The sequence below is a fragment of the Leuresthes tenuis genome, unplaced genomic scaffold, assembly GCF_036924035.1.
Source record: "Leuresthes tenuis unplaced genomic scaffold, fLeuTen1.0.hap1 SCAF_10, whole genome shotgun sequence".
Taxonomy (NCBI): domain Eukaryota; kingdom Metazoa; phylum Chordata; class Actinopteri; order Atheriniformes; family Atherinopsidae; genus Leuresthes; species Leuresthes tenuis.
In genome coordinates, this window is record NW_027325364.1 from 9,783,108 (window position 1) to 9,901,967 (window position 118,860).

General features: G+C 39.0%; 8 protein-coding genes across 11 annotated transcripts; 6 read left to right on the top strand and 2 right to left on the bottom strand.

The window, feature by feature from the left end:
• The first annotated feature begins 25,350 nt into the window (after window positions 1-25,350).
• Window positions 25,351-32,238, top strand: zc3h12aa (zinc finger CCCH-type containing 12Aa). The gene is made up of 6 exons (XM_072393855.1): window positions 25,351-25,479; window positions 26,430-26,838; window positions 27,317-27,456; window positions 29,369-29,603; window positions 29,712-29,818; window positions 29,961-32,238. Exons 2-6 carry the CDS (start codon window positions 26,471-26,473, stop codon window positions 30,995-30,997), a joined length of 1,887 nt encoding a protein of 628 aa, XP_072249956.1. The 5' UTR covers window positions 25,351-25,479; window positions 26,430-26,470; the 3' UTR covers window positions 30,998-32,238.
• Window positions 32,239-33,832: 1,594 nt separating this feature from the next.
• Window positions 33,833-37,941, bottom strand: LOC140315651 (uncharacterized). The gene is made up of 8 exons (XM_072393250.1): window positions 37,849-37,941; window positions 37,514-37,620; window positions 37,304-37,388; window positions 36,064-36,248; window positions 35,885-35,981; window positions 35,671-35,797; window positions 34,752-34,991; window positions 33,833-34,126 (listed from the first exon to the last, which is right to left on the bottom strand). Exons 2-8 carry the CDS (start codon window positions 37,586-37,588, stop codon window positions 34,069-34,071), a joined length of 867 nt encoding a protein of 288 aa, XP_072249351.1. The 5' UTR covers window positions 37,589-37,620; window positions 37,849-37,941; the 3' UTR covers window positions 33,833-34,068.
• Window positions 37,942-46,103: 8,162 nt separating this feature from the next.
• On the top strand, window positions 46,104-49,107 carry LOC140315652 (uncharacterized). Its single transcript, XM_072393251.1, has 5 exons — window positions 46,104-46,217; window positions 46,471-46,627; window positions 46,771-46,841; window positions 47,100-47,201; window positions 47,971-49,107. The coding sequence occupies exons 1-5, from the start codon at window positions 46,167-46,169 to the stop codon at window positions 48,223-48,225; spliced, it is 636 nt and encodes a 211-aa protein (XP_072249352.1). The 5' UTR covers window positions 46,104-46,166; the 3' UTR covers window positions 48,226-49,107.
• A 1,347-nt stretch (window positions 49,108-50,454) lies between these two features.
• Window positions 50,455-69,068, top strand: inpp5b (inositol polyphosphate-5-phosphatase B). Of its 3 annotated transcripts, XM_072393867.1 has the most exons (23): window positions 50,455-50,766; window positions 51,423-51,503; window positions 51,632-51,729; window positions 51,906-51,935; window positions 52,023-52,133; window positions 52,680-52,823; window positions 56,115-56,208; window positions 58,137-58,292; window positions 60,417-60,518; window positions 60,819-60,933; window positions 61,617-61,733; window positions 62,549-62,736; window positions 63,050-63,161; window positions 63,261-63,370; window positions 64,067-64,202; window positions 64,436-64,546; window positions 64,786-64,951; window positions 65,226-65,461; window positions 65,582-65,689; window positions 67,433-67,517; window positions 67,930-68,057; window positions 68,172-68,283; window positions 68,651-69,068. In XM_072393867.1, the coding sequence occupies exons 1-23, from the start codon at window positions 50,711-50,713 to the stop codon at window positions 68,758-68,760; spliced, it is 2,706 nt and encodes a 901-aa protein (XP_072249968.1). In that variant the 5' UTR covers window positions 50,455-50,710; the 3' UTR covers window positions 68,761-69,068. The 3 variants fall into 3 exon arrangements, with proteins under 3 accessions (XP_072249968.1, XP_072249966.1, XP_072249967.1); XM_072393865.1 differs by lacking the exon at window positions 50,455-50,766 and having other exon boundaries at window positions 51,430-51,503; XM_072393866.1 differs by lacking the exons at window positions 50,455-50,766; window positions 51,423-51,503; window positions 51,632-51,729; ... (1 more) ...; window positions 52,023-52,133; window positions 52,680-52,823 and adding an exon at window positions 53,339-53,483 and having other exon boundaries at window positions 68,651-69,067.
• Window positions 69,069-69,313: 245 nt separating this feature from the next.
• mtf1 (metal-regulatory transcription factor 1) lies at window positions 69,314-83,687 on the top strand. 2 transcript variants are annotated; one of them, XM_072393857.1, is made up of 11 exons: window positions 69,314-69,390; window positions 70,822-71,353; window positions 73,998-74,236; window positions 76,141-76,272; window positions 76,495-76,568; window positions 77,304-77,437; window positions 78,029-78,106; window positions 78,334-78,436; window positions 78,520-79,178; window positions 79,375-79,444; window positions 80,067-83,687. In XM_072393857.1, exons 2-11 carry the CDS (start codon window positions 70,886-70,888, stop codon window positions 80,561-80,563), a joined length of 2,454 nt encoding a protein of 817 aa, XP_072249958.1. In that variant the 5' UTR covers window positions 69,314-69,390; window positions 70,822-70,885; the 3' UTR covers window positions 80,564-83,687. The 2 variants fall into 2 exon arrangements, with proteins under 2 accessions (XP_072249958.1, XP_072249957.1); XM_072393856.1 differs by having other exon boundaries at window positions 70,839-71,353.
• Window positions 83,688-84,915: 1,228 nt separating this feature from the next.
• On the top strand, window positions 84,916-89,597 carry yrdc (yrdC N(6)-threonylcarbamoyltransferase domain containing). Its single transcript, XM_072393858.1, has 6 exons — window positions 84,916-85,154; window positions 85,849-86,044; window positions 86,686-86,800; window positions 86,889-87,008; window positions 87,090-87,220; window positions 88,862-89,597. Exons 1-6 carry the CDS (start codon window positions 84,983-84,985, stop codon window positions 88,929-88,931), a joined length of 804 nt encoding a protein of 267 aa, XP_072249959.1. The 5' UTR covers window positions 84,916-84,982; the 3' UTR covers window positions 88,932-89,597.
• A 163-nt stretch (window positions 89,598-89,760) lies between these two features.
• On the bottom strand, window positions 89,761-103,027 carry LOC140315653 (glycoprotein endo-alpha-1,2-mannosidase-like protein). The gene is made up of 4 exons (XM_072393252.1): window positions 102,047-103,027; window positions 100,774-100,883; window positions 93,655-93,731; window positions 89,761-92,436 (listed from the first exon to the last, which is right to left on the bottom strand). Exons 1-4 carry the CDS (start codon window positions 102,555-102,557, stop codon window positions 91,800-91,802), a joined length of 1,335 nt encoding a protein of 444 aa, XP_072249353.1. The 5' UTR covers window positions 102,558-103,027; the 3' UTR covers window positions 89,761-91,799.
• Window positions 103,028-106,445: 3,418 nt separating this feature from the next.
• On the top strand, window positions 106,446-114,331 carry lin28aa (lin-28 homolog Aa). The gene is made up of 4 exons (XM_072393253.1): window positions 106,446-106,476; window positions 106,919-107,091; window positions 111,003-111,187; window positions 114,118-114,331. The coding sequence occupies exons 1-4, from the start codon at window positions 106,446-106,448 to the stop codon at window positions 114,329-114,331; spliced, it is 603 nt and encodes a 200-aa protein (XP_072249354.1).
• Window positions 114,332-118,860: the final 4,529 nt, after the last annotated feature.

The following is a 118,860-nucleotide window of genomic DNA, read 5'->3' on the forward strand; positions in this document are numbered from 1 at the left end:
TAATGTTTCCCAAAGACACATGGAATTGTAAAAAATATGCAAAGTCCTTAGTTTTGGCTGAAGAGTGACATTTTCTTATAAAAAAAAACATGTAGATAAGATTATGTCAGTCCTAACATGCATGTCCATGTGCCTTGAAATTAGTCACTCTGTATGTGTTGTATATCGGCCTGTTTTCTGTCAGTACATTTAGTCTCCCTTGTTTCATGTAAATACCCAAAACAATTTACCAAGACCTTCACTACACTTCTCCATGTATTTTTTTCAAATGTATATTTGACAAAAATATCTCAGTCCAGACAAAAATGTAGAAATTCCCACAAATGGTGGTAATGTCTGCATAAACGACACATCGATGTACAAGAGAGGAACATACTGAACATGCCTGGTGAGCTGATTCTACATTAGTAAAAAACTTCTGAACAAAAACCATAGTTTGTGTAAAAGTGAAATCGAAAGTCAAATGTAAATTCTTTGTGTGGAAAGACATTGAAGTAGAGTTGTTGGTTTTTAAAAATCTTCACTTTAGCGGGGGGGTTATTATTGAAAGAAATCAAGCAATGCCTGCAAGTTAGTTCAGGCAGGCAACTCGAGCTGCTCTGCTGCTTCTCGTGTGATCTGCCTCACATTCTACATGCCACTTACCAAATGTATGCCTCCAATCTGAGCAGTCTATTTAAGCTGCAATGTTCCTGTCTTGTCACTGATGCTGCTGCTGCCCGTCAAAACTGTATACTACCTGCTTTTTTTCAGCCCCTCCAAAACTCCAGCATTCACCTGTAGGCTCCTGAGCAAAATTGCTCATCATTCCAATATCAAATTGAGCAAACATATACACACAGAGTGATGGAAGTGGAGTCAAGATACAAAATTTCAATAATATTCTTTAATAAATGTTTATAGAAATCTACACATGAGCTGTCTGACTTGAATATTAATAATTATCAAAATATCTAGAGGAAACAGTCAGAGTGTGAACCCCTGCATGCCTCATCTGGCTTATTTGAACAAGGTTTTTCCATCTGATTAATGTGCATTAATTCTTCTTCGAACAGGGACAAATCCTCCACAAGCAAACACAGAAACTTGGAAAATTTAGGACTTATTTTAATTTAGCCCTTTCCATCAAACTTTCCTACTGCCCATTTTCAAAGTGCTCACAAAGAACACTGATGAAAAACTACTTACATAAGAAGACTTACAGCAGCAGTGATCTATAAATTGTTGGCTGGATTTTTCCTCGCATCACAAAAATACCTGCCTGCATCTGCTTTTCCTTTTTTTTTTCCTCCCTGCATATGTGACTGAGAGACTGTGGCTGATACTGTGCTCAGGTGATGAATGACCAAGCATGGATAAAGTACACAGCAATAACCTCCAGGCAATCCGAAGCACACTCGGGCACAGGCCAGAAAATTTATCATTCAATTGTCAGAGGATTTTATCAAGTGTGTTTTCTCCTGTGTCCTTTGATTTATTTCACGATTTATAAAAGTCACTCTGACTCAGCATTCGACAAGTGCCATAGCAGCCAATACACAACAAGCTTAAGTAAAATACAGGAAGTTTCTTAGACTAACATTGACCCATGAGCAACAGGTTGAGGCATTTAAAAAAAATGTATAATGTAACAAATTGCTAAAATTTCAAGTCTGTCCATAGCAGTGGAGCATGAGTGGTGCTAAGGCCAACAGAATGCTTCAACCCAAACGGACAACCTCACTTTGTCTCCTCTCTTTCTGTTCAGATGAGTGGAGTGCGTGGGTTTGGGCAGCATGGTGTAGGAGGCACAAACCCTGCGGAGCCCCGTGGGCTATGAACACTCATCAGCACATGGAGAGCTCTTCACTATCTTGAACAGAATGTGCATGCTCCCCCATTACACAAATGAGTCTACAGCAGTGGAAAAGTTGTCTCAGCAAACAGCTTGTTTATTCCTGTGCAGCAGGCTAATTGTTAATCATTTTCTTTTTAATTGTGGTGGTGGAGTCGACCTCTCAATCTGCAGTGGCAGGCCTCTCAAGGCTTGCTGCAGCTTAATGTGATGTTCAGACTCATGCATTTTGTCTTGCGCTGGCAGCCTGTCACCTATCGGCCACTGAGCACAGCATGAAGGCAGCCCTTGAGGGACATTACCAGGCCAGCCTCTCGAAGGCGTAATATGTAAGCTGTTTCTCTCTGGAGGCAGGGAGCCTGGTTCTGTGTCTTGCCCGGCTCTTGCACCTCTCTCTGGGGGCTTGGCAGTGCCTATGAGGGGGTGGCAGTGATTGATGATGCCCACTCTGTTTAACACACTGTGGAAACCTTGCAGCAGATGGGCATCTGCAGATGCACGCTTTGCTGTAAAGCTACACAAAACTAGATCTTAAGAATGTTAATGTCACCACAGTATGTCTGTGTATTGTTTTGCAGGTGCAGTAGATCATGAGCCATTATTTCAACACTGGAATCATTGTATTGACCATATATATGTATGTATAAAAATTTTAAATAGTAAACCTATAGTACCTATAGTACTCAACAATGTTCCAGTCATTTTAATGCATTATGTATGAAATTTCTGAACTGGTTAATTTGCATGTATGAACATTGATATTATGCACCTACTGGACCATCACTCTGTTTTAATTTCACATAATACAGTACCACTTTCAGTGAAATATCACACATGTTGTTGGTTACCACTTATTCATTGTGACGGAACTTGAACCAAGCCTATTTCTTCCATCTGCTTGATGTAATAATCTTATCAATTTTACAAGAGAGCAGATGTGAATAACTTAAACGGTCTGAAGTTATATCCATGCAAATGGTAAAAGAAGGTAGGAGGAAGTTATTTGTCAGTCTGGTGAAGTAGGATGAAGTTCCATATAATTGGATTTTGATGTCTTCTGTTGTCATGGCACCCAGATCCCAATCTTACACATTAACTTATGTGTGCTTGAGCATATGGGTGCAAGTGTGCAAGTTGTGTGTATGTATGTAAGACACAGCAGAAGCAAGTGAGAGTCAAGTCAGAGGAGAGATGAAGACATGAACATAGACTGACATGAAACAACAGGGAAGAGAATAATCTGACACAGGAAATGAACATCAGAAAGAAGCATTTACAGAAGAAGGTATGCACGATGGTAGTGATCCAGAGAAATAACAGCGTTTGGCCATTTGTCACAAGGGGCACAGGCTACAGCTGGTTAAGTGGCCACGGATGCCTTCACCAGCAGCAAGTGAAATCACAGCCAAGAGGTTTAGTGCATGTGTAATGAAGGGACACAAAGTCCATCTGCATCTCAGTCTGCTGTGATGCTTTGATGTGGCATGTGCTCTATCTCGATTGATCTCAAAAGGCGACTGACTGTATGAAACCTCAGATTAGGGGGACACACATCATTTGGCTGTACTGGATGTGAAGAAAAAAGACAACAATACAGAGAATATTTCTTAACATGTAGATAACATGTAGGGGAATAACTATTTCTGCACTGCTTACTTCTTTTCACAACTCCTTTCTTAGCCTCTATAATATCAGATATAGACAATTGAGCAGGCTATCTAATGAATTAAATCCAGAGCAACCAAAGGTAACCATTATCTATTTTCAGAACCAATGTGCACAAGCCACAAAGGGGTGTTCATATTTGATAAAGCAAAGTACTCCAGCAAGTTATTTTTCATAGAAATCACAGCAAGAAACACACTAGTGTAATTAATTAATGTCATGTAATCCAGCTATGAGAGGCGAGTGAAGAAAAAATGTTTTCTAGTCATCCATTTTCTAAGTCTGACCAAATTATATATATGTTTCTCCTCAATTTAAGACCCCTGAAAGGCAAGCGGTAAAAAGAAAACAAAAAAGAATCTGATTGTCCGTCTAACGATTTTTGTAATATTGTTTTTTCTGCCTTTCACTGTCAAGGATCTGGACCCAGGAAACCATGATATAAATAGAATAAAAATGATTTTTTTCTTTCATTTATTCTGAACAAAAGTTACAAACACTGTGTCAACATGTCATGTAATATTATTGTCATGTCAGCAACAGCAGAGGAGGTGGCTTTGACCATGGACTGTTTCATGTTGGTGAGTGCAAAGGCTCATGGGAACATGCCTTTTTCATTAGTTTAGTAGTGTAGTAATCGTTACTGCAGTTAGGTTTAGTATGGAGTTTGATTGTTATGAATGTCTGATGTGTTTTTTTTTTATTTCTGTGGCCAAGAACAGTTTTAAGATAACTTGCTTAACATAAGCAGTGGCTACTTATTTAGTTTTTTGTTTATATGTTAGAGTACTAATAACAAGCTAAAATTAAACTTAAATCTAACATGGACAGATCACTAAAGTGAATAATAGAGCTGTGAGCTGTAAGTATCAACATAGAAAAACAAAGTCCCCTTAGTAACCAAGTCACTCCACAAACACCATGTTGAATTAATTAATGATCAAAGCACACAAAAACAGAGTCATTAGTCTATAAATCGTAGCAGATGCAGAGGATGTTAGGAGCATTCAACATAAGGCAAGATAATCCATCTATCCTCAGAAGCACCAAAGCGGGTCACAGCTGAGTGTGAATGTAAACACTAATATTGACAAGGAGAGCTCTATCTGCAGTCTAACTGTGCACAAGGGAGCTCTAGCAATCCAGTCAACCACCCATGCAAACAGAGAGAAGCTTCTTTTGAGAATGCCTTATGTCAAAGGGAACATATCAGTCATGAATTAGGGGAGTTCTGATAGAAGAAAGCAGCAACTCCTTACAGGACGCTTAGTTTGCTGGAAAATTTGTTCTTACTTTGAATATGATTTTTGTGGAAGAACTGCAACAAAACAGTCTGAATCTGCAGGAACATCTCAGGACCAGTTAAGTTAGTTGGTTACAGGTAAATAAACGATTAAGTAAAGATTGTTGATTATTACAGAATTAAGGGTGTGTGGGATTAAACACTGTGTGAAAGACTGCTCAGGCAAAAGGTTAAACAATTTGAGAATTAAAAACGTAATCTAAAACAAAGAGTTGAAGATTTCTTGATCTACATTTCACAACTGAGATAAAACAGGATACTGGTCTGATCTGAGATCTGAGAAATCAAATATCAACTTTTTTTTATGGAAATCATGGAAGTCACTTCCTCCAGTCAAACTCCTGGCACATCTGGGAAGACATCGGTGATGCTGAACAATGCACATGTACTGTATGCAGGTTTTGAGGAAAACATGTCATTCAGATTGCATCTGTTGTTTAGGATGAACAGGTGTCTCCCTTAGTGTGGGATAATACATTTTCATTCCTGTTCACTCCATCCATACATTTCAGGTTTTCTGATTGGCTCTGTTTTTCAAAAGTTTCTATGATGTGGCTCATTATGGTAGATTATTATGGAACCTACCACCAAGAAGAGTAAAGGCTGCTACAACCAAGACAGTTGAAACAATTTATAACTGGCGGAAGCCAGTGGAAGGGAGCTGTCGGAGTGCTTTTCTCTTTTTGTCAGTAATTTTCAGTTTCACATGGGGTAGAGTACGATGTGGAGCGACAGAGAACATGACTCTATGACTCTCACAAGAAACAGGTAGCTCAAAATGAGTTGTGTTGATCTGTGGCTAAATTCCTGCTGAAACCCAGAAATGATTGTCAGACTGCAGATAAGGTAACACCAGCTGAAATAACCAGATCTAACCATATCATTAAGCACTCCCAACCATTCATGGTCAGCAGACTGTGATAATAAGAAATATTTGTGTACATACTGTAAATGTATAATCTTATAAACACATGTATAAACACTAAAAAACTAAATAAGTCGTGGTTGTACAAATGTAGCAACCATCAATACAGAAGTGCTGGCACTTCAGAAGTGCTGTGGCCTTTTGTGCCACAGAGGAGACTCGTTTATGTATAAATTTATCTAGTCTAATTCTTTTAAGTTAGACATTATATATACATTTTAGACTACCTTTCAGCATTTGGTACGTGTACTACATAGTCCCGCACAAACATATCCTGTTTGGCATTTGATTGGCTACTCCACCTTTTAGGAGGGTCTTTTTTATTTCAGCAACATAAAGACAAAACCATATTCTGCACATATGACAACAGCAGGGTTATACATTTGTATTTCACCCAGACTCCAAAGTCTTTGGAAACTGGGTTGTCAAGATATAATGTCCAATATATCAATGACATCTGATAATGATATCTACAGTAAAAATAGAAAGCCCTTTAAATGAGGTAAATTGAGTCCTGCTGCATTAAATAATGAACTGTTATACAGTTTGTAATGATGGCTAAGAGTTTCCCTTATAGCCTTTTTATGCTATATCATTTCATGTGGTTGGCAGACATGAAAAATGGATAAGGAGGAACCTCAGTACTGCATGCCAGCACTCAAATTCCCCATCAGTGCTGACAAGAATCTGGAGCATCCAAATTTAGTCAAAGAAAATCCAGGGTTAATCACCCAGGATACAGTGCAGACACTCAAACGTCTGTTAGGGAAACGAGAGCGATGGTTTGCATGAAAATGCACTTTCTCCTCAAACAAACTGATGGAAAAGGTTTAATCACTATTCCATCTCCAAGTGGAAAAGAAACAATTAGAATCTTTTTTAGCTAGAAAAATGTTGAAGTAGGCACAACAGCAGTGTCCAGTCCACAGCATGACCCACCTTTAAAAATGTAAAACCTATTACTTCTTAATGGCTGGTTTCTCATTATGCATTTTATTTCATTTTAGTGTTGTGCCGAATAAAATCCAGTTTCAAAGGTTGCTGAGCACATAGCTTTGACTTGGTATTGTGAAGGTGAATGTGCTAGCTATTAATTCAGTCTGAAATGAAGCCATAATTTTGCCAGAGTGGTATAAAGTTGCTCATAGGGACTCATTGATGAAAGATTTGTGCTTTTTTCTGTTCATTTTGTCAGGCCAATGCTCTGTAGCTGACATGGCACCACAAAAAAAAAATCCCGTCCTGCGGGTGTCTATGTATCCAGGAGAGTTTAAAGCTCACACTTTTTTCTGTTGTGGGATAACTGGAGCATCCATGATGTTAAGGGCTTCTTGGAAGCTTTACTGTTAACTTGTGGGTAAAATCTTTTGGCTGGGTTCCTACTAAGCTCTTGCTAATTGCCAGGCAGGAGGTTTACCCTGAAAACACTCTCACTTCACATTAAGGTTAACCATCACAGAGAAAGGCAAGAGTAGCATTGAACAGAGTTTTCTCTCCCCCAAAAATTAAGAGAGTGTCCTATGGGGAAATCTATGCCCATTTATCTTTAATGTATCATTCAACACCTGCTCTCTAGTGCTCTGAGAACTGACACTGGAGAACAGGCAGAATGAAAAAAGAATAGGAAAGGGAAAGAGAGAATTTGGAAGGAGGAACAGAGAGGATGAGGAGCAGCTTACAAGGGAATAGGAGTATAATGTGAATGATCGATGAATTGGCAATGCTGTTGGGTGTATTCACCAAGCAATGAAAATAGACTAATCCATCCTTTTTGCTCCCTGTGGATCACATGATCAAAGCTGCCACCAAGGATCTGATTTTGGGAACTTTTCCGTCTGTTCACTGACCAGTTTTCAAGAAGCAAAAACATTGGATAAGTCAGTGTCAAATGCTCTAGTCCACTGGAGCCTCTGCATCACCTCCCTTTTTCTATCTCATTCTTTTCCTTCTCCATCATCCATTTTCTTGCCCCGACTGTCTATTTGTCCATCTGTCTTTTTGCCTTTCTATATACCTGTCCATCTGACTGTTGTTTGGTTAATTTGCCTGGATCAATCTGGTCTTCACATTCATCTCCTGTGTCATTTCCCCCTTGACCACCTACTCTCAACAGTGTAATTTTCCCTCCAAACACTTACATTCATACTGCATCCTGATAACTATTTTCACTCTCTTATCATTATTTTTCCCCATTGTGGGCTGGTTGCTAAACACAGAGTGACCCCTGTTGGTGGAAAATAAACCAGCAGGCAATAATAGCACATCTCTGGGGGACATCAAGCGTGAAATCAGCCTGGCGTTGGCTACACTGTGACAGACCCTCTGTCTTGGGGCCATATTTGCCCCCTGCTCTCTTTTCTTCACTTTGGAAGTTGCACCAGTCAGCAGGTGGGGTTAGTTGTCCTGCTTTATATGTCTGAGCAGTGTTTCTTCCCTTTCTTTAAAAGCTACAACACATCTGACTTATCTGAGTTATTAAAAAGGTCAAAATCTTGAGGTAGGCAATTAATATCTTCTCAGTGTAATATGCATGTAAAGGCAATGCATAGATACATGAAATTATCTTTATTTTGCAACTCAGCTGAGCAGGGTTCCTTTACAAGACATTTTAATACCACACTGAGTGCAATCTGACACCTACAATTAATACACAAGTACATACACATACTTACATAAATTGCTTATAAAACCTTCAGCAATATTGTCTTGTTACTGAACCTTTTTAACATAATCTGGACCCAGAGAAATTGCAAATGAAATGACAAAAAACAATATTTATTTTTGCACGATAGCCTTTCTCAGTCATTTTCATGGATCAGTATGCATCATGTTACAGATCATTATTGAGTCATGACATGACAGAAGAATTTTAATGTGGTGGAGTTAATTATATTGTTATCATTATTCATAATAAGGTGTCTACAGTCTTAATTTGCAAACAAAATACTCACTAGCTTTGCAAACAAAACATTTTTACAGTATTGTATGATGCAAGAAAAGTAGATGTTTGTATAAAAAAAATCTTTTGCTCTAGTTTCAGTCAGAGTGTTTTCAAGCAATGGATTTACAGCACCTGAGCAGAAGAGTAACGCTTTCAGATGTTTAGATCAATTTCTGCTTTTTTTGGTTAAAATTGCATTAATCTTAGAAATCTATATTAATCTTGTTGCCAGAAAGTGACTTCAATGAAATGCCAAAGTTGTGCTTTATGTGTTGTTTCTGTACTTGTTGGTAGTTTCCTTTTATGTCTTGGTTTAAATCAGAGCTTGGTTAGACTTCTTTGGCTTGATTTGCTTAGATATGTAGACTTGAATTACTTAGCAATCAGATTTCCCTTTTGGGTTTTATTTTTTTCTACTTTTTCTCCATATTTAAAGACCACAGATACACAAATACCAAATTGATGAGCCGTTCATTAATTTTTAATCAACACCGTTGTCTATAATTTAAGTGGTAAATCATATGTTCATTTGGTTCATTAATTTGTCTTTATCATACCTCACTTTTGTAAAAATGTAGTGAATATAACTATCGGTACTCAAGCTTTGTATGTGGAATGTTATCCATCAAGATTACTTTATTTTTCATATCAAAACAGCCAAGTCACACATTAATTCTGAAATCCAGTGGCTTCCTGAGAAAGTTGATATCATTGCATTTATCTCTGATGTTGTTCTTTGAGGTGAAAAACAGGGAGAAGTAATTCATCTCAAATTTAGTGAGATATAGCAGGAAAGTTTGGACACAAAGAGCAGAGATTGCCTTTGAAACATGGAGCATAGTGCTCCAAACAGTTTACAGTGAGTGAGGGATAATTGGGTTCCAGTGCAGAAAAATGTCTTGAGTTTGACTTAAGATTTAATTTGTTTGGGAGTAGAGAGACTAAATAAGATATATGCAGATGAGGTATTCTAAAATACATTCTTGCTGTCATGAACTAAAGCATCATGGCAATGCCAGCTCTGTAGAGGGGATTTAGGAATAAACGGATACAGGTGGCAAGATTCAGAATCGCCTCATGTTTTGATTAAATCATGCCTAAGTCTTTGTGTTAGGGAAAGAATTACTCAAATATAACAAAAAATAAATAAATCTACAAGAAATTGTAAAAAATCTTTTACATCAAGAAAATTAGTGGTTAACACCGTCTCCTCACAGCAAGAGGGTTCCTGGTTTAAATCCCAGCTGTGAGTGTGTATGGTTGTGTGTCTCGTTTGTCTCTGTGTGGCCATGTGATGAACTGGCGACCTGTTCAGGGTGTGCCCCACCTTTTGCCCAATCGAAGCTGGGAAAGGCTCCAACCCCCGCCGTGAACCTAAATTGGATTAAGCAGGTATAGAAAATGGATGGAGGGATAGATAAAGAAAATTAACTGAAATGGTGTTATTCTTGACGCTAAAATAGTACAATTTGCCAACTAATGTCTGTCTTTCTGGGATCCAATCATGCTCTCTTCAGATGACATATTTGGTCATCAGATGTGACTGGCCCCTTTAGTACTCTCAATTAGCTCATTTCAAATTTCATTTAATAAGGTTGACCCTTTGCCTCTGCCACAGAGACTGGCTTTTAAAAGTCATCACGAGATTTTGATTTAGGGAGATCCAAGCGTTTAAAAGTTAATTGTTGAAATGTGTCAAGGTGGCTTGTTTAATTATGGTAAGCGAGACATTCATTTGAGCAAGACGTAAAATAGCGCGGTGGGTAACTAACACTGCAAGGCTCATCTGTGTAAATGCAGAGTGGCTTTTTGTACTCTGTAGAAGTCACAACGATGACCCTTGGGGAAGATAATTAAGGTGGAATCAACATTTCATTCTGTGCATGATGAGCATGTCAAGACAATTATGCTCTTCAGAAAAGGAAACTGGGAACTTGGGGCAGGGAAAAATGCTGATAACAAGAGTTACGTAGGTTTAAATTGTGAGCTATAACAGACAGGTTTGAGTATTCAGATGCAGCTTATCCCCAGGCTGCCGCTTACACAAGATAATTAGGTCCAGCGCAGTCGCTGGAGGAGGTAGCTGTTGGAGTGGGAGTGCACAGATTCAATCAGCCAGTATATTTTACTGTATTGTTAAGCACTTGAGCTTTTAACCACTCTTGTCACTTGGGAACTAACAGGATGCTTTACCCATCTCTTCTAGATTTGTCAGGCACATATTCATTGCCACTGATTTATGTGTCAGGTCATAGTCCATTGGCATTAATGTATTCCATCATTTCTACTGTGGTAGAAAAGTAGAGAAGCAATGAGGAGCGTTCTTGCCTCCTGCAAAGTTTGAACTGGGTCATGGAAGAGACCCCGCAGGCCATTTCTCTTTGCATAAGTATTCCTTTCATGTCATGCCAGTTACATGGCAGATACTCACACATAATTCATTTTCATGTTAACCGGTGCACCATTTTCTCTCGATTTGAAAAGTGTATGTTAGTGTATTCAACAAATTAAAGTCTCACGGCTGTTCGTAAAACTGTAACGAAATGTAATGGGCTCTCTCATGTCCTGCAACACAACAATCTCTTTTCTTTTCCATGTGCTTGAACACTAAAATGATTACTTGCAGGAATGCAGTTTTATATACTCCATGACACTGTCAAAATAGAAGTGGTTAACAGTACTAACAGACAAAAAAGTCAGTGATTACACCTTGGGGCTTGTACGTTTTTATTTTTACTGTATCAACTGAAAATTTTCCACACTCCATGGTTGACTGACCCTATGAATAGGCAGAACTGATCAAACAACATGGCCACCATAGATGAAAAGTCTTAGCCATTTAGAGGGGCTTAACAAGAAATTGGGCATAGTTTATAGACTATGACTTTAGTTCATTTACTATGAATTTGAGTACATACCTTGGCCATGTGTCTAGAAAGAGGGAAACCAAATGTACTGCAAAGATATCCAGGGGGAATGCTGCAAATGCCATGCCAACATTATGCACGTATGTGCTCACCAAAATTTCACCAAATTTGGCGCACAATATAAAAAGTATCATATCGTGACTAAGCATTGGTTTAAGTTTTTGTGTTATTTGTTGACCACTTGAACAATGTAGAGACTTTGAATTTGCTTGTATTACAAGAAATGATGCGCAAATGGTAAAAAAGAAATGTCCCTCAAAAGAAACCCTTGAATTATTGAGTTTAATGCTACAGACTAATCATCATTTTATTACAATAGGTGCACTGGCTTACTAAACTTTGACTTTATCAACACCTATTTAACATGAAGCACTCAAGATGTATGCTATACAACTCTACTAATGGATGGGAAAGATCAGTCTTAAAAGGTGGCTAAATTTGATCCAATATATTCAGAAAGAGTGAGGTTTAAAAGCAAAATTCCGGTATCTCAAGCCAAGTTGGAGCTGATCTGATTAACAGAATAATCTTGTAATAATGGTACAGCTCTGACTTTGTTCAGCTTCATCAGGTTGACAACAGCTCATTGCTGTTCATTCTTTTGATTTTGTCCAAATTAACTCATTCCTTCACGAATCTGTTAGGGTTAGAGTGCATAAATTGCTGATTGCAGTTATTCATTTTTCTTATTATTTTTTAATCAGCCGTCACCATTGGCCTAAATTAGATATTTTATTCCACACTTTTTGCAGGGAGATTTTGTCCCTCATTTTCTGATGACAATAATGAATGCTAGAATGCTTAAAGCTTCATTTTAAACCTGATTTTGGGATATTTACAAAGGTATAGCAAAAATAAATCCCATGATAGAAATACAGTCAACCATAAATGTATTATTTTGCATGTTTTTCTGGCAATAAAATACAAAAACACACACACACAGTATAATTGCATGGCTAAATTATAGTGGCCATGGGGAAATATGAATTATTTTATGTGTGCTGTTCTCATTTCACGCTTGATGGACTCTCACCTTTAACCAGGAGGTGCATGTCTTTCAATGCCGTTTCAGGCACATTATTCTAATAAAAGAATAATGGAAGCATTCTCCCTTTTTAATTGGACATTGTCAGAGTGACATATCAATCCTGCTACAGAAATGCCCTTTCCATGTATACTGTAATTGAAACAGTGTCTTTTTCCTCCTCACTTTATAGAGGTTCAAGACTGCTTCTGTGTGGCAAATCTGTACTGTCTGTATGCCTGCTCGTTGTTGACACTGAGGAATATATTATCATGTTCATTAATAATCAGTTTGTTTGTTTTTTTTGCTAAAATGTTTTTTTTTTTTGTTACTTATTGTCTGTACTCTGCATAATAAATTATTCTCGTGTAGCAACACATTATCATACAAACCCATTTTTATTCTCTTCATTTAAATTAGCAGTGCTATCACTATTGGTGATTCATCCATCTTCGTGCCATTTGTTTTCTGCTATTTTACATTCCAAAAGCTCTGATTTCCATTAGCATTTTTGCAATTATACAGAAATTCCATTAAAGTTCTTGGCAATGAAATGACAAGAAATGATTACCCTATTAAGTCCCAGAGCTAAAGACAACATAATGTGCATAGTATTATATGATAATACTTTTCATTGTAGGAACAAAAAACAACATTGAATTACTACCTGTATTTAACCACTCAAAATTCCATTTCAGATATTCATGGCATGAGGCAGAAAAGCAGACTGAAGCAGAGCAAATAAAAACTGGCAGCCGCTAGATGAATGGCAGCGTGTTTGGGTCATGATAAGGAAGAATTACATTTTTACACACCGCTGACGAGAGGAAAACAAAGCATGGGGTGTGGGGTTAAAAGCTCTATATACTGTTGGAAAACACCCCAGTGCAAAACATGAAGTATCATTCTGTCTTAGTGGTTTAAACCTTTTCCTCAGTAGAAGATATAAATGATTTAGAACTTATCAAAGTACATTGAATGTCCTCAAAGCGCAAACACTAAAAAGCGGGATTGAGGTTTGCCATGGGGAAAGGGGTGAGGTAGTATTGGTCTTGGTGGCCAAGAAAGAGTCAGTTGTTAAATTCAGAAAAACTCATTACAAGAATCAATCATTACAAATGATAAGGGCAAATACACTTTAAACAACAGCACTAACACATCCTCCTCTCTCTGTATGATCAAATCCAACATTTTCAGCTTTGGTATGCAATCCCATCTGTCCATCCCTCCATCCATATCTGACACAGCACCAGCCTGTCTGTCAGATGTATATACTTGATCTAAATGTTAGAATCAAATGATGACTCAGCATGCAAATCAGAATAAAGCAAAAACATTGATTCTTCAGACACTTACGCAAAATGATACTGTAGATGGAGAAAGAAAAAGTTGTGTTAATGATGGTGAAATTTCTTTTCCTGATTGGTATCTCAGCAAGCCTAATTTCCTCTCAAGACAGGATGAAAATTAAGTTTTATTGAGTTAAGTCGTGTTTATTAGAGATTTACACATAAAGAAATATGATGGGAAGTAAACATCAATTTTATATTGTCCCGTTGTTATTTCTAATTTATTCATACCGGCTGTTTTTCATGTTTGTTTTCACACCGTATTTGTTTTAGACCTGTTCTTCAGTGGATGATTGTAATTTTATGACTTGCATTTAAATGTGTACATGATTAGAAAAACATTATCTTAAAAAAAACATTATTTCTTTAACCACAGATATGTCAATCTACAAATAATTCATCACCAGTTGTTTTAATAACCTATTTATCTTTTCAGTTAAATGTTGAGGGAAATTGTCAAAATTACCTTAAGGCAAAACAGTGCTGATTTGTGTTTTTTCTTTTATTTGTCTTGTTTATGTGTTCTAGTATTGAAGATTTTATTTGTTAATTGGAAAAATACAACAAGGGAATAAAACTGAGAAAGAAAAAAATGATTTCTTGCTGTGTAAAGCAGAAGCACAATCAGTCCAGTTAAAGAGGACAACGAAGGGGCAAAAGACCTGCTGTCTGTTATCACGGCCATTTGGCAGCTTCACTCCTGCTGGGCACGAATCAGAAATCTAGAAATCTAACAGCTAATGGCAACAGTCGCTCCATGGTAGCGCTACTGACAGCAAACTAATGCCCACACATACAGAGTGGAGTACAAGAGCTGTCAACGCCCCACAATGACCCTGTGGGTATAACTGGCCAAAAAAAAAAAAAAAAGAAAAGAAAATGGAAGCAAGAGAAAGGGAAAATCCCCCCAGTTAAAACTGGTGCTTATTATTTCTTACTCCAACACTTTTAAAGCATTTTAGACTCTACCAAGATGGATGGTAGAGTCTACCAACATCTTCTGTGTTTGTCTTGCAGAGTCAGAATTTGTGACTATATTGGACAATACTGACAAAATGGAGTATAATGCTGTTTTGTACTGTCTATACATGCAAACAACGTAAGTGAGATCAAATGTGTGCTAAATCAGTGGAAATCCAGCAACAGGAGACCATTTTATGAGACCACACCAGCTGTGACACTGATGAGTTCTCAGGCCCCAACCAGCTGTAAAAATCTTTTATCTTTTACATAACATAAAGATATCTCATGTAGTTACAAACACAAATACAAAATAAAAAGAGGAATGTGAAGTGGAACAGACAATAGCTCTTTGGCCCCTTTATCTTCGCTGCCCTCTATTCAGTTCTCAGTTTTATCCCTGTTTCTTTCATGGTTCAAACACTACCAATGTTGGAAACAGTCTGTCCACAGAACGATATATATAAAGCTGCCAAAGGATTTAAAGTGATCTTTATAGTACTTTCTGCCTGGGGTGTTTATGACATCTTTAAACTGCCCAAGGTAACAACTATAGAGAATGTTAAGGTTTGTCACACAGTGTTGTACCATCTTGTGAAGAATTCTCTCCTTTTACCTCTGCCTCAACAACTGCTGTTGTTGCCTTGTTAGTTTTTGTTTTGTCTGAATTAAAAAAAACTGTTGAATCTGAGAGGAGAGGAGAAAGAGAAGATAAAAGGAGGTTTTAATATAGTTAAACAGTTTTATTAGTTATGAGTCACTATATTTATGATAAGATCTGTTTTCTTTTTGACACCAATCAAAAACTATTTTTTCATACATGCACTGTATAGATATGTTTAGTATTTGATTAAGTTGAGTAGGAATGGACTGAGACATGACTTTCGAGGCTGATCATACTTAACATAGAAACACCATCCTGAAGCTAGAATACTGTACTCAGTCAGCTTTTCAATCCCTCATCAACCATCGATCCGCAGACATCAACATTACATCGACTAAAAGACATATTTAGAGAAATCAGAGACACAGTATGGTGTTTGACATCGGCCTCATATTCTCTATACCAGCCACACCGTTTCAGAGAGGTTTCCATTAACAGGTTTGGAGCATCAATGTGACACTGCACTTTGTTGTCAGAAAATGGGAGTAAATGTACATGTATAGAGCAGAAAATGTACTGGTCGCTAAACAGAAACAAAACCCTGGCAGCCCAGCTACATACAAAAGAAAAAATATGTAGACATCAGCTAATGTGGGCCAATTTCTTCCTTAAGAAGTGGAAACTGCCTATCATTCCTAAGTTATGTCGCTGAAAGTTTCACTGGATCTGAACTTAGCGGTATTTGGAAAAAAGGATTATCCCATGTTATGCACTTTAACTCTTTTTAGAGAAATCCAAAAATAACTTCAAAGAAACACACTATTTTTTTCATGCTGCTTCCATATCTATTCTCAAAGAAAAATTTGTCTTATTTTTCACATAAATGGAAGCTTTTATGAAGATCAGTATGTAGCCTGTAAATGCAGCTGTAAAAAGCTCTGCAGAGCTGAAAAGTCTGAAAAAAAACAACCCTAAGGAATTTTTCACCTTGAGTTTTCAAAATTTATAAAAGCAAAGTCAGATTTTAGATGACCTGGGCATTCACCAGCAGGCTGTGGTACATAAAGTCATACAGTTGGTTGCATCTGTTCCATCACCAAGGAGGTTATGACATTGGTTTGTCCATTTGTTAACCCACTTACTCAAGTCAAAAGGCAAAATAGGTGAAGCATGGTCCAACTTAGAAGTGATTAACTTAAGTATTCAGCTCTGAATTTTTTTGTTTTTAGAGGCATGCACAGCACTTTTTGCTCTTGTTTTGGGGATACAGGGTGCAGTGCACTTTAAATATAAAACATTCTATGGCCAAAATTCATGAAATCTCAGCCTCTGTCTCATTAAATTTGATAATTCTGCTTATAAATATTCTTTTGTCAGTCTTTTATCTAATATAGTAAATCTCTATTGCAAAACAGTAATCACCAAAATCACAAACCATGTATTTCTACGTCATCCATTACAATCTGTTTGGGCATTTTTTTGGCATAATAACAAATCTATAAAAGTCTCAATGCACCCTGCAGGTTGTTTTTAGTCAAGCACAAAGTATAGTGAATCACTCAAGAGCTGTATTCTCTGAGCTGAACACTATCTCCAGCGTTCAGCACCTCCACCAAGCCAAATCAAGTTTGTGTTATCACTACACAGCTTATACCACAATTCTGTGCGGCGTCAGCAAGAACAGGAGCCCTGAGGTGAACAAACATCAAAGTAATCATCCAGTGAATGCAAGAACAGAGAGTAGCTGTCACACCATGTAACTATGTTACCTTTTTTATTCAGCACAAAGAAAAAAGATTCTCCCCAATAAAACCCCTATAAACTCTTTTAGGCTATTTATTTTCTCTCCACCTCCGTGATAAACCAAACACAATGATGCAGTTCCTACAGGCCACAACTTATTTGATTGATAAAGACTGGTTCAAGTTGAAAGCTGCAACTGGAAAACAGAAACACATTCCAGACAATGCTCAGAGCAAAGAGGCATCGGCTTAATCCATCTCAAGCCGCACAGTAGCACACACATGGCAGAATGCGAGACCGTTACCATTTTCAATTTTGATGCAGTTATTTTTCAGCATGGCTCCACAGTAAAGATTTTGAATGAGCGAAGCACTTCAGCAGAGACTCCTGTTTTTTAGTGTTTTTTTCTCCCTGAGATCCCAGCAGAGAGTGCATTAATCATCACAGTCTCCCCTCCTAAGTGAAGACAGGGAGCAACAGCTGGGGGAGAGGAGCTCGACTTTAAACAGTACAGACTGCAGGAGGTTCAGCCATCACTTCTTGTTGTGGATTCTGACATCAATAGTAATGAATACCTTGGAGCGTTGCCTGACTGCATGAGCATGATTTGCTCGGGAATTGGAAAGGGTTTTTTTTGTTTGTGCATCTTTGTGTGTGCTGGTATCCATGTGTACTGTATGCACCTCTGTTTGCCTGTGCAACTGCATGCATCACTGGTATGTGCCTTTTGTTGGGCCAAAAACTAGTAATATGCAGAATATCAGATAGGACTAAATGACCTGAACTGACAGGAACAATTAATCAGAACACTGCTGGCGCTCCTGGACGAGGCTCCACGCTGAGGTTACACCTGCACAGACCTAGGCTGCACTGGGATCGAGAGCAACGACACAGAATTATATTTATATGATCTATGGCTGGCTGGGACACATTTATTCAAATAGAAAAATGAGTGTTTGGATGTTTTTTAAAGCTTATCTATACAAAGTTCTCTTTCTCAGAGAAACCAACCAAAAATCCCTTCATTCATTTGTACATATGAATACAGCTCTCTGCATGGCCAGATACTAGCTTTACTAGGTACAGAATATAATATTATTTGTCATTTCTAAATAAAATTAATCTATTTCAAAATCAGAGATTGTTTATTTTGGTAATCCAGCATAACCTGTTTGTTGCCACCAGGAGGCAGTGGGAATAAATTGTAAAGACAACACAACATTTTGAAGTTCACAGTTGCAAGCTTGATTACACATCAAGAGAATATGAATGCATGAGCATTCATTGAGAGTTTTGCCTATAATCTAGTATTATCATTTGAACTATTTTGTTGTGAAAGATTAGAAGATCTGAATGCTTTAAAGCTCCCAAATGATCCACATTTCATTATTTATATCAAGGACTTTTATTCTTTCACAGAGTGTCAGGGTTTGTACTGTGATCTGACACGCATATCAAGAAGAATAAAGATATTTGTAGTGTAAAGTAACAGCTTTGTAAAGGGCTATGTTTTGGTCTGCATCTGCTCTTTTCATGAAATATCCAGCTCTCTACTTTAAAGCCTCAGGAATATTCATCTGGCTGTCTGATGGAGTTGAGCAAATAAAGCATAGTAGGTGTTTTTTACATAAATAAACCAATAAGAGTGAGACAAAATCAGTCCACTCATACATCAAACAATCGAAACATTGATCCACAAAACCAGCAAAACGACCATCAACATTTTTATGGAGTATTGTTGGGGAAAGACTAGTCACACTGATGACTTTGGGAATTGCAAATTGAGTCTAAACTCAGACAAAACTGAAATCATTGTCTGTGGCCCACAGAAACAAAGAGAAAGTGTTATCAGTTACCTTGAGACTCTCTCTCTTAAACCTAAAAATCAGGTTAGAAATCTAGGGGTAATATTGGACTCAGACCTGAACTTTAACAGCCACATTAAATCAATGACATCAGCAGCTTTTTACCATCTAAAAAACATTGCCAGAATCAAAGGAACAGTGTCTAAACCAGACTTAGAAAGACTAATCCATGCATTTGTCTCCAGCAGTTTACACTACTGTAATGACCTGCTCACTGGGCTCTCAAGATGGGCAGTAAGACAGCTGCAGAACACCCAGAATGCTAGAATCTTGACTAGAACTTGGAAATACGACCATATTGGTTCAGTGCTCAGGTCTGTGCACTGGCTTCCTGTCACTCAGAGAATAGACTTTAAAACATCTCTGCTTGTGTACAAGTCTTTTTGTGGTCTGGCACCAAAGTACATCTCTGACATGTTAGAGCCATATGAACCAACTCTGACTCTGAGAAGCTCAGGGAGAGGTCTCCTGCTGCCCAGAGTCAGGACTAAACAAGGTGATGCTGCGTTTCAGTTTTATGCTCCTAAAACCTTCCAGAAAATGTGAGACAGGCCTCAACTCTGACAATGTTTAAATCCAGGCTGAAAATAGTTATTTTTAGCTGTGCATATGACAAATGAAAGTATTTTATCTGCACTCTTCGCTTTTAATCTAATTAATTAATTATTATTTTTATGTTTCATGGAATGATTTTATTTGCCTTCTTGTGATTTTATGAAGCTGTAAAGCACTTTGATTTGCCTTGTGTACGAATTGTGCTCTACAAATAATCTTTCCTTGTCAAATGGTTTGTTCCTAAAGCTAACCATGCAACATGTGAAAATGAAACAGTAACTAAAATCAGTCATAAAGAATATAATATGTAAAATGAACTTAACCGACTGACAACCAAAGTCAAAAAAGGATCATTTTACCTGATTAGCAATGATAATACTCTCTTGTGAGTGATGTGAGCAGAGTATACAAGAAGTGGACATAATTGTTGTGATGTCATCCAATGCTTTGAAAACCTTTGGTTGCTATCTTGGTCTTTTAAAAGCTGGATGTAGCTTTGTCTGGACAGGAGGGTTTAGGTGGAGAGTGATGTGTAAAATGTGATTGGACAAGAATACATTTATTTCCAATATATCTAATAATTCTATTTGACTGTGGAATTTTTTACGAGGAACAGGCTTGACTCCAGCTAATGACCCATAGTGATTTTTGGCAAATCCTTATTGACTTGGCAGTTTTTTAAGGCAAGCCATGATCCAAACCCAGACGTTTTTCATATCTACAGTAAGTGGTTGAGTTGACTTCAACCTAAACAAACAGTGAGTGAGTGTGGGAGTATTTGTTTACGTTTTGTGACGGTTTTGTGCATATTTGCACGGTGGGAGGAAGCTGGAGTACCTGGAGAGAACCCACACATGCACAGGGAGAACTTTCAAATACCACACAGAAAGGCCCCAGCTGAGATTTGAACCAGGAACAAAATCTGTTTCATGCTGTGGATCAGCTTATGTTTGACACATTTTATTAGGCTGGGTTGAAGAAAACCGCAAAGTGAAAGCCAGTGAAATGAAAACAATACGGTAAGATGCACTGAAATAGAAATAATGTGAATGACAATGTAATTTGATAATTTTCTGAGGGTTCAAACTATGAGTGACCCATTTTAAAATACATATGCTCATTTGATTAATTGCTAACACAAACGTAATGATGATAGTTTGTCATTTTTTATAAAAGACTTAGCAAGCTGAATGTCCCTAAAAGACACAACATATAGCCTCATTCATAAGTAATCAGTTGAACTGCCTCTCCCTAAAGGCAGAACATGCACTGTGATAAGAGCCGTGATTTGTGATGGAGCCATAATTTTATGTTGCAAAAATGCCCCAATTATACCTGTCTGAATGTCTCCATTGCAAGCAGCAGCAAGGCCCCCAAGCCATTGTTCATGATACACATGGTGAGAGAAAGGAGGTCTCAGGTCTGTCATCTTCAAATTGATGCAAAGATTGACAATCAACATCTGACCAATCATTGCTCAGAGCAGGGCACTACGGCAGATGAAGAGATGGTGAGTAAAATAGGTTTTGAATCTGAATATCTGGCACAAGCAAAAAGAAAACAAACATGAGGATGCTTGAGCTTCACTTGAAGGTGAGTATGTTGTCCAAGTAGAAATTAACAAAACTGATCATATCATACACTTCAGCTGCAAGTCCAATCTCAGTATACAAGCAGATGTTTTTATTTTGGGTTGAAGAACTTTTTTGAAAAATAGTTTGCACATTGGTTTGACTTCCTTTTTAGCTTAAATTACATGGGGCCGTCTTGCCACTCAGTTGTATCTTAAGACCCTAAAAGTGTGTGCTGGTGTTTTTCTCAGCAACAACGCCTTCTGCAGGTATTTTCCTTGTTAGTTCTGACTTTGCTGTTCAGAATGTTTCCTGGACTGTCACTTATCACCTAAACTCTGTAGTGCACACCGCCTCACCTCCTGTGTGGTGATGTAGATGCATTTAGAACATAACCACTGTAAAACAAGTGAAGCAGTACATTAGATTTTATTTCACTTATTCATTCTTTCTTTTATTCATTGTTTGTTCTGAGACTGGTACAGTCTGTCTCTTTTTCTCTCTCTGAATTTTTGAATCTGCAAAAAAAAATGAAAAAAGATAGAAAGACGATTCTAGAAGATATTTTTATTTGGTAACTTGGGTAAAATTTCACAAAAAGGCAGCTTGCCCTGTGAACACAAAGGCTGCTTCGTTTAACTTGACCTCAAGGTTGAAAATTTTGGGATTTCAGGCTTCTGTCTCCATGGTACATGAATACAGCATTGCTCTTATCAAAAGGGAAGTTATGCATATACAAACAAACTACCCCACCTATAATAAGTTATCGTCCTTAGTTTAGTTGTATGAACACAGTGGATGACTGTAGTTGTGCATAAAAATTAAATAACATTTCAAATATACCGTAAATAATTGCTGACTAATAATATGACTGTCAAACTAAACCAACCAAAGAGAGGCCAAAAAGAATTAGCATTTATGTTTTCGCTTGATCCAAATGTTTTCAGTTTCATCTTAGCTGGTATCCATGAACAGCAGACTGAGGTGCATGCTACACTGCAGCTGTCTGCTCACATGCTGCTCAGGGAATTCAGTTGCCACTAATCAAAGCAAATTAAATTAAACACAGATTCAAAACTTCGGTCCTTTTCATTCTACTCCTCTTTAGTCCAATTTTGTTTCAATGATATAGCCACCTAGCCAGCGTTAAAGCCTTAACTCCTTGATACTCGCACACAATGCCATGAGGTCTTTGCTTGCTGTTCTACTTAGGACAAGTTGTAGGATGTCTGGGGTAATAAATGAACAAGATGAATGTGGGGGATATGTTCGTTTGAAAGCTCTTGTCACTGAGGGTTTGTCGTCCGGCTGCACAAAGGGTAGAGCCGTCCTGCCTGATTTACTTTAGATTCAAACCGTGGGTAAATTGGAAATCGTGAATCACTCTGACACCATTGGCGCAAGATGGATTACTTCAGTTAAGGGCTGGCTTTCTTTACTTTGGATCTTTTTAAAGAAATCATACAAAAATTAATTTTTCTGACAGATGGCTGACCCGGGCAGGCACTGAAAGGAATAGCAAAGGGAGACCCACACTGAGGCACTACAAAGCTGTTTTTTATCAGCACGCCACTATCCCAACCACATCCAAAAGCTCTCAACGAACACAATGAGTCTGGCTGAATATTTGATCAACTGTCTCAGGTTTAACAAGCCTTGCCAAACTGCACCTGCCTGGAGGGACAAGATATGCCTTTGAGCAGGCCAATGCATCCCCCAAGATGTTAAGGAAATAAGCGTTAGATGTTCACAACACCCAATCTGCACTAAGCTCATCAAGTCTTGGCACTTGGATTCTCAGCAAGGTTCAAGATTTGCATTCCTGAACAATAGTTTTCTGGATGCCAATAATGCCTTCCAGTGTAACCTAGCCATAAATTACAAAACAATGTACTAAACCAGAGGCTGCTATATTCTAAATGGTGCCTTTACAGATTGCATTCTCTGTTGCTGTAAATAACTGTTCTTTTAGCAAAGTGTCATGCAACAGCTGTTACTTCATAAAGCATTTTTGTAGACTCTCCCACATAATAAATCATACATAATCCACTTGTTCTAAAGTGAAAAGAAATTTGTTCATGTACTTTTAATATTTTCCATTCATTAAGTGCAAGGTTAAGGATGGGGAGGTAATGGTTATAGTTAGGGTGAGTGTTTAGGTAAAAATTGTTAGTCGGTATGGTGTCCTCTGGAAATACATCTGTGTGAGTGTGTTTGCGGAAGCTCAACCCCATGGTTCCCGGATGCAGCTCATTGCCCCATAATATCAGGCCTTGCAGACACCTGGGACCAGTGGTGTGAGCCCTCAGAGGAGGCAACCGCCTGGCAACTGGTCCTGATTACTTTCTCCACTCTCTGGAACTCAACTCTGTATATGCCATTAACCAGCTCCACGCAGGGTGAGTCCAAGCCAACCATGCCATTAACCCTGTACACAAAGGGTTGTTTACACACACATACACACACAAACACACCTCACAAATCTTTCCAATTTAACCAGCAGTCCACTAAAGCCACAACTGCTTGCAGACCAACACTGTCCATAATCTGCTTGGTTAGATCAGTGACTTTAGGGTAGGATATCATACAGCAAGGGTGACATCTAGTGGCCAAATAATTAAATATGAAGCTATGCGCAGTTACAGGTAGCAGCTGCGGTTGGAGGAAATAAAATTGGCAAAAGGATATGGCAGATAAGATCAGTTCAAACATACCTTCTGATAAGCTGACTCATTTTGACCTTGTGTATTTACAGAACTCAGAATTCATCCTTATACTTTCCCCTAATTACTCTATGACTTTCTGTCAAAAACAGAACCCACCACACTTGCCATGTTAATATAATTTTACTGGGCTTCTTACTGCACTGAGACTTGCTCACTTGTTCCTCACTTGAAGTTAGAGAAAAGTGTCAGCTCAATGAGTAAATGTGTTAACATCCTTAATGAGGATCAGCTTTAGAGGTTGGTGGACGTCTGGATGAAGTAGTCCTTATGCTGAAATGCTGTTTTGTAAACCACAATGTAAACTTGAACAAATAAGAAGTTACCTTTTTAAAAAAGCTTTATGGCTGTGGTTTGTTATAAGGAAGATTATTTTAACTGTTTTCTATGTCAGAATGTAGATTGATCATGAACTATACATCAGATCATTGGTGTGGAATATGAGTAAAAGCAAGCTTGGGTTGGGTATAAGCAAGCATAAAATTACAACGAGGATTTGAATTTGTGCTTGAGTAAATCTAGCAATGATGTGAATTAGTTGCTTCACATCAGTGCCACAAACAATAATTCTGTCACCATTACATGTTTAAAACGAGTTGTTAATTTTTTAACTGGTAACATTATTCGGGTATAAGTGTTTTATTTCTATAGAAAAATAAAATTATTCAGCGTTGGTAGATTTGTGTTATTTGGCCTCTCGACCACTAGATGGTGCCTTGTCCTTTAGAAAAATCCACTTGAGAAGAGAGTAACTATTTTAATTACAAAGATTGAGGTTACTCCCTAACAAACATGCTTCTCATTAGATAATCCAAATGTGTCACATTTTGAATACAACGATAACAATGATAAAGGGAGCAGATAATGCTAACATAGTTAACAAAATTCATAACAAAATTAACATAAACAGTTGACTTTGAGGATAACCTGATTTTTTTTTTTTACCTGTTAGGCTGAATTTTCAGAACAGGTAAAAGTCTAAAAAATTCTCACTGAACATTTTAAGCATATTTCCGAAGTGAATGTTTGTTCCATGTTTGCTCAAGTGCTGTGTAACTAAACCAATATGCTACAGCAAAGGTCAGGTTATCTTTCTCTGTACTTCCTCTTAATGAAGTACTGAGAAAAGCTGCAGCATCAAACGGCATGAAAATGCAGAAAGAGATCTTTGCTCTCATATTACTTCCCGACACCACAGACTGACAACAAGTGGAAAAGGAGCGTCCTGTTATCTCTCTTAACATGCAAATTTTCTCATGACTCTGCATGCCTCGGCGTGAAGGGAACATGGGTGGAGTGTGTGTGTGTGTGTGTGTGTGTGTGTGTGTGTGGTGGTAGTGTGTGTGTGTGTGTGGGGGGGGGACTTTTATAAGTAGGCGGTGCAGAATGAGCCGTGCCAAACTTCACGGTACTTACAAACCTTAACTCGACTTGTTTCGAGTTTCTTATTCCTGTAAATGGACACAAGGGCAAAGAGACAAACGTAAGAGGTGAGTGGCTTCTCCTCTGCGGTGACATTTGTTTACCTGCCTGTTGGTTTGCGACAGGGAGATCATCCGTCCGTGGCTGAGTCAGGTAGAGGTGCACACCCGTGTGAAGTGGGCATTCTGTTGCTTAAATCTGAGTTGTAGCTACAAAACTCGCGCAAACTTCGCTTTTTATGTTGAGCTGTTGTCATTTACCAGAAACCGTACAACTCTCCCAACCGATACTGTTTAGTTGACAAAAAAATAGGTTACATCAGAGTTAACTTCTGATGTTTGCTTGTACTTCTATCAAGTGTAGCGAATGTGATGATGCCATACGTTCATTGGCAACTGGTAATTCTTTTAAGAGGGTGATCAGGGATCCTTAACCTGTAGGTTATCAAAGTTTCACCTATTCTGTTGTATGTTTTAATCACAAGTGCTGTTGTATGTTTTTGTATGTTTTCGTTGATCCATTTGCATTTGCTTGACAAAACATCAAAATAGTGTTGATCAGAAAATCTTGAAGATCATGAAATATGTAGTTTTGTTTGCCCCGTTAACCCAAGACTCCCAAAATTGCATAATCTTTAAAGTAAGACATGAAAAGAGGCAAACTCACGTTGGCTTCTAGGCAAGTATGTTTCAACAGTTTGTTTCCTTCTTTCTTTAAGCCAAGAAATGAATTAACCAGATACAGATTTCGGTCTATTGATGTCATAGTTTTTAAAAAGGCATAATTGCTAACTAAATCTATATGCTAATTTTCAATTTTGTAAGGCTATTCAAAAATGTATTTAATGGGTTTTTTTCTCTTTGTAAACATCATACAGCTTCAGTTAAGAGTTGGATGAAATCAATTTAAAACAGTGTTGAGTGTTGATTTGATTATGTTAACTATTTTAATCAAAATACCCAGTTAAACTACGGATGGAATTCCTAATCAAGTCTATTCTTCTTTCTTTTTTTTCCAGTCACACTGACGTTCTTCTATGCTGCAAAACGAAGCTTGAGGATGGACCAAGTAATTCTCAGTCAGAATTTAGCTTCAGACCTGCTGGAAGCAGACAGTGAGGAGCTCCAGCTCAGAGTGGACTCATTTAGGAAGCTGGGTTACTCCACATCAGAGGTGAAGTCTGCTCTGAGCAAGCTGGGCCTAAACACAGACACCAACTCAGTGTTAGGGGAGCTTGTTAGGAGCAGAACCAGCAGTGCAACCTGTGTTTCGGAAAGTGATAAGAAGAGCACGAACCTGAAAGACCCTCTGCTGCATCCCAGCTGGGCTCTCAGGCCCTGCAGGATGTCACCACAACCGGGGGACCAACAGAGTGCAGACACAGAACTTAGGCCTGTTATTATTGATGGCAGCAATGTTGCCATGAGGTAATCCTTATCAAAATTTCCCATGGCTTAGATATCACCAACTTAATTTAAAATGTCTTATCACAACTTTTATGCTTTTATTCATTTGACTGTTAATTATCTAAGGATTGTACTTTTAAAATAACAAACTGCCTTCAGTCATTATCGGTGTCATTCATCTGTGATCCTGTTACATTCAGTTACTATCATCACTTGAGACTTTTACAACCTTTGACCACAATGAATGGTTTGGTAAAACTCACTGATACAATATGCAAATTCACAGCTTTAAGATCTCCACCCTTTAACAGATATGAAGTGTAAAACTGCACATGCACAGTAAGTAAAAGGCAGAGTGAAGGTTCCCTCAGTGGCAGCATTCAAAAACACGTTTTTTTTTTACACAGATCAACTGAATTTCTGCAGCTTCCTTTTATATTGTTTCTATTCAAATAACTGTTTTACCCCCTCCACCCCCACCCTTTTTTTTGTCTTACAGTCACGGCAACAAGGAAGTGTTCTCATGCCGGGGCATACAGCTGGCAGTGGAGTTCTTCCTGGACAGAGGTCATAATTCCATTACCGTGTTTGTTCCCTCCTGGCGCAAAGAACAGCCCAGAGCTGATGCTCCCCTAACAGGTGAGACACAGGAAATGTAAAAACAGGCAGATGGTTCCCATCAACTAGACTAGAGACACAGTTCTAGCCTCTCAAACATCCATAAGAAGTTGGTTAAAGTAAATGTGGGTATGAGTTTTCATAACAGAGATGGATAACAAATTATGTGTCTAGTTCAAACAGGACTGACATAAATTCATGCATTTTCTTTCTTTAATTTACAGTCAGAGGCAGCGGTTTTGTAAGGCTAACTGACAATAAGGAAGCATACATCTCTGCTCACCGACCTTACACAATACCTTTTAAGCAGAAATACTAATCAGTGTGGAGGTAGACTTTATTCCAGTATTGATAGCTAATCTATATGATTTTAAGTTCTGCCTAAATCAAATATAGGAAGTTACTTTGTTGTGCATGTAAGATTATATGTGCATTCCCACTGTAGGAACCTTTTGCAGTTCCCATAACCTTTTCAGGAATAGGGCCGTTTTTTCGCGCATTCGGACATACAGGAACTAGGGACCACAGCCCTCAGTTCCTATAACCATTTTAGCTCTTTCTCCAAGGCAGGGTCTTTTCTGGGTTCCATAGGAACACAAAATGACGTAGGTGTTTGGTCATTGGCTGGTCTTACCAGTGTAGTCACATATATTCTAATAAATTAAATTCTAAGAACTAAAAATATTTTAACAGCTCAGTATAATGGAGACTCTTTTTTCAATGTTATTATTTTTTGCATCAGCGGGCTTATTGTCTTGCTGGTGGTGACTTAATGTTTGTTTTTTAACAACAAATGATAAACAAATAGGATACATACTCAAGAGAGGTATTTTTTATCAAGAGAAGTGAATATGACCCACTCGGTCTCTTCTTACTCTGTAGCTGAACCTGTTGCATAATCCCGTATGAATGATTCATGCGATAATATTGTACAGGCAGAACTACGGGAATTATGATCAAGTGTCAGGAAACGCAGTTAGAATTGTAAATCAGAGGTTTCCTTATTTAGCCTCTGCAATAGATTTTCAGTATAGAAAAGTGAGAGCAAGAATGGTCTTATAATGGTTGATTTTCTTGAACTGGTTGGTTACTGCTTCATTACACAAAGCAGTAAATAAAGGGCTTTACATTCCGAACAGCTGAGTCACGTAAATGTTTGGTCTGGCCTTACATTCCAGATTGATATCATGTCTTCATGTCTTTAATCCCTACAATGAAGGGTGAACCATTTTCTTAAAACTGCTACATTAACACCTTGTGGCTCTTGTGATTAAGTAACTGAACAGCCTGGGTGGAGCAATCCAAAGGTTCTATTTTCAGTTCGTGAACAAGGAAGTAAAAATCAGCCTACAGCCACTGGTGGGAAAGTCCCATCAGGAAGTTCAGATGTTTTTTCTTCCACACCTACTGCAGTCTGTTTACACTGTGAAGTTTACTGCTGAAAGCCATCTTTTGCAAGAAGTCAAGGAACGAGTCACCCAGAAACAGAAATACTTAGACAGTAAAGACACTAAAGTGCCTTTAGATAAACATTACATGACCTGTTTTTTTTGTTCAATTATACACTGTTCATGGTTCACTTAATGCCATTTCTAAGTTGTTTAATCAGCATCGGTGTGTATTATGTTTTTATGGGCTCACATTATAAGTTATGAGTGTTAATATATCATCTCTGTAGAGATAATGATGATGTTTATAAAGTTAATGTAATGTTCTTCTTAAAAGTGTTTTTTTATATATATAAATGATCACTGGTTCTTTCTGAAATGATTGTTGCATTTTTATCGCAATCTTTCTGGTTGACCTAACAAAGCTATGCCGTTTATATTAATCAATAAAACAGTATGATTTACAAGCTAGATACTTAATAAAAGGTAAAATGTACCCCGTCTACTGCGCTGTGTCTTTATCTTGTGACTTTTTGTATCCTCAGATCAGCACATACTGTTAGAGCTTGAAAAGCGGAAAAGAGTTGTCTTCACACCCTCGCGCCGCGTTGGGGGCAAGCGAGTGGTCTGTTACGATGACCGCTTTATCATCAAGTTGGCATACGAGTCAGATGGAGTGATCGTATCCAATGACACCTACCGTGATCTCCAAGGGGAAAGACCTGAGTGGAAGAAGTGTATTGAGGAGAGGCTCCTCATGTATTCATTCGTGAATGACAAGTAAGCAAGCTCAGAGGCCATTTTGCACTTTCAAGGAAACTTGCACACACAAGTGCTGACAGAGTGCTGTTGTAACTTTTTGATTGATGTTTTTTATTTCTTATCTAGATTTATGCCTCCAGATGACCCTCTGGGTCGACATGGCCCCACCCTTGACAACTTTCTTAGGAAAAGGCCTCTGCCTGTAGAGCAGAAGAGACAGCTCTGTCCATATGGTAAGAAATGAGCAAAATGTAGATCAGGAAGTGTAACACTTTTTCAGTTGCAGCTGTTGAACACATCAAGAATGTGTCTCCCAAATGAGATGACCTTTATAAATAACCTTTTTGATTCTGTGTCCATGTTTGTTTTCCTTAGATAAAAAGTGCACTTATGGCATCAAATGTAAGTTCTTTCACCCTGAGCGGGCAAACCAGTCCTATCTGTCCTTGGCTGATGAACTGAGAGAGAAAGCCCAGATTTCTACAGTAAAAGAAGAGAGAAATGCAAGATCATCACCCAAACAGCCTCAGTCTGATCACGTACCTGCTCATAATTTCTCTCCCCATCCTCGAGACACCCAGCTCCCTACAGACCAAAGCAGTTCTTCATTTCCTGGTCAGGTTAATGAACATGCAAATAGAAATAAACTCCTGTACTGGGAGGACCCTAAAAACAACTCCTACCACATGCCATCTGCTGTAACAGGAGGCTATTGTCAGAAAAACAGGCCTGGACTGCAGTCATTGCAAAATCATTACTATGCAAACGTGTCTCACGAGTACCTGGATTCTGGCTTCGGCTCTTTTGACAGCCACTACTCTGACATTTCGCATTCCCACAGCAACTCCCACAGGCACAGGCCGCAGAATCAGAGCACCCTCACTGGACACCAGCATGCTTCAGTGCATTTAGAGAAAAATAACACCAGCCAGTCCTGCAGGTGCTGTTCCTATGCTCACCCGCACCATGATGGAAACACTAAGTCCAAAGGTCAACCTGCCTATGACACCTACCCTCCACACATGTTTCCACACAACGTACCCCACCAACACAGCCTCCCTAACTATTTGCATTATAATGAAGCCCTCCATCTTCAGCAAAACTACTGGTCAGATCCGTATCAGGGGCTGCCCCAAGAAAGGGCAACAAGTGGCTTCTCCTCTTTGGTCCATAGCTCACACTCTCATAACTCTTGCCACTCGTACAAGGATCATCAGTACCAAACCTGGGGCCAACAACAGCCACCCCCTGTTGCTTTAGACCCACAAAGGTCGGAATTGCGCAAGAAGCTGCAAGCCATCTTCAACCCACATCAGGTGGATACGGTTATGGAGATGTTCCCACATCTGATGGATGCAGAAAAACTGGCTGCCGAGATACTCAACCTGAAGGTCCACAGAGGGATTTTCTGAGTATTGTTCTATCCTTTCCATTAAAAAGTGACAAGTTGTTTGTGTTACTCTCAGCAATGAGGTGATCATTTTCCCCGATTCTCTCAAACAGAATCTCTTAAGAATATTTTATAGTCACGATCAGTAAATGAATCAAAAACCAATAGAAAATGTGCCATTATTTGTACCATTTTAGAAGACTATTTATTAATATTTTAGCCAAACTGTTCTCAGTTATTTGTATGACATTGTCGTCAAATGTGATCTTGTCATCCAAGTCATGGATAAAAAGTGCCTCTAGACCAAAGAAGTTTACGACTGAGATTCTAGACTCTTGACTGTTGATGCATATTGCATCAAATCTGATCTTCTTTTACACTGATCAGCCATGACATTATGACCACCTGCCTAATGTTGAGTAGGTCCTCACAATATCACCGCAAAAAAAGTTCCAAACAGTCAGGGTGTGAACAAAGCACATCTGCAGGCATTCTGGAGTGTTTGGCACCGGGACATTAAAAATGTATCCTTTGGGTTGAGATGTGGGGCCTTTGTTGATTTAGCCTCCTTCCTACAGATGCCATCAGATCGCTTCAAATGACATGTGGGGAGTTTGATGGGCAGGTGAACTCCTCAGGTGCTTTGTCATGTTGTTTGACTAGTCTGTAAAAATGTTTAGGTAGGTGACAAGTGTCAAAGTAACTCCTATATGAATGCGACGATGCAGGTTTTCTCTGTATTACTATAACTGAAATGAGTGTTTCTCACTTTACGTGTCAGGGGTTTTGATGTTATTGATCAGTGTAGGTTCTCATGCAATAAGAAAGCAAAATTTTCCAGAGTATTCCTTAATCTTAAACTTTTGGTGTCGTTCTCCATGAACAGCCTGCTGTTCAGTATTATCTGTTTACCATCCAGCTACATAATGCTTACTTGTATTTTGGCCACACAGTCAATTTAGTTGGTATTAATAAAACGGAGGATCCAGACTTCCAAGATATTTTTAGTCTGTCATAATTTCACTATGAAACAAACTGAGGAAACAAATAGATTGACTCTGTCCTAAGCTAAAGGAATTAATCCTCTTTCTTTTCAGATTTGTGCTTATTTTTTGTGAAACATTCTCCAAACTGCTGCTCCTTTAAAAAATAATAGGTACATAAATGTTTGGTCTATAGAGATGTAATGCATTAGAGTTATATGTATATAAGTTACTGTATAATTTAAGTTGACAATAAAATGACAAACTTTGTTCCTTAAAATGTCTTGGTTTGTTGTCTCTGTTTATTCATTGTAATTCTTTACAGTGAGATAAGAATTCATTACAGTTATAAGTAAGAAACTAAAGACTGTTGTGTGTCATGACATTTGTCTGAGATATTTGAAGGGTTAGCAAAACTGTTCAGCTTCAGCCTAACTACAAGCTGTTAAAAGGTCAATCAGAAGCAGAAGTGGCACTTACTCATTGTCACATTTCACAGAATTTCAGACTTATTCTCTACACTGCATTTTACAAGCAGGGAGGCTGTGCCACTCATGTTGAACAAATGAGAAACTCATCTTGTTTTTCCAGGGCGCGAGAGGGAAGGTCACCCTATGTATGTGTTTGCATGCTCAAGATAAAATGAACTGAAAGTTAGATTCATGCCTGCTTTATGAGTTCTTAGACATCACCAGTGTGTCAGATTTGGAGGTATGTTTATGCAGTGTCATATTCTTTGCATCAAACTCAAATCTAAGCAACTGATCATGCCAATTTCTGCCATACTGGAGTTTTCGCGAGATAGAATTTTATTGAAGAGCTTACGTTTTTTTTCTTTTCTTTCTCTCACCAAAAGTGGCACAAAAATTATTAAGGCCAAGTGTCACAAAAGCTATCAGATGATTTACAAAAGTACTGAAGCTGCCAATAAGGAAGCGAAGACTCAGTAATGTTTTATCTGTCAAAATCAGATTTGGTACAAATTAATTTAAAGTAAAATTCCATACAAATTTCCCCATAGGCTTGCTAAAGTGCTTCTGTTGCATATATATATATATATATATACACATATATACAGTGACTAAGAGGGAAGGTCACCCTGTGTGTGTGCGCGCGTGTGTGTGTGATAGAAAGATATAGAAATCTATAGCTTTATATATATGTTTGTGCTTTTGTTGAATGCCATTTGACAGTTTACCTTAAACAAGTAGTTCCTGTATGCAGTAATGCAATTTGATGTCCCAAAGGCAGTATTGATATTTTGTTTCACATTCCTTTTTTTTCTTTTGACTATTTGAAAAATGTGAAACATGTTCGAGCCACAAAGGGAGTATGTTATATGGACAAGTTGTCATGCAAACATATCTGCAAGAGCAGGGCTGACTTAAAGTTGATGTTTTGTTGTACAATTTTACACATATATGTCCTTTGTTATTTTCCCTCAATTGCAAAAACAAAACTACTATATGACCACGTTGGCAAAAAGATTAAAATATGAAGAGAAAACATTTTCCGAAATGTGTCAGTGAACTGCACTTACATAGTCTGTAAGCTTATAATAAAATATGACACTAGTGTGGCTTTTGCAGGGTTTACCTGCTGTAGTTGGCAGTGTAATTCAATAGCTTCAAATTATCCATGTGTCAATGTCACCGCAATGTTGTTGCAAGATACATTCATATTGCCTTTAAGTGAAGATCCCTTTAGGCATTTTAGACAACATGCTTAGTTATCACAGCTGAATGTTTTTTAGTCAAGAGACCTTCTGATTAATATTTAGGATTTTTTTCTTGTAAGTGCACGAACTTTTATTTGTTTTGCGAGCACAATGGAACATAGTTTTTTTTTTCACACAACAAAGTGATTACCCTTTACACTTATATCAATATTACCCCTTCAACACCTTGGAACAATTTATTGGAGGGACATTTTTCATTATTGTGAGCAATGAGACGCATGTATCATACGCGTGATAAATACAGTGTCTGTCTTACTTTGTATTTTGATATAAAAATGTACTTCACTACAAGTTATCCATGATAAGAACTACTATTCCACATCAGTTGATCCACAGGTTTGTGTGCATCTCTGCTTGATACACATGTTTCTGTTATTCCCAGGCCATCAATAGTTTGTGGAATGGCACAAAGGCACCATATCCAGGTTTGCTGCAAAGATAAGAAAAGACTTTAAGGGTCAAAACGTAAAAAAATACACAATATATTTACATGTATACAAATTCACACTTCAAAGTGTAGGGTAATTATGTGTTTAATATAGTTGAATTGTATCTTCTGAAGAAAAGACAAGATTTAAGCTGCATTTCCAGTTAAACTTGGTTAAAGCAGCCATACCTTCTCAATGCTGTCATTTGACCTTACTGAGCAGGTCAGAAATTTGCATATTAAGCTCAGCAGCTAAGTGAGTGGGTGTGCTAAGGCACTGTTTTTCCTAAGATGTGTCACATTATGCCTAAATCGCAAAGCCACTAATCCAGTATATATTTTATGCTGTAGGAATCAAAATAGCTGCCCTTCAAAGACTAATGGTCAGCATTAAAAGTATATTTATTGATTTGCTTTGAGTGAATGAACAAATAAATGAGCTAAATAAGCACTAAAATACAAAAATGTATAATAGTTTTAAAGCACTTGAGTGATTTTCAAAGAAACAATGAAATTATCCCTGTCAAGATTAGCTGAGAGATATATTGTCTATGGTTTTTTTCAGGCTGAAAGACATTATGTATCCATGTCATGACTGTGTGTTTACCAGGAAAAGGAGATCAGTTACCATTCAAAGTAGCTCTGTCCCTTGTGACTGCCGTCACACGGTGATGTGTCAAGAGTCTGCAGCTCAACTCCGAGGTGGAGATCTGCCTCCCCCTGCAGGTGGCCCAAGAAACGAATTGTTCCTGTGCTTATCCTGCCAGATGGCAGCATGATCCTGACCCGGTGGCCTAGCTGCAAGTCCATGGGTGAGTGAGGAACAAAAACTCGATGTGGGCCCTGAGATGTTTTCCATGATCGCACACTTTAGAAAGAGAGGGTTCATTTAGAAACACGAGGACTGAGCTGTCTTTGTTCAATCTGTAGCGCTTTCATTGGCAATTTAGGAAATGCAACATCTGTGGTGTTTCTCAAGTAAGTAAAGATAAAGCCGGCTATGTTCTTGATTTTTTCAAACAATGTGGAGTAAAACTATATTTTTGTATTTTGAGAAAGAGTTGGAAGAAAAGAGTTGTTCAGAAATCTTCCACCAATTTGAAATCTGTATGGAAAATAAGGAACGAGAGTCTGCTTCTGCTTAGCTTAGCACAAAACCTGAAAACAAATGGGAAACTAACCAACTATCCAAATTATCTTGTGAGCTACTAAAAGAGTCATTTATTTCCAAAACATATCATTCATTATTCCAAAGAGAGAACTGAAATACAATGCATTATAGACTTCCTCTTACGTCATACCTTTCAGATACTGTACAATTCAGACAACTTTGCAGATCTTTAGTGTAGTTTTTGGTTGATGAACTTTATTTTATTCTTTGGACGGAGTCATGTTAGTTGTCTACCCTTCTTTGCAGTCTTTATGCTAAGCCAAGCTAATTAAGCCCCAGCCAAATAACTGGATGTAGCTCCATGTTTATGAAGGCAAATGAATGGAATCAATCTTTCCTCTAACTGCATGCTGAATTATATCTTCTCTAAGCGTACCTGGAGGCTGAGGATAAAGAGGAAGCTGGTCTTGAGCTCGACGCTGATGACAAGGAGATCTGGCTGCCTGACAAACTGCCTGCATAGCTGTCACGTCTTGAAGACCCTTCAGACTTTCTGTGCTGTCCTGTTCATAACAGAATAGCAGTTCACCATCATTACTGCATAAAATGAACACAGTTTAGTTGTCATATCTTTCACTGCTCGCATTTACTTGAGAGCTCATCAAATAAATGTCCATTGTTGACACCTGACTCTCCCTGGTCAACACAAGTGCCCACCTTCACCAACACTCCAGCTGCAGGGATTTGCTGAAGAAAAGAAGGCTAGTGTTAATTAACAAAGTCACAAACAACACCCCAACTACACCCACACATTCTTTCACAAGCACACCTGATTACAAAGTTCTTCCTGTTGCCTTTGCAGCTCTGCAAACCTCCTCTCCCATGATGCTCTCTCACAGGCAATACTGGTCTTGAGAGACAGGATTTCTCTCTCAGTTTTATTCAGTCTTTTGTGAAGTGCATTTACGCGATCAGGGCTCCCTGGAATGGCTGCAGTCACTTTATTTTCAGAACCTGACAAATAACAACATGTAGGGACATTATGTCATACCTTGAGGAAGCAATTAAACCATTAAAGATGCGGACAACTTGGCAAAAACTGCATCTAAAAAAAATTTCAAATAAAATAAAGAAGAACAGGCAATTCTCAAAGAGATATTGGCCAAAACTTCATAAATCTCAGATGTTCTGCAGAGGGTCCCTACAAGTTGGAGAAACTGGACACGTGGAGGTCAGAAGAAGGAGTGGCAGAAAAAAAATCTACAGTAGAAACAGTTTCTGAAAGTGATGTCCTTAAGAAAGAGGGAAAATCCAGCAAAGACCAACACAGGACCTGAGAGATGCACCTGGACCCTCAGATGATCCATCTTGTGTTGGTCAAAGCCTCACCAGAAATAGTCTCCATGGAAGGGTGGCTGTCAAAAAGCCATCATTAACGAAGAGAAACGGGAGAAATGACAGGCAGGCCAAATGAAGAAGTGGACTGAAAATCAGTGGCAATAAGTCTTATGGAGCGATGAATCCTGCCAGAGCCCCCCAGAGACATCAACATTATTGAAGCAGTGTGGGATCATCTTGACAGAAAACAGGACAAAAGGCAGCCAACATCCAAAGAAGATCTTTGAAATGTCCTTCAAGAAGTCTGGAAAACTATTCCTGAAGACTTATATACATTTGCATTTATTTTTGTATATATTCTAATAAATTGCTGCATATATGTCCAGTTTTTCTGGACATAAGTGTGGCGATCTTTCATAAAAAAAAAAAGGAATGTGGCTCTAATCTTTTTCACATTACTTTAGGTTCACAGAAGAATTTAGGAATACCATTTTCCTTCTGAAGCCAGAAAAGTTATTTGAGCTCGTCCTATGTTTGTGTTTTTACAAACAAATATGGCTCCAGGGTAAGAGCTAATTTTAAGAGTTTCAGTTTACTTTTGCACTCCCCTCAAATGAGACCATAGGAGGAACTAAATTTGAATGTTTCTCTGGCTAAGATGCACCATCCACAAATCTTGAATCTGAATCAAGTATTCTAGTGGGTAGCATTTGATTTTATGAGATCCTTACCCACAGGGCGTTTCACCTGTCTGCTTCCCTCCTCGATAATGTGTTTTTCCCTCGGTAAAAATTTGATTGCATTGTATGGGCAAATCTGCAATGCAAATGAACATTTGTCATGATCACTGTGCATGTTCAAACTCCTGTCAGAATTTGTTGTTACAAGGCATTTGAATGCAAATACAAATACGTGTTTATCAAAGCATGCCGTGCACTCACCCACAGAAACCTGCAGGTGCACAGTATCCCCCTGTATGTCCATGCAAACACGGTCCGAAGGATGTACGCTGTCATCTTGGAGCATGGTCCTCTCACATTGTGCAGTTCTGTTCAGACAATAAACAAACTGATTTCTTTATCTACCTGATTTCATGAAGGAGCAAACTGTTACAGTTTGAATTTATTTAGGATCCTTACGTATAGTTGATGATGTGATTTTGATTAATAAGAGTCAAAAGAGTCTGTACAGACGGACACTGACATGAAAAGGTTCTATACAAAAAATAATCACACGTTAACCATTGGAAAATGCACAGACAGAGCTGGACACTGACCTTTTCCAGTAGGTCATCTGTAGGATGGAAACTCTCAGGTGTGGTCATAAACAAACAATATCTCCCATTTCTGGTCAATGGACTGCCATCCTTAGTCTGTGGTGAATGTTAATGTGGTGCACAAGGCTCTCTGACCTGTTGCTATGCACCAGCTCTGCGTGAACAGCGCCTGCTGACGACTGCTGGGTCGGTAAATCTTGTCTAATCTTCTTAGTCATGCAGTTACACAGTCCAGTTGCAGCCAGGCTGCTTAATTTGGTCTGCTGAGCCTTATACTTAATATAAACAATGTGAATAAGCCTCCACCTTCAACTGGTGTCAACGTTCATCTGTTCTGTCTGTGTTTTGGCACAGTGCGGATCTTTTTGTTTCGGGTTTTTTTTGTTTGTTTTTTTTTGTCTGTTTTTTTTTTTATATAGCTGACAAAAGAGGTCACACAGTAATGTATGAGTGTCTGTGTGTGTATTGGGGTTCCAGGCTTTATTAACAAACACCATAGATATAAGTGGTGAGCAACCACCTCATTGCCAAATAAGTTGTACACAGTGTACACCAATGTTGTTTTCTTATGTGTCATAAGTGTCACATTTAAGTACTTTTACTCAAAGCATGGGCTGAAATCTTCATAGATGATTTAAGCCCAAATACTGTAGTAACATCAACATATGGAGTAGGGAAAAACCTCTTCCAAAGAGGTTTTTATGGTTATTCAGTTGGAAGTGAACCAAGCTGCAGACTATCTCCTGAAAAGTGTCTGTTTCAGTGGTGGGTTGCATGAACTAAACAAAAGAACATTAGATCTGTGTGTAACTCATTTGGCATTGGTCAACAATACGTTTTTGCTAAATACATACAAAAAGATCTACAAACTGATTGTGATCCAACCTTTTAGTTCACAGCACAGTATCTGCATCATAACCAGATTAAAATGCTTCTATTTCTTTTTTTCGTTGGCTGTTTTTTCTGGATTCTGAAAATCCTCTCTTTTGTTGAATATTTTAGATAATTATTAGGAGTTTTTCTGTTGACTGGGGAAATGTGGTATTGTTATTAGGTTGAAAATGTAAAGCAAATGTCTAACATGCATTTTTTTTTTACAAATAACATTTAATGAACTGTACAGGCCATCAACCATTAAATCTGATTTTAGAAAAGCAAACAAAATTTTGCTGCTGAGGTTCTACTAGACTTCCTTGTTATTATCTTTTCTGAACAAACCCGTGTACATTACTTTGTGTGTATTTAATAGGTGTCCTTGTTAGGTGCCGGCAGAAAGAGGAGAATTTAATTATGTTTGTTCAGCCTAAACCACTGCACCATAGAACTCAATCTCTGCAAATAAAAAGGGGAAACTTGTTTTTTCTTTCTTTGATTGTTCAGTGGATTGGACAATACAAGTGTCTTGGGTTTCAAAGTAAAGCTTTTCATTCAAATGAAATGTGATCCAACCAGCTACATCCGCACAGTTAAGTGTTTAGTGTGAATAGGTGTATGATTTTAATCCTGACGCCATCTAGGCCTACATTCACAGACACAGAATAACACTCATCTCACATTCTGGGTCATGTACTTATTCTTCTGCACAAACACATGAGACATACATGTAAACAAACAACTTAACAAAAATCACTTTCCTCCCAGCTTTGTAAAGTCAAAATAACATTTTGGTTATGTACACGGCACAGTCCGTCATTTGACTAGTTTTCACCCTGCAGTTATCAGACAGTATATTCAGTATCATTTTTAGCATCAAATGAAACGAAAGCATATTTTTTGTTGCTACTGAACATAATTGCCAAATGTTTCCATATGAAATAGACATCAATGGAAAATGATTATCACTCATGCCAACACTGTAGGCAAATCTATATTTCTCTGCCGACTCCGCCTTGTATATGAATCTGTGTAAGCCTAGTAACTCCCATAGTAGCCATAGATAAAATTGTTTGCCTCTTCATATTGGTGTATGCATGTTTTTTAGGTGCAAAGCTTGAAAACAAATTTCTTATTTGGGATATAAAAATTGCCACCTAAACATATCGTACTCTGTAAGCCATTGAAGAAAATTAGCCAGTCTCACATCTCTTTGAATAGAAACCATGCTTGGAGTGTGTGCAGCATTAAATATAATTTAAGGTTTCCGGTAACCTGTGATCTGTCCTTCTCATCAGCTCAGAGGAAGCCCATACGTTGGTACTGAAGATCTTCATCTCTGGAACTTTGGTGGATTGTATTGGGTGAGCTGCTCACTTCAGGTCCTTTTGTAACATTTCTATTTAAGTTTGATCGGGATTATTGCATTTTTCTGTAACCATTTTTTGGTAGAACAGTTTATGTGCTTTGTTGTGTTATGTTGCTGCATGACCCACTTTCTCCTGACATTCAGTTTATTGACAGGTGTCCTGGCATTTTCCCTCAGAATTTTCTGCTAGAAACCAGAATTGATTCTTCCATCTATGATGACAAGCAGTCTTGGTCCAGACACAACAACAACAACAAAACATCATGTTTCATGAATAGGACAAGATTTTTATGCTGCCTGGAATTTAGTGGGTTTTTTTTTCTTTCCCCAAACATGAAACTCCCTTAAACCAATAAGCTCTACCACAGTCTGATCCATCCATACATATAATAAACTATATTTACATTTATTTCTTTTCTGAGTTAACAGTTTTCATTATTTGCTCCTCCTGTGTTGATTTGATTAATTTGGGACGTAAGGGAGGGGACACAGTCACCTCGGGCTTTGGGAAATTTTGTGAGGGTGGCAGCAGTGAAGAAAGCATACCTCCTGGCCTTAACCCTGGATTGTCCCGTTTTTGGATAGCTAATGAATTTGTCCATATTTCACAGATGTGAAAGCTGCTCCATCCAAAGTGGAATGGATGCCTCTCTCCTAACGAGACCAGGTTTCCCCCAAAAGTTTTCCAGTCATCAGTGTAGCACATGTTGTTTGTTTGGACATCACCTGGATATCCAGATGTTGAAAGATGATGTGTGGCTAAACATGTCATCGCCGGTCATACTTAATAAAGCCCAATCATATTTGTTTTGTTTTGGGGTTTTTTCTCATTCATTTAATTGTGTTCCCTTTATACAACACATGGATCTTTATAAAGACAAAATCTAATTATATTAGGTTAATAATCCCGCAAAGCTGCAGAAATTTGCTATATTGGTAAATTTACATGATGGTAAAAAAGCTATCTTCAGAGATCAAATTGAATACATAAAGAAATATGCCAGAGTGGAAATAGAGCGAGATAAGAGAATTATTTTTACCTGCTCCTCATCTCTGAGACTCTGGCAGTTTAAGGTCATTTAACATTTAACTGGCAAAACAGAAGAAAAAGATGGGGTGTTTTAAAATTTTATACTGTAGGTCATCAAGTTTTATCATTTACTTTAATATGTCCTGTAGTGGAGCAACTTTCCAGAAAAGATATCGTCACAGTTGGTATGGACAAAAGGAAGACCCTATCGCTGCCAATAGATGTGTCACTGTTTAAAGAGGAGCTTGTAATGGACATCAAGGCTGGCGTGTTGACACCCGTTTTTTACCTCACCAAAATAATCTTTATGTCACAATGATCTAAGTATAACCTCACACAGTCTGGAGCAAAATTATTTATAACCCGCAAGTAAACACTGCTCAAATTTGAATATTGAAAATAACCTAAAGCCTCTGCACATATTTACAGTATACATTGACATGTTTCATGGCGCGTCAGCAGAAGAAGGGAGGACCTCTGTTACCTGAACCGCATGAGTCCCTTTTGAGTCATGCCCAAGAATTCAACGTTCTTTAGGCCACAAAGAGGTATTTGTAGTGTGTGAGGGCTTTATGGCTTGAAGAGAGAAGGGGTCTGATTTCACATTGTGTTCTACAGAAACCAGGAGGCTCTCTATACAATCACACCGCAGGGCCCTGAAATCTCACCTGTACTCTTATAGACCTGCAAAGGCTTAATCCACTGAGTTATTTTAGTACCCTTGCACAGTTTTAGTTACTGCTACCCAACACTGCAAGTATTGTAATGTAATATCTTCTGTTATGATAAACTTACTTGAGAAAATGGGATTAAAAGATATTTTGATTGAAAATTGTGGGTTGGTTAAAGTACAGACTTCTTGATGTTGAGCTGTCTAAATAAAAAAAAATAATTTTTCTGGATGATGACACAGTTGTTTTCATATATACTTCTGCAGCTAAGCCCAAATAAGTACCTGGAATCATGACCACATCATCTTTAGACCCTCCCAGCAACAGCAGACTCATAGTTCCCTCCTCTCACTGTGGTGCAGATGAGAGTTTCCACTTGTTACGTTACAGCGCAGTCAGTAAGAAGTTAAGGGGGGAGGTGACAGAGCTCAGCACAGAAAGAGGACTCCAGAAAGAGACAAAGCTCATTCACTTCAACCACAGCTGGCGAAAAAAAAGCTGCACATTGCACCACAGGTAAGTGAACATTGTTGATTTCAAGTGATGAATTTAGCTGGTATTATTTCAGTTTAGTTACATAGAACCTTGATATTTATTTGCAGAAAAACAGGGTGATTCAGGTCGATAATAGCAGTTCCTCTGTAAGGAGTGAATGATAAAGCAGATTGATGTTGTGTGCCTGTTATTTTCTGTTTTTCCTGCTATGAAGATACATAAATAATATCAAATATTTAAATTAAGTTTATGTCCAATAAAATATGATTGACTTGAATGACTTTCAGGTTGACGCTCCTTCCAAAAATTGTGATATGTAGGTTTTTCATCTCAAAATTAATCATCATGTATCCACATTCTATTCAGAGAGATTGTGACTTATAAAGGCAATGTGGTTTTCACAGTTCTACAATACTCTTTGCAGTAGTTGCCAGGAATATTTTTTCCTTTTTGTCATTTTAAGTAGTAATTTAAGTCTTGCATATAAATTTATCCAAACATCATTAAGGAGATGGAAAATTGGAAGTTCATTTAAGGAGAAAGGTACAACACTTGAGCACACTTTAGGTGTACTCCATGCCAATCTCATAAAGGTAAACTTCGTACTACTGTACTACTTTTTTTCTAATTACACTCTGCATTTTGGGTTCAATTCTAACATAGAAGCCAAAACGGTCGCTGTTGTTACACAGTTTCCAGGGTGTAGTACCCACAGGAGGTCATGCTGGGATCTAGGGGAGAAGGGAAAAAACAAGCCACGCCACTTAGTAGCTCTCCCAAGGGGACTGATCAAGGAACAAACACATTTTAATTGTGTTCTCCTGTAAAACACAGCAAACCAAGATGCTTATGAGGTAATTGTCTGTCACCACAGCGAGGTGTCATTGAGGATAATCCCACACTTTTGAACTTTCGTTGTTCAAGATCCTCTTTGCAGAGGCCTTTTTCTGCAAAACTAAATCTTCATCAACCTTTTGTAAAAACATTAGGGAAAAAGTTGTAACTTAAAAACTTTTTGTGATGTAACCCCACCAAACAATTATGAGATCAGTTTCCCCTAAACAATAAGAGGATTGTAAAAAGAGTCGACCGCAGATCAAAAGAACTGCCCATGTGGGTTACACTGAATGAGCATGGCTGTTATTCAGAAACCTATAACCACGGGTAAACAGTCTGAATTGCATCCATACAGCCATCAATCATAAAGATCTTTTGTCATCACATATATTCAGATTGTTATTGCTCAGTTTATGCAAACAGAGATTCATCATTTGTCATATGCAAACGTTCATGTATATTTAAAGCAGCACCTGCATCAACTGTTTCTTCATGTTGATGATGATTACAGAGAACCTGACAGGTGGACGAAGAGCCGTCTCCCTTTCTTCGAGTGGGATAATGTCTCCTGCCACCTTAACAAAGAGTGCAGGTTTGAGTGTATTTCTCTTTTTATTGAAAATGTTTTGTTGTCACATATGTCTTCCTTGAGGTAAAATTCATTTCACTTTTTCATTAGTTATTTTCGCCAACTTTTTCTGTCAGGTCAGTTTTATTCAAGAGGTTTCCGACTACTTCTACTTTACTCTTATAATCTGTGCAACATGCTATTCCCTATAACCTTATAAGTAAAACACACACACAAAAAACGGATAGGGAAGCAAGTAGGGAGCTGGAGCAGAATAGTAAAAAAAATCCGACGAGGCACCAGAATGTTTTCATGGTCCTGAAGTCATGTTTACTTCTGTCACACGAAGACTTCACGTTGGGACAATGATACCTTTGGTTTGTCATGGCAAAGGATAGTATGTTTAGAATCACAATATTGACACATTGATATGTAGCATAGTTTTAGTATAATCAGTTATATAACTGGTTATCCACATACAGAGTAACCATCTCAATTTAGTATTTTGACATGCTCTTGTTTTCTGATAAAAACTTACTAAAAAAGTGCAGCTGATGCTGAAGCCAGTGTTTTTGCAGGCATGACAAATTTTGACCTGATGGTAGTAACAGAAGAAACATAAAAATATAACCCTCTCCTAGTTATTATTGAATTATTGATTTAATGGTTATTAATTATTAAAGGTGACCCTGTGGGGAAAACAAACGTGTGTACCAAACTTACCAGCGATGCCACGTTTCTAAAATTTCACCAGCCCCAAACGCCGTCCTCTTTGTGGCACTACAACAAACATCAGGGGATCACTAAACCTAACACGATTCACATTGTCCATCTTTAAATTTCAGTTCATATGCAGTTGCTCAGATATTCAAGTCTCAGCCAAAGCTTTTGGCAGGCTCATGAACACTGCCTTTCTAAAAGCCATACCATGGGCTTGAATAAGAATTTTGAAATATTGGACATCTAATTCACTCTTTTGTTTTTGTTTATTCAGAAATTCATCCAGGTCGGGTCCCCTTAAGACAAAGGCCATTTTTAGCATTTCCACCTACATTAGCATCCTACCAATTCAGTCAGTAACGCCATCAAAATTGTAAATAAGAGAATAAACAATTCAGCAATCAAGTACTGGATATTGATGCTCAATTACAAATGTGATCTAAAATGTAATATGAAACACAACAAATTCTAAACCCATTTGATTAAAACAATCACTGGACAGGAGAAAACTGTGAGAGGTGATATAAATATTACACTGTTTTTGAAAAGTGAGACATTTTTCCTGCTTTGATTATCGATGGTCAGGTCTTTATACACCAGAAAACATATTCTGAGTTCAATTCAAACTTGATTTAGGACAGCTCAGGAAGGATCTTTTTTGTTGTTGTCATGTCATCAAAATGCTCATTGCTACAGGTATTCTGCACTTCCTCCTATTGGGATTACTTCTACCATCAGTATTAGTGTCAGGGGAAAATGCTACTTCTACAAATCCTGCCTCCACACCAACGTCAGCTGCCTCCAGCACTTCAATGTCCCAGACATCCCTCAGTACCATCAGTTCCATTAACCCCCAATCCTCTTCCTCTGCAATGTCTGTGAACTCAACAACTTCGAGCCCAACAACTTCGAGTCCAACAACTTCGAGTCCAACAACTTCGAGCCCAACCCAAGCACCTACGGGCACCAGCACTGCCGCAACCACCATCACTCAGCCCACCGTCTCTACCACTGGAGGTACTGTAACAAATATCACCAACCAATCGCCCACATTCACCTCTGAAACCTCAACATTACATACCACCCAGTCTCTCACAACCAGCTCTGAAAGCACGGCATCCAGCAGCACTCAATCCCTCACAGCAAGCTCTGAAGGCATGTATCCTGCTTCACCCAGTTTATCACAACTAGTAGTATAGTTTAGGTATATATATATATATATATATATATATATATATATATATATATATATATATATATATATATATACAGTCAGTATTGATAATTCAGAACCTTCCATTACAATAGGTTTAACAGCAACGAGCCAGTCTAGCACCATGAGCTCATCTTCCTCCATGACTTCAAGCTCTGCTTCCTCAACAATGATGTCCACCTCTACTGGTAGGTTTAGGTTCATCACATGACAAAATACTTTAGTTTCTTCCCAGGCTTTTGTTTCATTGTGCAAATTAAAGTAAATAAATAATGTTATTACCATAATAATCATTATTATCATTTTTGTCTCCATTCCCTATCCAACCATTACATCCATCTCTTTATCACAGACAGTATGGATGCCATGAATGGAACCACTATGTCAATTACTTCTTCAATGAACATGGCAAGTCCACTTTATTAGGAAAAATATTGTTGTATCTGCATCGTTTATGCCTCTGATCTTAATCATCTCTTTGCCTCTCTCAATCACAGATATACTGCCCCTCATTCAACTGTTCCTACTCTGAATGTTACTCAATGTACACTAGTCAAAATGTCACTTCATGCTCTGCTGGCGACTGCTGTCAGGTAAGGAAGCAACTGACATATTGACATACTTCGCTGACACATATATGCAGCCAAAAATGCTATTTTGTATCAGTAATCCATGGAAGAAACAACTTTAACTGTAAAACAAGGTTTCATAAGTTTAATTTTTGGAAAACAATTTTATATGCCTTCATAGTATTTGAGTTAAGGTTTATGGAAAAAATATTTAAGCAAAGAAAATTAAGCAAAGGTAACAAGTGATGTTTTCTAATTTCATTCTGCAATGCATCAGTTGTTGAGGTCAATGGACATGTGGTACACTGCGAGCTGCACTGCGGCTTGTGCAGATAGCTGTGTCAACACCTCTCAGATCAACTGTTCTGTGAACTGCTGTAACTATACTGGATGCCTCAACGACACTTTTGCATCCATGATGATGACAACAACAGGTGAAGAGCTCATCGTTCACAGCTTTCTTTTTTGGCTGTTATGCATTTTCATTTGTTTTCTCTTGTCTTATTTGGGAGTGTTCACATTTATTCATAAACTTGCGCTTTCTTTGATGTTTTGTTATTTTCTAACACAATTTTAGTGGCAGAAACCTCCACAACAAGAGCACCCCAACCAGACACTACAACAATTACAACAACAACGGCAAACAAGGTAAGGACAGAAGCTGTGTGCATTCTTTGTGTGTCACTAAATTTAACTCCTTTTTTTTATTTTTACGGTCACCTTCATAGATGCCACACCACAAACTTTTAGCCGAATAGCAGTGACTTGTATTTGCACATGCTGTTGACTTTAAACCAATTTTGAGTGGTTTTATCGACTCTATATCAAGAGTTTATGCTATGGAATGTATAGGTCCATTAGTCCATTGTAAATCTTATCATGATATTTTTTCTGTTTTCTTTTCAGGGAAACAAATGTCATATGGGTACGTGTACTGGTGAAATGTGCTACACAGGGTTTAAAGATCAAATGGCCCAAACTTGCTCCTCCTCACAGCCACACTGTCAGGTGAGAACTTAAATAAATATCTTAAATACAAATGGGACTACATCTTTATGTTTATACAGTTCCAGCACAATGAAATACCATAGTCATGAATATGAGATTGATTCATGTGTTCTTTGTTTAAGCACCTTTTACAGTGTCCCTAACCAATATCAGATTCAGTAATGCTGTTTTATAAATTTTCATTATAACATGACATAAAGACAACATATGAGGAAAAATTACAGAATGGGAGCAATGAGGAAATTCCCAAAACTTTTATGATCGCTCAACATAGTTTTATGGAACAGCTCACTGTTTTATTATTTCACAGTTTAAACAAATATATCTGGCAAAAAGTGTAAGAAGCAAATTTACAAAAGGATTATTTACATGCACATTTTTTTCTGCCTTGAACTTGTCTTTGTGGTATTTCATTTGAGTCCCTATTTTTTTTTTCATTTGACCATGCCTAGGGATAGCAGTTAAAACTATAACAGCAAAGTTACAATTATACTAGACAATAATAAACAGAAACGTCACTAGCCAGTATATAATGTTGCTTGAGAGGAGAAAAAGAGCACAACTGATGTCATGAAACTGAAAATAATTCAACCAGCACTGTTATTGGTTTTCTCACCTTTTCTCTTTCTAATAAGCAGACCACAGACAGACTTCATTCACAGTGATGAACACGATCTTAATATCCCTTCTTTAAACCTATTTTATATTTAAACTATTGACAGTTTGAGTGCCCTTTCTCACTCGTTTTTTCTCACTATTGTCTTTTCAGTTGAAAAAGGAGACCATAAACTCTGCCTTGACGTGGACAGCAGGTTGTGCTAACTGCACCAGTCAAACTGCCTGCAAGACCTCTACACAGCCTCCATGTCATCTGGAGTGCTGCAATGCCACTATGGCCTCCTGCCTGATGTTGAATGGCACACTGAATGTCCCCTCTTCAGCCACAAGAGGCCCCTATCTTCACACACAGCTGATCGCTTCCTTACTTGTCCTGCTTGCAATCTCTTTTTTCTTCTGTGAGTGACAACGCTTCCAATTGCTCTGCTGATGTGTTGGTCAATATGTAGCTTGGCCAGAGCATGGTGTCACTCCAGAAAAATAAGCATTTGAGAGGTAAACGCTTTTCCTCCATGTGTGTTGCTGATATTCACCTGTGATTGTATAAATATGAAAATATCAAAAACATCAATTATAATGTTGATTTTAGTGACTTCATTCCTGATTTATTACTAAACCTCGATTTAAACACTATATCTAAATTTGAAAAATCAATCAAGAAAACCATGCCACAAGCAACTCAGTCCCCAGCACTTGACATTCAGGGTGCAAATCCCCTCTGTAACATAAATTACATGAAATATATGACACAAGAAAACTCTCTAAATTACATTTTCAGAATATTTTTCTAATTGCTAAATACCTTCTAGTTTGTTTAGCACTAACCTTGCCCAGAGACTGATATTGATGTTATATGATGTTTAAAAAAACAGTTTTTTAGCCTGTCCCATTTCTAATTCACTGTAGTCACATCTGTTAACATGGTTGTAAATGTTTTATTATAGAAAAGAAATGTCCTGATTCGAATTGTTCTGGGATTAATGTAGCTTTGACTCTCTATGCACTTTATGAAAAACAAATGTTGAGCTGTTACAGGGAGTTGGGAAGGCTTGTCGAATCATTTCTGTAGATGATACCTCTGTAAAATGTGCAATTCACTACTTTGAGTTACTTTTGGTCCTAAATTTTTGTGTGGATTGTTGTATATCTATTCTGTGTGGTTTACAAAGAATATTTTCTTGTATAATGGTGTCATGCAAATGCTAAATGAAATCAGGAATGTGTCAATTATTCTAGTTTTGTGTACTGTACAAAATACAACAATCGTGCCTTAAAATTGAATAAATGTAATCTATATATTTGATGAGTCTTAATGTGACATATATTGTAGAATTACTAAACGCTGTACATAGGTTAAATTTCCATGTACTAGTATTGAGTATTTAATGTACAAATTCCATTTCTAGAGAGTTTGGGAAACATTTCACAGTACAACAAAAAATGAAAACTCTATTATATTCTTTCTAATTTGGGAATGAAGTCCAAGACATAGTGTTGTGCCCTCACTGACCACTTTTGGTATTTAGAAAATCTAATCTTTCTAAATTTGATGTAGCAACACCCTTAAAGATTTACAAACAACACATCCTGGAGGATTCTACATTCAGCAAAATAATGGGTAACATACTGTATGGGAGTGTCAGGATTGGGTATAAGGCTTGGTTCCTCCAAACAAGGTCGGGTTGTGGCTGACCGCTTTGTGCCAAACCACATCAGAGAGTCATCAATCAGTCGGAGGGAAAAAAACTATATCAATTTGCAAAATAACTCGCATCCTTCAACTTCAACAGTGCATAATATTGTAAAAATGATCAATGACAGTGAATGCCACTGTGATCAATATAGCCACATGATCTTGAGAACACGCGTGGAATCCATAAATATCAAGTGAAACTTTATTATTGGAGGAAAGAAGATGTACACTCTGCAAAGATTTCTCTGTGAACAAAATCGTCTCAAATGGACCAAAAGATCATGCACACATGCTCTGTGGTCAGAGAAAAATCCTTCAAGCTGTTATCATCTGAATGTCCGCAAGCCAGAGTCTGTGATGGTATGAGGAGGGGAGGCTTTGTTGCTGAGCTTTAGATGATTTAGAGCAAAATCATCAGCCAACAGGGTAGAAAAAAGTACTGTTTGGCCAATGTAGATATGATATGCAACTGTCCTTCTCAATGTAAAGAGTCATCACAGCTCTAAAAGAAAAACAAATTCAGTGCATCTGTGTCAAGATTGTTTATCTTCAAAGAAATGTTTTTATAAGATGTCTAACATCAGATTCTTTCACACTAATTCAGTATCAGTGACATTAGAGGTTCTTCTTAATCATAATGAAATTCTATAAACCCACACTAAAACATGTAATTTTGATATCTTTCTCTTGTGAGAGGAATCATTTGTTAAAGATGTGACGGATTCACTTCCCTTTCAAAGGACTCTTTAGTCCTATCAACCAAGAAGCTCTCTACGGCTTCCTCAGAATCTCAGATATGATATTGTTGGAGTTGGGAGAACATATTGTAGAACATAATCCTCTTTGGGGTCACTGGTCTAAGGCCTAATCCAAACCGAGTCAAAGTCCTTCTAACGTCTCTGAACGAGCTGATGACAGTCCAGATGTGACGTCACTCTGGTTTCACAGAGCTTTACTGAGTCAGCGATTAGCAGTGCGTGGCAAACTGGGTCGGTCTGGAGCAGGAGTTGGCGACGGAGAAAACATCTGTATCGAAAGGGGTATGATGTCGGATCACGCAGAGACGCAGCACAGTCTCTATTCCTGTCGCCTAGTTTGTGTACCTCTCAGAGAGAAATAACAGGTCCAGTCGAAACAACTTCGGGGATATTCGTCTGGGAAGGCTGGTGCCGAAGTTGCCACTCGGGTGTTCTTCACTATGGATCAGTCCGTCGCAATTCAAGAAACTTTAGAAGGGGAAGAAAATTGCACTATAGTATCCTTTGCGACTTGCGTGCGCCTTTTAATTGATGGTCAAAGATTTAAAGTAAGGATTACCCACTTAAACTGGCACGACACGCTGTGCTGAGAAATCGCAGAGCCCAGGGTGAGGCCTGAAAGACTGGGCTGGGCCACTTACGTGTCTTTAGATAGAAAACAGCCATTTAACTTTGTCAGTGATTGCAATCCAGGAAAGGCGTTGACGGTGCACACAGTTTTTCAGCATAAAAACAGGTTTGGTCAGTAAGTACTTCCCAAAAATAGCCTGTCGTTAATTCTGCAGTAACGCGTGTCATCCACAAGATGGCAGCTTTGTTTCATCAGCCGCTACCACCTTGTTGTTAGAGTTTTCTGATGATGCGACTTAAAAAAAAAGGTTTAAATCTTCACAATTTGAATTAAGATGAAATAAAAAGAGTGCAATGTTTTAAAGTGGTATCAGGGTTTTCATATGATTTCATGTATGCGTTAGTTATCAAATCTTAACCACCATGTAAGCAGAGCTTTAAGGATTCAGGTAGTTTAAATGTATAGTCTTTATCAATGGCGTTACACTGCTTGCTTATCCATGAAAACGTGTCATATATTAATGATGTGCATGTAATGTGCTCAAGTAACATTTCACTTTGTTCTTAACTAAATTGTAAACATGCTGTCCAGTGTGACGTCATCTTTAACGGCGTCACAGAGAGCAGATTGCTGGGACTGGTGGAGTCCGCACAAGAACATTCGTAAGTTTTACCAGCTTTTACCAAACTAGCTTTAACATTCCCTTCTTGTAATATTGTATAACTTGCTTGAGTCAAAATACCTTTTTGTCCACCAATTGCACATGCTTTCTGTAAAATATTCTTTGCAGAATCTTCATTTATACCCATCGAAGAATGGCCATTACAGCTGATGACGTATCACTTGAGGACATTATCCCCATCTCCCTGGACTTCGCTGTTGTCGAAGGTAAATATATTTCATATATATTTTGCCTTTGCTCTGATATATGCGTATGCTGTGTATGGCTGTGTCTGCTCGCGCTTGATGCAATGTAATGATTGCTTGCACTGAAAAGAAAAATGGACATGGCTGTGTTTTCTCTGAAGTATCTTAACACCTTTCTCTTGCTGCACTCTTTTTAGTTTCCTCACCAGAGGAACTTGTGATTGTGGGTGAGTTGCCCTCATTTCCATCACAGCTCAGTCATAATGTGACATGCAAAAAATGAACATAATTTGTTGGGTTTTTTTTAATCATAGGTGCTGATACCAGAGTGAGAATAAGCTACAAGGACGAGGAGTTGGAGCTCAGACTTCCTTTTGGGTCTCACTCGCGTCTCTTTCTCAGCGAAGTCAACAAGGCGTGGAGTGGTGGGTTTGACTGTGCGGGATCTATTTACCTTACAGCTAGTCTTTAAAATTCAGTGAAAGTTTATGGACATTTTAAGGCAAAAAATATTTTTTTAAAGTTATATTTATATGAATCCTTAAATCATTTATCAGCACAGCTGCACAATCATGAACTATCATTTGTCTTGGGTTTGTTGTTAATAACTTCAGATTTTCTTTTCTGATCAAAATTGATCTTGTTTATGTGTGATTAGCACAAATGATCTGCTCTTGTGTGCATGTGGCGTTTGGTTCACAAAAAAGTGAGAGGGACAGAGAGAGGGAAGGGTTGGAGAGCCAGTGTTGTCAGAGACGTGTCAAAATTTCTCCACTGACTCTGTTTCACACCGGAAACCATAGACAAAGAATGTCCGCTGTGTTCCTTACTTTATTTTGTTGTATTTTTGGTGGTACTCCAGGCTGATTCACGAGGGCTTTTAACATGCTGTAGAAAACTAATGCAGAGAGTAATTGGATTCGTCCTCTCATAATCTATTTCTCTTGCTATCCCTGTCTGTCTCTTTCCAGATGTCTGCAGGTCTCCCTCTGAGGTACCAAAGTTTGCATGGATCAAGAAGTACCAGAAAGCTCCCAGAAGCCAGGAAGCCGTCAAACAAGCCCTTGCACCTCTGGCCGCTACTCCTTCGAACCACAACGAGGACCAGAAAACAGGTTTGTCATCTCTTCTCTGTTTGGAAAAGCTCCCAGCCAACATCTCCTGTGTCCTGTAAAAGTCACTAAATTGGGGTATGTCTTCCAGTATAAGTGCTATTAATGACATGACACGCTCTTCTTTTCGTGTCTTGTGTTAGATGGTTTTGGTGTCAAAGCATTAAGTCAGGAAGCTGTGCAATTTTGCAAATACCACTTCCTTTTGGAACTGTCTCAACCTGCACATGCTTTAACTTGAACTTTGTGGTGCAGGTGTAATGCATTACAATTGACCTAAATCCCCTTTAATCGACCCTGTAACCCATGACAATGAGCTATAAGAAATTAAGACACTGTACAAATATTGTCAAATCAAATGTTTAACAGACTAATAGACTTGAGAGCCCTGTTCACAAGTCACAAAGGAACACAAACGAACAAGTGTTGTTTCCTTCTTGAATTGCGCGGGTTTAACTTCCTCTTGTAGTTGAAATTTAACGTAAGTATTTCCGGTGGCATCTTCTGCAGATTGTTTAGCGTCCTGTCTCTGCAGCAGGAGAGTGTAAACTCCTCCTACTATAACGTTAGCATGGGCAGGTCTGAAACACACTGGACATTGGTCTTCTGCACAGAATGCGTGCCAGCGGTACATGGAGATGTCTAGGGTGATGAAAGACTCTGGTATGAAAATGGCTCCGAAAGCTTTGTTTGTTGATTTTTGACGAGACGAAAGAGACGCGGGGGGGAACAGTCAAAAAACTGAGATTGGCTAGCTTAGCTAATGCTAACGAGTAGTAATTCAGAAGGGCTACGTTTAGCCAGAAGCTAAACGGCTTTTCGAGACTCGTCAGACGGAACTGTTTTCGTTATCTTTTTTTTTCTTTCTTCCTTGTAGCAACGCTAAAGTTATCAAGTGATGCATTAGTAACAAGTCACTGCGAACATTTAGTGGATAGTGGGTAAAAAAAAAACAGCTAACGCTAGCACTGTAAGTGATGTCGCTTAGTGATACACCTGTTGTGTTTGGTGTTGCAATAACGTATCTTAGTGACACAATTGTGTCATTCATTGAGACATTTGGCTCTTTGTCGGTGTGCTGTTTCATTTGGCTGTTTCCAGTGAAGCCATAGCTTAACTCAGGTTTCAGTAAACTTTCTTCCGACCGCCTCCCAGTGAGATAAAGATGCTTACTACCTGCTTTACCCTTTATGCAAAGCTTGGCCTCAATTCGGCTCCGAGAGGTTCGAGCGTGTTGTGTGTTTGAAGGATTAAGTTGTAGACGATATAATTAAATGTCCACAGTTGAAGGAAAATTAGACAAGTTGTTGAATTAATTATTTACTAGTGTTTGTATAGGCTGAGATTGCGGAGGGAAGTTGTGCCAAGTTGAACATTTTGTAGTTGTAGTGAAATAGCCGCTACAGTTTTAATACGGAAGCGCCTGAGATCTGAAAAAACAGATTGGCATATATGCTGACTGATGATTAAACTGCAGATAAAGACTCATAGGCGTGTAAATTTGTAGTGAGCAAGGCTTCACCCAACTCTCGTCTCGGGGCTTGAAAGTTTGACTTAAGCTCTTTAGCTGTTGATAAATGCTACAACATTTATACAGTAAGTCATATAATAAGGCAGCTACTCATTCAGATGCTGTTTGTGAAAATGTTTGCTTGGTAGGAGGGAATTTAATCGTACCAAAAACTATTGCATTTTTTGAGTGTTGATTAATGGATGCATTTATCAGAACATGTTCTTATGACTACAGTTTGTATGTGAAACAAGCTCGTTTGAATCCTTGTGGAGCAGATTCACTGTATTTTTGGAGCTTCTGGCACTTGATTGAGATTGAATGCATCCACACCCAGATGGATCAGCTTTTATCAGCTTTGTCCTTACACCCCATTAGCTGATGCTTATGTCTGTCTTAATTCAACTCCGATAACTCAGTTTGACTGCAGTTTGTCTGTGTGCCCTCGTCAGTTTTAGCATTCTTAAAGTAACTCCAAAGGTAATTTCACAGTTTGGTGTTGAAAGTTCCCAGATCCTTTCATGTGGTGTGAAATTTTGCCTTTACTTGGCTTAATGTTTTCTGGGTTCTTTTTAATTTTATTTTATTATTCTAGATAAAACAAACCACATAACTATTTCTCATATCTTGACCTCTTTTCACAGTGTTATACACGCTACATAACCCATTTTCTTTATCAAATCAAAGTGGTGAGCACACTTCCTTCATAAAAAAGAAACAAACAGCAACGATAATACTGCCTGCCTGCAACAGTAATGATAACAGCGGTTGACTTTTTATTTCTTAATTTATATATGCACAGAAATTTTTTTTTTTTTTGAAAAGTGCTTTTTATGATAAACATTTATGTTTAAAAATGAAAATGGTGAATGAAATGGTGACATTTAACAGTCACACTGGAGGTTAGCATCACTGTGACATAATGCTCTGAAAAAGTGCCCTCATGGTATTTAGTCACTGTCGTAACTTGGGTTTATAGGGCGGCATTGTGTCCTCATTTCTCACACTGACATTTGTGAAATGAGGACACATTCTGAAACAATTCAAAATGGTGATTGTATGGATGCATTGCAGTGTGGCGTGGTATATATTTGTATGTGCTAACCTTTGGAGTCAGACAAAGAAGGAAACAAACCCACTGCAGACTGTCATCTGATTTTAATAGAGTTATATTGGGTTTTAGTTTTCCACTTAGTGGTCACATTATGTTCTTTAAAGAAACCCTTTTCTGGGTCATTATGCTGTGGTGGTGGTCAGGTGCAGTCTTGATGTAGCCTGCTGTAGCATTGTAGAGTTTAATTTCCTTCTCAAAGAATTCAGCTTTCTCTTTCAGCGGAGCCAGCTGTGTTCCCTGCCAAGCTGCCGGAGACAGGGCTCATGCTGTCTCATACTTCACAGTCAGCCATTAAATCCACCTACTTAGAATGCAATAACTGTAACGAACTGCAAAAGTCAACCTCACTCGATTGAACAACTAAGCCCTGACTTGGTATTGTTTAGAATGACTTGTTTGGTTTTAGTCTTAACAGTAATTTCCTTCAGTTTACTCCCTAATGTAGATCTTGTGCAGCTTAAATATTGGTTTACTAAACAATGGATTTGTTCTCAGTGAAGTGATTTTTTTTTCCTCCCCCCAGGGTGTTCATTATGCTAAGCACATTATTAGCAGCTGAAAAACACAGTAGCACACACTTTACAGGGTTAACGGGAACATGTAAACAAGCGTTTTATGTGCTGGAATCCTGATATTGACATTTGTGTTTGATCTCATTTGTCTTCCACAGCAGAGAAATCGTCTGACAAAAAGGGAGTTTTAGAAAAGGAGAAAAGTTCTAACAGTGGCACACAGAAGTCCAAATTGCATTCCAGTCAAGAGAGGTAAGGCTCTTCTTTGAGTGTTCTCCAATTGAATGCAAGTTACTCTGAATCTAAGTTGTGCAACCAATCATAATTTATTTTCTGTTGTGATTGAGAAAAAAACCCTTTCCTGCACATCTGCAGGTGTGCCTGTGCACTTCCTTAAAGCCCTAAATGATTCCCTGCCAGGCCTTGCACTGGAACAGACTCCATGTGTTATCGCTGCTCGAAACCAAACTCTTAATCTCTTCAAGGTTGCATGAAACTGATCACAAAGGGGTAAAAGAGGAGCCATGATTTAAGAATCCTTACTAGCAGCACATGAAGCTGTTAAGCAAACATTAGGTGTATGAGGTCTAGCTTTGCTTAGTTTGTAAGCCCTCTGTCAGCATTCTTGTGTTCTCTCCCTTTTATGATGCTTTGCAAAAGATAAGTTAGATTCTTAGATATTTGTGTTCAGTTATATAACCTGGAAGCTTCTTGAAATGGAGGCTTAGTATGAAGATGGTGTTTGGTTACATTTTATTCCTGGAAGATTACTCCAGCTAAGCATAAAGCATTTCTTTGACTTCCCTTTCTATGTTGACAGTAGGGCTGCATGATTCAGGATAGAATTAAGATCATGATTCTCTGGTACATTTTCTTTTTTCTCGCAAAATGTTTATCGTACTGATGAACTTTAACTAAACAACTTTATAAAGGAGCTCACCTATTGCCAGATGGAGTCTATGGCCAAAACATGGCAGCCTGGTCCAGTCATTGAGGGAGATGGTCTTTACTGCGTTTTGCCCGTTGTCTGTTGTGATGCAGGTCAGTTTATTAACTTTCAGATTCCAAGAGAGGCATCCTTTAATGCCTGTGCGAGGGCCTCTCCTGTACGATCTTCAGGGGAAAAAGCTGTCTGTAAGCACCGGCTTTTCATAGTGAAATCAGGCGCTATAAAATTAACCGTCATGCTCAAATATGGGTCCATTTGAAAAGTATTTGCAGGAAGGCATCAAGTACCGTTCGTCAAGAGTGTTTATCATCCTCTGAAATCCCTCATGTTGTACAGTGTTTATTGGGGCCATGTCATTGGCCAGGTGATGTGTGACAGCTGCTTTGATCTCCTTTTGTCTACTGGAGTTTGGTGGGTATGGCGTTGCATTGTACAAGGCTCTGGTTTTTAACGTCTGTCTTTGTTCCTTGGTTTGTACGGTTTCATCATGCTGTACTTTGTGGTGACATTTAAGGTGGTTGAAGAGATTTGTGCTGTTGCTTTGCGGTGCTGCAACCAGGGCAAAACACACTTTACAATATACCTCGCGCTGTTTGTCATCCTCTGGCTTAAATCCAAAATACATCCACACCGCCAAATGAAAGCCTTTTTTGGGCGCGAGTTCGGTTCGCTTGGGTGGGTGACTCTCGCCACTACCACTTGGGTTTTTGTCGCCATCCATTTAACCCTCCTCACTGCAGAACTTCCTCCGCTCTAACTTGTAACGACGCTTTACCATAGGATGAGGGAGGAGACATCGGCAGTGCTGCGTTTGGGGGTGCTTGAAAAAAATCTGTGATATAAAATGCTCAGAATCGCTGTGTGTAGAAATGAGAATGGAGATCGTGATTTTGTAACGATTTATCATGCAGCCCGAATTGACAGCATGGACATATAACTTGACTGCATAGCTCTAAGTTGTTGTCAGTGTAGTGTTTAACTGCACAGAAGGCTCTTTGAATGGAGCACTGCATTATGCCTCTGCTGATGTCTATGCTAGAAATGACTCGCTTATAGAAATGTGGCCTCTTGAAATTAGGCAGGAAATGTAGACCACACAAGTATGTATGATCCATCTAACACTTGTCTGTAAAATCACACCAGTATGACAGAATGCTTCTTTCTTGGTCTTTCACCACACATTGCTAACCACTTCATCCTACTGTATGGTGTGCCGTCCGGGCATCTCTAGCCGGGAAGACCGGGATGACCTTGTGCGCTCATCCAGTCACACCACATCAAACAAAGCTCAGATATTGGCCATGCCACAGTTTGGCCTCCGTGACAACCTCATCAAGTGTGAGCTGCTGAAAAATGAGGACTCTTACACCTATCTGGAGCACTTCAGGTATGATACTCTCAGTTCTGTGCTGTGCTAGTTTAGATCTGAAAATGTTATGTCTTGGCAGTCTGGTTGGGGCTGCTGTAAGAGTCTGACTATTTTTACAAACACAAGTTGGGTTGTACTATATTTTATTGGTCGGTAAAAACTCAGAAATAGTTTCTGTGTGAGCGTGAACAGTGTGCTCCTGCAGTCTTACAGCTTCGATCTCAGTGTTATATAAAAAGAATGAGTCACTATCTGTGACTTTTATTGCTGTGTACCAAACTGAACACTGCTATGCACAGTGTGGTAAATAGACAGTTTGTCTGTCAAGCATGTTTGGTTTCTGTAAAGAGATGACTAAAAACTTAACCACATGACTTTTAAAATAAAACAATTATTTTCTGAAGTCAGCATATGGATTTTGTGATTAGCCACACTTCTATTGATCCGTTTAACCATATAAAGAGTAAACCGAAACCAATGTACAAAAAGCCTATAGTCTATAGGTCTATAATATATGCCAAAATTGTAAAAGAAATGATGTGATCCATAGTTTGAACTTTCATATGGAAAACATAATGTTATTTAACATACTGCTAAGAAAAGACTGTAACATGCTTGGTTGCATCTGATACAAAGATCTTTTGATATGAACACTGTTTTCTCTCTGTGGGTAATTGAGGCCAGGGCCACTCGGATAGAAAGTGTTGCACAGTGCACAGTTGATCAGCACAAAACAGCTCAATGCTGCCCCATCTAAAAGTGCATGTGCAAAAACCCATATGAGCTTGAAGGTCAGATATATATATTCTATTGAATGGAAAAAAGGCAGATTTCAATCTGAACCTGCAGAATAAATCTCAGTGGGGATGAAAACGACAAGGACTTGCCTCTCTCAAAATGTCTCACAATTCATGTGCCCTTCAGCGACCCACTAATGTCACAGTGAGTCTGCTCTTTGGTCAACAGATCATTTGTTCTTATTCTCTATAATGTCTTTGTACTGTAAGCAGTTTGAAGAACGTAACTCGTTCTTTCACTGATCAGGATTTCTCTTTCACTGCCACGTCAGTCAGCTTTTTTTAGTTTCACTGCTGAATTTTCCCTCGACATGTTTAGGTAACACCAGAAGAAAATATTTTGTTAGTCCAACCAAAAAAAGTTTTTATTTTTTATGTAATCTAAATGTAAGCATATGTTAATGCAGACGAATTTTGAATTAAGCCTCTTTCACACATGCGTTGCGCCTTATCAGCACAAAGAAGACGTCCTCATTTACCCGCTGCTGTTCCTTCCTCATAATTCACACATGCCAAGCAGAGGAGTGTCACTGACTGTTTATTTTGTCAGATGGCCACACACGTAAGAGATTGTAATAGATCAGCCCATTGGGACGAGACGTTAACTCAACTTCACTTGAATTATTTCCAGACTGTAACTCTTCTTTAATAACAGCTGTTACATGCAGCTGCATGTAACCATGCTGAGTGTTACCTTTTATATAAAGCCTTTTGGGTTAAGAGATGTTAAAGGGTCTAAATTATCACTTATTTTTATCTTCTATGCCAATATGTTATCCTCATCCTGGGGTGAAATGCCTCACATTCCCTTAAAAAAAAAAAAAAAAAGCAGTTGCTTTGTCACTGCTCTTCCTGACAGAGGTGTCATCACACTGCCAATAACACTTGACCCACTGTTGCTGATGGTCTGCTGAAATCCGTGTGAAGCAAGCAGTAGTATGATGCTAATGAGACCTGTTGTAGTCAAACCAAAGGAAGAGGCACGTCGCAAGTGTCAGAACAATGTCACGTCTTTCTTTAATACAGCCTCCATGCATGAACTGTGCAGACAGAAGCCCACTGTAACAAAGTGCCATAGCTTCTTGCCTCACTGTTTGTTCGTCCATACATGTGGAGTCGTTTGAAATTGCTTTAATGCATATCAGTGCACATCAAGTACATTTTGGAGATATGATTAAACCACAGTGCTGCAGTTCAGCTCATTTTTATTTTTATTATTTCACTCTTTTAGTCTTCCAAGATGGAGATAACGGTTTTGCTGTAGTCCCTCAGGGTTAGCAGGATCAACTTTAGTTAGATTTTTCTCCTTTGTGCACGCTTTTCATCTTTCCTCGTCCTGTTTCAGCTTTTTTCTTGGCACGTACAATGTGAATGGACAGGCGCCAAAGGAAAGCCTCCATCCTTGGCTGAGCTGCAATCTAAACCCTCCTGACATATACTGCGTAGGGTAAGTCATATTCAGCCTGCAATTCTTTGCCTAATCCCATTACAGAGACAGACATGAACCGCTCAAAACTCTGACAGAGGCATGCAGCCATTGAACCAGGTTTAAGTTTGAGAAAAAGAAAAAAGAAAAAGAACGTGCCCACCCACAGACTTCAGCTATGCATGCTCACTAATCCTGCCTATGTTTCATTTTGCTGCTTTGGTGTACAGGAGTGAAGAAGTTTACTGAATACCACAGCAGTTTCTGGAAGAAGTACAGTCAAACTCATTAAGTTTTTACTAAGTTTGCCCAACTTTATAGTTTTCAGGAGCTTGACCTCAGCAAAGAAGCTTTTTTCTTCAGTGACACCCCTAAAGAGCTGGAGTGGACAAAGGCCGTGTCCGATGGGTTGCATCCAGACGCCAAGTATGCCTTAGTAAGGAGATCTCTTTTTCTCTAATCCTGATTTAATTCATAACTGCATGTTGTCTGCCTTAGTGGGTAATGGGTGGCTCCATTTAATTTGGGAGGCAGTGGCAGCTTTAGCTTTTGCCAGTTACATTTGGAATTAGTTTTTGGGACAGTTATTTTTTTCCATGTCTGAGCTTAGTCAGATCTCATATTATTCACTTTCCTCTACTTCCCTTTTCTCCGAGTGCTGACTCTTGTCTTATTAGCTTCCTCATTTTTTGCCTCTCTGGTTTATTCAAGTCATCTTAAGAATTTACAGGATGTGTGTCTGAGTCGAGGAGCCAGTATAATGACACGTCATTTCTTCTTCCACACTTGACTGATCTTATACTGACACTGTGCAACTCAGCCAGCTGAAACATAAATGTCTTCGTGTTTATATCTAAATGTTGACTCATGTAGGATTGATGGGTATCTCCACTGAAATGTTTTGCTTCTTTCCATGCACAACAGCCTCGTAATTTTGGATGCTTATTTCTTCTTCTATTTATCTTGAGATGAGAGAAAGGATGAGACTGAATGACTTTGAATGTTCTGGTTTTTGTTATGGCAATAAGAAAATAAAAAAGGCTGGTTGTGGATTGCTGAATATATTTTCTTGCATCTTTTTTAACTCGTATCTGTACACTTGTCATCTGCTTTTTACAGGTGAAGTTGGTGCGTCTTGTGGGTATCATGCTGATCTTCTATGTGAAGAAAGAACATGCAGAGTTCATCTCTGATGTGGAGGCTGAGACTGTGGGCACTGGCATTATGGGAAGGATGGTGAGGACTGCTTCTACTCTGCTCTTTCATTCACAAAGGGGTTTCAGAAATGGTGTGAAGATATCATGTTACACGAGTCACTAATGTTGATGTGGCTGATCAGAGTTTCAGCTTAGTTGATGTTTGTGTGTGATACCTGGATGAGAACAAAAGAAAAGGGCTTTTGCTGATTTCTTTTCTTTATTGCTTTATCAGAAAGTAATAAACATATTTCCAAGATGAGCTCTGTCAGTCATCGGCTTCTGAAGTTTAAATGCCGGCATTGTTGTCTCCTCCTCATAAAGTGGCTTTCGATTCCCATCATATTAGGATGCATTGATTATGGCAAACAGATTGTAAGGGCTGAATTCTTATCAATAGTAGCTGTAAACATTGATTTTAGATTATTACAAGAAATAGAAACAAAAAAGACTAGACTTATTCAGAGAATGAGGCCATATTTTGCATTAGGGTTTGATGTATTCATGTAAATTGAGAATCTTCTCTGCCTCCTCCTTTGGACTGTTCACTTCAGTGCCTATTTATCCATGATGCATTACATCCAGCTGCTCCTGCTCATTCCACATGTTACTCGGTTATTTTTGTCTCATATGGCCATGCTTACTTAGCAGTCCCTGCAGTTTAGTGCAGATGGCTGGTCCATGACCAGTGGAGGACCTTTATGTGGATGTGCCAGGTTTTCTTTCAGTACTAAGAGAGTGGTTTCTAATTTGCATCAGGAATCATTTGAAACATGAAAGTGGTTTCATTACTTTTTCTAAAAATTCTTCTGACTGGATTTTTCCAACACGTGACAATATTTTACTGATTCACAGGGAAACAAAGGTGCCGTGTCAGTCCGATTTCGCTTCCACAACTCTGATATCTGCGTGGTCAACTCTCACCTTGCTGCACATGTTGAAGAATATGAAAGACGTAATCAAGACTACAAGGATATTTGCAGCCGTCTTCAGTTCCGGCAACTCGACCCTAGCCAGCCTCCACTCACTATCATGAAGCACAAGTGCGTAACCATTACTGTATCGTAGTTACTGTAGTTCAAATGGTTAGAAAGGTATTTGTGTATGTATTATGTTGCTGCATCAAATACACAACATAAAGTAAGCCGTCCTGATTTGGAATTAATAACTGTTTGCATTCCTTTTATTCCTAAAAGCTATTTGCTACTACCGTCTATTCAAACCCACTCATGTTTCGATTTATGTTCATTATAGGATTGAAATGCATGTTATAGCTTCGTGTGACACTGGAAATCCTATGCATCTGTCATATTATATTCTGTTTCTGTTTGTGTCTCTCTGTGCTCCCTTGATCAGTGTGATCTTATGGATTGGGGACCTCAACTACAGAATTGGCGACCTTGACGTTGACAGTGTGAAAGAGCTAATCAGCAAGAAGGACTTTGAGACATTGCACAATTATGATCAGGTGATATTGATCTCTCTTTTTTCAGTTTTGTTTCAATAGCACAAACTAATCATTCGTGTTCATGAGTGCTGATATTCATCAGCTGTGTATGGTCCTCAGCTCAAGAGGCAGATCGATGAAGAAGCTGTGTTTGTTGGCTTTGAGGAAGGAGGGATTGATTTTCAGCCTACTTACAAATATGACACCGGCTCTGATAAATGGGATACGAGGTAATCTCTAATGAAAGCCTGAGTACAAATGGAAGAAAGCATTAATTTTAGAAGAATATCGGTCTTCACTGATGTATTTTTATTTATTTTTTGTTTTATCAAACTGAGAGTTGGTGGAGAAAGACATTTTTAAAACACAGAGAGCAAATCAGCTCATCCAGAAATATTTCTCCATAGAAATTTTTATTCCATCTCCTCAATTAAATATTTATCAGAAGCTTTTTAAAGTCGCAGGCATCGCTTTACTCAGCAGCTCAACTCCGTTTTATGAGAATTTACAAGTTCTGATCAAATTTAAGGTTGAATACTGCAGATTTAAGGGGATATATCGGCCCATTAAAAAGCGGCTTGCTTTGGATTTGCAGGTGAAACATGTGCAAGCTTATATTGCACCAAAGGCACTTAATCAGAAAACACACTTTAATTTATTTCGGTGGCCTTGGTAAATTGCGTTTTCCACCCAGTTGTTTTGTTAATTAACGTTATCGCCAAACAGTTAATGTGACCTTGAATTGGCGAAGCAGTGTTTTGGTATTTTGTTCACTCGTGCCACCCAACACAATATCCCTGCTGGGACAATATCAGTGACCTTAATAACAACATATGTACAAATTAGCTATGAGACAGAGATACTTCCAGTACCAACAAAATGAACTCTTGAGATTTGATGACTGTCACTTCCTCCTCTGCATGTAGTGAAAAATGTCGCGTCCCTGCGTGGTGTGACCGTATCCTGTGGAGAGGGAAGAACATCAAACAGCAGCATTACCAGAGTCATATGGCTCTGAAGACCAGTGACCATAAACCTGTCAGTTCTCTGCTCATCATCGGGGTAAAGCCTGTAGCCTTATTTCATCTGTAATTTAGTTTGGTTTCATTCTTCCTCTTTTGAAACACATAAAACCTGTGCCAGTTAAAAGTGCATTAGGATTTGACTTCAGCTATTATTTTAATGTGAAAGAGAATTTTGTTGAGGTAGCATGATGTCACTGCAATATTTTTTTGATGGCCCTTTGATGGAGCAATTTTTCTTTGCCTCTGACTCCCTCCTGTTTGTTGCCACAGATCAAGAGAATAAATGCTGAGGCCTATAAGAAAACCTTTGAAGAGATTGTACGCAATATAGACAAAATGGAGAATGAATGTATCCCATCTGTAACCTTGTCCAAGCGAGAGGTATAAAGTTTCTTATGCTGTTTCATCCCATAATTTATATTGTAATGTGAGTCGTAATACCTTTTGATACACCTCCTGTGATCAATTTCCTTCTCACTGTCATCTTAATAGACTGTGCAAACCATCACCACTGATGGAATGTATTGATCTTTGGCATTGAGTCTGTTGAAGAAAATTTAAAGTGTGTCACATGATGTTTTTTTTTTCCAATCTTGCTTCCTGAATCTGTATTATTTCAGTTCCACTTCAAGGATGTGAAGTACATGCAACATCAGGCGGAGACACTGACCCTCTTGAATGATGGACAGGTCCCGTGTCAGTTTGAGTTTATCCAGAAGCCGAATGAGGCCACATACTGCAAGCCGTGGCTCACAGCCAACCCTCCTAAAGGCTTTATTGCTCAGGGTGAGACACATCAAGAGTTTTTTTTCTAATCCATTTGCCACAGACCTAACATCAGAGCTCTGCTTTTAGTCTGCTTCTTTAGTCATTATTTTGGTATTTCTTCTTTTTACGAGTTTGGAAAGATGAAATTTCATCAATCTTTGTAACAACAGCTTCATTGTGATGCTTCATAAATCTTCACAAAGCACTTCCTCAGAAGTTGCTTGTAGTGCAGGCCGTAGTACAGCCTAACAACAGCCTGAATTGGCCACCTTCTCTTCTCTTCGTTCTTTAGGTGGTACTGTGAACATTGAGCTTGAGGTTTTTGTAAACCGCTCAACAGCACCAGATCTTAATTGCGGCAAGCAGCAGATTGAAGACATTTTGGTGCTCCATCTAGAGCGGGGCAAGGACTACTTCATTTCTGTAACAGGGAACTATATGCCGAGCTGCTATGGCACCTCTATTTATTCTTTGTGCCATCTGAGGGAACCCATTCAAGACATGTCGCCAGAGACCCTCCGTACACTTGTGAGTACCTCACTGAAATCTTTTTCATTTGTTGCCGTCCCACAGCAAAGAAGTTTTGAGATCGTTGGCGTGCTGATTATGTTACAATTAAACTGCAGTCTTTTCGCTCTGTTTGTTCAGGCTGATGTGTCTGGATATGAGAATGCAGCAAGTACAGAGAAACCTCTTGACATTCCTAAAGAACTCTGGATGATGGTGGATCACTTATTCCGCAATGCAGTTAAACAGGTGCGAAAATCTGGTGATGCATGTTTCAGTTTGATCAAATCTGATAAAATACAGAACACTTCATTTATACTTTGTGTTAGTTTCGGCTGATTAGCTCTGCTCTGGGTAGCCTCCTGGGCTTTTTATTCATGACGACACATAAATTGGAAATGAGAGACAAATATTCGAACTCAGTCTGATTTTTGAGTGAAACTGCTATAACCGGCAAATGTAAAATGGCTGCAGTTTAATCCAGGAAGGAATTGTCAGCATTAAAAGTAAAATAGCTCTTGCCCCTTGGTGCTTTTGCGTGCACTTTTACAAGGACAGCCAAATAACTTATCCACCAAAACTGCCTTCATTCCTTCTGCAGCAGGTCGCTTTGTTCTTGAAGCAGCATTTTTCGTCAGGAAAAAAGTGCTTCGTTCTTTGATTTGTTCTCCTGTTTGATTGACTGTACTGTGTGGTGTTTTCTTTTTTCCTCCGCATGTAACAGCTCAACTTGATAGCATTCACTTTTTGGACCAGGTATTTTGGCTTATTTGTTTTTCACTGCAGAAATTACTGCCATGACATAGGTGGCTGATCATCCTAACAGTGCAGCGTGAAACAGGACACTACACTGTTAGGTGTGTGTTCATCATGTGAGTAGTAGTGGGTAGTCGACTCTGAGTACATAGGGGTTTGACATCTTCCATAGTACGGATAGCTCACCAGGGCTAATCTGAGAGAGGGGGGGTAAGAGCCAGGGGAAAGAAACTCAAGTCAAGTCAGATTTATTTGTATAGCACATTTCATGTACAAAACAATTCCAAGTGCTTTACATAAAATAAAAGCATTGCAGCGGGGAGTGGAAGAAGCATTAAAAATACATAAAAGAATGTAAAGAGAAAAAAGTAAAATGATTAAAATGAAATCAAAATGAACAAGCAAGAGTCAAGATAAATGAAAAGATACCATGCAAATTTCATGCATAGACACATGAGAAAAGAAATGTTTTTAACTTGGTTCTAAAAATGTCTACATTTGGTGACAGTTTAATCTCCACTGGCAGTTTGTTCCACTTGTTTGCAGCATAAAAGCTATTATCTTCAGGTTTAGTCTGGACTCTGGAGTGGACTAGACTAGCTGACTTGAGAAAGAGGGTTAAGCTAAGCCAGTGCAGTGAAAACCACCTGTTGTCATACATGCTACAATTGCCACAGGAAGGCATTGTGATAATTTAGAAATACAGACAGAAAACCACTGCATTTATTTTGCTGGGGATGGGTTTTTGACATTTGATTTAAAAAAAAAAAAAAAAAAAAAAAACAAACAAACAAAAAAAAACAAAGAGATACTTTGAAACGGAATAATTGCCCCCTGGATTACATCGCAACTGTTTTGTAGTTATTGGTTGTACTCTTCTTGCTCAATATTGGATCAGTTCTATACAATTGTAATTTTTTTTAACCATTTATGCTTAAGAGATTTTAAAGGTTTAAATTCTGGTTTGAAAATACCAAAATTTTTCATCCAGCAGTATGAAGCAATAGTGACCAGCACTGAAGTTACTTTATAGAGCATCTAAATTGATTATCTCTCTGATCTCTTCTTCTTTTCTTTTTTTTTTTTCTTGGTTCAGATCACTTAAACAACCAGCCATTCATATTAAATTAATTCAGTTATTCCACTGTTCCTCGAGCCATAAAACATTTTTTTTCAGTCAGACTAAACCTGTGCTCTTGAAAGACTCAGTCAAAGCATGCTGTCTTCTTCTTACAGGAAGATGTATTTCAGCAGCCTGGGCTTCGGAGTGAATTTGGAGAAATAAGGGATTGTCTTGACACAGGGATGCCAGACTCCCTCCGTATCCTTCTGTGATGACAAATTATGAGAATTAGTTGTTACCATGAAACATTTGAAGTTGCAAGTATGATCTGTGCATATTTTTGTTATTTTCTCATTGAACCATAGTACATTGAGTTTGAAATGTAATGATTTCACATCTGTATTAGATAAACACTGATTCATCAACCGGTTGAACGGTTATTCAAATACCAAAGACGGGGCTGACAGGGATATATAATGCTGTCAATTAAAAGCATGCAGAATGCCAGTATGATGGCAATCCATCAAAACATTGTCATTTTTTTGTATCTAGTCTGATAGTTCAATTGGTTTTGATTGAGCCCTGGAATGTAACAGTATATTTGATTCTCATCTGGTACCTCCATATTGTGTACAAGCATTATGACCCTTGACTCTGTGTTGATCTGCAGCGGGCAGTAATCACTCTGTGGCAGAGGCCTTGCTTCTCTTTCTAGATGCCCTCCCAGAGCCTGTGGTCCCTTACTCTTTTTACCAGCAGTGCCTAGAATGCTGCTCCAATGCCAGCCAGTGTGAGAAAGTAAGTGAAACAGCCAGCAGATATTTCCAATTCTATTCGGAGAGGTTTCAAATTGTAAAATTATTATTATATATACATTTTTTTTAATGTAATTTTTATTTCTTGTGTCCTTAGGTTGTTTCCACGCTACCTCAGTGCCATAAAAATGTGTTTAACTATTTAGCTGCCTTTCTCCGTGAGCTCTTGAAGAATTCTGCTAGCAATCGATTAGATGTCGGCATCTTGGGTAAGAAAAGGAGAAAAGTTGTTTTTTGTTATTAGTGAATGTGTGGTTTTATAGTGTGTTGTGCTTCAGTCAGCGTGTGTTGCGCATGTGAAAAGAACCATGGAAAAGTGAAAATGAAAATCCTTTTAAGCATTCTCTTTTGTAAAGCGAATCCTTCCCTGTATAAATGTGTAAACAATAGCAACAAAATGAACAACAATTATTGAAAATTCCTTGTTTCTTGTCACATTTCTCAGAATGTACCTAAAATGTAGTTGTGTTCATGAGGTTAGCACATCCTTAGGACCGAAGAAAAAAAGTCACCTTGGTACGCTGTTTAACATCAAACTACTAGGCAGTAGGAATAATTCATTTTCTTTATGCATAGCCACCATTTTCGCCTCCTTGCTCCTGAGGTCATCTAAGAAGCAGGATCTTGCCGAGAAAAGAAAGACTCAGGAGTTCTTTCAGCACTTCCTGACCCAAGGCTCCTCCTAGAAGGAGGTTTCTTCCTCTTTGCTGAAGCTGAACACTAGAAATCTGTTATGTCCAGTATTTGAAATAAACTGTAAAGATTTGTTATATTCCCAGATGGCTCTTTGTGTAGGTATATAATGTAATGACAAAAAGACATAGTTATTGTATGATAATAGTTTCAAAACAATTCTTGTTTTCTATTGATGCACATTTTATTGTATGTCATTGATCATCTGTGGAAAACTAACAGTTTTTATTGTATGTATATTTTATTTAAAAGAATAATTTGTATTTTAATGCTCCTGATCTCAACGGCATATTGTTTTTATATTAAAAAAAAGACATTGGAAACCAAATGTGTCAGTGGAGATTATTTAATTATTTATTTAATTTATTTTTATTTTATTTAAACTGTTCCAATTTTACAACCAAACAACATTTAAACAACGTTTACTTACCAACCTATTGCGACATATAAGTCTGTGGATTTATAATGATTTAGTTTAATGATTTTAAGTGATATTTAATTTCCCATAATTCATCACGGATGGCTATGATCTGTGACGTTGTATGGTATCCCACTGTAGGGAGGAGGTAGGAAGAAAGTGCTTACCATCCTCAACATTGGGATAAGGCTTACATTTATCAAAGGTAAAAATATGTTTAAATGTCATTTCCTTCAAGCCCGTTAATTTGGGTGTTAACGTGCTATTTTATTATTTGATATCATTAAAATTGTTATCCCTGCTGCTGGGTAGGTCTTTGATGTCAACTGTCGACAGTTAACGTTGCTAGCTAGCCCCTTAGCTTAGCTATGAGCTAAGTTGTTGTTACTTAGCAAATCTATGGATGTGTAGACAAATGTTTGGTAGTTGACATAGCTTGCGTAATGCTAAGTAGCGTTCCCTTAGCCCCATTTAACACATTGGTTAAAGACAAAAATGCGACTGATTTGTTTACTCAACAGGGAAGCTACGAAATACTTTTTTTTTCTGTAAAGCGAAAAAAAATTAGCTAACGTTAGACATTTCGGAAACGGTGTGATTAAGATCTTTTCTGAAATATCTGACCAGTTATTCACCAGTAGCTACGTGCACAGCGTGCTAACAGTGCACGGCTAGCAACCTCTCAGTATTGTGACATTTAGTAAAGGCAACGTTAGTACGCTGTCATTCAAACGTTGTTAATCATCCTAAACGGACTGGATGCTTTGCAGTGACGACGTGTTTAAGAGACCTCTCCGTGTTTGTAAACCTTATTTTTGTTGAAACCTTAGATGGGAATGTCGAATACGGAAAAGTTGATTGACATTGCCCTAAAAGTTTGGCATCTTTAATACCTCTCCGATAACGTTTTGTGAAAGCTAATCTGATGAGTTGTAATTGCTTGGAAACCATAAAGTTTACCTGGTGGATATTTACTTGTAGTCTCGTTTTCTCACTTGCGTCAGAAAGTTCTCGATGTGTGGGGTTAGTTTCTCTGAACAGGGCTCATTTGTCCTTTAAGCTAGTGATTTTTGAGCAATTTCTTCTCATTAATGATTATATGTACATTTCCAGTGAAGGACAAGTATGTCGAAGAGGGTAGACGGATGCATTAACTTTGGGATTTAGGACTCTGTAGACATATCTCACTTTTGAGGCTTTATGTAGACAGTTTTTGGTAAATGTTGGTGGCTGTCAGAGAAATTTTGTAGTTCACAGCAGTGCTTTCAATGAGGTTCTGTGTTAAAACTCATCCCTGTTTTCAAAGTGAAACTTCAACCTGGCAGCAAGCCTTTTATTATCAATAAGTTACTTTTGTATAAGCACAATGGAACAGATTTGCTATACACCGAAAAATGTACTCACCTTTTAAAAAGAGCACACCTGGAGCAATATTCCCAAGAACACGATGAGCTCAGCTGTTTTTGTGTTTCTTTGTTTTATTTGTCTTTTATGTTTGGCACTGCTTTTTATTTAATTAAACTTTTGGACAATAGTAACTGTCTTATGACTTCATGTGCCTTCCAAACAAACTTGGCTTTTCTCTTAACTCTTCTCAACAAAAGTAACGCCTTTTTTTTTCTCCCTTTTTTTCCAGGTTGTATCTTTTAACAGCATAAGTGAGCAGTCCTCCTTGCCGAGGAGGGGAGGCACCTGGGACCATGAGTGAGAATGGCCCTCATACGGAGGCGCCCATGTACTTTGAAGTGGAAGTGGATCCACTGGAACGGGACGACGAAGAAGAAGACGACAAGATCCACTTTGAAAAAGACGATGTTCTGATTGCTGAACCTTCATCGTCCTCTGGTCGTGTGTACGACCGCACCACCGTGCTCATTGAGCGGGACCCTATCCGGCTTGATGAAGAGGGCGAAGAGGAAGGTCACTGTGGAGGGGATGAAGATGGAGTCACCTTCCTAACTGAAGGGGAGGGTGACGGAGATGAAGAGGAGGGCTCTCTGACCTTTATGACTGATCCTGATGGGATGTCACAGGGTTATGTGCACCACACAATTTCTCCAGATCAGATCCAGTTCACAATAAATCCAGGTTCCACTCCAATGCCACGCAACATAGAGGGAGCTACGCTCACCTTGCACTCTGAGTGCCCGGAAACCAAGCAGCGGGAGGTGAGCTTAAATAAGTGCATCTTTTCCAAATGTAAGGGACATACACCTGCTACTAATAAAATGTATAATAAGCCTTTTGAGTTACAAAAGCCTCTGTTGATTGTTGCAAAAGTAGTTTATGGCTTTGGTTAGCTATTGCTGAAGATGTTACTTTCTCTTGTTTGTTTGTGAGAGCTCCTTCTGTCGTTGCAGCTAATTGTTCAGCAAGAGAGCAGATGGTTTGAATAGATTAAATAAGAGAAGTTCAGATGTCATAAGCACAATGTTACTGTGTTTTCCACCTAATTGAATTCTACTGGTAGCATGATGACATCCTTTGATCAAGTTGGCCATTTCCTCAGTTAAATATTTACGCATAATCAATTTACAAAGAATAGGCTGACCTATAGAAGTGGGATATTCAGTCTGCAGTGAGAACAAAAGCAGGAGTAAAGTCTGGAGGTTTTCCATAGTTTAAAAATGATCCTGGTAGCTGTGGTCTTTCCAACAATAATGACAGAAAAATGCACTTTTTGACTCATTAGGTATTTGGGATCAGTTCCCCAACAGCCATGATGTCTTTTTGTGTGTTACTTTCAGGCTGGGACTGATGCACCTTTCTTGTACATCAGTGGCATATCTTAAAGTGCTGAGGTAGAATGCGGGCAGATTCGGAGTTGAATGCCATAGTCACTTAGCTGATTCTGCGTACACTCCTATATTCAATGCAAGAAAGCCCCTACATGTGACAGATAAATAATTGAACAAAACATAAAGCCGCTTGGACACTGAGCCTTTTATCAGTGATATGATCATCGCACTTCAGCTTTGCTCTCTTGGCCTGCAGCTGGTGACTGTTGTCCTTCTGCTCTGCTGCCTCACTGAGCTTGGTGCAGCAGCACATGAACCAGTTCATCACCAGCTGCAGGCTTTGGTTGGGGTTGAACTTCAGCTAGCAGCAGATCTTATGAAGATCAAGACAAGGACCTTTATCACCAGCTGCAGTCCATTACAAATGAGTTGCAGTCAGGGTGAGATGTATTGGCTGAGTGACTGCCATAACAGCAGCCTCCATTATAGTAAACTTCATCAGTCATATGCTGTCATGTCTATGTGTCTGTGACCTTATTTGATTGAAATTCATCTTTTATCTTGTTATCACTCATAATTTTTGACATAACGGCAAAATGAAAATGGGGCCACACTGTTCCTTGTGCTTGAGTCATACAAACCGCACAAACAGACAACTTTTGCCTACATGTCACATCCCCTTTTTAGTGAAAACAAGCTGTTCATGTGAGGATTACATGAATTTCTTTGTGAGTTCATGTGCACGGTTTTGTGATCTATCTGTCTAGTCGTCTTTTTGTTGTTGAAGAATTCTGATATATCAGGACTTTGTTTTGATCATTTCGACACACAGTTAATGAGTTACCATTGTGACAATAAACTAAACTATTCATTTATTATACTTAACTAACCCCAAAAGAGAGTCTACACCGTGGAAAATTAAAGAAATGACAAACTTTTAGAACTTTGTAGAACATAAAAATATGAGTGTGCACTACAGTAAAATGCGGTTACCTGGAGTGGTTGAGGATAGAGCACCCAAGAGCAGCTTGAGAATTTCAGCCTCTATTTCAACAGTTGTAAGAGGGAAAAAAAACAATGATGATGATCGACGCTGTGATTTTGATGTAATTGCGTCAAAATAACCATTTAATGCATAACAGAGAGTCTTTTGTGTGTATGTGGGAGGCCAACATGGATGCTCTATCACACTGAACAAATTAATATTGTAGTAGAGTCACAGTGGGTCGGGTAATTAATACAGTCTAAGCTTTTAGCTTTAGCAGGCCTCCACAATAGCTTTGCATGAATATTTGCTTAACAAATAACTCTTCCCACTTACTAATAATCAGAATGAATGCCTTTAGGCTATCACTCTAGTGTTTGCCAGTAAGAGTGAAAGCTTGAACAGCTGCTATATTTCAGAAGCGCTATGTATGTCACGTTATAAGGAAGTAAGTATGCTCAGGAGTGAGACAGTAAGAATGGCGGTCACATTAACTTGTCAGGATTTTCACAGATGAATTAAACTTTTTAGTAATCTCACTTGTCTTGCTTTCATATAAATTATGCTGTAGTTTTATCTCAGAGATGACCTGGGCAGTTAGTTAATGGGGTAATGCCAGCTGAAAACAAAGCCCAATCACAAGCTTCCACTTACTGGCTTTGTGTTCAGTACACAGCAGCATCTTTCTAAGAGGACTTTTATGTTTATTGCCCCAGATTGTTTGTTTGAGAGCTGAGCAGGAAACCGTCACACTGCAGTGGACATCGGTGCTGTGAAACAGAATTAGATGGGATGTATTGCATAGGAAGTTAGTCATCTCTGCTGTCCTTTATGCTCAACAGCTTTGTATACTGACGTGTGGCTGAGTCATTGAGTTTCAAGTCCCTCTGAAAGGTCACACTTTCTCTTGATTGTTGCTCATAAAAACATGGCTACTTACTCCTGAGCTCAAACACCAAATTGTTTACTCGATGTGTCTTAAACTGTTTAAGACAGTTTTATAAATCTTTGAAAAGGGATATTTTCTGCTCTTCGTTAGGAGGCTTTAAGTAGAGATGAACTCAGTCTACCATTGTTTTCCACCATCAGGTAAAGCGCTACCAATGCACATTCGAAGGCTGCACAAGAACTTACAGCACGGCAGGAAACCTGCGGACACATCAGAAAACACACCGGGGCGAGTACACATTTGTGTGCAATCAGCAGGGCTGCGGAAAGGCCTTCCTCACCTCTTACAGTCTCAAGATCCATGTCCGAGTTCACACCAAGGAGAAGCCTTTTGAGTGTGACGTGCAAGGCTGTGAAAAGGCCTTCAACACGTTATACAGGTGAGCCCTCGCACATCCGCTTGGTGTTAAGTGTCGTGTGTCTTCACACTAGTGTGGGAATTCTCTGAAAAGCAGCTCATCACTGCAGCTCCTCTTTTTGTTTGTTACACTCGGATTCATGCGGTGTGACCTTAAAGGCTAACAAAATATGAAATATATGAACTAGACTAGATTGTGTTAGGATATATAAAGGTAGTTATTTGGCCTGTCCTAAAATAAAGGCAGTTTGGATGTTCGTTTTAAATAGATTGAGTACAAGAATTCAAATGTATTATTTCCTTATATTTGCATGCTTGTTTGCGTTGGCAGTCGGTTTTTCTTTTGTTTTTGCTTTCTTGACCACAGTGAATGCTTTCACGTACAAGCCTTGATGTCTGTGGTCTAATTTTGTGATGCAAAGATATGTGTGACACTACACAGAATCAGTACAAAACTTTGAACTGAAAAACTTACTTATTGTAAGTCATTAACGTACAAAATGAACTTGTCATTTATTAGATAAAAAAGCGCACTAGAAATGAGTTTTTCTTTTTGTAAGTATTAACTTTTACAGTTGCTGTATTGTCGCTTTGTTTCACTTTGTTGTCATGTCATTGCCTGTTTTTTGTCAGTTTTATTGCCTTTTTCTCCACAAACTTGGTCAAATTACATGGTTAGAAGAACATTTTAAACTGAAGTTCAGCCGGTTGCTCATGCTGTGTGTTTATCTTAACTTCCACATTAGCTCACAAGTCGTGAACACAGTCCGTGATTGGAAGGGAGACTCGACACAAAGCGGTGCGGACGGCTAGTGAACCATTAACAACTATACAGTTTTCAATGCGGACAAATGAAAGGATGCATCATTTTTATTTTTAACTTGCCTGATTGGACATTCTACTCACCCAAACACTTTGTTTACCTTCCCCAGGCGAGTGGGCAACCATTGTCGGGCCCTGGCTATTTCAAATCGCTGACTGGCAACAGAAAACGGTGTTATAATTATTATTATTAAGCCGTAGATTATCAAGAACTGAATGTTTAAAATGCAACTGCGGTAGTTTGAATTCTGTTTTATTGAATAATGTTTTGTTAAAACACTTATTGTTCTAATATGAAATGTGTCCAGTTCCATCCAAAATGGTAACGGGAATACTGCATTTTTCAGTTCTAGAAACAGTCCCTTTAAAAGGAATTGCATACAGCAGGAGAGACTGTTTTCTCTGGGTTTTCTATGCTGTGTGTTACTTCTTAAACAGTGAGCTTCTCTCTGGTCTCCCTATCTCTCTAAATGAAAAGTCCCTGAAAGTAGGAGATAAAAAGCGTAACATGACACAGCAGACAGCTTGACAGCTTAATGAGGAATTGGAACATTGATGAATTACCAGAGCCAGTTACCGACAATTCCATTAAGACGATAACAAGTTGTTTTTTGTTTGTTTTTACCAAAGGCAGGTCGTTGTCAGCATGGTGACCATTTAGAATTTGTGTGATCAAAAGCAGGCAACATCTGCACCTTCAGGCCTGTGTGAGTTCAGCTGCTTTGACAGCATGTCTTGAGCTTGATAAAGCGCTGCCATCAGCATCAACTCCATGTCAGAGACTGTTACTCCAGGCAACCATCCAGTTCCACACATGGATGGATTCTGTTTTTAATAACATTGCTTTGCTGTCTTTTTTCTTTTTGCCACCCATGACTATGATCACTGACAAAGTGTGGACTTTTCCCAGCTGTTTTCCTTGTCTGCCTCAATATTGTTTGTTGAATATGTACCCAGCTGTCCTTTTAAAATGCTGTTTAGGCGTTTTTAAAATTAGATGCATCATGAACGGGTATTCTATAAAGCCACTGTGCTTACTGTGTTTTTCTCTCAAAGCCTCCCATTGTGGTATAATAAAAAAAAAACACTGAATTGTCTCTGCAGACTAAAAGCACACCAGAGACTTCACACAGGCAAGACGTTCAACTGTGAATCGGAGGGATGCACAAAGTACTTTACCACACTCAGCGACCTTAGGAAACATATTCGCACACACACGGGGGAGAAGCCATTTCGGTGAGCATTCCCATTATCATAACCGTTTTAATCCACTCCTGGCAAAAGTTAAAGGAAGTGCAGTACTTATAAATGCTCAAAAATGTTGGTAATCTTTGTGAATGTTGCAGATGTGTGTGTGTGTGTGATCAAGTACCTCTATCAAATGAACAAGTCCTATTCAGCGGGTTCCACTGTGCTGTCGAATGAGAGCAATTCTGCCATTTCTGTCTTTGCTTTCAGGTGCGATCACGATGGGTGTGGGAAGGCTTTTGCAGCAAGTCATCATCTAAAAACACATGTGCGGACCCACACAGGTATATATTTTGGGTTTGTCTCTTACCTCTACAGATTCTAATGGTCTAACCAGACAGGCCAAGCATTTGGCTGAAATGTTTGTGTGCTTTGGAGAGGGGGCATCTGCTCTTTAGATAGCCAGGCTTGTTCAAGTGGTTCCCTTTTTATTTCTTTACTGTTTCGTGTCAAGAGTGGAGTCAAGATTCAGACTAATCAACAATTTTCTGGGACTTAGTCCTGGTCCTGTAAAGGAGAAGTGACCTTTGTCTTTATACATAAAAACCTGCTTTAGATGAAAACAAAAGTGAAACATTACTAACAGAGATCAAGCTGGTCAAATGAACTTTTGACCGGTCGTGTTAAACCAGTACATGATCCGTCGTTAGATTCACTGAGGGATACCTAAATCAAGCTATAGTTTGTTTTTGTTTTGTTTTTATTCTCAGCTGACAGAAGTAGGAAGAAGCTGTGCTTTTTAGCTTTTATTTCAACATTATTCAGCATCTGTCTTTGAGTTTATATAATAGGGGCATGAAGTCACCCATGTTGCCTGTGTTTGACATAGCTTTTTCTTTCTAAAAACAACAAATATTAAACATATCAAAAAAGTTTGAGTTGTGATCTCGAATTTTTTTTTTTTTTTTTTAATTTTAACACAAAGCCTTGAAACTGAAGAAAATTCTAGATTAGTAGTGATTGCTCTTACCTTTCGTTCTCATTTTGTATTGACCTGTATGACTGTTTTTGTTCTGTAGGGGAGAAGCCATTCAACTGTCCCAGTGATGGCTGTGAGAAGACTTTCAGCAGCCAGTACAGTTTGAAGAGTCACATCCGGGGCCACGGCAAAGGACAGGCCTTCAGCGTTACCCTCACCCATCCACATTCTGAAGTGAGTTACAGCAGGAACTTTACTTCTGACAGCGTTGGAACAGTTGTTTGTTCATCGCGTAGAGCCCCAGAGCACTGTTCACACTGTGTTGATATAGGAAAATATGTTTTTGAATTAAATTTCAATTCTATTGTGAATCTGAAAAACAGTTTATGTTATGTTATATGTTGTCGTAAGTATATGGTGATTATATGTACAAATGGCACAAGTCAGCCAAACTGCAGGCTCTGCTAAAGAGCAGCTGCAAAGAGCCCACACGTATGTAAAAATGAATAAAGTGTGACCCATTTTGGTTGACTTAATAAAAGGGCTTTCTTATATTTTTTTCTAAATCTACTCTGTATAAATACATTTTCTGCCCTCAGCACCGCCTTAAAGTTACTTTGTGTGTCCAAACATTTGAATGGTACTGGAGGTATTGCATCAAAGCTAGAACATACCATGGAAAAACTACCATGCTAAACTGTTTTGAGACCTTGGTTTTGACATCAACACACAGTATATTCGTCATATTCTTTTCCAGTTTCCCTCAGCTCCTGATTCCATTGTTCTTATTAGTTTCAATTTGTCCCGTTTGTCTCTTAATTACAGGATGCAAATCACTCGCTGTGCCTCAGTGACTTGAGCCTCATCTCTACAGACTCAGAGCTACGAGAGAACATCCATAATGTAAGTGTGGCCATTAATTTCTGCTGAACATGCATCAGATTAAAGATGTAAAAGAACTGTCGGGTAATATCATAGAGGCAGTTATTTCTACACCTTGGGTCAGTTGTTATTGTATAACCTCTGTAATGAAATTTTAACTGTAAAACAGGAATTCTTGTATAATTCATACTTGATAAGGACACTTAACGCAAAAATTCTTCTGTTTGTTTATTTTGATTTTATTACAGGCTCAAAATTTGGACCTCAACAATGTGACCCCGGTGAAAATATTTGAACTCATGTTTCAGAGTCCTGAAAATAGTGTGAGCCAAGATGATGCCAATCCCAGTGGTAAGAACGTGTCATTTAAAAGCTGTCGGCTTTGATTTTATTGAACATTCTTCTCCTGATGGAGCTTTTATTTTTCTCCTCAGAAAGCCTTGCCGAACCCTTCTGCCTAGAGACCTCCACTCAGCCAGGAGTGACTGATTCCTCATCCATCATCTCTTTTTCTGTCACGCCTATCTGTTCATCTTCTTGTTCCCACAATACTGTTGTCATGGAGGCTCCCTTGCAGCACACGCAGAGTTCTTCCGGTCAGGCTTCCACCTCTGCCACTATCACAGCTACTATCAGCTCCACACAGCCCCCCCCTTTCATGCACCTGAGTGCGCCGCAGCAGATCTCAGAAGTGCCTCAGGCTTCTGTCCAAGCATCGAACCATGTCACCCCTCAGCACTATGTGGCATTGCCACCCACATTCCTGCAATCAGAAAGTGCTACTCCGACCACTCCCCTGCCACCACCCATCTCTGTTCGTCCTCCAGTGGCTCCTTCGCTGACCACAGCAGCACCAGGCGCTGCTGCAGTTGTTGCAGCCACCACAACAGATGGTCTAGCAGCTGTGGCTCAACCTGCGCCTTTGGCCAACAACCCTGTCGCCAACACCGGCCCTGGTCTGCCTGCCACCCCTGCCACCATCACCATAGCGTCAACCCCGAACCTGCTGCAGCCCGGCCTGGTTATGTCTGACCAGAACCTCCAGTGGATCCTTAGCAGCGCTGCCAACAGCCAGCAGAACCCAGAGCAAGCAGTGAGTAGATTCAGATTTAAAACCCATTACCAAGAGGATGACTGTACAAAAACATGAATTTTAGTTTTATAGCTGTCAGCATAGGCTCTTTAATGTGTTTTTACTTTAATTCTGTTGGAAATTCACCAGACAGAACTCTGTGTCCCCACCTTTAGATTTAACCTGTTTGAACTTTGATCTTAACGTGTGTTCACAGCCACATCAAGGAGCTTCAAAAGTGGAAAAGGTTTTCTTCACAACAGCCATACCAGTGGGAGGAAATGCTGGTAAGCCAGCATAGGGAATTATTGTACTTTTTGCATGCTGTGGATAACTGCCAAAAACTTTGATTTGCTATGCAGCGAGGTACTTGAGGTTTAATTAAGTAGTGAATTGATTCTTTGCGCCAATGTGCAGAATCAAGAATCAAGTCACTGGGCTTTTATTATTCAAATGCGATCCCGGGAAGTTTAAAAACATGCACTCCATGCGTCGGGGCCCACAGTGAAATAGTAAAGGCTAGTTTACAAAATATTTTTTAAAATTTAAAAGAAATATCTGTTTTTTACAGTCTGAGCGTCAGATGGTGCCAGATATATTTGATAGGAACAGTGTTGTAAAACGGAAGTTTGTTTTTGCTTTGTCATTAATTGTTGCAAATTAATTATCCAGTAATTGATTCATCCAGGTTAACAGCCTGCTTTAATAGTGACCAATTGATTATTGTTTGTAAAAAAAAAAAACAATATCCCTCCATCATCATGTATATTTTGTAATAAGTACAGGCCACAGCTCCCTTTTGATATGTGGCTTTGACTCTTTGCAGTCATAGGTGCATGTCTGCCGACATCTTTTAAAGAAAAAAAACATGCTGACGTCAAAGGCCTGACGTGAAGTTGTCTTTTTCAGGCAGCTCGGTTCAACAGATTGGCCTCAGCCTACCGGTCATCATCATCAAACAGGAGGAGTCCTGCCAGTGCCAGTGTGCCTGCAGGGACTCTGCTAAAGACAAGACTGCAAAGAGTGCCTCCTCCACTGTTTCAGCCCCAGCACAGCAGCAACCACCAGAGCCCCCTCCTCCACTCCCTTCTGAAGCTCCACACCATCCACCCACGCCATCATCATCATCATCCTCATCCTCCTCATGCTGCCTTCCCAAGTCTTCCTCTAAGGTGGGTGAGGTGAGGCTGGAGGCCTCCTCGACTACTACTTCTTCTTCTTCCTCCTCCTCCACAGCTCAGACGCTTGTGAGCAGCACTGCCACCAACCCACCCCCACCTGACGGGTTAGCCAGTATGGACGTCTCTGACTTCCTCTCCATGCAGAGCCCCGAGACAGCTGCCAACATTGAGGCTCTGCTGCTGGTCGCCGATGACTTCAACATGGCCACTGATGGCGACCCTTAGAAGAGTTGCTTTCCCAGTCAGGCAACGTGTTTGTCTGTTGCACCCACTCATCTACAAGCATTGATTACACCCACTGCACGAACCACTCTCCAAGGCGATGCCTCTTTTTCGCGCTACATAGTGTCTACATCAAACCCTCTGTTACTGCGGTGCATCCTTTTCTGTATGCCACTGTGCTACATGTATATGTACAAACTATGAGTAACTTTTGTTGGGTCTCATTGCAGTAGCTGACATTTTTAGAAACTGGATTAGTTTGCTCGTTGAGATTTATCAGCTTCAACGCTAATTTATGCCGAGAAATAGCAGTGGATCCCATGCGGGAAAATGTGATCTGTATATAATAGTGCTCCTGATATCCACTCTGAATTTATTGAATGAAACAAGTGTCCAAGCACTGATAACATAAGAGTTCATCGGTCCTGTTTTGAAGGTCCCACACCTGAGCAGGAAAACAAAAACTCATCTGTATATCCTCGTACTGTATTGCAGGTTCTAACAAACGCTTAAAGCTGGTATGCAACTGACCAGAATGCACTGTATATTAGAGGAATTTGCTATGATTTTAGTCAAGCATCACTCCCTGCAGGAATTTAAAGGGGTTGGTAACACAGCCCCTCATTTAGCTGAGATAGTGCTTTCCTCTGTCTTTTTGTTTTCTAGGAAGACTAATGTTGATGATTCTCGATTATTCTTTTCTACTTCTTTTGACATTTATTTTCTAATCGAAAGAGAAGAGCCTGTGATCGGTTCTGCCCGTCTCTTTGAACAGCATTAAGGAAATCAACAAATTGCCTATAACTTAAACTAACTTAAAATTGTACATGTTAATTTATTTAAATGCTCTATTCTTTCAATATATTGGTAATACTAGCTGAAAAAATAATCTATTAATTTATTCCAATCACTTGTATGTTGAAGTTGTTTTTTTTTTTTTTCCTTTTTGTTACTGAATTGCTTTCCTTTTACAAATGTAATGTGTATTGCTAAAAGCAAGTTTAGAAAAAGAGGCACCTCTAGCAGACTGCACAGTGAAGCAAATTATCCTCCAGGATTTAACTGTTTGCAAGAATGGTTCACAGTTAAACAGTTAGCAACTACCGTCAACATCCCGTATTTTTTAGGGTTGTGACCCTCTCAGGGATCCATCAACTCATAACTAATCCCAGCTCCTGTCATTTGTTTCTCAGACATGTGTTTTCCTTAGCAGAAGGCCCACATTTGCAGTAGCCCTATGTTTTGCTGCACTCGTCCCTGTTTGTCGCACACTATCGTAAAGCGGAATCAGACAACTTATTAGCTGAGGTGCAGCACCACTACAGACTTTTTGTATTCAACTGCTGTAAAGTAGCATTTAAAAGACGGTGTCCTGGAGACAGTGTAAATATAGTACATTTTAGTGTAAACATCTTTGAGAAACTTGTAGATTATTCTTGGATTTGTATTTTTGTATAGACTTTTGAATTACTAACTCAGAGTTTGGAGCTTATCCCTTATCTTTGCGTTCTGCCTCCATCACGTTTCTGTAGAGGACTTTTGAGTTTTTGCTGTGTGTAGTTGAACAGTTCTGTAAGCAGCTCGGCTTCTGTACAGTCCCCGTTGTAACGAAATATATGTAACACATAGCCTCTTCTCTTGGAGTAGAATTTAACAGTATTTTTTCACATGGGACACAATGCAATGATGATAGAGCAAAGGCATGATCTCCTGTAGATTAGTGTTGAAGCTACTTGGCCTTACAACATTAACTGTTCAGTGAGCCTCTTTGCCTTGACAGTCTCTGCGTCAGATGTCGACACGTCGATACTCTTTTTTCGCTGGTGAGCTCCAGCGGCAGATCACAGAGGCAAAAAAAGGCTTATGGTTTCCACGAGTTTTCCTTTTTCGCCCCAGCTGTAATGTTTATGCAGCATTGCTGGAAACATAACCTGCTATTACCAGATACAGATTATGACTTATGAATTAAACTAAACTGACAAGCTTATAAATTGAAAAAAAATTAAATCTGGATGTTTTTACCCCCAATTTTTTGCTTCCAGCTTTCAAAAGCAGGTACCCAAGACAGCACAACTGGGCTGTAGTCGGTCAAACTATTATTTAAAGGTATTTAATTAAAAGGAGCACGTAGTATTGCAAGAGGCTCTACTCGTATGCTTGAAACCATTCCCTACATATGCGGACGAGTGTCTGAATATAAAATTGGGACACCCCAGAGTACTGGCGAGAGTAAAGCACACATCCTAAACATTCTCGTTATACATTTCATCGTCTGCAACTATGCAATTTAAAGCGGAAATTAAAATTTTAGGTACCGATTAACGGTTTTATGCCTTTCTCTGCCAGACAGAATTCTGCTACAGACGTCAGGTGGCAATAGCTGGATTTTCAGTGCGATCATTTGAAAACATGCCGCTTGGACTTAACATTACAGTTAAACTTTCACGTTTGGGGTAGTGCAAATCTGGACTTTTAAGTGCAACCATCAGGTACGGTTTCAATAAACGTTGCACCACGTCTAACCCTGGTTTGGAGGAAAATGCCTAAAAAAAACCCCAATTAGATTTTTTTTACATATCTAGAGGATGAATGGTTCTGTTTTAAGAATTGTTTTTAGTCAAATACACCGCTTGTTTTCTTTTTTTGGACCTTTCCTTAAACGTGTCACTGGTCTAATTTCTGTAATCATCTAAGCCTTTCACTTTTATAATTTGTCAACTTTCGTCATTGAAAGTCAAACTTACAGCTGCCAACATTTTGATTAGTAAGCAGAGAAGGGTTTTGACTCGTGGCCCAGGTTTCTGTCCGATGTCTACCAGAAAAAGGTAACATTGGAAAAAAAAAAAAAATCACTGATGGTGACGTTTTTTTGGAAGCAGATCACAAATATAGAGCCAGAGAAAAATCTTATCAGTCCCAACGTATTTCCAAATGGGCAATATTTGGCAAATGTAGGAAACCATATGCTTCCAAAGGAATGTCTGACACCCAAAGAGTGAGGAATTGTAAAGGATTTGTATTTTTAAAAGAATGTATAATGTGAAAAACTTTGCTTATGCTTGTTTCGTATAAAGTGATAACTATAAATTGAGAGCAATATAATACTAATAAAACCTTATCCTTGTCACTGAAATGTGTGTTCAGTCAATAATTTACACTTTAAATGATGTCATAAAGCAGTTTTATTCTGTTACATGTTATGGAAATGTGTGTGTCAGGGGCTCCTGTTCACTCCTTTGGAGGCAAGGACACATCCTGGAGAGATTTTCTCTGCAACAAATAAGGATTAACACAAAAACTATTTTAAGTTATAAGAGGTTGCAGAGAGAAACGCAAAGCACTCACCACTACAACATCACTCAGGGCCTTCAAGTCATTCAGGACTGATTTGCACAGATTTATGCTCCCAGACAGTCTGAGCAGCCTGTCATTGATGTCCTCCACATTCTGTAAGAGCCAAACGCCTTGGTGAAATTTTAGGGTGGACAAAAACAGCCTTTTACAATCCTGAACGTCGAGTTGTGGCTGACCTGTTGCAACGATACATCGTCTCCGTCGGTCCGCTGCGTTTCGGCCTCTTCTAAATCTGGGACCGTTTGATATTGAACACAGTCAACGTGATGTGGGCTAATGATGCTGCTGAGGCGAAAAGGTGCGTGTTTTATTACCCGTGTTTGAAGCCGTAGACATATCTGTCTTCACATTCACATCTCAATGGGGAGAGGAGAACGTTTTCTCGAGTTTTAAGCGCTCACAAGTGATTTTAATTTTCCTAATTAGGCTGCACCGCGATGAACGGAACGACAAGGTGACGTCCGCAAATTCTGACGTTACCATTGACAAATGGCTACCTCTGAAATCTTCTGTAATCGAGTGCATTTCACTGATATTGACATTTTTCCCTTCCTCTTGACAAAAATAAACCAATATCGTTTATTTGTGCTTTACAATAAACCCAAAAGGCTATCATTTGCAACGAGGGAAAACAATAACCATGTACAAAGGGGTTGAAACATCAGTTTTTGGTTTTAAACAAGTAAAAACGTAAGTTTTTATTGCCGATGGATTTACAAAACAACTGCTAAAGTAAATGCATAATCTGGAATGCTAAAGAATATTCGCATCAAAAGTTTTTTTTTTTTTAAATTAGCATGTAAGAGGAGCTTCAACAAGTAACTGTACGGTTTATATGAATAAACATATATTTAAAAATATGAATGTATTTGAATGTTAATACATTTGAAATCATTTCCTCTTCATTATGAGTAGAGCACTAAAGAAGGGGCGTGTAATGCTGCTGGCCCTTTTAGAAAGCTGACGTCTCTCCTTGTGGACGTAACCCGGAAGACGTCTGTCATTGCATCAGGCGTCAACATGCTGCTGGCCGCTTAATGGTACAACTTTGGCTATAAGCTAGGTTATATGACTACGGTTTGTTACTTCGCTGTTGAATTAATCAAATTCAGAGGAGCTTGCGGTTCAGCGGCTGGTCGTAGACTCGGAACAGACATGTGTAAAGTGCTCAAGACCAAATTGCTGCGTATGGTGCCGCCGACCTCCAACTGGCCCACCATTCATTCGGGGGTCCAAACAGGTACACACGACATTCACAACGTTCATGTGGGTCCCACTCAGTATATACAAACTGATATTTATAAAAGTAGGTTAATGTCTCTGACTGGTGTTTAAAGTTCAGTTACAGTTCTTCAGTCTACCCGTAGTAGACTTACAGTATAATTAAGGACTTGGTGAAGACATCAGATATTTGAAGAAGCTTTTGAAGAAATACTTTACCGGAACAGTTAATCTATTTGTTACAAAAATATTGTAAAAATTTGTAAACATAATTTCATCACGTGGCTACCCTATGTTTGTTGTTGTGATTTTACTGCAAAGTCATCTTGTGGAGCTAAAACATGTTGAAAATGCTCTCATGATGTAAATGGAAAGTGGAGTTCTTGACAAACTGAGTACGAGTTCTGTGTCTTCCAGCTTGTCTTGTTACTCCCTTACAATTTTCAGTTCTTTATTCCATCTCTATGTTATCCTACAATTTACCAGTATATCGGAATATTGAGCATCAGTCAGCTCAAGTTCCTTGGATAATGAGCTGGGAGAACTTTGTTACAGGGTAGTTTTTTTTTTATTTCAACAACCACACTGTTGCCTTCAGAAATACTAAAAGCAGTGTGCTCCCTTTTCTCTTTTTACATCTTTGTTTTGTAACATATTTCTTATTGTGGACAAAGTCCTGTTGACTCTCTGTTTTTCTTTTTTTAACATTGCAGATTATACTGAGATCCTGAATAGCACGGTGAAGGCTCTGAAAGAAGGTCACGTTGTTGCTGTACCCACAGACACCATCTACGGCCTGGCATGTCTGGCCCAAAACTCAGATGCAGTCAGAAAAATCTATGATGTGAAAGGACGGAACGGAAAGAAGCCACTGGCTATTTGTGTGGGAGAAATTCGGGAAATCTATAAGTGAGTGTGGAGGTTTCAAAAGCCATGAAATAAAGATGCTTAAAGTTTATTCAGCTTTTTTTTATTTATTTATTTTATAAATGTTGTGAGAAATTAGGCTTCACTAATGGAAAAACATTGTTCAACTTTCTTGTGTAGCTGTTGATAGATCAGCTCATGGATCCTTTTGTTTTCAAAATGTCAGTGTACACCTGTACTTTTGCTGCAGAGGTAATGCCTCCTCCCCATGTCCTTTACTTCACATCAACCCCACATTATCAATGATTGTGGAGATTTGTGTTTTCTTCAGGCAGCCATCTTTTTATGTTTAAATGGACCTGCACCAAACAAAAGGTCCAGCATCATCTCCTTGTCCAGTGCAGATTGGTGTTTCATCACCAAATAGCACTTTGATCCAATCATCCATAGTTCATGACTGCTCCTCTTTATCCTACTGTAACCTTTGTTGTCATCTGTTTGGGTGTTTGTGACGATTTATGTTTGACGGTTTCAGCTCAGGTGCAAACCATGAACTTACCAGTCAAAAAAAAATAAGTAACTGTACGTTGATTCCTCAGATTTAAAAAAAAAAAAAGATAGAAATCATCATCCTCCCATTTGTTGAGTAACACGGACATACATGTTCTTGTTTCAATGGACAGGTACTGTAAGGTGAAGGTGAAGGAGGAGCTGTTGGCTGACCTGCTGCCTGGTCCTGTCACTCTGGTGTTTGAAAGGTCTGAAACACTGAACACAGATCTCAACCCCTTTACCTCAGTAAGTGTCTGATTTTAGTTCAAAACTAAAGAAAAAAATGAAACGATGTAATCTGTGAGCTGTTGTTTACCTCTCCTGTGCTCCTCAGCTTGTTGGCGTGCGCATCCCGGATCACACTTTCATGAGACGTCTTTGCCAGATGTGTCAGGAGCCACTCGCACTCACCAGCGCAAACATCAGCTCACAAACCAGCTCAGTGGATGTACATGTAAGTGTCTGAAACGGGTGTCTAAATGCTGTGGAGTGTATGTAGCTTATGTTGAACGTGGTTGTATTTTTTGTCCTGAAGGAGTTTCAGGAGCTCTGGCCGAAACTAGCCGTGGTGGTGGACGGCGGACCAATAGGGGACCAGAGCCGCCTGGGGTCAACAGTGGTCAACCTGTCAGTGCTCGGAAAATACCACATCATCAGACCTGGCTGGTAAGTTTATAGTCGGCCACTTACTCGCTGCAGTTACCTGCTGTTCACAGTGAATGAATTTAAGTTAAGAAATATGCGACCATGTTATACTTCCATTCAGTAAAACGTCCCAGAGGGATAGTTTTTAGTATTGAACTGGGAGAGTACAGCAAATCAAGGCAAAATGGTGCAAATTATTTTTCACTCCCGACTTGTCAGATATTAACGTGTTGTCAGAAGCATCGGGTTTTAAAATGCACGGTATCCTTAAACGATTATTTGTGAACATACAGGGTCTTCCGACCCGGTAACAAAACACTCATGGGCCATCGTCATGACAATGGGATAAAATGCATTTTAATGCCCAACTAGAATGTTATCCTTACCTTAAATAGATGCTTTCAATGTTAAATAAATTAATAGCAAAACAAAGGAAGACTAAAGACCAAATTAAATACGAAGGAAGAAAAAACAGCAGCTCCAAAGTTTATTCTGAACACGGGGAGAAGGGGACTCTCCTCCAGCTTCTACATACAATCTGTTACTCGTTTATAGGCAGCAACTGGATTTTCTGTCTGTGTCAAGTGTTCGTGACACCCGTTCATCAGTAACCGCTGCTGAAGAATAACTGTCAATATGCAGCTGCAGGGCTTTTAAAGTGCCTTTAAAACCCGACACCAAGGGCTGACCAAGTGTCACTATTTTGACAAGTTGCTAATGAGAATATGTTGGTTTCTTGTTATGCTCGCACTACCTTTCTTCACCAATTTTCATGGAACCCAGATTGGTATTTCATGTGTGATCTTTATGACAAACAAATACTCTCTTCATCCGGTCCTGTCTTGGTCAAATTCTGTAGTATTGTTATTATTTTCTGCATTTGCTACAAACAGAATGTTGGAAGGAGTTGGGAAGAGGTCAGTTTGATTATAAGCAGGAGCATCATCGGACTTAGGCGTCATTAACAGGCTGTGCTTTGATATTTGGCTCTATGCACATGTAAAAAAGAGACAGAAAGTCTTTTATTTGCCTCTCTTTGCACCTCCTTTGTCAGAGTAACAAGAACAACGCTGAGCATGTGACAACAGCTTATTAACATGTGCTGCTGGTTCCTTTTTGCCACTAACTGAGCAGGGGAGAAACAGACATAAGAGAATAAGACTCGCAGCCCTCTAAAATGCTGTTAGACTTGTTTGGTTTTTTGTTACTGTAGAGGTTAACACCAGTGAGGTGACTTCTGGACATGAGAGGGATGTCATGAATGCAACCTTGTACTTATGATGGGCCAACACTAGAATAATTTCTATTTCTTTGAATATTCTGTAACTATTATAAGGTGCTTTTGTGTCACAGTGTACACAACCAGATCACCTGCTTAGATTATGAATCTCTTAAATAGAGTTTAGGAAATTCTTTTCGAAAAGCAATATTTAAACCAATCTTTTGCATTAATTCAGTCACTAAAACACCTCAGTTGACTGCAGTCTCCCCACAAATAGCTGCCAACAGTGATGAAATATCGTATCATCACTTGGTCACGTTGTTTTTATTTTTGTCTGTCTCGACTTTGAGCCTCAGACCCCTTCTGACCCAAAACTCCCACGCTTACTCTGAAAAGGACTTAGTACATTGAACAAGAAATGACCCAAATTCTGTTTTCAGCGCCCTTTCTTCCACGCTTGACGTGCTAGAGAGCAAATACGGACTGTCAGAGGACTCGGGGCAAGAATGACCTTTAAACCCTCCACACTCCAAAACGCACGCTGAGACGCACAACCAGCTTTGACCCAGGGCTGCTTGGGAAAGTATGAATCCATAGATTTTCACTTTCCTGGGCAAAACTGGAACTCAGGAAGAAATCGAGTCTTAAACAACAGATGGCGGCTGCTTTAAGGTCTGGAGTTCCTCCATTTTTGGATGCCCATACTTTATTTTTTACTGTTAATTTATTATATGGATGGAGTTGAGATTAAGGCATCGCTGTTCTCTCACATTTATTCATAAAAAAAAGTAGTAAAGAAAGAATATTTCATTGCCAATATTTAAAATTTAAATGGTTTCTTGGTAGGAAATGAGGGAGTGCTTTCTTTATTCCCAGAATGAATCTTTGTGGTTACATTAAAGGATGGGAGTTCTTCTATTGCAATGTTTTTTAAAATGACCTCTTCCATGTTTACTTTGAAGTGATTTTCTGTAACTATAAGACAGTATAAAAACTGTAATCATTTTAAGTTGGAAAATACTGTAATATTTGCTGTTTTCGGTAACACGTTAACAATCCATGCGCCTATTTTCTTGTTGAACTGCAGTTGCTTTTTTCCCCCAAAGTGCCTGATATATGCTTGTTTAATGGATTGTACAATGGCTGTTTATTCTCAATAAAAGGCCTTTTTTTTTATGTACCACTGTCTTCTTTGTACTTCAGAGGCCGTCTAAGACATATGTTTTTGTCTTTAAGAGTCTGAATTACTTTCATGATTGATTAACAGACCAGAGACCAGACACTTATCAGTATTCTTGACATGTTCTCAAAGAGCACTCTGATTCTCAAACACCCGTTTTAAAGAACTTTTACTTTTAAAAGAAGGCAGACAAAACATTCTCCACTAAACATTGAGTGATCCTGAGTCTGTGTGCTCACGATGAACGTTGTGTCCTTTATGGTAGAAGTGGAAATATAAGATGAACAGCATGGCATATTACATCATGGCCAAAACGAGGAAGCGTTGTGTAAAATCTGAAGTACAATACTGCTTCCATCTGAAGTAAGGGTGTAAGTAGTAGCCAGGTGCTGCGGCTTATCAGCACAAATGCCACATAGAAACTGTTAAGCCCGGTGCTGGGGGGTAGATGGTTTGGGCTGGTTTTGCAGCCAGAGCACCTGGGCATCTATCAGTCAGTCCAACTTGAACTCTTCTGTCTACCAAAGGATTCTCGAGTCAAATGTGAGGCCATCTGTCTGACAGCTAAAGCTTTGCCAAAGCGACACGCCAATAATGTAAGAAAGAGTGGTGCAAAATTCCTCCACAACAATGCAAGAGACTGATGACATCAAACAATTAAATTTTTGCTGCTAAAGATGGTTCCACAAGCTAAAGACTCAAAGAGTATACTTAGTTTTTACACACTGCTTCTGCAGTTTGGCTTAGTTTTTGTTCAGTAACAATGACCAGGTTTAATATGTCATTTATTGTTGTTCATCTTAGCTTTTTATTTTTTATTTTTTCCACCTCCCATATGACCGTAGCACATTTGCACTTCAACTGTGCTCTACTTGCCAAATTAACTGACACTTAGTTTCACCTGTTAGATTCCTTGCATCAACACCCAATTCCAATCAGTGACTCATTTTCAGACCTCTGCAAGTTTTGTTGATGAATTGATCTATTTATTTGAATCTCGTAAGCTGGAACAGAAAACATCTGTAACATGCAGGGCAGTGGTTTCCTCCTTTGTCAGAAGTATAAAGACCTGAAATCGTATGAAACCAAGGCAGCGGAGTTTGTGTGTTCCGCATGTGCCTCTGTGGGGCTCCGGTTTCCTCTCATAGTCCAAGACATGCAAGGTAGATTGATGGATTAATATGGCCACATGTGAGTATAAGCGTTGCATGGTGGTCTCCATATTAACCCTGTGATGGATGCACCCTGCCTCTCACCCAATGTTTGCCGGGATTAGTTTGAGCCCATCAACTCCACAAGGTAAAGCTAATGGCTAGATATGAAACCCTTTTGAATTATGTTAAGCTTATAATTAAACCTATTAAAGCCATAGTTAGGAATTGGAAAGTGTGGTGTAAGAATAACGTTACTTGGCTGTCCAACCACTAGAGCAGCACATAACCTATCATAAAACTCAGCTTGTCATTTTCATGTTGTTTTTTTCCTTCAAGCATACAAATTATATAGTGTTTTAATAAACTGGCTTTACATGTGCTGATAGATTGATTTTGTTAATACTGAAAAAGGCCAAAGTCAGCAGGACGATCTTACTATTTTAACAGATAAATGTGAGATCTTTATCGATCTTCTTATCCAAGTGTCCACCATGATTCTTATGAATTTAGGAAATTCATAGGAATCATGTTGATATAGAGATACTGTCATGCGAAAATCCCATAACAGTTGCAACACCATGACCTTAACATGACATCTCTTTTAACCTGGGTAAAGGGAGGAATGACACTCGGATCAACTGTCCATGTTGTATTCGCAAGACAAAGACGGTGTCCTGACTATGAGTGATTAGATATGTTATTTCAGTGCAGAGAAGGACTTGAGAGCAATAGGTGGTGAAACATTTCATATATATGAATGTTGGGCAGGAGAACTGATCAGACGGGCCCACAGAGCACATCTGAGTTCTTGGCTGTCAGTAAAGTTCAAAGTGAATTTCACTGACTGACTCATTTTAATGCTGCTTTACAAAAACAACTCCCTATCTACCTGTCTTGTTCTCTTCTTGCAGATGAGCCTTTGTACACTTGTAAGTACACCGTGCCAAGTCCTTCTGCACAAACGTTGATCAGTCTCCACATTTCATGTGGATTACACACACCTCCACTCGAGCAAGATGCTTCAAATCAGTTTGATGATGACATTCACATCAGCCACTGCTCCTTCTCCTTATTGAACTGCTCGGCCCAGCGGCGGGTCAGTTCCAGGTAGTGATCAGGTCCATGAGGCTGATAGTCCAAATACACACGGGTCACTGTTTTTTTAGGCATCGCTCTCTCTATCTGCGTCCCTTCATGCCATTCATTAAAAGACGTTATGGTGACGATCTCTGGACGCACATTGAGTGCTGCCTGAAGGGCTGTCTCGTAGTAGCGGCCGTTCACCCTGTTGCGAGTGTTGTGGTTGTTCCACGGTCGAATACTGGTGTCAATGTAACCGGGTCCAATGCTGGGGATGAAAAGGAGGTTGTTCCCATCACAGAAAGCCTTAATGGCTTTCCAGTTCTGGTGAGAGGAGCCAAAGGAGAAGCCATTGGAGGCAAAGTAAGAGTACATGCCGTCAAAGCCACCTGCGAGGATGTCGTGCTTGTGACGCTCCTCTACAATTAGAGCAATAAAGATAGAGTCGTAAGCAGAGCCACGCACGCTGTGGGAGCCGGTGGGGGTCAAAAATTCAGACCAGGCCTCTGGTGGACTTAGGTAGGAGTCATAGATGTAGAACATTGGAAGACTCTTCCCTGTGCTGGATGTAAACCTGTAGAAGGCTCCATGGTCTCCATACCTTTAACAACAATAAGAGAGTACATTTAAAAACATAGCCAGTTAACTGATTAATGTTCAGTGAATAAGTCTTCTACAGTGCTATAGAGAAGGCCATGATGAACTGACGGACTAAACCAAGAAACGTTTAAGTGTCACAGGAAACTACCTTGGATTATTGCATTTGAGATATTTACAGTCAAATGCAAAAGTCTTGAGCTCCTCCTCCTTTTTTTTTTACATATCACAGGGAAATGGGGAAATAGGTTAAACAGTTTACTGAGACATGTCCAATCATAAATGGAAATACAAAATATACGGCATGAACAGAGTTTGTACAATTCTGAGAAGCTTGACAGTCAGTATATCGTATAACCATCTTTATTTTTTAAGTCAACCTGAACCCTCATAGACAGGCTTTCTTGTTTTTTCTTTCTTGAAGGACATTCCAAAGCTCTTCTTTTGATTTTGGCTGCCTTTTGTTCCGTTCTGTCAAAATTATCGCACATTGCTTCAATAATGTTGAGGTCCGGTCTCTGGGGAGGATTAATTACTCCATAATACCGGTTTGCCTCTGATTTTCAGTCCAGTTCTTGTGTCATTTGACATACCTCAGCCTTTTCTCAGTGTGTTCCTGCCTTATGTTTTGCTGAGTGTGTACAAGCAGAGGGAGTCAATGCCTCGCTGCATTATCTGAGTGTATTTGTTCAGTTTTAAGAAGCTTGATTTTATATGATTTTGAGCAGACAAACACATTTATTTGTATTTTAAAAGTTCAGTTTTGGTCAAATTTACCCAATAATTCAGTTTTCCGATGCAAACGTGCCTAGCATTGGTACACGTAATATGAGCTTGTATACTTAATCTATTAGGAATGTAAGGTTTGTCAGATCGTGCACACACTAACTATCACCTTATAATGTTTACAACCGAGGCAAAACATGCAGATTTTACACACAAAAAGTCAGTCGGAGGCTCTGGCTCGCTGAAGAGTATTTTTGTACTTCACAGGTACTTCTCTCCATACCAAGCTCAATACTAAGAGTTCCATTAAAAAAAAAGGCTTTTACTTTAAAAAAAAACTTGTTCATAAATCATGAAACTGCCTGTCTATAATCAAAAATTCAACCTAAAAGTATTTCAGTGTTGCAACCTCTTGTTTCCTCAGCTATGCATGCAATCTTAATGGTTTTCTGTTTGAGTTGCCTCAGTGATTAAGTGCAGCGAGACAGGCACTTACCTGTCAATGATGTACTTTATGTTGTCATGCACAGTCTGGTCGTTTCTACCTCTGTAATGTTGGATGTGAAATGCAACCTAGAAAAACATTAAGACACACATGGTTAGTCAGTCCTCCCTCATCATGTTACTGGGATACTACAATCAGCACTTCCAAGAGATGTTGAATATGTGTTGAAATCAGCTGTTCTTGGATGAGACTTCATGTAAAGGGAGAATTGTTCAATATTGTGCTTGTAACATGTCGAGAGTGTTCTGCAAAGTAAACCAGTAACACAGTTTTCCTTTGAGTACCTTTGTCTTTGTTTACAGTGTTTTTAAAAACCTTTGACCAAAGACTACACTGACTGAGGTCACCAGCACAACAGTTTCCATCGTGTTTTCTCTCTGCTTTATTTGTGTGACAAAATCTTCTACGCTGAGGGAGACATTGTTTCACCTTGGGCGGCCTCCTTTTGGATGCTTTTGTAACACCCACTTAAAAGTTCTGTTAGAACCAGGCCTTTACATTTGATGGGAGTGAAGAGTAGCAAAGGTAGCAAAGACCTGAAATGACATGTACACAAAAGGTGCTTAAGTTGAATATTTTAAAGGGTGGCCAGAGAATTCAGTGACTTTGAATTATGCATCATCAAAGTGAAACACCAGCTCACTGGCAGGGAACATCTGAGGAGAACAATGTAAAGAGAAATGGCTTTCTAGGATGACAGCCGTAACAAATCTATTTCTATTGATGGAGCGAGAAAAGTATCCAAAATTTCCTGTGGATTTTCTAAAGAGGTCAACGTGATGTTAACCCCATATCATCAATGATTTCAGATTTCATTTTTGTTTTCTTAAGTCTTCCACCAATCCATCTGTCCATTTCCTATACCCGCCTAATCCATTTCAGAGTTGTGGGGGGGCAGGTAGCCAGTCCTTTTCTTGAGGCAGTCATCTTTATGTTTCATTCGATCTGCACAAAACTAAAGTTTCAGCCTAATGCAGATTTGTGATTCAACGCTGAATATCACTTTCATCCAATCATCTACAGTCCATAACTGCTTCTCTTCTTCCACTGCAACCACATTTTATTCTGTGTCGCTGTGCGTGGCGGCTGGTTGATGTAAATCTCATTTCCTTCCACCTGTTTCTTACAGTAAAGTCACAAACACTGAATCCTGTTTCTGCGTGGTTGTTTTTCCTCTGTTTTGTTGTGCATTTCCTTTTCTTTTTTTCTTCCTTAGCTGACCTGTATGTTTCCCTTTTACAACGTTCCTATTTTGTTCACACATTCTCTAAATTTTTGACACAGCTGACTAGGAACATCCAACATCTATTGCCACACTTTGAGCTAAATAACTTTTTTGAAGGTGTTTCCTCTCTTGTTGGAGCCATTTTGCTGCCAATCAGCCAGGTGCAACAACTCCTTGAACTCTGCAGGCTCTCTTTTATCTGCAGACTCATTTGCATAATTATACATGTGCATGCGTTTGGTTTAGAAATGCAAATTACAAGGTGATTACATCTTTTTTTTCCCTCATGACTGAGTGAGATATCCAATGCTTTCTTTTCCTATATTTCATCTAAGAAAAAGATGACAAATATCTCATTTTTTTAGGTGTGTTTATTTCTGTTAAATGAAACGATCATGTGCCGTATCTGACATTAACAAAGAAAATCTGCTGACTCGAGATCCTACAAGGTGGACGATTCCATAATTTTGCCAGGGGTTGTCTTTCTATTTTTTTCATTTTAGTTGGAAGTGTTTTGTATGTTGTTGTAGTTTAAGGAATCTATACTGCAGACATACTGGAGTTTTTCTGTGTGACATGGCCTTTTTGCACCACTGTCACTGTGTCATGACTCCAAGTATACTAATGGATTGAAGTGATGTTTAGAAAAGGCTTAAGCTTTAGAATCATACAGATAAACTGCCAGGATCACGACCATACCAACAAAATCACTTGTGCCACTAACTGAGATGCTAAGTGCTTTTATGTGCGACAAAATTGACATTTTGATGGAGTAAGATGCACTTTAATTCCAAAATGCCGACTTGAAAAGAAGATAGAACTTGGCTATATGAATAAATTACAGTTTAGAGTGAATGTTTATTAAGCCATAACTCTCTGGAGTTTGTGTGAAGCATCAGCCCAGTAAAGTGAGATAAAATGGGTACCCGCCACATGATTATCACACACAAGAGACACAAAGCTGTTATGGTTTCTATTCACTGGAGCAAGGTTTAGACCACTACAAAACATATCTTCCTAATACCCTGGCCCATTACTCTGTGGTGATTCAAAAGTTAATGAGATAGAGTTCAAGCATTTCAATGCCTCATAAACAGTGACAGCATGAGCCCCGAACAACTGCAGCATGATTTATGCTGAGCAGAGGGGAATTTAGTGCCATGTCATGCAGAAAGCACAAAGGGGATTAGAGCCAACACTAACACAAAGGTCCAGACCTTTACCACAATTACATCAATTTCAACAAAGTTTGAGACATTTCTGCATACAACAGTGTCGCTTTACTTCTATGGTCAAAGCCAGTGGACCTACACAACAGCAGACGTCCGTGTAAGATTAAATGTCATCATCTGGAAACAAGAATCTGTGTCTCATGCCATCGTAGGACACCCATAGGCCGTATTCCCCAGTGTATTTGACATGGCCTACTTACAAGATAGAACCATTACATTCCCTCAGGGTGCAGATTGTTCAGAGGCACAAACTGAGTCATGGGACCTATGATGCTCATTTCCCCTCTGCTCCTTTCTTCCTGCATCCAACTACCAATATCCCCCTACAGTGTCCCCACCAAACCGCCTCCGCACTCCCTCGGGCAGACGGACTATTTCAGCTCCAGTTCGAGCTGAGGTCAAGCAGCAGCACTTCTGTGGAGGCTCCATGTGATGAGCTATCCAGCTCTGCTGTCCACAATGCAGAAGTTGTGTGTGGGTGCTGCTCAAATACCGTTCACCTTATATAATGAAAAGTACATAGCTTTCTTTTGTAGAGTAACCCAAAGAGGGTGAGTGTGTATTTAGCTATGTAGTGTGGGATTGTTCGAGGGATGGCAAGCCTGCATGTGTCAGATAACTTGCATTAAAGTTCCATATCAAAATATGGCTTAAATACAATTTCCAAGCTTTTGTATGGTTTCCCTGTGTCCATCATATAAAATCATGTTTAAACATAAGCTTATAGTTTGTCATAACTGGTAGAACATATTGTTGTGCAACAAGAAGTTTGGACATGCATTTACATTTGTGTGTAAAATGTAAACAAAAACAAACTGGTTTGGTGTGAGAGTTGCAAATAATTGCTTTTGGGTTTTTTTTGTGTCCCAACTTCTTGGGGAATTTGGGTTGTCGATGATCTATGTATATATATATATATATATATATATATATATATATATATATACACTATCTATGACCTTTTATCTGAGAATCAGCAATTAGGGAACTAATAAATTACAGGACTGAAATAAAGGATTAGTAGTGATTCATTTTCAAGCAAAAATGTATGAGCCAGTCTTTGCGAATTGTGGTATTTTTCGTGTTCATACCATATTATTTTTGGTTATGGGCTGGCCCCCTAAATAGATTCTTCTAGCCACAAGTCAGTTCACTCATCAGTAAGGCAGAGTGCAAGGCTTGCTGTAATCCTCCTCCTCACTTTGGAGGAGTGCTGCTCTGACAAACCAGACAGCACAAATCAAGGAAAGACAAAGGCGGGAAGCAAAGAGCATACAGACAGGTATCTGTCTCTCACAGAATATTAACCTGAATTACGTAATTGGCATTAATCCTCATGGTCTTCTCTCTCCACCATTTGTTCAGCTTTCTTTAGTTATATTTTTCTGTAAATTAAACAACAGTCTTTCCAGCAGTTCAACACCAAATGCTCTTTAATTATCTCAAGCATCATCACGAAAGCAGGGAGACACTTTTCCACTGCAAGAAGACCACAGATATGTGTTTTTCTTGCTCCCCTATCTGGTGAATATTTGGCTGTTGCCACTGCTCCTGGGGGAATATTTGTCTGTCCCACTTGGGATCCTCCAGCCATTTAGGTTGCCTTTCACTAGATTCCATCAGTAGTTCCAAATTATCAGAGACAGCGTTTGTTTTTTTTTACCTTGTCAGTATTTTTCTGAAATAATGCGAGGAGACATCATCCAAAAAAAAAGGAGCTGTGTAGAAAGAGTAAAAGGAGAACTGAGAGAGGATGCTTGGAAAAACTGCCCTCAATGTGCTGCTGTGCTTGCTGCATGTAAGGTTTCAAATAAGGTTTCATTCTGTACCTTATTGTGACTTTCTAAAGGCTTTCATTAGGCACAGAAAATAACTTTTTATTTCAAGGAGATGCTGGAATATGAAGGTGATTTGTTGCATTTCAAGTCAGCTTTTCTGCATGCTTTTTGGGAAAATGTCATGCTGGCTAGGGCACAGATGACAATAAAACACGACCTCAAATTCACACGATTAGCTTCTCTACTGACAGCATTATGTGTAAAACCTTATCCGCTCAGTGTTGCATGTCTAATCCCTGCGCTCTTGTCTTGCCCTTGAAGAGATACTTTATTTCTTTGCCTGCAGCCAGAAAACAGAAGAAACAACTGTGATATCAAATCTGACAGTCTGGCCTGACAAACACACTGGCCCTCATCAGAGCTGTTTATAGAGAGGATGGGGCCAGTGTGTGTTTCATAGCTGTTGGAAAATAAATTAACTTCATCTTCACATCGGGATACAAACACTGTCATTGTGTCACAATAACGCTTTGTAATAACCTTGGTTTTAACTTTAGCGAGTTGTAAATTAATGATCAACTTTGGTCCTCAACTTGGTGAGCTAGAATTCTTATTTTCTTCTGCCAACAGTCCAAATCCTTAAGACTTTTAATATATAATGATATATGAGGAAGAAAATATTCATATTTTGGTATTTTCTTTTTTAAAAATGTTACTTAAATTATTATCTGTGATAGTTTAAAAAGAAAATGGCATCCACTTCATTTTTAGTCAGCATTTATCCGGTTTCTGTCTTCCCCTTGCATGTCCTCTGGCTGCTTTGTCTTTAATAAACATCTGCAAATGCAGCTGCTGCATTATTAATGGCAGTTGCTTTGGAACAAGAGGATTCTTAGAAGCTTGTTTCTCTTTCATGTGTCATTTCAGATCTCATCAAAGAATGCAGTTTTAGTAGTTTGTTTTTTTTCTCATTACAACGTGCACATATGACATGTTTATTACTTATATATCAGGAAAAAAATTAAAGGGTAAATCTATCAAATCGACAGCTTTATGACAAAAGATACTGTCACACTCCCTGTGTGTCTGTGTTTGGAGATATATCTATCTATCATGAATTATATTACAAAACTTTAATAAGCCTTCAATACAGTGACAGGATGGCGAGGAACCAGCGTGGATGTCGGTTATTTCCTCCATTGTGCCACTTTCCGACCTAATTGTTGTGTTTGTGTGTTTTTTTCCCCCTCAGTCACACCTCTTCATCGTTAATTTAACAATTGATCCAGCAGCTGTAGCTCTTTGACCTGTTTAATGCTGTAATGCTGGAGAGGTCACTGCAGCAACAAACAATCTAACATAAGTGGGAAAAACAGCAGCAGTCTTATTCTCCTCTTGACCAAAGGCTTGTGTACATTTTACCTGACAACATTATGATGGTTTAAAGTCAGTAGGTCAGTAGCTCAGATTGTATTCCAGTAATCTCTCTGCCTTTATTTCTGAAACGCCTATAACCATTTTGTAGCTTCAGTTAAAATGAGGTCCTAGAGAGATAGATAAGTCAACAACCTTTTACTCAAATAAGTGAATTTATGTGGTTTAACCTACATTTTTATATTAATATCATTGGAAGCAGATCAAAATGGGTTACTGTGTTTAATGAAGTACCTCAAAGTACTATACTTGGCCCTCTTATTTTATCTTTCCACAAAAGCTTTAATGTGGATGGTAACTTTTCATGTGGCTCTTGTAAATAAAGTCCACCTTTAGGACATTCATTCAAGTCAAAGGCCACAGAGATGCCCTTTTTTAAATTATAAAGAAAGCCCTCTGTGTCTGAGAATAAAATTGAATGAGTTCTTCCTTTGTCGACGTGCTACCTCTTCACCAGATTTCATGACATTCAGCTAGATAGTTTGTGTGATCTTCAATCGACAAATACACAGTACAAACAAAATAACTCTGCCTTAGCATGGAAATTGTTACAGCTCATGTTGAAAACCAATCAATTAGGACTATATATTTCCCTTTGGAGATTGATAATACAGTAGTCTATTCTATTCAATATCAAATATTACAGTCTGATATTTAAACTTGTTTGAAAAGTCCGGTGAATTCTTTCTTTACCAAAAATAAGTATTTGAGAATAGACTTTTTCATTTAGTGCCATTTTTGTATTTAACCTTGTATGTATATATATGGATAACCGTTTGATTATTCTAGATTTTGGTAATCTGTTGTTCATTAATGCATCAGCAGAGTCTCTCAGCATGTTGGGCTTTAATTTTTGTTTGGAATTTTTACTAAATTATAACCACACACACAGAATTGTGCTTATTTGAGAGTTGGTATTTCAGACCATGTGTATGTGGTGTGTAACTACTGTTTTTTTTTTCCTTTGCTTCTCAGGGTAAATTTACATCAGTAATTTCTTCTTGCGGTCACTACTTCAGGTCAAGATATACCATATACGATATATGGTAAACTCTTTTAGTTTTCTACTTCAGCCACAAAAACACAAAAATGAATGAATTTATATCAATTGTAAACTCTTAACCAGTTTTTAAATGTATTTGCCCATATTTCAGTGTTGCTTTTTCTTTGTGGTGCTGTTTAACCTAATGTTTTATTTTGCATTGTTTTGTCTACAGCGATTTATCTGACTAAATGACACACTTTCAAAACCTTTAGCAGCATTACAGTTGAAATTCTAATTTTCCATAAGCAGATGTTGACTTAAAATAGATCAGCAGAAAAAAAGTTGACAAACAAAAATATATTCCAGGATATCAGGTCTTAAACAAGATTCCCTCGACTCCTGAGCTCTTTCCTCACTAGATTTCAGGTCTCTTCCACACATGCTGATGCCTTTTACCTTGAGGTTGTGTCTGTACGCAGCATCCAACACAGCTGGTACCATATCCTCAGCAGGTTCCCCATTGTCGTCAGCCAGGCCAGGAGGATACCAGGAAAGAACAAGAACTCCTAGAAACATAGCACTAATGAGACAGTTTCATAATTCTTTTTGTACTAATCTTTCTAATCTCTTTGTAAATTTCTGAATTCTTAATGAATTTGCACCTATATTCTTAGGGCCACTTATTTGTAGTTTTGTTGAAATCTCTCAACAGTTTGAGCATGTGACAGCTCATAAATTCCTATAGGGAATTGCTTGTTCATACCCCGCTGCTGGCAGAAAAATGACTTCATATCATCCACAGTGGTGCTTGGCACCAGAGAGGAACTGGCCCATCAGATATACACTCAGAGGTAATTAATTATACTCATGTCTACTTGCTGTTGGGAGGATCACATTACAGCACCCAACCATATCTGTATGTATAAAGGACACAACCACTTTTACTAATTATATTTCTCAGAATAAGGAGGGGCAGAAGATCATCAAGTCAAGTGGAAATGTTCAGAGTTTGGCTGGCTGTTGTGTCTAATTAAATGGACTGTTTTAACTAAGCTTTGTGAGCCAGCCCTCTCATGATCCATCTGTTATAGTGATGAGGTTTCACAAGATTGGATGGTCTGCTCATCATTCCGGATGGTGTACAATAACCCACTGAGCCGCAGGACAGAAACATTAGTGCCTATCATGCGTAGTCTACTGATGCCTGACACATCGGTCTGTTACTTGACACCAGACATGAGACTTTGGCTCTTACTAAGGCAAGTCAGAGAGGCTTTTGAAAAGACAACAAGACCTAAATTCTAATAATGCATGAGCCTTTCAAGAGGTTAAATTGCTGAAGAATGAAGTTCATAGAAATAAATACATAAAGACCGGGTTATGAGTGAATATTTTCCATCTACCTACAGTGATACTTAAATAATTATACATATAATATGTTGCCATTGTACTTCTAATGTGTGGTCTTTTGATAAGATTGGCTTTCAAAATCCTACGGGAAAATAAGTGCATCAGCACAAATGTGGGGGGGTGGTCTCTCTAAGCGTGCAGGGAGCTGTCCAGCGGGTATGTGGTGCTGAAAATGTTCATCGCTCCTCCAACTATAACGGAAGCAGTTTTGTGCTTAGAGAAGCCAGTTTTCCGTGAAGCTGCTGAGCACGTAAAACAACGCTCAGCTGTTTGGGTTTTTTTACACCTAAAAGATCCACGGTGCATCTCTGAACTGTACCTGCTGCGGATGTTCCGATCTGCTCCATGTGAGACTCCAACACGTCCGGATCCCGGGAGCTGTACGGATTCAGTTCGGGGTAGAAACTAGAGCCGATGTCCTCCGGAGGCATGTGTCTGCCTCTTGGGTAGCTGGATGCGATCTTGGGGTCCCAGTGTGGAACCAGGATGTGATCCCAATGAATATATTTGCCATCCATATACGGGCTGCCGTACCATGTGTAGTAAAAAATATGAATGTCATAAAAAATAGTCCCCTCGGGACCGGAGTTGGACAAAACTGCTTTGGTGTTGCTGCCAGGCGGGCGGGCTTGATCCGGGGGTGCTGTCGAGACACGGGACACGGAGCGCCGGTCTACCTTCCCTCCTAACATCGGAAGGAATTCCAAACCCGGAGCCAGATCCGAGAAGCCGTCAGTGGGCTTCAGGGTCCTCAGTCCCATTAAGGTCCCAAAAATAAAAAGCATAAAAAGAAACAGGGCAACACAAGCCTTCCTCCGTAGCCTTGCCATGGTTGGTAAGAGTTGCAGGAGCAGAAAACAGCGCGGACGGAATAAAGAGCGCAAATAAACCTCTGTCCTGCGTCTGCACTGAGATGGAGCTCACCCCACAGCCGATGGAAGAAGATCTAGATGATATATCCATCTGAAAGAACAAGCCTACATGATTGTTGGTCGGTCGCAGCAGACAGCCTGACGCAGTTGCATGTGGAATTGTTAACTTTCTCCTTCAACCTTTGTCTCTCATTCTGCTGAGCTGCGAATTGCAGCCTCTAGCACAAACTCCATATTTTGTTCCATAATCTATAAATATTCTGGAAAAAAGCAACTCTCCGGAAATCTTAGCGTACAAATGCTGTCAATAAGCATGTGGTGCAGGTTAGTTCCATTCACTGTCTCCAAACAAACTCCGTGAGCTCCTTCACCGCTCCAGCTGGGCGCCCTGTCCCACCCAGAAGCTGCTAACCACGTCCGACACCCGACCTGCGTCCAAACTGCAGGAGTGATGCTCACCGGTGATGGTGTTCAGAGGAGTTTAAAAACCCTCGCGGTTGGTCGGCTTCTCTCTCATACTGCTCGTATTGGATGCCCAAGAGGCAGGACCTGTCGCGTCATCATTTAGCCAGCGCGTGGCTGCACACCCTCTTGGTTCAAGATTTTTTTTTTAAAGATAAGAAAAATAATTGATGCCTATACCATCCGGTCTATGCTTTCTTTATCAATAAATCTGAAGCAGCATGGTCATCGTGACTCATCTCTATACGTTAGGCTAAAGGAAATCAGTTGCTATAAGGGTTTGTAAAGTTATAACTGTCCTTTCTGTAACTTGTCCTAAGTTTCAACTCAGACTGCCATCTAGTGGTCATTTCTTGGAACACAAGCATTTTTTTACCACGATGCATTCAGGAACTAACCGAATGTAGACAACTTCAAATGTGGACTACAATGATGGACTACAATACAACTAAAATGATGTAGAGAGCAAGGAAGTTAGAGCAACTATGGTTATGATTAGCTACTTTAAGACGTAAAATAATAGGTGGAACTCAGATCAATGCATTTCTATTTTCTGAGTTGACTGGTTTAAATCTGGATAAATTATTAAGTGTATGTAAAAAAGAGACGCAGCTTCGGTGTTTTGCTGGCCTGAATGCGTCTGTGCGTCTGAAAGCTTTGGCTTCCGGCCAAGATATTAGGCAGCATTTTAGAGGCACTGACCTCTGCGATGGAAACGATCCGACTTGCTGACACTTCATTAAATCGTTTTCTTCACCCACTAAGCACTTCCATGTGAACGAGGGGGTGAGCCTTTTGATCTTTTGATAAGTCCATCATCTTAAAAATAAATAAATAAAAATGTGTGAAAAAAAAAGTTAGCGCAGAGGTCGCTGGTCAGCAAAGGCGCATAAAGCAGCTTTTATTACCGTATGTGCAAAACAGACTATATTAAAGCGAATAAAGACGAGACATAAATACAAACAAATATATATATATAGCTCATTGGCATCATGGTGCTGGCTTAATCCATCACCAAGAATACCTTATGATTCTGGATACCTTAAAACTACTGAAAAACCGAAGGTCAGAGTCTTCAATCCAGTGCCATTCAGAAAGTTACAAACTAAAATCGCTAATTATGATCATAAACCTGAAAAGATTAAAATATAAATTTATCCAAATGACAATAAACGTGTGCGTATGTAGCTTTCAGGGCTGTGTCAACACATGAATGGTATAATCTCCATTTGCATGTAACTTTGGACCTGTAAAGATATTACGATGATGAAGGGAAACTTTTCTCCAGTCAGGGTGTTCAGCCTGTGAATATTCTTTTTGTATGGTCTGTGCTGTTATCATGTTAATATCAGTCGTTGTCAATTGACTTTTTAGGGGCCTCGTCTTTTGTTATTGTGGCGTCCTCTTGGTGTTTGTTGTCTTTTGGTGACGTGTCCCCGAAGCAGCTGTGGGGTGAAACGAAAATCAGATCGATCTGATAAAGTGCATCCATCGTCGTCGTAAACAAGGATGTTTTGTGGCTCCACAAGGGGTCGTTGTGGTCGTGGCGATGAACTCCACATCACATCACTCCACATGTCTCTGAAACACATCATTATCATCACAGAGGTTTCGGATTCAAGAAAATATGAGTTTAATATAAGTTTAAGTTTTAACCTGCTAATTATGGCAGACATAGAAAACCCCCTTCAGATAAATGTAAGCCAGCTAAACCATTTTCCTTACTACAGATTTTTAAAAATATTTTTCCAATGAATTAACCAACCCAAAGCTATTGGGTTGGTTAATTAAGCTATTAAGTGTGAATTTCCAGCACGACGCTTGTCTTGCTCACATTTGATAGTATTCAAACAAGCGAATTACACCATATTGTTATATATATATATATTTGGCTTGATTTGATGACAAAATGTGACTGATAATCCAAATGTAATCAATAAAAACAAAACGTATTGCCTGTTTTCATGTGGACTTGTTTAAAACGCATCGTATTAATCTATTATCATCATTATTTCGATTATATAGTCTGTTACTTGGGATTTGGGCTGTCTTGGGGTTGGTCAGATACCCGCTTGTCTTTAACGCATCCATCACTCCAACAGGACACGTGTCAATCACTATTGATCCACTATTGATCCATGAATTTGTTTGCTTGTTTTCATGAGGCAGCCTTAAATCGTGGGTTGATTTCATAAAGCGTTTTGTTGCCAATCTTTTGACTACGGTGGTGGGGGGTTGCCTCCTCAAAACGCCACCTGGATCAACAACAAAAACGTGCCTCGTGCATATTAAGGCAGAATTTACCGATAGCAAAAAAATAAATGTTTGTATTATTTTAGAAATATAACAAAAACTCTAAATATCAAAGCGATTTTATTTAAAAAGCTAAACAAGTTGAGTGACTCCTAAATGAAAAAAATACTTCAGTAACACTTATTTTGAGAAAAATCCATCCAAGTTCATGTTTTTAAATTGCTTTTATGATATCATGTTAATAATTCCCTCATTTCTCACCCCAGTTTACTGCACACATGTAGTAAATGTTATTTAAAAGAATACATATTTATTTTACTCCATAACTCGAGCCGCTGGTTTAAGAAATATCTAAATAAAAGCAGGTTTAACATGTGTATACACTAACATCCTCTAATCCTGCCAGTACACAAATATAAAAAAATTATATTATTAATAATATTTTTTACAGTAACTGTGATCACCCAACTCCGTGAGACTGGGTTGGATCACCGCCACAGAATTCAAGGTTTGAAAAGAAAAACAAAACAAACAAAAAAAACTAGAAGAATATTAATAGTTTTCGTTTTGTCGTGATTGGTCCTTCCGTGACAATGCATGTATCCTTGGGGACTGTAAACGTGAATCACGTGGACATGACCGAGAGTGTGGGGGGTTTTGTTGGATGAGAAATTGTCAGTTATATTGACCAACTGCGCTGACCAGAGCAGGAGAGCTAAAACTCGTTTGAGGACAGGAATAAGGGCTCGGCAGCAGTGAACATTTGGAGTAAAACTGGCCCACTAACATGGCAGAAGGTATTATTATTTTTTTATTTAATTTAATTTTTTGCTTTATATCTCAATAAGATTAGAGCATGGTTTAGTTGCATTGTTTAAGATGTTATTGGGGGGTGGGGGGTCTTTCTGCAAAAATTCTCCCCTTGACCCCCCCCACTTCATTGTTTAGGGGGAATAGGTTGCCAGCCCCCTTTTGTTTACCTCCCTCTCCCGCTTTCCCTCTCGCTGCGCAGTTTCGGCTTTTCGCAGCATTTTGCATGAAAGTGGCAATCCGTGAGGATTACCCAGTTTGAGGGCTAAAAAGGATACTGTAGCTTGGGTGCTAATTTTGACTCAAGGCAGAATTGAAGACATGGGTTCCGTTTCTAACCAGGAGTTCCCAGGTTGAGTAACTTTACAAGCTGCACTTTGACGCTTTCTACATTAATTGAGTTGTGTTCTGACGGACTGTCTGACTGATTGTAGTGGATTATTTGCAGTCATTGTTCACACACGTGATGTTGCAAACCATTAAACGCTCTTTGAAAGGTTCTGACATCCCGAAGCTTGCAAGATGGCTTATTTTTGCAAAAGTTCGCAGCATATTCGCATAGTTACTTTAATGGAACTGCTTTATTTTATTCATTAGAATTCAAAGTGCACTAAAGCCGGAGCTTGGCGTGTTCGGCCATTAATATCCATTGATTGATTGGCTACCGATGCTGTTAAGCGAAAGACGAAAAGTTTTGAAACCTCCGAATTTCGTCGTTTTAGATGAAGTGCGGGAGTTTTAATACCTTTAACTCTGCAACACGCGCTCTAAACGCATCGCATTTTTCATTGCAGGAGTATGTAAGACTGAGGAGGATGAGGGACCGAGTACAGAGGAGGATTCACAGTCTTTCCACGGTCTCGGCGTTTGCAAGTGGTTCAACGTCCGCATGGGCTTCGGGTTCCTGTCCATGACCAACCGGGAGGGAGTGCCACTTGACGAGCCGGTTGATGTATTTGTCCATCAGGTAGGATCTGCTTGGGCGCTTAAAGTGCATCAAACGACACCCAGCACTAGGGTTACTTTCTACATCCTAACAAAGACATCCATTTAAGTCTGAAAATGCTTTTCTCCCCTCCCAGGAAAAAAAAACCGTTGATATTAGCAGGAAGGGGATCACTCCACCTGTTTCCAATGCTGCTTAATTAATTTAGTGTGTTTGACTTACGTTTTATTCCAGGCTGAACTTGGTCACCAAATCGAAATTTGTTTTAATATTTCAATTGGTTTAGAATGATGTTTTTTGCTTCGCGGTGGGTGTTTCTCCTGCGAAGAAACACGTGTTGCAGCTGAAGGAGAGCAGCAGGCCTCCTTGAGGTTTTTAGGACACTGGTATATGGTGGTGTTTTTTTTTTTGTTTTTTTTTTTGCTCAGAGAAGTAAGAAACAGACTTACATCAATGATCCTGAGCTGCATGAAACTGGTATTTTAAGAAAGAAGAGACATAACTGAGAGATGTGGACAGATAATTGCTGATTTTAGTGTGGGTTTAGAACAAGAAGAGGGGTTTTGGCATTTATGCTCTGACTACAGATTACAGATTGATGATATACACACATATGTTTGATATATGTACCTCAGTCAGTGTAGAACAACAATCGAAAGCGCATATATCTAAACAGGGTTTGCAATCGCTTTTTTTTGTTCGTTTCTGTTTTCTAGGTTTGGGTTGCATTTGATACTGATGTGCTTATTTGGCACCATCACTTTATACATTTTGCATCACGTGGTTTCATTTGGCTGAACTCTCTTTTTGCCCCATCAGTCATCTTTTAAGATTTTGTGCTTTGATCCAAAGTATTTGTCCAAACTTCACCAAGATCTGTCTTCACCAAACCTTCGTCCACCTTTAAAAGTTAAGATTGCATTTATCTTATTCTCATCTGTGCGTAAGCGCCTCCATTTCTGTCTGATAAGATAAAAGTTTAGCATGTGAATGAGACGCATCCCCACAAGCTGCCCATTCACCTCAAAGTTCCTGTCATAAAGTGATTAAAGGCTCTTTGCTGTCTGCTCAACCCCCTGTGTGTGTGTGGTATAGTGCTACACTACTCTTTATAGCTAAGACTCCTTTGAAGAGGGCCACAGGTTTTTATTTTAGGTGTATTTCCTTATTCACACACCTTCATTCTATGGTCTTCAAATGTGGAGACATTTGTCTGAAAAAGTCCCAATCAGCTTTTTAAAGATTAAACTTTATTTGCCATAAATAAATCCCCCACAAGTTGCCTGTTTGTCTTAAGCAGCTCTTGTTTCTGCTATATGATGATGCATATAGAAAGAATTGACTGTTCTGTGCAGGAGTTGTAACTGAAATGTACAGGAAGCTGGTATTTGATTACTCATAATGCAAACCAAAACATGGGTTCAGTTGGGGATAGAAACCTGCAGTGTAGTGTTCCAGCAGGTTTAAATGAATTTGAAGAGGCACGTGGTATCGGTTTCGGTTTTCCTGCCAACTGTCATTATTAAACCGTGCTTAAATGGTCAAAACGACCACCTAAATCATTGCAATGAAACCAAATTAGGATTTCCCCAGATGTTTATATGTATAGTATAGTATATGTATAGAGAGTATCTCTCTATGGTCTGTGAGTCCACTGAATCATGAAAAGGAGCCTAATTTTTATAACGCATAATATATTTTTGAGCAGAATAAAGGGACTATAGTCTTTTGTGGCTTTGATATTATAGCTCAAATTTAGTTCTAATGTTAACTGTTTTATTTGACAAAACAAGAATTCCTTAATATTGGTAACTTTTGCTTTATCTCAAAGACATGTCCAACCAGTGACATAGGTGTCGGTGATAAAAGTGTAGAGAATATGAGGACGTAAAGGCCTCAGTCCTAGAATTGGTGGCCACGTGTCAATGAAAATTAAGCCCCAGGGTCCACTGGCCTTTGTGCAGGTGGACAATAGAGCCATGCATCTGAATGAAGCACTCCTCAGTTGTGACAGAGCCCTCCTTTGTCCCTGCAGAAGTCCTGTTATTGTCCCTTGCTCCTCTGATGTCTTTCTTTACCTCACTTGGCTACAAGACATATTTTCGACATAGTTTCCAGTAGGCCCCACTAATAGCACCTTAACATCAAACCCTTGAAAATGAAAGACCCCACCCTGGTTCCCTACCTGTGTGAGAATAACCTGGTGTGGCCATGTGGCTGCTGAAGGTCTGTTATGGGGGTGGTCACACATGGGAAAGGAAGTGAGTTAACGGTCACCCTGGTGGAGATACCTGATTGGACTGGGGCTCTGTGGGTGTCCATGTTGCCACTCAAGTGTCATGGCTCACCAATCATGCTTTGTCGCTACTAAGGACTGTGCAGCAGATACTCGATGTTTACTGGATGCTTTAGGGTTAGAGAAGATGGCACTTTGGCATTTGTCTTGCAATTATCATCGAAGAAGGCTTTGCCAGTTTGCAGCTTGATAGGACCACTGTTTGTGTTGTCTAATGTACATTTTGAAGACTGATGTGTCCCAATTGTGTACTCTGAAGCTGCATCTTAACAAATATATTAAATTTATCCTTTTGAATTCTGAACTGCTCTGAATTTATTTTCTCACAATAAATTGCGTGCTTTGTTTGATCCCTGGTGGTTTTGACAAACAAAGACGACAGACCATTGGTCATAAGTGATGTATGGGTGTTGCTCTGCTTGAAGTGGAATCAAAGAAATGGGATTAGTCTATCAAAACAGACTTGCTAAATTAATAGATTGCTCTTTCTATGTCAACAGTTTGCAGTTTGCGTGACAATTTAATCAGTCCCACCAAGGGTGTTTTTATAGGGGGAATTCCCATGATGTATTAACTAGTCTAAGGGATTTATCCTCAAACCTGCACCACACCTTTCCTTCCTTTATCTACCTTTTATTTCTTTGGGAAGTGGAAATGTTCTTTTCATGTATTAAGAAGAACCTTTTTTGACTCAAGTTACAAATAGTGTCAATGAATAAGTAGCTGAACATTCATATCTTGAGATCCATTGTTTATAAAGTAAGCAAACACGCCACTCTAACTTTGTAGCTGGTCAAACTGCAACAAAACAAAATCAGGTCTTTTGTCACGAAGATCATCTTTAAGCACTGATATCAGAGGGAGATGTTAATCATTTGTGCTTTCCCTTCACTTTATATCTTTCATGTCTTTCTGCCAAACAACTATCCAAGGAATGTCACCCTGACCCCCAACCTCACAGAGAAGCCTTGCTGCCTTGTCACCCCACCCCCAACATGAGCACCAACCAAACCCTGCATCCTGTAGTTTAGGGTTAGTGGTGGTCAGTGTCTTAGTGGAGCTTTGAGATGTGGGTGGGAAGAGCGATGGGGGTGGGGGCAGCAGTTTGGAATGCTGTCTCTCTGGTGGGGAGGGGGTGGGTTGAAGGTTATTCTCACCAGGTTTACCACTCAAACACGGAGAAAAGACAATGCAGCATTAAGGCAATGAGGCTTTGTAATGCATGGTGGTGTGTACAAACTGCTGGGCAAAGTAGGAACAATAAGCTCTGTGTGGGCTTGTTTGTTTATCAGGTGAGGCACCTTCGTGATCACCCTAAAATACCAGATAAGTGCTCTGATGGTATCACACAGTGAGGAATGGATGGGGGTTGTTGTCAGAGGTCAAAGTCTCCACACGCTCACTGTGGAGGTAATCTGGTCAATATGGGGACTTTTCAAACATCAAATTATCACCACTTATTTCTTACTAAGAGTTAAATGATATAGAGAATAAAGTCTTTGTAAGGAATAACGCGTTCCCTCTTTTCCCATTGTACCTATCATAATTTAAATCTTTTGCACAATTGAATCACAACATAAGTGTAACATAAACAAAAATGTTAATGCTGAGAAATCTCCAATTTGTTCCCTTTAAGAGCAAATTGCACATGGAGGGCTTCCGCAGCCTGAAGGAGGGCGAAGCAGTCGAGTTTACCTTCAAAAAGTCATCAAAAGGCTTGGAGTCTCAGCGAGTTACTGGACCAGGTGGCATCCACTGTGTGGGCAGTGAGCGGAGACCTAAAGGCAAGAAGGTCCAAAAGCGGCGGTCAAAGGGAGACAGGTGAGAAGGGAGGAACTGGGGGAAAAATATATTTGATTGTTTGCAGCTTTGGATAAGCCAGCTGGAAGAGGGTAATGTGAAATATGTCAGTGATGCGTAAAAGAGAAAATGTCTAAACTGCGTAACTGCATTCCCTCTCTGCTACACTGGATGCAAATTCATCAGAACCAGGGGACTTATTGCGAAGAGCAAAAAACCTGAAGTGGTTGCCATTCCTAAAACAAGCAGTCACAGACAAATAATCTTCAGTGATATCCAGTTGTTCTATTTAGCAATGTCCATATAATGCCTGTTCACAGCAAAAAGAAATGTCAGTGCACTTTACATTAAGAGAAGCCTAACAGTTATCTTTTGTTAAGCAATTGGCTAAAGTTAATCAGAAATATTATACCATGTATAAATTGGCAAATTTATCTGAAAAATATTAACATCCAAAACTTTAACAAGTGACTGAAAATGGGTGTTTTTCAGCTTTAAGGCAAAGCCAGTGGTTTACTTAGCAAAAGAAGACAATTTTGTCAACCAGTAAGAAAGCCCCTGATATTCCAATAAATCTAAAAAAAATGTAAACTGTATAAGCCATTGGACAATGGCAAGTTACACAGCTTAACACAATCAGCAATACACAAAAAGTCATAGTTGTGTTCAGTTTGAATCAGATGTAGGAAGGTGTTGTAGTTTCTCTACATTTTCCTTCCTTTTCCACGACCCCCAACCCCCCACCTCTGTTCCCAGTAAGGGTCATGTCAGCAGGCCTGACATGTGACCTGGATCAATAACTGTTTAAATCTGCCAGTCCCTAGTGAATTCAAACCAACCCACTTTCTCCTTTCTCCTGCTAAACCTCTTCTGCCAGCATGATTTGTAACTCCAAAACCAAACTCAAAAATTAACTCGCGATGTGAATAACATTTCATCTTTTTCAAAGAGCTTCATGCATGTATTAGTTGACGCCACAGGGTGGGGATCCATCCACCCATCCATACATCCATCCTTTAAAACTTCTGAGAAATATCCTAATTTGATCTGAGTTAGAGACCCAAAGGAAACATTGTTAAAAAATTTAAAACAGTTAATGGGCTTGTATTTGGGTGGGGGGGCAGTCGTTGAATATCAGTTTGATGCAGGCTTGAGGTGTATCATCAACTTCCTGTCAGCTGTGATTACAAGTGGGGAGAATGAGTGTGAGAACAGAGATCATTACAGCCTCAAAAGGTCCTGTGAGAACGCTGTGGTTCAATACTTCTCCCTAGACCACGCTGATCCATGGATAAGACGTGGTTCCCCCTTAGCGTATTTCATTATGCAACACTGGGCTGTGTTTCATGGATTTGTGCTTGATTACCTAATCTATTTTTTTGCCAATAAACAAAATAGACAGGTTTTGAACAATTTTTAAGATGACTGAGGACGACTCTGGTTTGTTAGTTCCCAGCTCTGAGTCCATGTAACATAAACCAACACCTTTGTGATAGGTATGTGTGTGTATATATGTCATATACACAATGAATTACTGAGGTAGGGGAAAAGCTCCTGTCCATTTAATTGATAACAGATGCAAGAGCCCAGGCAAGGGGGGTGAAAGGTCATTGTTGTCATGGCAACCATGTATGAATAAAAGGAAGAGCTGGGGGCTCGAATGGGATTGGGGGAGGCTGGGGGTCAGGGTTCAGAGGTCATTACTGCAGCTTTTTTAGACAAAGGGACCACTTCCACTTACCTCCTTATGGATGCTGATGTAGGGAGCTTCTGTGATGTGACGTTATGGACCTTGACACCACCGAAACAGCCAAGTGCCACAAAGCCACCCTGACCCCTCAGCAGCCGTCCTGTTCAAACCTCATCTGCTATCACAAAGATGGCAGGGGGGTCCAAAGGGGCACAAAATAACCGCCCCACGCCCACAACCCATCTGTCTTCCACCCCTATGCTCGTGGCAATTCTATAGATTATGTTCGAACAGTGGTGGCCGACGGCACCCCTGATGTCTCTCACTGACCCCACATAGTGTTCTTTTCTAAACTTCAATGCTAATGAAATGGATGCCACACTTTGATACAATGGGTTCCAACCGGAAGCTTTTGACAGTGACAAACTTCTGACAACACTTGAGATGGTCCATCTTTACCATGCATGACTACAGGAAAATAGTAACTGTCACTTCTAAAATCTTTTGCGTACCTTGCAGGTTGATGATGAGATATCACACATTTTGGTTGTAGGTTGTGATCATCCAAGATACATGAGTGGTTTTGAATTGTTCAAATCTGTTGTATCTATCCCAGAGTTGTATAGTGAGCCCTGGAATGCGCTGAAGACTTGTCCAAATACAAACTGAAGTCATTGCAGATGAAACGTTGCCATCTAGTGGCAATCTGGTACAACTTCAAACCCTTAACATGCTTTATCTGCTTCACTTTGTCTGTTGTTGCTAAATTGCTATTTGTGTAGTTTTACACACAAAAAAAAATGAAGTTGGGATTTGTGGGCGGGGGTTTAGATCTATACATGCAAGCTTGTTTGTTGTGGTAACACATCTTGTCTCAAAGTCAATATACTGTTGGCTCGATGTGTGTGCTTTTTCTTGGCTACTGAGGTTTATTATTTAAAAACTATGTACTTCCGTAAAGCTTGTATAATTGGTATTTTATCAATAATAGGTAACTTTTTAGTACCTAAGTTAAATTCTTATAATGGCGCCAGAAAGTGTTATCACTTGAGGTCAATATAGCATCAGTAAAGAAAAATGTTTTTGGATTAGAAGTTAAAATTAAGGGTCCTCTGGATGTGAAAACAAGTAAGCCAAGTCAACTGGAATGGTTACTATCAAGTCATGAAGTTATTCTTCGCTTGTGCTTTCTGGGTTGGCCTTAAAAATGGTTGCTGCAGGTTCAAACAAACCTAATAACTGAATCTTTCTACTTTTGAAGGTGCTATAACTGTGGAGGACTGGATCACCACGCCAAAGAGTGCAAGTTGCCACCTCAGCCCAAGAAGTGCCATTTTTGCCAGAGCATTGACCACATGGTCGCCAGCTGCCCAATCAAAGCACAACAGTCCTCACCGGGTTCTCAGGGAAAGCCGTCTTCCTTAAAAGGTGATGAAGGAGAGCACTCGGCACCACCTCCCGAGACCACTGATTAAACTGGAGATTGGGCCACACTGAAGCACAGAAGCCATTCAAACTGCTTTGACGGCGAGGAGGGAGACGCAATCCTCTCCTGGCTTTTGAAGCTGCTTTGGGAATTACCTCAGGTTCAAAAAAAAAAAAAAGAAAAAAAAATACACATGAAGAATGTTTTCCATTTTTATTTGGTGTAACACTCAGGAATACTGCTGATTGCACTCAGGAAGCTTGCTAAATGCATTAATCACTGCTGTTACAGAGGTTTGAGATGGTAAAGAGTAATGACATATAACGGGTGGTCTTGACAAGCTTTTGCAGATTTTTATTTTTATTTTTTCTTTCTCCTGTGTGCTTTATACATTCTTTATGTTTTTGTGTAATACTTATTGCGTTATTATAGAGCTACACTTTTGCTGCCTTACCATTTCAGTCTCCGTCCTGACTGTTACGCTTCACCATCAAGATAGCAGAAATGTAACGGTATCTCTACAACAAGCGTTAGCCTAAATATCACATGGGGACTGGGAGGATTGGTGAAGAAAAAATAGGATGGATAATAACTATAGGTAATGTATTGGTATTTGCCAATACAGTATTGCAGTTGACCTTCCAGTTTTCCTGGGGCCAAATGAATGTCAGACCAAAAGTGGTTTCCAGTTTTTGGTCAGTTATATATATATATGTATTTTATCATTTAATTTGAATCATTCAGCATTTTGCTGGTTGGTCTGCTCTACCTCATTGGTCTACTATCCGTATGGCTGATGGTAAACCAAATATTCTCAGACTACAGCTTTGGAGATTTGTCATTTTAATTGGGATTAAATCAAATCCTTTTTGCACTACAGTATTTTCACAGACTAACATTATCTGTAATATACCTGCTTAATGAGTAACTTAACATTGCCTGGACGCTGACTTGCACTGGGTCAACTCGTCACCCTGCTGCGCTGTATACTTGTATCTTAAGACCTGTTGGAATCAGTGCTGAGAGGGTTACAGATGCAACAATGGAAACACGAGTCTGTACCCAAGACCTTTTCCCCCAGTGTTTCGGAGAGTCTGTCCAGGAAGAAATGTAGGGAAGAGGGAGTTGTACTAAATCTTCAGTTTAGGGTGCAGATCAACTGCCAAACTGAAAGCAAACCGGGGTTGTTATGTTAGGACAAAGTGAACCGGTTGCTTTCTGTGGCCAGCTTCCCATCTGACGTTCTACTAGACAGCAGAAAAATATGTTGTCTTTACTCTTTGGCAGGTCAATTAACATACTTAAGTCTGACCCAAAGAGGGCAGCAAATCACAGCTTTTCATCCTAATGTTACGGTTTCCAGGTACTATCAACTGTTCATCTGCAGTGTATTCTGTTGTTATCAGCTGCTGTATAAGACTGCTGCTTGATAATTACTCTCAGTTGGATTTGATAGAATTCCAATAAATAGTATAGGATACTGACCACATTACATGTACAACATCATAAAATACTTGATCTAGACTAAGTTAGTAAGAGGTCTAGCTCCTCTCAATACTTGAATAAAAATGAGGCAAATTCAGGACACGATGCTGCCAGTGGAAAGGCTGGTGTTTTTTGTTTGTACCTAGTTTGATCAATTTCTCGGTAGTTATTTAAGACTCTACCTCCCTATAACCCATAGTTGGGTTATAGTTCAGGAACACCAAGCCTGCACGGAGGAGCATGTAGGTCTAGCTACCTAATCAGCATTTTACTCCCGTTTTACAGGAGAAGCTGACTGAGACTTTTACACCCAATTAATATATATGTAAAATTATTCTAAAGCCTTTTAAACGTATCATACTACTTATTTATTTTCATCCTAGAGTGCTGCAGCTTCTCCTGCTCCTGTTGAAGCCTCTGAGCAATGAAAGTTTGAGTACAGACATCAGAAAACTGCAAAATGTCATTCAAAGCTATATATGACTTGAGAATATATTTGGGTAACTTTTTGAACATCCAGTTACTCTTATCACTGTACATATGTTATTGATGAATAACTCTCAACTTCCTTAATTTAATTCAGTATGAATACAATGTAACAGTAATATATTGCAACACAAGAGTTACAATTTACAGAACATACTGTACAAGTGCATAGAATAATGAGGACTGATGTAAACTGTGAGGATTTTCTTATTCTTTATTTTCTTTGCCTTGTACGTTTTATTTTAGTGCACAGTGAGCCTTTAAGAAGAGAAGTCCATTGTTTGATCTATCTATGCCAAAAACAATGCAATGTCACTCTGCACTATTCATGTGTAAGATGCATTCATTGCATTTATGTATTTCAGTTTAAAAGCATTTGAATATATATTTCCATATTTTATGTATGTTTTTTGTTTTCATAAACCACATATAGTCTATTGACATTTAACAATAGCTCCACTCTTAGGCTCAACTCAAGAATCACCAATATGAAAACTCAGGGACTGTTTCAGATTGATTGTAAGGAGTCGGTTGAGTGTTAGTTCAACACAATGCAGAGATTAACTGTGCATCCAGATTAAATCAATCTTAGGATAAAGAAACCTGAGTATTATGAGCTTGGGAGTGTCTTGGTGCATTTTATTTCTACTTCCTGGACAATTATTATGATATTTTGGTCATAAAAAACAGTACGATTTACCTTGTTTAGATTTACAAGCTTTTTGACTCTTAATAACTTTCTGTGCACCCATAGTGATGATGTTCTTTATGTCCTATTTTGCATACCATGAAGAAAATGTTCCACTATTGTTGTATTTTTTCCTCTATAATCGTTCTAGATGGGGATATAGTAGAATATTGTAAAGGGACTGGGGCTAGTAGTATATAATCGTTGTCTCATCTCGACATATTGTTATTGGTGTTTCAGACTATCAGTGCTTATGACAAAAAGAATGTGTTACAAATGACTTAACGCTCAGAAATCCCTTCATACTCTGATGTTAAGTGATGCTTTATACAAGTTTTCAAAATCTTAAAAAGTGAAGGATCATACACCGTTTTGATCATTCCGCTCAGGTTATGAAAGATGAAATGTGCGAATGGAAGTGCCACCATTTGGTGAAATTGTTTACTTTCCTCAGTATTCTTATTTAGAATTTTCTGATTACAGTTGCAGTGCCAGTATATCCACAAACTTGAACAATATGTTTTCTCTCATAAAAGGGGAAAAAAGACACATTGATGATGACACTTGACTTTTAATAACTGACAGCATCGATGACTTCTTCTTTAAAACTCTGACTTACAGTCATTTGGACATCCACTACTTAGATGAGGGGTGAATTAAAGTGTTGTCAAGTTTGCATTATTCTGCTTTACTAACTGTACTTTTTCACATTATGATTTTGAAACCAAGTAAGTTCATGCCAGACATTGTGATTGTAACAACCCTGTCAGACCCCTCAATGGTGTTATTGTGATTTTATTGTTGGGTGTTAACTGGGTTATTGATTCCTTGAAAATCCTAGGTCTTGTGAGACTGTCAGCCTTGGGTTTTGAAACTCATCAAGGCATTTTGCATTACAGGTTTCTTTATATGTACTTATCATGTTTGTGACCATCAGCTATTTAAATTGGGTTGTTGTATTTTATCAGTTAAATGGCTACTTCCAAAAATGTGCATTTCTTAATGATGAATGTATAAGTGTTTACTGCCATAAAACTACAATTATCTTGAACTCAGGCAATTTAATGGCTTTCTGTCAGCGATGAACAGCATGTAGGATTTTCAAAGCATTAACTGTGATTATGTTTCTATATGTAAAGATCTGCTCCATTTCTTAATAAATGTCAATATTCATTTATTTTTATTGTCTTATTACTTTAGAAAACCTAAAGTTTAGTGAAGATAAACTATGCTCTTTCAGTTTTCAAGTTTTACATATTGGAACATGATTTAAAAACAAAAAAAGCACTGTTCAGTCCTAAAATTAAGTATATACAACTTCAGAAGAACACATTATGTATTACGGCCTGTCATCATACATTTACCAAAAACTACACCAAATTGCAGAAGCAGTGTGTTAAAAATCAAAGTACATCCCATGATTCATTGAGGCTTGTGAGCATTTGATGAAGCACAGCTCAGTTAAGGTACCAGCAGAACATTTCAGTCAGACAGTTCTTTTGACTTGATCATGGATCAACACCTTGATTCTTTTCTACAACTCTGTTGTAGATTTGCTGCTGAGTTTAGGATCATTGTCCTGTTGCTTCCTATTTGACTTTAAAATGCTTGGGTGCACAGAGGAGTTTGTGGATCCTGTGGCTGTAAAACAAGCCCAAATTGTCATGTCCAAACCATCATGCTTGAGAGCTGATATAAGATGTTTCTGCTGACATGCTGTGTTTGTTTTCACCAAACATGGTACTGTGCATTATGACCAAACATCTCCACTATGGTCTTGTCTGTCCAACATTGTTCCAAAAGTCTTGTAATTCATTCAGATACAATTTTGCAAACCTAATCTGTGCTGCCATATTTATTTTAGAGAAAAGACGCTTTCTCCTGGGAAACCTTCTAAATAAGCCATACTTGTTCAGTCT

Excerpts from the sequence above, each read along its gene's own strand:
- yrdc (XM_072393858.1), top strand. The coding sequence starts at position 84,983 with ATGACTACGGTTTGTTACTTCGCTGTTGAATTAATCAAATTCAGAGGA. Across the intron at positions 85,155-85,848 it reads TCATTCGGGGGTCCAAACAG|ATTATACTGAGATCCTGAAT; the intron begins GTACACACGACA and ends TTAACATTGCAG. Across the intron at positions 86,801-86,888 it reads ATCTCAACCCCTTTACCTCA|CTTGTTGGCGTGCGCATCCC; the intron begins GTAAGTGTCTGA and ends TGTGCTCCTCAG.
- zc3h12aa (XM_072393855.1), top strand. The coding sequence starts at position 26,471 with ATGGACCAAGTAATTCTCAGTCAGAATTTAGCTTCAGACCTGCTGGAA. Across the intron at positions 27,457-29,368 it reads AGCTGATGCTCCCCTAACAG|ATCAGCACATACTGTTAGAG; the intron begins GTGAGACACAGG and ends TTGTATCCTCAG. Across the intron at positions 29,604-29,711 it reads TATTCATTCGTGAATGACAA|ATTTATGCCTCCAGATGACC; the intron begins GTAAGCAAGCTC and ends TTTCTTATCTAG.
- mtf1 (XM_072393857.1), top strand. The coding sequence starts at position 70,886 with ATGAGTGAGAATGGCCCTCATACGGAGGCGCCCATGTACTTTGAAGTG. Across the intron at positions 79,179-79,374 it reads AGCAGAACCCAGAGCAAGCA|CCACATCAAGGAGCTTCAAA; the intron begins GTGAGTAGATTC and ends GTGTGTTCACAG. Across the intron at positions 79,445-80,066 it reads ACCAGTGGGAGGAAATGCTG|GCAGCTCGGTTCAACAGATT; the intron begins GTAAGCCAGCAT and ends TGTCTTTTTCAG.
- LOC140315653 (XM_072393252.1), bottom strand. The coding sequence starts at position 102,557 with ATGGCAAGGCTACGGAGGAAGGCTTGTGTTGCCCTGTTTCTTTTTATG. Across the intron at positions 93,732-100,773 it reads CGTACAGACACAACCTCAAG|GTTGCATTTCACATCCAACA; the intron begins GTAAAAGGCATC and ends ATGTTTTTCTAG. Across the intron at positions 92,437-93,654 it reads ATAAAGTACATCATTGACAG|GTATGGAGACCATGGAGCCT; the intron begins GTAAGTGCCTGT and ends TTGTTGTTAAAG.
- inpp5b (XM_072393867.1), top strand. The coding sequence starts at position 50,711 with ATGGATCAGTCCGTCGCAATTCAAGAAACTTTAGAAGGGGAAGAAAAT. Across the intron at positions 62,737-63,049 it reads CTCACTATCATGAAGCACAA|TGTGATCTTATGGATTGGGG; the intron begins GTGCGTAACCAT and ends TCCCTTGATCAG. Across the intron at positions 64,547-64,785 it reads TAACCTTGTCCAAGCGAGAG|TTCCACTTCAAGGATGTGAA; the intron begins GTATAAAGTTTC and ends GTATTATTTCAG.
- LOC140315651 (XM_072393250.1), bottom strand. The coding sequence starts at position 37,588 with ATGACAGCGTACATCCTTCGGACCGTGTTTGCATGGACATACAGGGGG. Across the intron at positions 36,249-37,303 it reads ACAGGTGAAACGCCCTGTGG|GTTCTGAAAATAAAGTGACT; the intron begins GTAAGGATCTCA and ends GTTATTTGTCAG. Across the intron at positions 34,992-35,670 it reads TCTTTATCCTCAGCCTCCAG|TGTGCGATCATGGAAAACAT; the intron begins GTACGCTTAGAG and ends CTCTTTCTAAAG.
- lin28aa (XM_072393253.1), top strand. The coding sequence starts at position 106,446 with ATGGGTTCCGTTTCTAACCAGGAGTTCCCAG. Across the intron at positions 106,477-106,918 it reads TTCTAACCAGGAGTTCCCAG|GAGTATGTAAGACTGAGGAG; the intron begins GTTGAGTAACTT and ends TTTTCATTGCAG. Across the intron at positions 111,188-114,117 it reads CGGCGGTCAAAGGGAGACAG|GTGCTATAACTGTGGAGGAC; the intron begins GTGAGAAGGGAG and ends CTACTTTTGAAG.
- LOC140315652 (XM_072393251.1), top strand. The coding sequence starts at position 46,167 with ATGTACACTAGTCAAAATGTCACTTCATGCTCTGCTGGCGACTGCTGT. Across the intron at positions 46,218-46,470 it reads CTGCTGGCGACTGCTGTCAG|TTGTTGAGGTCAATGGACAT; the intron begins GTAAGGAAGCAA and ends GCAATGCATCAG. Across the intron at positions 46,842-47,099 it reads CAACAACAACGGCAAACAAG|GGAAACAAATGTCATATGGG; the intron begins GTAAGGACAGAA and ends TTTTCTTTTCAG.